The 144,179-nt window shown below is 44.9% G+C and overlaps 1 protein-coding gene and 1 long non-coding RNA gene across 5 annotated transcripts; one reads left to right on the plus strand and one right to left on the minus strand.

The window, feature by feature from the left end:
• Positions 1-8,240: 8,240 nt before the first annotated feature.
• Positions 8,241-20,100, minus strand: GPR132 (G protein-coupled receptor 132). Of its 2 annotated transcripts, XM_066188965.1 has the most exons (3): positions 13,077-13,121; positions 12,774-12,901; positions 8,241-11,166 (listed from the first exon to the last, which is right to left on the minus strand). In XM_066188965.1, exons 2-3 carry the CDS (start codon positions 12,828-12,830, stop codon positions 10,042-10,044), a joined length of 1,182 nt encoding a protein of 393 aa, XP_066045062.1. In that variant the 5' UTR covers positions 12,831-12,901; positions 13,077-13,121; the 3' UTR covers positions 8,241-10,041. The 2 variants fall into 2 exon arrangements, with proteins under 2 accessions (XP_066045062.1, XP_066045063.1); XM_066188966.1 differs by lacking the exons at positions 12,774-12,901; positions 13,077-13,121 and adding an exon at positions 19,917-20,100.
• Positions 20,101-25,228: 5,128 nt separating this feature from the next.
• LOC136292772 (uncharacterized) lies at positions 25,229-93,137 on the plus strand. 3 transcript variants are annotated; one of them, XR_010721957.1, is made up of 8 exons: positions 25,229-25,533; positions 44,513-44,645; positions 68,296-68,426; positions 71,250-71,430; positions 78,893-79,014; positions 80,241-80,288; positions 81,614-81,711; positions 93,099-93,137. It is a non-coding gene; the product is annotated as an uncharacterized lncRNA (long non-coding RNA). The 3 variants fall into 3 exon arrangements; XR_010721959.1 differs by lacking the exon at positions 71,250-71,430; XR_010721958.1 differs by lacking the exons at positions 81,614-81,711; positions 93,099-93,137 and adding an exon at positions 80,712-80,795.
• The last annotated feature ends 51,042 nt before the right edge of the window (positions 93,138-144,179 follow it).

The raw sequence follows: 144,179 nt of genomic DNA on the forward strand, positions 1-144,179 counted from the left end.
TTTTACCCAAGCCAGCTAGTAGCTTTATGGAACCAATTATAAATTGCTAAGAAGAGATATTAGTACATTTTGACTGCAGGAAATAGAGTGAAAACAGGACAGAAGGAAGCAGTTAGGCTTGCAGTTGTCAGCTACCTCTCTTAGCCAGCCTGGCTAAAGTGGTTTGGTTGAAGACCCCTCACAGCCCTCACTGTTGAAGTCAGTGACCACGAGTTTCCTCTCACAGTAGAAAGGCACTGAAAGAAAGAGTGCTCTCATTACAGTATTTGTTTATGCTCTTCAATCAGGAGGATGTGACAAAATAAAAGTAAAAAGCAGTGTTTTCAGCAAGATCTACAGTTGCCAGCCAATTCAGAGAAGGCGTTCTCCATGGCAGGTAAGAAATGTGTTGTAGTGGACATTGACAGGGAGGAACAAAGCCCAGATGATACCAAGTTAATGACAATAGGAACCTCTAGCAACAAAGCACCATACACTGGACCAAACAGCAAAAGTCTCCAAATATTGCACCAGCAGTCAGCAAAGATAGATTTTAAAGTGCTGAATGTTGTTTGGTATTTTATTTGTAGGTAGCTCATTGTGATAGTTCAGGTTTACGTTTGTGAGGGACAAGATTGTTTTGTTGTTGCAAAAGTGCTGCCTTAGAAAGGATTTTTAAGAACTAGAAGAACACACCTACTTCTTAGTAGGGATTTTTTAAACGTACATTTTGGATACTTAAAGTGCCATGCTATCTGGTGCTGCTTAAAATATGTGTTCTGTATCTAAGCATAAATACCATAGGCTATGACAGTTGCTATAGCAACTAAGCATCTACTATTAAATAGCACCCACAGGCTGAAAAACCATGTGCAGCCTGTCAGTACGCAAGGTATTCCTTTCTTTTCAGCTAGCTAAGTACAGTATTTTCATCTCGGGAGCTCATCTGTTTCTGATGAATGTGTTTGTGCTGGTCATGTGAAGATCTTTTCTCCCCCATCAGCTTTACCTTCCTTTGAAAAAGCAGATACTGTAAGAACAAAATAGCCCGGAGTGGTTGCAGGCTGAAGAAGTTAATGAATAATTCCTTTTTCATATATTTTTGAACATACATTAGAGTGTGGCTTTCAAATCTTTTAGTCCAGATTTAAGCTTGCACCTTTGCTGTTCTGCATCTTTTGATATTCCAGTGTTTTGCTCTTGAAACCCAGCCTTTCAGGAGGCACCGTGCTGTTCCTAGAAGCCATGTCCTTGAAAATTACAATATCAGTGGGAAACTGATTTCTGCAGTCATAGCAGACTGGAGAGTTATAATTCAAAAGCACAGTTAAAACTAACAAAACTTTCAGGAATATGTGGTCCAGTTATTTATTTTCAAGCTTGACTTAAAGTTGGTAAGCATTTGGACCATGAAATCTACGGGGGGAAAAGTAAAAACATAGGAATACTGAGCTTCATATGCAATAATAATTCTAGTAGTTGAGATTTCTGCTGTTGACAGCATTAGTTGTTTAACATTTTCCAAGTCAGAAATGTGATTTTCTTTAGACCCATCATAAATAACAAGGAGAATAAAATGAAGCATCACTAAGACAAATATGCTGGTTATAGAAACGAGTGCTTTATCTGCAAATTAAAATGACCCTCTGTGAGCCTTGAAGAGTAGAAGGCAGCTGTAATAGCTTATTAGAGTGTTTGGATTGTTTCCAAATTTTGTTTGAGAGTCCGATGAATCAATAGGTAAAAAGGAAAATGTACTGTAGCCACAAATGATTGCTGATGTTGATTGGCTGGTGGCTTAGCAGAATTACATAGTCTGTAAAAATATAAATTATAGTAGGAACAAAACAATTACAGTTTAACAAGAGTATAAAGAACTGAGGATAAGAAGTGGGCAAACTAAGGCTTGAAAAGGCATATTAAAAATGTGATTTTTTTTTCCCAAGAGAATGATTGCCAACACCTATGTGCCTCGTCTGTTTAAACGGTTAACCCAATTAGAAGCACGACTATGAACACAGATAACAGGCTGTGAGCTGGTCTTGTTCTCTGCTCTGGTCCTGCACCTCGATGGGAATGACAGCCTTGACTTTTGTAGCAGTAAAGGAATGTTAACTCCTGTCTCCTGGTGGTCTGCCAGTAGCCAGTGGTTTCCCAGCAATCATTTCAACATGTCTCGTATTAATGGAATAATAAATCTTTAATTGGCGTTACTTACAAATAGCACCAAATGCCAAGAGACTTGGGATAAAGTCATGGGAGCTTCTGTGAGCAGTGGTGCAGGATGATGTGGAGAGCGGTTTGCCGAGGCAGAGAGGCAAAGTGGGGCTCATCAAAGAGTTGTTTAGAATTTGCTGGGTGTTTAGATACTGCATGGGGCAGCTGAATGCCTTAGATGGTCTGCCTGCCACTTATATGCTCTCCAGGGAATCATGGACAGATCCTGACAAGTTCCATCATCCTCCATTTTTTTATTTTAATGCAAGGGAATTGTCTTTTTCTCCCTGTGATTTCCCTGTTTGTTTTCAGTTCCGGTTTTTTTTCCCCCTTGGTTTTTTTTTTTTTTTTTTTTCCTCCCTTCTTCTTTCTCAGCCTGTTTGCAGCCATCCTTTGAAAAAGGTTGTGTGTTTCTGCCATATTTGGATAAATATTACAGCCTGATCTTGTGTCTGGCTCAACAGCTATTTGTATGGTAAGGATAAGCACACAGACACACTCCTCTGTACAGACTGTTCTACCTAAGAGCAGCACAAACTCTTACAAATAATGTTTACAGGATGTGAACTTTAGGGATATAGGAGGTACTAATGTTTTTTTCTTCCACAGTGAAGTCCACCATGCCCAGCAGGAGAAATAGGGTAGAGTCTGGTGCCCTCTTGTGACTACATTGAACTTCGGGAAAAACATTATCCTCTGACTTAAAAGCGGTCAGAGCTTGAATTACACTGGAAAACACACACACACACACAAAATTATCCTAAACAAAAGCTGGAAGTATAGAAGAGGATGAATTAACCTCTCAGTGTTACTTCTGAGATGAAAATTTTACGTGGTTCAGAATAAAGGCAGTAGAGTCACAACTCATAGTTGACTGATCTGTTGATTATTTCAAAGATATGTTGCTCTCATAAAAACTTTTCTTCATGCTGTTCAACTGGATATGATACTGAAGGATGGACAAGTTAGGGTTATACATAAATACTGCCCTACATCATGAAAGATTATGCTCAAGCTACATTTCTAAATGAAGAACTCCCCAAATTCTCCAAATTCTGCGGGGTTGAAGTAGTTATGATCTGAAACCGTGGTCCAGCAAAAAAGGTTCAGATTCACATTTAATTTTCCACAGCCTTAAGGGAGGAGGAGGATGGCTATTTTTATGGCTTTGGTTTAATTTCACATTGATTTATTTGAAATGGGTTTCAGTATCTCCAGAGGTTAAAAAAAAAAAAAAATCAATCTGGGATTTTCCCTTGTACAGTGTTATTTCTTATCTTGGAATTTGACTAAGAACTTGCTCTAGTATCTGAAACTGAATGCTAGGAAGACAAAAAGGGAACTATTTAGTATAATTTCCAGCTTCTCCCCTCTCATGAGAGGGGAATATTTCTGGTCAGAAAAGGGAATGACTCATCCTTTAACAAAGCAAGAAGAGTTCACTCAGCCTCTCATTAGGGAAAGCCCTATGCTGAGTTATAAAATCAAACACACTTTTGAATTCTGATTTTGTGTAAACTGAAGTGGCCCTCTGACCTTTAGTTTCCCATCAAAGCTTTCTGACTTTACAGTCTGCCTGTATCTGCTTCACACCACTGTGTACAGAGGAAGATTCTCATTTGTCCTCTTCCTGTTTCTGATGAAACTTCAGATTTGTTCTTGGCCTGTCTAGAATCTCCTGACTTTTGCCGGTGGGCCATTCCCGCAAGTCAAGACAGCAAGAAGCTGGTGATACTCCTGAGTTCCTTTGCTGTTTAATGTACATTTTTCTTCCCTTTTCCATATCACTCCATCCAGTCCTGAGTTTAGTGTGAAGCTTGTGCATTTGTCCCCTTTGGGACACAGCTGTACCTGCCAGCGATGCAGTGATGCACCATTCCACTGAGAGCCTTATTTTAGGAAGGATTTGAACAAAAGAATGAGAGACAGTTAGAAACCATACATGCCACTAAACAGAAAATTATAGGATTTTTTTATACCTCATCAAGTGTCCTGTATCAAACACATTGCCTCATCACCTATAAATGTCAAACATACAAGAATAAAAACTACCTGTAGTGGATCATATGAGCCTCATCTTCTTGACTGTATTTAAGAAAGGCAACACTCCCCTGCCCCCAGTTAACCAAATCAATAAGTAATAGTGCTGTTGTCTCAAGTGTATCAGACTATCAGAGACTCACCCCAGAAGACTGCTACTAAGAAAGTTCTTCCCAACTCATGAAAGTAGTGTCAGGAAGGGAAGAGCTTGAACGGCTGAGTCCACATGGGTAGATCTTCAAGAATAGAGATTTTAGAGGTTATTGCTGGTGGCCTCCTGTGTACAGCAGTGCTATAGTGTTACTGATGTCTTCAGTCCTGTAGCCAGACAGGTACTATGAGCCTTGCGAGTGCTTGGCCCTGAGTGTTTCCAGTCTGGAAATCAACTCTGCAGATCAGTATCACTCTTATCTTTTGAAAACAACAAGACACCTCCAAACACTAGAATATCACAGTGAAGAAAATCTCAGCAAAATCCCCAAGGGTCTAATGCCCATGTTACCAGAAGGAGACACAAAGTTAAAATTAAAGTCTGCATTTTTTTTTTTTGATGCCCCAGCATAAATAGAAGCAAATCAAGTACTTTGAATCTGACCCTGAAAGTGCTGACTAATTAGAATTTGTGCTTTAATACCTTATATTTGCCTCCACACTGTTCACTGCTCCATTGCAATAAGCTCTGAATATGCACAGACACACCTGCTCATGCTTTCTAGTATCTCCTGCAAGGGCTTGTTTTTTAAACCGAGGAGCTAGACAATGCTCAAGGGAAGAAATGTCACATTTTACAGATGGGGAACTGTGATACAGGCTGCTGCATTTCTAAGTAGCTTTCTGAACATGGATATTTGCATATTTGTTCAGAACATCTGTGACTTAAGGTTTACAAGGTTTTCAGGACTTTGTACATCACACAGCACCCTTCTCCCACAGTACCTCTCTTTTCTTTGATTCTTCATTGCCCTCAAGAAAATATTTCAAGACAGACCTTTGAACATAGAGGGATGCTCTGTGATCATGGGCTGAAATGCACAGACCCTGTCACTGATGGAGACTGCCAAACAGGATGGATCATTTCATGGTGCAGCAAGAGGTTGCTCTTGTAGACAATATTCATGTGGTGTTTTGTAAAATTTTTATCACGTCGTATCATATCTTCTCAGCAGACTTTCTGTCTGAAAGGCTGGTTTTTGCTTCCCTACCTCTTACAAGGTGGAGTAAGACAGTGAAGTCCTAGAAGTTATCAGTGATCTGAATTACAGATTAGACATAATGCGTTTGGAGCCCTACCCTTTCTTACCAACAGCTCGTGATGGCAGCTACTAACAGCTATTAGCAAGGTATAGTATTAGTCCAGTTTGAGATAACATTTCTCTTTTTGTGCTTCACATTCTTGTCACTTAGAATCATGAGGCCATGCTGCATCCCTGCTTCAAACTGAAGCGCCCTCTCCTGTGCAGCGGTTCATTTTGCAGGGAAAGAGGCAGAGTAATGCCATACAAACCACCCACTTCCAACAGGTACTGGAAGAGATGGAGAGGACTGGTATCACATCCTCTAGACCCGGGTGCAGAAGACATGCCGGGAGATCCAACTCCGGGGATGCTGGCACCTGTGTGCTTCCCTGCATGCCAAAGAGGTGAAAAAATTATTGCATCTCTCTGATTCAGTCTCTCCACTCTTATTTGCTACTGTTAGTTTGTGCTGGTTTGAAAATAAGACGGGCATTCCAAACTGTCAGGGAACTTTGGCATCTTTTCACTGTACAGAGGAAGTTTCCTACAAGACCTGTGTCCCACAGTATGAGTGGTAGAATTACAATATCCTCACTAAGAAAAGCCATTAGGTTGTGGATGTTTCTGAAAGCCTGGTTCTGAGTTAGATTTCATCACTCAATACCCAGCAGAAATTTGACATTAGGTTGTGAGAGCAGTCACAAAGTCACCAACTGCAGAAGAAACTTGTCACACGTAGAGAGTCTGGGTTCATTCCTATGGGCTTTTGCCAGCTTTGCAGCAAAAATTGTAGCAATCCTCTTGCAGCAAAATTTAATACAGAAGATGAAAGCACTTCTTAGTCAGGAATAGAGTTTTATAAATGAGTTACCCTAAATATTACTTTAAAAAATTGCAGTCTTCAGATAAAACTTAAAATTGATGAATAAGCAAACAAATCAAATATATTGTCTGCAAAAACTAGTTTGGCAGCTCTAGTTCATAGCCAGAAATTATTCACTTCATGTTTTATAGTCATACTTAAAATAATCAGCAATGAGCTTATCTCCCAGGTATATTATAAATGTCTGAGACACATGTAAAAATAAAATGTTTTATTTATACAGTAGCCCACTCTTCTTTTAGTCAAATGATGAAAGTTATACCTGAGTAAATGCTGAGTATAAAAGAGTGAAATTTTCTAATCCTACCGCCTTACACTAGTGAGCAACTTACCTGCTCTGAGCCTTATGTATGGGGACCTGGCCATCTAAAGACCAAATCGGGAGGCACAGCCTAGGTTTGGTTCTGTACTCAGATCTCTAACTCATCTTGTAGCTTGGGCTGAGCTGGGGAAGTTGGGAGCCAGATCCAAATGGGTACAGATCCAAATGGCTGTCTTGAGAACTGCTGATCTGATGTAGCAGGTGACCCTTTCTTCACAGCATGAAGAAGTCCCTGAGGGCTCAAAGGTGGTATCTCTGCAGGAGGAAACCATGGAAAGGTCCACACAATCAATCCACCCCTCAGATCTGCTCTGAACTGAGAAATGCCCTTTGCTGTGTCTCACACTTGTGCCAGTGCTGAGACATTTCCTTTGCCTGAGTGGCACAGTCAGATACTGTCTGACAAAAAATAGATTGTGCACTTGAATTATCAGACAAGGAACAGTCACTTTACCCGATGAGGTATTTTAACAACATGGAATGTTTCTTGATGCCCTCACTCAGCTATAAAGCTGCTTTTCTGTTTATCCAAAGAAGTCAGCATTTGCAGTTTTCCCATGTGGATACACTGCTTGGTACCAGGCCCCTAACTCCTTCAGTAATCTGTCACAGAATATTTTAGTTTGGAAAGCACCTCTGGAGATTATCTAGGTAAATTTTTAAGTTAGATCAGGCTGCACAAATCTTTGTCACTTCTAAAGCCTTTGTTTCAGAGTGTGTCTGAACAAAGAAACTCCAAGGATTTTCATTAAGAGAAGATGCATAATGACATAGTAATTTAGAACAGCATGCAACTTCACTAAGGCAGAATGCAGCTGTTGCATCAGACCCTGATAATCTCCAGCCCCTGCATCTATGGCTCTGGGTTCCAGTGTTGGTTCACAGATTTGTAGAATATTCTGAGTTGGAAGGGACCTACAAGGATCATCAAGTCCAACTCCTGACTCTGCACAGGACATCGAAGAATCACATCATGTACCTGAGAGCATTGTCCAAATGCTCCCTGAACTCTCTCAGGATTGGGGCTGTGACCACTGCCCTGGGGTGCCTGTTCCCGTGCCCAACCACCCTCTGGGTGAAAAACCTTTTTCTAACATCTGATCTAAGTCTCCTCTGATTCAGCTTCAGGACAACCCTCAGGTCCTGTCACTGTCACCAGAGAGAAGAGACCAGTGCCTCCTCCCTTAATTCCCACCATCATGAGGAAGTTGTAAACCATGATGATGTCTCCCCCCAGTCTCCAGGCTGAACAGACCAAGTGACCTTCAGACACTCCTCATATCCTCCCCTCCAGAGCTTTCACTATCCTCATGACCTTTCTTTGGTTGTTCTCTAATATCTTAATGTCTTTTTTTATATTGTAGCTCCTAAAACTGCACAGAGGACTTGAGGTGAGGCTCCACCAGCTCAGCGCACAGCAGGACAATCCCCTCCCTCCACACCCACTTTTTATCAGAGGAAAATCATCAGAAATGTTTAAATTCGTTGAGGTCAGTAGCTAACTTACATCCATGTCAATCAGTTCAGAAGCCTGTACCTCCTTTTTTTTCTAAATTAACTGCTTTTATTCATTAAAGTTTGCTTTCAGACTATGAAAATCCTGAGGTCGGGGCACTTTGCATGTGCATCTTCTGAGATGAGTCACCAGTGCTCTCTCTGGCAGGGGCTGTCATGAGAATTCTTTAGCAATGGAAAGTTACAGATATTCAGCACTTTTTAAGTCTCTCCTTGATACATTAGAGAATTTGATCTCTGAGATGCATATAAAAATAGAAATCTAGAATATTTAATTAGCACAACAGAATTTTACGTCTTTCCAAGAAACAACCTCCAATTTAGTATTATGTGGACTACTTTTGAGACAAAACCATTTCACAGATAAATACCAGAGGAGTCATTAAATAATAAAAAATGATATATGTAATAAATATAATAAACTGAGGATATATAATTTTGGCATAATGGTACAAAAATAAGAATATATAAGAATAAAACATAATATACAAAAATATCTATAGCAATATTAAGATAATAAAAACATGATATACAAAAAATATCTATAGCAATATTAAGATAATAAAAAGTATTGTATTTATATTAAGACTGGTTAATATTAATTCAATGCAGAAATGTCAACATCAATAACAATTTCAACATGTCACAGAAATACAACACCACCAATTAAATGGAATGAAGCTATGAAACGCTCTACAAACTCCTACTCAAACTGATTCATGATCTGTCTGTTGATGCACATAAAAAGATGAAGAAGTTGTTCAGATAAACATTGCCAGATTTATATCATTCTTATTTTTTAAATTCTTATTTGAAGGCACAAGGAACTACTATCAATAAGTTATTTATAAGACAAGTGGCAGCAGCAACAATGAAATTTGCCCCAGCATATTTGAGGGAGTTCCCAGCTGTGGGAAGGAAAGAAGGAAGGACTGTGCTCTCCAGAGTGCCAGCCTTCCATACCATCTGTGAGCCTACCCAAATCTTCTACACACTACAACACAGTAAAAGTGGGATCAATAACCAAAGGGAAGGGTTAGCTTAGTCAGAAAAGAAACATGAGTTCAACACATGTTTGGAGATGGCATAAAAGCAGTCCCTGACTCCCCTTGGAAATGTATACATTTTCTGTATATTTCAGTGCATTCTGAATCTGACTGCAAAACAAGTAAAATTTACTAATTATAAACTATGAAGCATTAGAATTGTATATTTAAAGAATTTCAAGGCAGTGCAATATCTTGACTAATGCAGCAGCAATACTGTTGGTCTGTGTTATCAGGCCATTTTTTTGCCCTCTAATTCTCCTGGAATGTGTGAGGTACCTGAAGTCACATACTGGAGTACGAGGAAATTGTTCAAGGCTCTTGTTGAAAGACTTACTCATTTTTAATATTTTCCACTGGTTAACCACAAAAGTTAACAGCAGAGCACATGTATGAGAATCTGAACATAAACTTCAAGAAGCAAAAATTTCAGCCATAAGAACAGTACATTGTTCTCCTCAACAGTGCTATTTTTTCATTTTATTTTGCTCAGAAGATAAAACTGGTTTTATTTCATATGAAAAAAAAGAGTCAGTCCAAAAAATAAGCTTTTAAGATCCCAAATTGAGTCAAAGTAAATTACTTAGTTTTTTTCCACATATCCTTAGCAAAGCAGTATTTTCACCAATGATACTGATCGGCAAAGTTTATTGTAGGAGACAAACAGAAATGTGAATTATTGCTCCCACAGTGTCCTCAGGGAGTTAATGGCCCATGCAGGACATGCAAGATGATGTCAGCACATAAAAATTTGTGTCCTGCAGCTGGCACTGGAAACTTCTTATTTGTTCCAGCAGCTACCAGCTAGCTTCCACTTACTTGGTCTATGCCAGTAGTACAGGTCTTCTGAATGTCAGATGAATCTGTTATTTCTTTATTTTCTTTTCTTTGGCCTACTTCCTCTGATTCTTTCAGAGGAATTTCCAATTTTCTGCTCTCGGTATTGGGATCAGTGGATGAATTTAGCTTGGATGAGTTCCATCTCAATCTTCTCAGGCTCCTATAACAGTCTTCTCTGACGTTTTCACTGACCAAAACGTAGATGATTGGATCAGCAACACCGTTTGCAGTGCCTAAACACAGAAACACTGTAAAAACTGGATATATCTTATTTTCAAATGGACATGGGCAGTCCTGATTAAGTAGAAAGTATATGGCTCTTATTATGAGTACCACATGGTATGGAGCAAAGCAGATCAAGAAAATAACAATAATGGCAATAGCCACATACTTCACTTTGGTTTTCTGGCGACAAGTCAAGATGCCGCTTCTTTTTATAGTTTGGAAAATTTTGTAGTTTGTAAAAATGAGTATTGTGAAGGGTATGGCAAATCCAACTAGGAACCTAGCAAAGCTGAAAGAAGCCAGTACTATGGTAAGAGGCACTGTCTCAAAGCAGGTTTCTGTACAGTTTTGGTTATCTTCCATGAAAAATACTGGTGTGTGGACTCCTGCAACTGCAGCAAAGAGAACACAGACTACTATGATGGCCTGTTTCTGTTGTCTTCTCCCCCTTGTTTCCAGAGAATACATCAGTGCCACGTAACGATCCACAGAGATGCAGCACAAAAGCAGAATGCTGAAGTAGATATTGCAGAAAAAGATGAATCCTGTTACTTTGCAAGCAGTGTCACCCATGGTCCACTTGTGCCCATTTTGCACATAGATAATCCAGAAAGGCAAGGTACTTAAATACATCAGATCACACAATGATAAACTGAAAATGTAAATGGCAACTACGTTATCCCTTTGGATTTGTACAAATGTAAGCAGAGAAGTTAAGCAATTTGCTGGAAGGCCTATAGCAAAAACGATGCTGTAAACAGCAACCAGAAGTGTCTGACTCTGTTTATAGGGAATTTCTGTGCAAGTGGAGTTACAAGTTTTGTTTAGACAATGTTCCATTATTCTTTCTTCAGCTGATATTTCCTGCAAATCAGAAGAAGGTGGAAAGTTAGCATTGCATCACTTAAAAATGTGTCAGTAAAGGTTATGGTCCCATAAGTGCCAGCTTGACATGCGAGTGGAGCAAGTGGGATGGGGGATGTTTGAAAGGTGCCTCCTCTGACACAAACTGAGAAAGAAAGGGTCACATCCCTCCACCTCTGAGAGTTGGACTGGATTCTGGAGGGTGTATGGAAGCTCTCTCAAGGGGGGTCTGAAGTTCTGTCCCTGGACATAAAATTATCCGTCTCCTTTTTGTCAGTTCCCATTCTAAAATCATACCATAAATGCTAAAACAACCACCATTCCTCATGCCATGTACCACCTACACTCAAAATCTCACATGGGGATCAGCCAACAAAAGTAAGGTAGATGAACATGAATTTGCAGAGCAGCTTAGACATGTTTTTTAAAAAAGCTGGATTCAGTATTGTCCCATCTTCAGAATGACTGGAGAAAAGAATCCTCGCTGCTTTGTGGAGAAAATGGCATGGTACTCAGACCAGTGACAGGACCTGAGGGAATGGCCTGAAGTGGTGTCAGGGGAGGTTTAGCTTGGATATTAGAAAAATGTTCTTAACCCAGAGGGTGGTTGAGCTGGTGTTAACTTACAAACACAGTAGTTGCAATAGGGGCAGGTGGTGACAAGTTTTTTTCTGCTTCTGAGCATTTGCCACCTTTGGCGGAGGAGGACGGGTCTCTTCCGGGCCACCTATCAAACTGCTGTGTAGATGGGATTAAAAGTGCTTGATTTCAGGGTCAGCAGTGGTTCCTTGCCCAGGCCTCACCTGTGAACTGGCATACAGAGCTTGTCCTTGATTCAAACACGCATGGCAGTATGAGAGCTGATGTACACCTGCACACCACAGAGAGTCTTGTAGACCTCCCCTTCCATGGTAAAGCACAACAATACAGTTCATAGTCAGGCAGATGGTGACAGCCAGGGCAGGGACAATGGCACAAGTCACACACCACCTCAGTTACTCATCAGCTTGTCTAGCCCACACACCTCAATAAAAGCACCTTCAGGAGTGGTTGAAGGTACTCCCTCCTCCCCTCCTCCTGGCTTTGCACACTTCTCTTGAGCTTGTGCTTATCTGAATATTCTCCTTCCTGTACAGCTTCCCCCAGAGCAGTCAGTGGTGGTGCAGGGCAGGAAACAGTAGAAGAGTTCTGTAGACACATGGCTCTTAATGCTTGTCTTCCCTCCTCCCCTCCCACTTTTGCCCCAAGTCTCTTTCCCATGCTCAGTGCCCATGAGGGAGCGTCAGGAAGGAGACGCCTGTGACTTTCTAAGCTACCTGCCTGGAGCAGGATTTTCCCTTGGTATTTGACATATGGACTAAGCCACAGGGCTGGGGCTGAGCCCAAGAGACGTGTACATGGCTGTCAGCTGCCAGGTGCGACGTCTCAGCTGACCACGTGCAGCCACAGGCATGGACTTACACTCCACAAGAAAGGTGTTAAAGGACTGTCCTGAAGCTTTGGCCTGTCAGCTTGGGAGCTTGTAGAGCATTCCTGCTGGGAAGGATAAGTCCCAGCCCAATATAAGGAAGGAGGAGAGGAGGACACCCATTTGCTCCACTCCTCACCTTCTCCAGGCTCTCCACCCTATCCAGGGAAGAGTCTTCTTCCGCTGGCCACTGCATCCACCCCCAGTTCAGAGCTTCCCTTGCCTCCACTCAGTTCTCCAGGCCTGCAGAGAGGTTTCCCCCTCAAACTGAAGATCACAAAGACAATTTGTGAAATTTCTTGTGGTGACATTTTCCTTTGTGTTGACACACCCTTAAGGGGAGGGAAATAACAGCACAATCCACCCTGTGATTAAAGTTAACTTCTCTGTGTCTCTATGCCCCCCCTTCAATTTAAACCACATTTATATCTTATTCTCAGACCTTTAGAGTTTAATAGTTTGATGCTTGGCTCAGCCCAGAAGATTGCCAGTTCTGTCTTCCTCTGGGATGTCAAGGCTAACCTCAAATATTAATTAAAATGAACAACAATAATTACACAGACAAATAAATTATACACCACTTTCTCTTAATATTTGTGACAATCAGTTTTGGTTTGAACACCACACCACTTTCTATTAATATTTGTGATGCTCAGTTTTGGTTTGAACACTAGAACTCAAGAGATCTATCACACCCAGCAATTTCAAGCATTTACAAAAGCTCAGATGTAGTGAGGTTGACAAGGATGAGCAATATCCAAGAACACATTTGTGGGATACAAACGGTTTCAATAAGTTATCTTTGCTGCACTGTATTGTTCAATTGAGCAAAGCCTCTCCAACACAGCTGCTTTCACCTTTTATGGCCTATCCTGATCTGCTAGGTCTCACCAACCATAACTAGGCGTTACAGCAGGTAGTGGCTGTGTTTTCATCAACAGCTTAACCAATTTCTGTCTGCACTCTGAGGCGTCTTGCTCTGTGAGAGTCACTGCACAAGACAAACCGCAGTTATCATGTGCTTGTTTTTCACCTTCAAGATGTGCAAAACATCTCATCTTCCAGGACAGAGAGATCAAGAAGCACCTGAGCACAAATCACTGGAAGATGGGGTAATCTGCTAAGATTTGCTGCATGCCTGTTCTGTATTTACACTCTTTCATTTCTAATGTTCTTGTGTTGTGTCCTTGCTGTTAGGCAAATAAATAATTACGTTTCATACTCCTAAAATGTAGATGGTCCTGCTGCTTATTTGGGCCAGTTGCGTTAATCTTTTCTCAAGAAAAATCTTTACAGTAACACTGAAGTGCAAAAAAAAAAAAAAAAAAAGGGAAGTGAAAACAAACAGGAAAGCAAAAGGCTTTACTTAGTCTATTTATTTTTTGTTATTTGTGTATGAACTGCTCATGTGAAACTGTTTAAAATTTCAAAGGAGAAGTTGGAGTGATAAAAGTAACTACTATTAGAAAAACTGATAAAAAGAAAATTACTAATATGGCTACAAGGAAGAGAAGGACAAGTCAAAAAATGCACAATAGCTGGACAGAGGCTAGTTGAAAGTCTTTGGATTAAATCACCTGAGATACACAGGGACAGAAGAAAAAAAAAGACACAGTGAAATCGATAACATAAGTACAATTATATGAGCAAACCACATTAATTCATATATTTTTTATTTTCTAATATTTTTTTCATCATTCATCTTTTTCAGGGATAATTGTTAGAGTCTAAAGTTTTGAGGCATTTGTGTGGATATTAGGAACAATTTAAAATAACCGCTATGATGGTTAAAATTAAAACAAACTTTCCCCTTCACACTTTCCTTCCTGTCCCCAATAACTGTAGAGGAAAACAACCTGTGCATCTTAAAGCATATATCAGCCTTCAGTGAAAAAGGACCTGAGTTTCTCTTGAGGGATTTTGTGTTCTTTCCTTAGTAAAATGTGGTGCTGGAAGGATTTGACACAAGGGTGCCAGCTGGACACTCTAATATTGAAACACATCACTTCCCAGATGTGACATTTACGCCACCTACAATGCTCGTCACCAGCAACGTCACTCCTCCAGCATCTGAACCTGGGCTTCTCCTTCTCATGCAGAACTTACACTACCTGCCTGTAAATTATCAACTGATTAACTTTTGTCTCTCTTAACTTGAACATAAGAAATTGCGGTGGATTATTTGCTCTGCTGTTCTTGAAAGAAGGAAAAATGTTTATGGTGTCTTTGAATAGAAACAGATCATGGCCCATTTGCCCAGCAAATCAGTGAACAGCTTTATTTTTTTTTCCATTATTAATAAAGAAATTAGTAGAGGAAGTAACTCCTATAAGCAAATCTCAGCATAAAAAGGAGAAACAGCCATGGCTCAACTGGGTTACCCATCAGACCAATCATTTTTACTGACACACAACACAGTGGTATTTGAAGCTATGTAATTTGAAATTTGAACATAAACCCATGTATTTTCAAGCAACACCGTTTCAAATTTGAACATAATATATGAATATAATCTTGGCATGATATAGTTTCAAAACTCTGTTTAGAAAAAAAAGTGTTTTAAAGCTTTCCTGGGAATTCTGCCTGAGCACAACTCTATTATAAAATATCTTTCTTCCACTGGTGAAACAGGTGCCTAGTCCTGATTAAAACAAGTTACGGGGCATTTGTAGGCTGAAAGCAGCAAGAATGGGATTAGTTATACAGCCTTTAAAATGAATTCTATATTGTAGATATGAGCTATAATGCAGATATAAGCAGTCTTATGAGGATATCAAAATAAAGATAATAATAAATATAAAAATAAAGAAGACATTTGGTAGAAGAGAGTAGTTATTAATAAATTGCCTCTCTGGAAGTGAGGAGCTCAGCAATCTTTCCTGATGAGGGAAATATACTTGATTTACCTCAAGATAACACCGTTCATAGATGTGAACTCCCAATGACAGTAGATTTTTAAATACCTAAGTGCAGGTTTTTACATAAATCCATACATCCACTTCCCCCTTTCCACAATCTAGAAATCCCACAATAGAACTGAATGTGCTAATTTGCTGAACTGAGCAGCTGTGGTTTTACCTGTCATAATTCAGGTTTGACAGAGGCCCAGTTTTAAGAAGTGATCCTTCCCTAATCTGGGTCTCCTAGTGCCATGTTACCTGGAGAGGGACTGCACAAGAGAGAGGAATGTCTGGTGGGTGGGAGAGAAATATGTTGACAAAACATCCTGATACTGGGTTTAAGATCATGTTATTCAACACATATGAAAGCGGGTAAAACTGCTTAAATGCCATACATTGTAGGTAGGGGAAGTTCACAGGTGAAAATTAGACCCCAAAATCCACCCGTACCAGGGGCCTTTTTTCTCTGGTCTCATGATTCAAAGGCTCTGAGTCAGGATTTTGGTACTTCACACCTAGCAAAGTTTCTCAGTCCTCCTTGAGTGCATCAGAGTGCAGCTATTGCAGGGCAGATTTACACCCTGGTACCTATCAGCTTGTGTGGAGAAGATCCCAGAGGCAGAGGAATGGCTCCATGGCCAGGAGAAGCATCAGGAAGCCCAGAAAAGCTGTCATAAATTTGAGGCTAAACTATAAAGTCTGTCCAGTCAAAAAGCTGAGGAAAGTGTAGGTCTTGGAAAAGCGGCAGTGAAAGTGAGAAACTGAGAGCAGCTCTGCTTCACACCTGAAACCATCAGGTACTCAAGCTCAATGACTCCCTAAGGCTATTGCAGCTTAATTGGTGGCCTCGACATTGGGGGCTAATTGTGTATCACTTCTGTTCAAGAAGTGGCTCATTTGGAAACCCAGCTGACCACACTTTCCTACTGGCTTGTGCTGTAACTACAAAGTTTTAGAAGAAGAGGATGAGAGTGATGATTCCCATTCCGCTCTCCTGTGTCAGGATGCTCAAGGATGCTAAAGTACAGACAAGTGCCAGCAGATTTGGCACTAAGGGCTTATTGGTGTATGGATACTGCTCTGGATTCCCAAAAGAGCAGGCTGGGATGTTGGAGAACAGGCTGGGATACCAGGGAACTGGCTGTTTTAACAAGGTGAGGAGGTCTGGCTATCTGGCACATTGTTAGAGGTGAATATGTCTTATTGCCAGGTTTAAGGAAAATCTGACTTCAAGCAGATGAAAAAAGAAGCACCAAGACCTATGTCCAAACCCACCAGTGTACCCCTTAAAAAGGGGTGCTCTGTTATCCTTTAGATTTTAGGATTTCCCCAGCATCTATGTATGGATATCTTCCTCCTTATTCCTTCAAACAGGAGACTCCTGACAAATCTTTGGTACCTGCAGTTAGAAACACACTAAGAGCCATAGAAAGGCCCAGTGTAGAGCCATGTCCACCCTAAACTACTGTGACTCAAAATCATCTCTGGGGTAGCAGCTGTTCAGCTGGTATTGCTGGATATTTCTGGTCTGGGTTGCTACATCTCACTCTTCAGTAAACACCAGGACGTGGCCATGTGTGACACCTGGACCAATGCAAGGCATCAAGAAAGGTCTTCAAGTCCTGAGCAACCACAGCCACCCTGTGGCCCAGAGAAGGACTTGCTCCTGCTAGGAGGAGCATGATTTGCAAACCTGTGAAGGTGGGATCTCCTCCAGGGCAGGCAGGATGGTCAGCATGGGAGCAGCATGGCCAAGGCCTGTGGCATCCCTTAGCTGGCACCTCTGTGCTCCTGTGGGGCCTCTGTGGCTGCCACACAAGAACAGGGCAGTGTTGTAGCAGAGTTGATGTGAGTTTAAGTGACCATTCAGTTACCCTACCTTGTGGTAAGTGGTTTTGCTTATTTAAGGTTGGCTGCGGATGTCTTGGTTTGTTTTTATGAATGGTCAAGGGTTGTGTCTGACCACATTGTGGTCATGTGTGCTGTTGGTCTGTCACTGCTGAGCCCTGCCCAGGCTCTGTCCTTTATTGCTGACCTGGTCACTTCCTGCAGCCTGTCATTTCCTGGGTCTGTCTTTCCCTCGATGTGGTCTCTGTATGCCACAGTTCATTCTAGCCTTTCATCATCCTGCTGCTGCTTTTCCTCCGTCTGCCCACTGCTGTCCCAGGAGATTCACAAATGGTAAATCATACCTTTTCCGTTGCTCAAGCTCCTGGAAGTCAGAGGATGCTGGATCAGAAGCAAGTGTCCAGTGCCACCAGGCAGTGACACTTACAGAGAATATTTATTAATAACCAAACACATCTGACCAAACTCCCAAATTCACAAGCTTCCTCTCTTCCTGCACTGACACCTTTACTGCAATCATTACAGTCACAGGGATCACGGGCTCTTTCTGCATCCCCAAAATGTTTGTCTCTTTCATCCCTCTTAAATCCCCCAGTCAGAGCATGTCTTAACTGTGCTGCAAAGAGTGAGCACAGACAGAATGGCCTCTCTTTGCCAGGAGTAGGAAAATGCAAAGATAGCATTGAGGTTTGACCTTGTGACAGTAGATTATCTCCCCCTGATAGGGGTCTTGGCCTGCCCTTGTGGGTCTGTATGGAAACTGTTGTGGTGGCATCATCAATACCAAAGGTGTTGCTGTGGGAAAACAGAGCAAAGAGTTGCCCAAAATAATGTCATGATCTGTCAGACTTGAGCTCACTGGCATACTGGTTGTTACTGACCAGTCTAGCTAGTTTAATCTCAAAATTGTTACTTTTGTCTAAAGTGGATGTCTCTCACCATGTAGGATTTGTAAAGCCTTGCAAAAACCACAGCCCCTTTACTTTAAACAATCCTATTTTTATGAGTGCCTACAAATGGTATTTCACAGTGCTCTGAACATAGACAAAAATATTTCCTCCTTCTCCATTTACTATGAAACACAATTTCTTGGTTCCTTTTTGTTCTCTTATTTGCTCTCAACTAATTGGAGAACTTCCATTTTCCTTTTTGACATTTGGGTCACCTCATGTAGCTACCTACTCCCATAGTAGCAGCAGGGCCTTTCCCCTTAAGCCTTTAGTGATACCAATAAAAACTGTGATGCTCAAAGATTCCTCTTTGCATGTACACACACCTCTGACATGTCTGTCAGCTCAGTCACTTCTGCTAAATCTATGGTGTTTTGTCTGAATCCTCACCTCTGATCTCTTCTGGCTCTTTATACATCTACCACAATGAGCATCTCAGTCTTTGTTGGCACACTTAGGGTCTACCCTGGAACTTATTAATGTAAAAATCCCAGTTAGTAAATATTTCTCAAAGCGTCCTGGCACTTGACAGCAAAATTATTTGTGTGATCAGGGTGAGGCTGTAAGATCAATGTCTCCCACGAGGCTTGGGAAATGCTGAACCTGAAAGAATAGTCTGCACTTTCAGGCAGAAATCTGTACAGACAGGGTGCCAAATCCAAACTTTATTGTGTCCTATGTAAAGAACTTTGGAAAATATCTCAGAAGAATATCAGTCTTGCCCATTATGTACTAATGAGCAGAATAAGTGATGAGTTTTTTGGGTTTTGTTTGGTTTTTTGTTTTGGTTTTTTCTTTTTTCATTTCCCTCCTACACCCCTCTTATTTTTCCCCACAGTGAAGTAACTGGAAGTTAAAGAGCTGCTGGTTGAGAGGCAGCAGCAGATCTAAATGGGATTATGAGGACAGGTTTAAAATAAACTCAGATGCTCTTTGGTCTTTGGCAAAATAGTCAACTCTGAAAGTATTAAAAAAATAAAAAGTCAATTTAAACTCTTGTTAGCCTCCACATTCTTACATTCCTGAGTGTCAGAGATCAGCAGTGCTGTGTGAATAAAAAGTGGAGAAAAAGAAGGAATGTAGTGTATCCAATTAGTCTTTGTAGACCAGCAGGTAAACTTGACAATTAAATGCCTGCCTTGCTTTTCCAGCAGAGTAAGGATGAAAGGCTGGATGTGAATTCTCCTGAAAAGAAACCCTATTGTAATTCTGTATTCATGGCTCATGCATTGCAGTAATAGCTAAAGCCAAGCTCACAGAAACCTCTATTCTGCCAGAATCTTCATTCCTAATAATCGTCTTTCCCTGACTGGAATTAAAGTTGATTTCTAAGAGAAATATGCTTTTTATGGGAAAGGGAATTCATAAGGAACACACGTAGGAAGAACTGCATCAACTGCAATTAATTAATACAGACCCAGCATCTACATCAATCGCAAGGAGATTTAGACTACTGTGAGGTATCAACACAATCCACATTTCTTGATCAGAAACACACGGCGTGGAGAAACAGTGACCAAAATAGAACAAAGGAAAATGCTGCTAAATAGAAGCAATGCCTTGGCTCAGAAACGGAGCACTTACCAGTTTTCTTTTCACCCTGTTTTTTGCAGAGGAGGCGGTGGAGTGCTCCACCTCGTACCGCACTCAGGCTGCTGTTGAGATAGAGCTTCCGGAATTAGCTGCTGGTGTCAAGTGCGGTCCTCAGTGCTGTGAGCTAAAATAGTTCTGTGGGCACAACTTCACAAGACTTCCTAGGTATGTCACTTTTAGCTGAGCGTGCGCTGACAGCAGAGGTTGCCCAGTCCCGGCACGGCACCTAAGAAGAGAAGCAGCCTTTCAAAATAAAGTGTTTTCTGTCAAATTGTGTCACTTGTACAGGGGTGGGAGGTTGCTTTTGTGACTGCCAGACTCTTGTTTGGGCTCCTGTTCTGGGCGTGCACCTAAATCACTGCAAACGTGCCCCGGAGAGACAAGGGACCGATGAACTGCCCTAAACCCTGCGGCTCCTAGGGGCCAGAGCACCTACCGTGCTTGGAGGTGATTACCGTGGAGCTCATTCCCACTCTGTGTGCCACACGTGGACTCACCCTGAATATGTGTGAATTGGCTGGGTATTGAAAAATGGGAAACAGTATTAGAGCCCAATATAAGGGAGTGGTGATAGGAGGGAGAACCTATTCTGGTGCCAGCTGGGACAGAAAAGGCTGAGGATGCTAAAGAAGATTTGATGGTGATTTGGGCACCTTCTGGTAGAAGAATTGAGTTGCAGGAGTTCCTTAATAGCGAAGAGCATCGATAAGAAGGAGCATATGATCTTTACTAAGTGCCCTAGTTCAGGCTTTATGGGAGGAAGGAAGAAGATCCCAGTGCTACATTGCCACCCTGCGCCTTGTTTGTGAGACCTGATCCACGTGGTTTTGCAGATGCTGTGTGTCACTCAGTCAAAGTCAGTTATTACCCGATTTATTAAGTTTTCAAGCAACTTCTCCATCAACTCCTATCGGTTCCAATTGCAGTGAGGTGCTTACAGGATCCCACGAGGGTCTGTCAGTGCTTGCAGACTGCTGAGGGCTGAGGTGGGCACAGGAAGGAACTGTAGGGTGGCAACCTAAGGCAAACAGAGAACTGAATTTATTTTTGGTATCTGTATTAAAAGTGAAACATTTTTTCTGAAATTTAATGAAATGCTTGGTATGTACTTTCATTCTGGTGTAAAAAATTTACTTTGGTTCTGTTCTGGAGAAGGTTTCTGGGGATGGGTCTTTCTGTAAAGAGCATTTTATTCTCAGGAACCAGAAGAAATTGGGAAAACAAGAGGCTGAAGCTGGTTTCTATCTGTGGAGGAGAATAGGTGAAACTTCTGTCTGTATCAGCTCAGCTTGACTGGACATAGTGCTGGAACGAATCTGTGCACTGCCTCAAATATGCGATTTCATGTTGTTCCTTCTCTGGGTAGAAATCAAACCCAAAGGACAACACAATGAAGGATTAATGTGTCTGAGATGACTACAGCTGATTTGTCTCTGTATTTGTCTTTCATTCAGATATGTGGGATGGAAAAGAGCAGAGTGCTCTCAGACCTGAAGAAGTGGAGTTTTCACTGAAACCAGTGGGCTTCTCTGTGGTATTTGTGATGTACCAGCTCACAGTCCCCATTTGGTTACAATCAGCTGTGGGGTCAAATACCTGCCTGATTGTTTTGTCCCAGATGTTGGGTTTAGGATAGTCAGAGACACATTTGCATTTTCTGGCTCGATTTTATGATGAAACTTTGAAAATTGCATGGTCCTCCATAGGGAGATGAAAGATGACACCTCACCATGCCCTTGAATCTTCCAGTCAGACTTGAAAAATATTACTATTTATCTTCTACATGCTTCTCTCAGCAGTACAGCCCCAATTAGCATCACCCAGAAGCATTCCCCTGCAAGATGAAGACTGATCCAAGATTTCATGTTGGAAGATGCTTTCAAAAACTTTTGACAAGATCTTCTCTGACTGGAGATGAGCATCAAGCTAGACCTTCTGTGAGTGGTAAAACCAAAGCAAAACTGTTTGAGTAATTTTACTCTGTTTTCAGTAGAACTAATACCAGCAGTACAGCAATATAAATTTTGGTCTGAGCTGTATTGTACTGATATCTTACCTAGTCAGTAAAAAAAGATCAGATGAAGAACCATTTTAAGCAGAGTGCAGAAACACTCTGTCCACATCCAGCTGAAGTAAATGGAAATGTTTCTTTTAACCTCAGTGAGTTTAGATTGGGCATTTTGAGAATATTTTTTTCTGCCATTTAATTTCTGGGTGCTATTTAGCTAGTTGCCTTTAAGGTAGCATGTTCAAGCAAGGTAAGCTGTATAAGTGATGTCTTCTATGCACTTTTCATCATTTTCCTACTGAGATACAGTGACTGTCCACACAATAAGAGAGAAAAGAGTCCAACCTTGTTTTAACTCAGTTCTATGTAACACAGATATTTTTTTAATATTTTCACAGCAGTACAATAGAGAAATTGCTTATGCACCACTGATCAAGTGAACAGAAATAACTGTGAAAGACTGATGGGATCCAATGTGTTTGAAAGACTTCCAGACTTGAGTTTGACTTGAGTTTTTCACTCCCCTTTTCTTTAATTTAGAAACTGTCAAGAGAAAAGCAGGTAGGATATTTCTCTGTTCCACTGCGTATGAAAATGCTGTTATGTTATCTTCCCCTGGTTATGACCAACAAGAACCTACAAGGGGAGGAAATGTCAGGTCATTTGCCTCTCCTTCCTCCACTTGCAACTGAATACAGTGTCGTTGTCATATATTGCAAAAGATTACCCAGGAAGACAATTTTGTACAGTTGTCCATCTTTTTTGTAGGTAACCAAGGTTCATTTTTCTTGGAAAATGATAGACTATGGCTTTAAATTTGCAGCATGGGAAGTGAGGAAATGAAAAGTGTCTTGAAGTACAGGTCTTAGTAGGAAACAGCCAAATGTCTGTTGCACTGAATGGGGACAGAGCTGCAGACCTGTCTGGGGAGTGCAGCGTATTGCAGGATGGCAAAAAGGACTTTATTCATCATAAGTAAGGCAGAGAAGTGCCCAAGAGTCTCTCTAGGACAGCAGTGTCCAGGGGCTAAGAAGCACAGAGCACTGAATTCTGCTCTGTGCTCCAGTGGACAAAGCACTGTATGAGTGCCCCTGCACTGGTATGATACAATTCTGTACCTAGCACAGAATCTCAGTAGCTTCTGGTTCAAACTTGCAGTGTCTGGGACAGTGGCTGTGAAGCTGTTGGTGTGGGACAGGGACAAAAGCTGACCACGGTGCTTTTATCAGTCTATGTCAGGACCAACCACAGATTGGATCCCTCAAGCCGGAAATTAAACTCTGCTAAAACCGAAGCTCAGCTTCCTCCCAGCCACTTCCTACCTGAAGAGTCTTCCCCTTACATGAGATGCATACACATGCCACCCTGGCAGCCAGGCCAGCTGAGTGGCAAAAACACTGAGCTGAGCCCAGGACTGAGCTTACATGGATTTCTGTCTGACAATGCATCCCCAATCCATAGTGTGCAGTCTGCAGGGAATGCAGAAGCCTTCCAGTCTTGCTGCTGCAAATTTAAAACACAGGGCTGTCAGTTGCTAAGATTTTTGGTTCAGTGGCTTTCCTACATGGGATGGGCAGGAAGACACAGTCAGATTCCTGCTGCTTAGTCAGGCTGCATAAATGCTTGCATCTCACTTCTGGTTTTGTGTGTAGAAATTTGGCTATTCTCCTTTCTCACTGGTGCAGTGATGTACTGTGTGCCTCAGGGGTGGAAATCCACTCAGCTGAATGTGACTGATCATGATCTCATCAAGGAAAGGTCTCTCACTCTGAAGAGAAAAGCTCTATCTATGTTTGACAGTTCTACCCTGTCACGTACTGGGATTAATATGGTCCCGGTCAGGAGCTCACTGGCAGAGCACAGCTGCTTGTCACACAGAGCTTCTGAGAGACCTTTGACACCACTGACTTCTCTGGAGCAACAACAGCCTTATCCTCTGTGTGCTAAGAGTGGAGAGGTGCCAGTCTGTACCTTAGGATCCTTGGGGTGGGGTTATATCTAACAGCTTCTTTGGGACACCCTGCTGCCAGTGGTGTGGCCAGAGCTGAGACAGCCAGTGCGCTGCTGCAGCTCAGGGAAGTTGGCTCCAAACTTGGAGTTCAGTCTCTGAACATGTGTGTTCCCAAGCATCCCAGCCCATCCACTTTGTCCTTTCATTCATCTCCAGCTGTCAGAATAAAGGGAAACTGAAAATACGAGTTAGCAGGCACCCATCACTACCTGCCACCCTGCACCGCAGGCTCGACTCTGCTGCTCACGCCACACGTGCAGTCTTGTGACAGATGTCTGGTTTTCTTATGAAAACCTCTCCTTATACTAAGAATCTCTAACACCCAGAGGTAGAGAGGTTACAGTTAGCACAGGGGAGAGGAAAAGGGTGCGGTTCAAAGAATACTCTAGAATTTCTTTTACAAACTCAAAGCAGCAGTAGTGCTGGGCCAAGACCTGAAATTTGTTTACCCTTCACAGGTCAGAGAGAAGTTCAAGCTGGTTTTGCATCTTGTGCAAACAGCTAATATGGCTACCCACAGCTCTGTGCTACTGCAGGGCTCCTGTATTTTTGGATATTAAATCTCAGGTTAATACAAAAACTGTGTCAACCGTGGAATGCCAACCAAAGTCACAAAATTCAAATGTGCCAACCAAAGTCATAAAATTCGTTCTCCCATTCCAAATCCTGAGGGAGCAGAGTGGCTGAAGAACAAGGAATTGACATATACAGAAATGCCTTGCACAAACCTGGGGTACAGATAAACCAAATCTCACTCAAACACTCTGCCATAAGTCCAAATTATTTTTTTTTTTCTGCCTTTGTTTTCCCCTTAGCCTCCTTCAGTCTGTTCTGCAGCCAGGCTGGACCCAGCTGATGCAGCAGGGATTCAAAGGGATTTGGTGGTTACATTGCATCAGCTCCTGCTGCTGTGGTCAGGGACCTTCTCTGCCAGCTCTCTGTGGCAAAGATCCCAGCAGTCTGCCTTGGAGAGCTGCCCCAAAGCCCTGGAGGTGGGTGGCTTTAGGAAGCTGGTACCCTGCTAGGGGAGGATGTCACAGAGCTGGCAGATGCCCGTGGGTGACCCCAGCACGTCTGTGGTGGGGCTCAGCACCGAGGGGCACTTTAGAGAAAAGCTGCAGACAGGAAAGCAGGAAACGTTTGCAGAACAGAGATAACATAGAAAATACTGCTCTGTGCATGGTTCGATTTACAGATTTACACGTAGAGGGGCTGCCATGTAAGCACACAGGAAAAGGAAATGGGATGGGGGAGTGGGGGGGGAGAAAAAAGGCAAGACGACAACAAAACAGGCTGTCAGGTTTCATTGGGAACAGGACTTCATGTGCTGGGTTTTTTCCTGAGCATGGTGTGTTGTGGAGGTCTGCAGTCACACATGGACACTCAGGATTGTGAGCCCTTTGCTTCCAAAGGATGTCTCTCTCTTTATCAAAATGGGCAACTTGCATCATCTTGGGGTCCTTCTGCACTGAGAATTCCCTGATGTATACAGCTGGAATCACCCTGGGCACGGCAGACCTTATCTAGAGCAAACCAGTTCCTGAGCCACTGATCTTAGCTTCAGCTGTGTGATGGAGGAGTCACAGAAGGTAGGGTTGTAAGCTCTGTGCTCTGTTGCTCAGATTTTCTCAAAAAAAGAAGACTTCAGAGGTCTCTGAGACTTCTTTTGGGGTGAACCCTCCCTTGACATGAGCCTCAGCAAGCAGTGGCATGCACACTCCTGCCAGCAGCAGGAACCTCTGTGCACAAGGGATTTTTGTGAGCCTTTGCTGGACTTTTTGTGGCACCTCAGTGGGGGAGCTCACGACCTGGGCAGGCTCTACTTTACAATTATTTGTTTCTTAATTTGGTCCACTTTCTTTGTGTCACTGTCCTCCAGTGGGGAAACTGAGGCTCATAGGTGAGTGGTGAGCTGGGTGTTGATTCCAGTCTGCAGTGGCCAGGCCATGGAACCATCTCCTGCAGTTGGAGATCAGTTACCTCTGATGTCTTTTTTGAGGCATCTCCTCTGAGTCTTGGGGGGTGTGAAAGACTCCTTACAGTATCTGCTGGAATCATAGGATAGAATCATTTAGACTGGAAAAGACCTCTAAGATCATCCAGTCCAACTGTCAACCCAGCACTGCCAAGTTTACCACCAAACCATGTCCCTAAGTTCCACAACCACACATTTTTTGAAAACTTCCAGTGAAAAGTTCAAAAAATGTATTGTTATAAGCCACCCAGTGTTTTGAAAAAAGGAAATTACCTGATGAAGATATGGTATCACTCCAACTAAAGTGATAGATTTAGTGGGGCACAGATTTGAAGATATTTTCTTCACTTTTTCTCAGATAAATTCCCTGATACAGTCTGAAAAAGAAAGTATGGTCTTCCTTGAGATTTCTAGGTATGTATACACCCCAAGGAGAAAAAAAAAAAAAATCCAAGCTTTTTCCCCTCCTTTCCCACCAGTTTTTCAGATCCTGTTACTCCATCATGATAACAGAGCAGACAACAGAAAAACCTACTGGAAATCACCCTTGAAAACACTGACTTTTGAGCTCTGGCACATTTTTTTCAGTATAAATATATCTTGCTATAAATTGGTCTTCCTATAGACACATGGGAATTTTTTTCCTGTTTTCCTGTTTAACTGTTCAGCAGTTAAGCAATGAATTTTCCTCCTTTTCCAAGCCTGATTTTCATGCCCTACTTTCCATGCTGGGAATGTACTTTTCATTTATTTGTGAAGCAACCGTATAAATTGGAAAGATTCTTTGACATTAAAAAACATCCCTTCCATCATCTTTTCTTCTAGAAGCTTTAATCATTTGGCAAATCAAATTACTCATGGAAAGACAGACGGTGAAGCTTCACCTGGTGCACACTGGGGTGGAGCAGGCAAATTTTAACATGTGACACTGGGGATGGAAAGTCTGTCTGTCTGTCTGTCTGCCTGTCTGTTTGTGGTGCATGAGAGTGATGCCTGTGTTAGCTTTTCTGGGGTGAGTTTGCAGAGTGGAGGCAGGTGGACCTTGACACCACAATCCAGGCTACCCAGATGAGGGATATTTTTGCATGAAACCTCTGCTCAGCCAAACCTGCAGGTTTCAACATTTTAAGAAATGGAAATATTTTAAAATTCTCTGCTGGTTTGGTGGCTAGCGTGTGCTGTCAAATAATGGGAAGAAAACAGATACAGCTCAGTTCTGGACTCATCTTGTGGTCTCTTTTTGTTAACCTCATCTCTGTCTGAGTTTTAGTTTTCTCTGCTTAGAAGACATCTGTGAATTCTTTTCAAGACTTTCTTTGCAGATATTTTGAGATGAGGTGGCAAAAAGATATTGTAAGAGACCCAGTTATTATTAAAAATTAAGGGAAAAAAAAGCTAGCTATAGATATCTGTAGACTTGATATTTTCTGAACCTGAGCTCTTCTCAAGGGAAACTTTTCAACAGTTTTCTTTTTCCCCAAACAACCTTGTGTAAACAATATTCCTTTCCCATAACAACAGGTGTTGTTTGCTATTTCTGTTACTTAGCCAATAGGAGAGGTGTCAGTCCTATGGACCAATAATGTGCCTTTTAGTGCAGCACGTTATAAAAGGGCCGAATGAATTGTAAATAAACCTGATTTCTACTGCCTTTTGGCCGGAGTCAAGCATCTTTCTTTTGTGTCCTATTGCGACAGATATCTACATATAACGAGACATGGAAATTGCAGAATTTTCCAGAACCAATTGCCAGTGCTCCCACTGACCTGACTGAATGAAAGTGTCACCGTGTGCTGTTTTGGCATGCACCCCACACCCCCAGCAGGTGTTTCCATATAGGGATAGGTTTAAGACTCACCCCTTGCATTTCTTATAAGGTAAAGGACCCAGAAACGTCTTTGCTGTCGTGGCAGTAACTGGCTCAGTGGCAAGAGAGAAGAACCTGTTGGACGTTGTCCCGGTTTGTCAAAGCCTGAACCTCTGTCTACTGGCAGTTTGCCAATAGAACCATCCTCAATCGTTAGGTAGATGAGAGACAGCACAAAGGAGCTCAAGGGCTTTTTAGGGTGTCTTAGCAGGGTGTCAGGGACTTCTCTGACACCTGTGCTCGGCTTTCTCTTTTGTTTCTGTAATTTTTATTATTTTTTATATATTAAACCTTTTACTTTTGCAAAACACACCTGAAGAGCAGTGTCGCTATTTTTTTTAAGCCGGTCTCCAAGGGCTGGACCCTCAGAAGTTTGATACATTGACACAAGGCTCATAACACTCTGGCCACGTGTTAAATTATATCAGTGCTGTGCCAGCATCACTGCTCAAGTCCCGGGCAAACAGGATCACTGGCAGGAAAAAGGCAGGCTGCAGGTCAGCTGCATGCTGGAGCTGCAGCTTGTGGAATGCACACAAGAAATAGATGGGTGAGAATTAGGGGTGTCTTGTTATGCTACCAAGCACCAAAGAACACAAAAATGCAAGCACACCCATAAGTCTCCCATTCCTCTGCACTTTCCTGTCTGATCAGCTTGGGTGACATCCTGGCACTTTCAGGAAAGGGAGGAAAGGGCTGTGAGGACAGAAGAAGAAAGACGATGGTCCAGAAAGAATGCAGTGTCTTTTCTCTGGTTGCTTTCAAGATGTTTGAGATACATGCCTAGCTGTCAGTGAGGGCTCTGGGCAATGATAAACAAGCTCATGTCTTCTGCAGAGAGATGGACATGAATGTTTGCAGGTAGCTGCAGGAGCAGCCACTGGTATTTTACACCTGGTTTTGGGTGTCCTGGAAAAATCTGACACTGTACAGCCAGGCAGTCCCTTTGCTCAGGACTTCCTTAAAGGCCGGGAAAGAAAGTTGCTCCAAGCCCCATCCAACCTGTCCCTGAACACTCCTAGGGCTGGGGCAACCCCAGCTTCTCTTGGCGTCCTGTACCAGGGCCTCACCAACCTCACAGTAAAGAATTTCTTCTCAGTATCCAAACCTGCCCTCTGACAGTTTGAATCCATTATCCATTGTCCCGTCACTCCATGCCCTTGTATAAAGTCTCTTTCCAGCTCTCTTTTAGCCCCTTCAGGCACTGGAAGCTCTCCCTGGAACCTTCTTTACTCCAGGCTCAACACCTACAGCTTTCTCTAGTCTGTCTTCATAGCAGAGATGCTCCAGCACCCTGAGAATCTTCACGGCCTCCTCTGGGCCTGCTCCAACAGATCCACATCCCTCTGATGTTGGGACACCCAGAGTTAGATGTCCAGCAGCACTGCAGGTGGGGTTTCACCAGCGTGGAGCAGAGGGATAGAATCCCCTACCTTGACCTGCTGCTGAGGACATGGTTGGCTTTCAACACCCCAAAGTCCTTCTCAGCAGGAGAAGAGAGTCCTGCTCTTAGTCCATCCTGCTTCTGTCTGCTGGCTGGTGGAATGACAGCCAGGCAAATGTCAGCTAATCTTTTTGCTTTGAAATTTTAGTAAAAAAATTATTAATAAAATGGACACAGTGGATACCAGGCCTCTTTCCCTAAAAAGCTTCTTAGCAATCTAAAGGCAGAGAAACTGGAGGAGAGAATGAAAGCTGCTGTATTGTTTATAGAGGAGGTATCCTCTGGTGTTCTCTGTGACTGTTCTATGGTTCCCTTATAGTGGTTTGTTGTAAAAAAATTATGAACTTGTCGTGGTAATCTAAGATTTGTGCGCTTTTTCCTAGCAACGACATTTTCTGTTAGGACACCAACTTATGTCTCCTGCCAGCGGGGGTCTTAGTAGAAACATCAGTGATAGGACAACAAAACAATAAATAATCTGTTATGATATCTAAATCCTTTTGAAAAATGGCAATAACATGCTGGTATTTGCTCTTCAAAGTATTATCCATTATTTGGGAATGAAGGAGCCACATCTTGTTGTTAAAAACCTTATCAAGTTCAATCACAAAATCAAATGAAAAGCCATATTCAAATGCAACCTAAATTATAAAGTGAATTATTACTTTATTGAACAAGAAATTTAAATAGTCTAAAATGAAAAATCAGATTCTATCAGCACTTGATCTTTCTTTGGTAACCACCAGATTACAAGTAGTCCCTAATTCTATGTCTGCTACTGAATTTCAGTTCACTTTATTTTAGCATATTTGAAGGGAGTTTGTTTATGGTATAACTGATGGGAAATTCCAGAAGGAAAGGAGGAGTTAGTACATACAGAGAGGGACTCTGAGCTTTTCTTCTAAGCCTTGGTTATTTTCTGAGAAGGAAAGAACAAAACAACACCACCCGTTTACCAGTGCTTTTTCATCTGGCTGTGTGGGTGGTATGTTGAAATAATAGTTTGGTGGAGATTAAAGAAAAGTGTGACGGCTGTGTAGCTGCTATCAGAGGGGGGAATCCCAGCTCTTTAAAGAGTGTGCACAGCTAGACGTGAGCAGTGTTATTATAGGGTTCAAAAGAAAAACCAGCCCAAACAATCCCCTGCTCACCAAACCTCCCCTGGATTTCCAGTGCGTGCAGCAGTCACAGGTCTGTGACTGGGAGATCTCTGCCAGCATGTGGCTGCTGTTCTGAGTCTGCAGAGGTCCTGCTGGGTTAAAGCATCTCCTGCAGAGATGGGCAGCCTTGCTCTAAAGATGCAAAGGATGGAGACCCCACCAGTCCCCTGATGTATTTGGTGTTTTGTCCCAGTTACCAAAGAGCACCGGTGAAATCTCTCCTTTCTTCCTGTCTGGACCCAGCAGAAGACAGTGTGTTGTTGATATAAAAGGAATACACCTGCTTAATACATAAGGAGCACACCTATTTCAACCTTCCCACCTAAAGCAAAGCAGTCTTTGGTTCCTGGTGTTTTCTTCCATGTAAATTCAAGGTACACAAAAAGGCATAACTCCCAGAAGCGGTTCTTAGCAGAATGGCAGACACCATGAACCCCCCCCTTATCTCGATCACATTTAACACACAGTCTGTTTCCTCTCCTTAGCAATCACACTTTTTGTCATCTGTGGTCCCTAGATACCTACAGATAAATCTTCCTGCGTGCCAGTGCTGAGCAATAAAGTACCTCTGCAGTTTTACTTTCGTGCCTGGTAAAATTATGGAGACTAATCTGGGAGTTATTATAGAAACACTTGAAAGACGAGGCAGACAGTGGTGACAGCCAGCACAGGTTCGTGAGGGAAAGTCCTGCTTGACAAACTTTATTTCCTTTTACGACAAGGTGGCCAGTCATAATGATAATCCTTGATCAAGGGAAGCCAGTTGATGTAATCATTTTGGATTCCAGTAAAGCTTTTGACACTGTCTCTCACAGGATCCTTCTGGACAAAATGTCCAGCAAACAGCTGGATAAATACATATCTATGATTCCATGACTCCTCAGCCAGTGTCAGGTTCCTGTGGGTTCCTACAAGGATCTGGGTTGCTCTGGAGAAAGGACATGATGAAGAGAAGAGGGGTGGAAGGGGGTGAAGACTGTACCTCTCCCACTGAAAGCAGGCCAAGTATGTGGAAAACACATCTATGTTTCAGAAGGGAAGCAGTTGAGGAACTGACTGTGGCTGGGGAACTTGGCTCTCAGAAGGAAGTCCCAGACCCTGGTGCTGAGGCTATTTTTGTCTTTTAACAGACAACTGTAATGGATCAAATGGAAAAACAGCCCTGACAGCTGGGTTTGAAACATGCCTGCTGCCTATGCACCATGCCAAAGGTTATGCTCAAGGCCAGACCTGTGCTGGCAGTTAGAAGCCTGTGGTGATAGGACCTCAAGAAGCAAGCAGTGTTTTGTGAAAATATTTGTGCAGTTAGCCTAGATGCAGCAACAGTAGACTGAGAAGAGATTTCATGCGATGCATAAACCAAATAAAAGACCAAAGAGCAGAGTGAGTCCTGAATGTCACACAGGGTGGTGTTTGTTCTGGTCTTTGCAGGTTGCTACGGCAGGTAGTTCATGGTTTCCTCTTTTCAGATTCTTTTGAAGAGTACACATGTACAGAAGGCAGCAAGAGTGGCTTTCCTGGGGAACCAAAGGTTTGCCTAGTTCGAAATCCAGCCTCCAGTGGTGGCTGAAAGCAGCTCCTGGGGAGAAGTAGTAATGGGGGCAGCTCCCAGTGTCCTCTCCCCAAAGCTGCTCCCTCACTCCACGAGCCTGCATGTCAGGGACTGTTTCAGTAGTCATCTTTCTACTGCTGTGCATGAGCATGGAAATCATTTCCCTACATCTCTGCCAACATCTAACTCTATGTACACACTCATGGTTCCTTTATTACCTTTTCTCATAGTGCTGTACTGGGGCCCTGTGCTCTGACCATTCATTAGTATTTGCAGTCTCTCATTTCTCCAGTTCCCACATCAATTATGGGATAACTTTTAGTGTTTTGCAGGACATAATATTGTTTCTTGGTATAGCCTTGGAAAACCCTGAATTTGTCATGTCTGGGCCAAACTTACCGAAACTGTAACTCAGTTTGGCAGGTAATTCTTGTTCTTTGAAAGATGCTAATTACCATTTACTCTTAATTCCTATTTGACTGTTCTTACCCAGTTCATCCTCTTTTCCCATTTGGAGTATTGATACACTATGAGCACTTCTTCAAGTGGAAGTGGGATAGAGATTACATCATCTCTTTTGGGAATGCTATTTAGCCATAGCGCTTATTTTAAATACTTTTTCCCTAGTAGATCTTACTTATGAGACTTTTGATATAACTGAGCAAAAACGTCCATTAGCAATCCTGTGTTATCCATGTACATGGTCTCACTTCTTTCTGAATACAGACAAGTATCTATTTAGTACTATTTTTTTTACATTACCATTCATTTTACTCCCTCTCTCTAGTGATACTCCTGCACTATTTTTAAGCTCCTTTTGTTCTTAGTACAAAAAAAGTACTTTCTTTTCTCTGTTCTAAAGTGTTTCTATACAGTTCTAATTTTACTTACTAATTTCTCTCGGTTACTTCTATTTTATGTTAGCTGGCAGCTGTTTCCCCCTTTCACAGCTGTGATTGCTTTTCAGTTTCACATCAATTCCTTCACTTTGCTGCTGAACCAGGATGAGATTTTTAATGTGATCTGTTTGCTCTCCTGGCTTGGAAATCCTGACTTTTTGACCATCTGATAAACCCTTCATCAAAGGCCTGAACTTTCATTTGGGTTTTTCTACCCACATTTTGTCTAGCAATGAACCTGGATAGTAATTTTCCTTTGAGCTAGAGAATGTACCTTTTTAATGCTGAGTGTTTAGGGCAGGCACATAATCAGGTTACAATCAGGTCACAATGGTGCCTGGCATTCAGAGGTCAACAAACTTTCTACCCCAGAATTTGGTTCACCACGGTATGTTGCAATGAACACTCTCACCATGGGTGTGATCCTCATGGGTTAGAGAATTCACCTGTACCACCCAAATGCTATTTTTCTATTGGCTACTTACATCTCTAGCATATGTCTCCCACGTGAAGCTCTCTGTGCACATGGAACTCTTCTGTCCACAAATTGGATGAGGGTTAAATGAATAATGGGTCTAAAGAACAATCATCCTGCTTTTTGTCTCGTGACTTTGTCTGGTGATCTGTAGCAGATCATTCTGCAGATACTCTCCCTGTTCTGCTGAGCATCCTGTAAATCTGACCTAGCAGCTCACAAGTCCACAGTGGTGCTAAACAGAACCGCCCCCAGTCTGCCCTTCCTAATCCACAGCTGCAGTTCAGTATCAGGACAGTCATCTCCCCAGGCTTCCATGACATCAGCTGCATCAAATTCCATCACAAGTAACTCTCTGTTCCTCTCATTTCTTATCGGTCCTTCTAGCACCTTTATAATTGACCACAAGTTCTCTTTTTTCGTCATTCAGTGCTTTCAACGTTCAGTCATGGAACTGCTGTCTGCGTGTGGGGTTGCATGACACATTTCCCTGGCAGTGTTTATCGTTGCTGCTCTAACCAGGCCTCTATGACCCCATCTGAAAATGCGGGCAAACCACGTGTGACAGGTTTGGGGTTTTTTTCTGTTTCGGATGTTAGCCCTCTTCCTCAAAGACAGGAGACAAGCAAAAGTAAATCTGTTTGCCTCGTACCCTTTGTGCTGGCCCTCTACAGCTTATTCATGAGTTGTCCTGCTTTGCTTTGGTACACCAGAATTCAGTCAAATACAAATCTTCTTTTTTTTATGTGTTCAGGCTATTTTTTTGTGTCAGCTCTAGAAGGATGAAAACAAGAAAGACCTGAATGCTCATGAGAAAATCTTTAGGTTTAGGATGTTCCCAGGACAGTTTTGCTGATCTGTTGATACACGTGAATACTGACAAGTGAAACTGCTGGTGAGTCACATCACTGTTACAGTAACGAAAAATGAAACACCACCTGTAGTATCTGGGCTGAGAGAAGGTGGTTGTGAAACAAGCTGTTGTGGTGAGAATATCTTTCCGGGAGGAGAAAAGTAGGAGAGTGTGAGACAGTAACAGGGAGTGTGTTCGGGGGAAAGTGAGAAACACCATGGGCCAGAGAGCCTCCCACTCTGGGAGCTGCTGCAGAACATGGCAGGGCAGTGTCCAGCAGCACAGTCCCAGCTCCTGTCTCCCCACTCCTATCCCATTGCAGGCCACCAAGTCCACTCAGGACTTACCCAGGTGGAGATGTCCTTGTTTCTGGCTGCAGAGCCTGGAATGGGCTGGGGAACGTAATGGAAATCTTGAGCCAGGTGAAAGCATCTTCTGCATACAGACAGAGGGCTGCTGAGAGGGCTGCTGAGTTACTTGTGATGGAATTTGATGCAGCTGATGTCATGGAAACCTGGGGAGATGACTGTGTTGATTAGGAAGGGCAGACTGGGGGCGGTTCTGTTTAGCACCACTGTGGACTTGTGAGCTGCTAGGTCAGATTTACAGGATGGTCAGCAGAACAGGGAGAGTATCTGCAGAATGATCTGCTCCCATCCCATTGCAGGCCACCAAGTCCACTCAAGACTTACCCAGGTGGAGATGTCCTTGTTTCTGGCTGCAGAGCCTGGAATGGGCTGGGGAACATAATGGAAATCTTGAGCCAGGTGAAAGCATCTTCTGCATACAGACAGAGGGCTGCTGAGGCAGAGAGAGACCAGGATCCCATGGATGCTGCATTAGGTGGTGTGGAGAGGGTCAGAGAGAGCCTTGAGAACAGTAAGGAATGTCAGGATGGAGAAGAGTCATCATTGTGCCATGTCTAGAAAGTCAAGACAAAACTTGTAGGTATTACAGCCAGAGAAGGCACAAAAATAAAAGGCAGGAAGAGTGGGCTGGTGCAGGGAGGTAAAGGGGGTTTCTGTAGCTATGGCATTTGGGATGGGAAGTTAGGGGAGAAGAATTTTGTGGTGCTGAAGGTGGGGATGGTGAAGGAGGTGTGGGCAAGATGAGAAAAGCCCCAGAGTGGTGATGCTATAGGCAAAGGTAGGAGTTACTGAATCTCGCTGCAAGGAGAAGTTTAGGAGACAGGACAAGAAAAGGAGAGTCAATTTGCCATTAAAGTGAATGGAGTCATTAACAGGAATGGGAATGGCTCTACAAGAAGCTGGTGCAGGAAGAGCAGTCTTTGAGCTGGTCCTCCTACAAGAACATGCAAGGGATGTGCAAGAGCTCACAGTTAGAGAGAGGTCAGAGTAACAGTGCAGATGAAAATACCCTTTTCAGTAAAGTGGTTACTGTGATGGGGAATAGGGGGGACAGAGGAGGGACTGGCAAAATGATGATGGCACCTTCATTGGCCTGCAGAGCTGATGTGAGGAGCAGACACCAAGTCCAGTTCCTGGAGCTGGAGGTTCACAAAGGAGGATCTGGATGGAGTCACCACTGGATTTGTTAGCTTCTCCTTAGAGGTGAAAAAGGTAAGGAAGAGCTTGGAAATAGAGACTGGGCAGGTGGACAGGCACTGTCAGTTGTTCTGGGAGGTGAAGCATGAAGCCACTGGTTTATGGAAATGAGATGTGGCTGCGAGAGATCTGAGAACAACTTCCCCAAATGGGGAAAGGGCTGGGAGAGCTACTCCAGGGCTTTAAGGAAATGAACCAAGGAGCTCCCCTCAGGAGGGAGTTAGGAGAACATCTAGTGGTGGCCTGGACTTTTGTGGGGTTTCCCTCCATCCCTTTGACTGATGGCTCCATGGTGTCTTCCCAATGACTCAGAGAATTCCCCAAGGCCCTGCTGAGAGCTCTCTCTGCATGCATCAAAACTGGCTTGTGGTTGGTTTCTTTTGAGCATCAAGACTGCAAAAGAAATTTTCTAGCTTCTCTCTGTCTGGGAAATGAAGTTGCCACTGGGAAAGCACATGTCAGACAGGAACTGGGTTGTCTGTCTCTCTGCCAGCTTGTGTGTCCCCGGGAAGGACCTCCTGGATGGTTGGATCCTGACACCTACAGCCAGGGCTGTCACCACTCTGCCACCTTGCCAGGGTCACAGCTCCAGGTCTGAAATGCTACATGAGAGACAGGGTGAATGCAGCCCTGCTTTTGGAGGGAAAGATGACTTCTCATACTTAAAAGTAAAAATTCTATTTATTTTTTTTTACCACTTAAAAGTAGAAGTTTTACCTCTTCAATGCTTTGCTATTTTACTTCTTTACTCCTCATGGATAACCACCACAGCTCTTCTCTCCTCACAGACATGTGTTTGTTTCCATGCGTCCAAAAGATTCCCACACATGGAGAAGCACAGCTCTGCCCAGGAAGCCACCGGGGAGGAAATCTAATGCAGGGCTAGGAGCAGCTCAACAGAGCTCCCTGCTGCTGCTATCAAGCTGCCTTTAGATTTTTCCTTGGCTATTTTTTAGAGAGACCCCTCAGTGGTGGTGAGGAGCCCGTGCACACTCTTGGTGTGTGAGCACTAAGCTGGTGCTCATTTACATTTTCCTTGTGTTGTGTCAGGCTGGCTGCCTCAATAAATACCCTCAAATGCTTCGTGCTCGTGCTCGAGCTGAGATTCTCATGTCCTTGCATGACTGAAGGGATCTCACGCACTTCCATGCAGAGGACTCAGAGGTGGCACAGAAAAGCCATCACAATGCATTCAGCCAAAGAGAACCCTTCACAGCTCATGCATTCAGGGATAGCTTCTTGTTTTTACTTGAGTCACTCATTGTAAAACTATTCAAGCTACTCAGGGATAGAGAAAGTTATCAAGGAGTTTAAAAGAGGCAAATTCAGACATGTCTTGGCTGTTCAGGCTGCACATCCAACCTTTTTGCTCGTAGATGGAATGTAGCTGTTTCCATGTTGAAAAAAATAACATGACTAAGATGTAGTGTGTTTGAATAATAAAGCAACGCAGTCTGGGCCCCACTGAGTGTGAAAGCAAGACTCAGCTCGTACCATGTGGCTTTGAAGCCTCTGACTGATTGGTGGTGTTTTGTCTGAACCTCTCAAACCATAGGAATTCAGGAACGGCCCAGGCCAACTCTACAAATACTGTGCCCGCAGAATGGATGCCATCTTCCAGCCATGGAATCACAGAATGGTTTGGATTAGAAGAGACCTTAAATATCATCTTGTTTTAACCCCCCTGTCATGGGCAGGGACACCTCCCCCTAGACCAGCTTGCTGAAAACCTCATCCAGCTTGGAATAAGCATGACTGTGTTCTCCTGAGCCATCAGTCTGTCCCCTTGATCCACTCCTCACAGTCACAGCTCCTCTTGGCTATGCCTCTTTGGATGACCTTGGTCTTGGGAAACACTCAGATTCACTGCCTGTGTCATTCACCTTTCTTCATTAGTGTTTTGGAGAAAAAACCCATTAAGGTCACAAATTTAAAAGAATACCCCAAAGCCTACAAAGCTGTGAATGATTCTAAGGTCACTTTCAGCTGTCGTTTCAAAGTTTTTGGACAGAGCATTCTTGGGGAGCAGTAGCTTCATTTGAGTGACTGACACCTGTCATTAAAAATGTGAACTGGTGAGGATTCCATCTCCAAGGATGGAGACTATTCCCCTGACCCAGAGTTGAGCTTAAAATCACAACCAGGCATTACTTTCCCATGCTTTGTCCTAGATTTTTAGAGCTGGTATGTGGTCTTATCCCACCCAAGATTTATAGAGACTTCGTTTTCCCCAACTCAGTCAATATATTCTTCCTAAACCACCACTACCACCACCATAAATTAATTAATAAATAAATCATCCTGCATCCCAAAAGCAGATCAATTATTCAAGGTGCTTCCTGGGTATAAAATCTCTGGAGCAGCAACATTTAAGAGGCTGTGGATCAGCTACTTTGCAGTGTCATGAAAATTTCATGCTCTCTTGGCAAGGAAGTTAGTGAGTCAGGCAAATGAGCTCTTATGCTGTCTCCCTGACCTGGATACAGGCATACACAGTTTCAGGTTACAGCTGTGTGTGTGTGTGGCTCAGAGAGGAGGGACCAAAGTGCATTTAGGCCTTTGACATCCAAGGAGCCTGAGTTTCAGATGTGCAACATCAGTAAACATGTTTTGAAAATTTCAGACCCTAAAAAAAAAAAAAAGAAAAAAAGTAATAACTATAGTGATAAGTAATAACTATAAGCCTGACAGGTGGATGGTTTGTGTCTAAATGCAGAGGTTGAAGTCATGCACAGAACATCTACCTGAGAGTAACTTTATTGGCCTGTTGGCACTGACTCCTCCTGCTCCTGGCCATGACTGCTACAGCCTCAATGCTGCGTTCTCACCTGGTCTGCAAAGTGTTGCCGGAGGTGGAAGAGAAGCGGAAACAGAAAATGTGTCAACCAGTTGCTAAAACGTTGAAGTTAAAAAAAAAGGCCAAATGTGGGGAAAATGGGGGAAAAGAAAGAAGAAAAAGCAGAACAGTAGACCCAGCAGGCGTGTTTAGCCACAGCAGAAGCAATTAGTGCTAAGTGAGAATCTGAGCTTTTGAGTTGCTTACAGCTTGGTTACACCGACTTTGCTGTACTGTGTTGCTTTATTTGCTGCTCCTGACTGTCGCACTCCCACGCTCTCCTGCAAGGCATCAAGACCGGTTAATTCACCCCGCAAATCTCTGCTTCTCCGATGGGGCTCTGCCAGCCCGGGGATGCTCCAGCCTGGGGCTGGAGGTACCGGCTCTGGCCAGACGATGTCACGCTAATCCCGCGGATGCTCGGCAGCCGGGAGTTCATCTCCCCATCCGCAAACACTGCAGTGGAGGTGCCTTCTGTCCTGCTGCATTAATGTCCTCCCAAGCTCTCCTCTTTGTACCAATCACACAGCTCAGAAGGTGCCATTAAGGCTTTAAAATTTAATGAACTCTAATAAAACCTCTCCCTGTGATATACAACCCACCAGCCTATGCTGCGGGAACATTGTATTGTGTATGCCTTTATATCTTTCCCTCTTCTCTGTTTTAACTGTAGATTCCCAATCACTTTATAGCATTTCTGCATCTTTATGTTGTGGAGTTATTGCAGATTAAGTCCATAGAGGAAGGTAGGTGTCTAATTGTCTAACGTGGGGTACCTGCCCCACCTAGCCCAGAGCGTTTGCATTCCTGACACGCTGATAAGTGCAAACCTGCCTAAACCTTGGCTTGGCTGAAAGGATCATGCCTAAATCCTGCCTGATGACTTCCCAGCCCACGGAAACAAACGGGAAGTCCATCCTCCCTCCTGATTTGATCAAGAGTTCATCCTCTAAATTTACAGAGTGCAAGAAGCTCGGTGAGTGGCTATAGCTCATAAGCTTTCTCAGCACACCAGTGTTGTTCACTGGAAACAGATGGCACTGGTCTAAGCCCTCTCTCAGGCTGCTGGAAACCCAGACTGAACTTCAGTTCCCATCTAGAGCCTCCCATGTCCTGAAAATGTGCTGTGAGCATCCAGCTGATACATCCTCAGGGGTCTGGTCTCAAAGTCTCCTGCTGAAGCTGTTCCATGTGGCATAAATAATTAAAGATTCACCAGACCAGAGAGAAGAAGTGGAAGATGGACTCTCCTTCCTCATGGTCAGGACACTCAGGTGTGTAATGTGGGAAAGTCAAGTTATAGGTTCCTGCTCCAGTGAACAGCTAACTAGCAGCACAAGTTGGACCAGCTCCAACAGGAGAGGCTGAGGTCCCCCTTCCCAGGACCATCCAGGGCCTGGTCATTTGGGCATTTCAATGAAACAAGGGAAAGAAAACCAAGAGCAACCTGCAAAATCTTCAAGCCCCTTAACTACTGATTAAGAGCTGAGATATCTCTGTGGGAAGGACCTGAGCTACCTCACATGCAGCCTGAAGGATGAGCGGGATCAGAAGTGTCCATCCAGCTCTGTGTCTGTCTCCAGCCTTAGCTGAAGGCAGGTTCTGGTGGAAGAGAAAAACCACAGGGTAAATCTTTAACTGTACCTCTCCAAGATACACACTGGACCCGACTGCATCCAACCTTGATCCATCCCAAGTGACCCACCTGGTCACCTCACCTATATTCTCCATGGTTTATTCTTGTGCCTTACCCAGTTAGCTCATTTCCTACAAACTTGAGCCCCTTATTTTTCTTGTACCTGTGGTGGAGGTCTGAACGGCCAAATCTGAACTGGGAGATCCCTGGGATGGCTGTGTGCCTCAGGGGTGAGCCCAGCAGCTTGTCTGCAGGTTTGCTGCTGTGCAGCACTGAACATCTTGCACATCTGAGGCCCACAGGCACCACTACAGCACAGACCTCAGTCTGGTCCTGTGGTTTGCCACCCTAAGTGACACCAGTCTCTATTGTCTTTCACCTGATACTTTTCTTTAATGACCTGGGTGTGCAAGACCATCTGAGGTGATTTTGTTTTGGTCTCTGATTTGGTTTGCTCATTTTGCAAAAAGAAAGGGGAAAAGAAAAAGTGTTTCTTCTTGAAATAAGCCTCCAGCAAAGGTTCTCTCAATTCCCCAGTCTGTTGCAACAATTTTAAAGGGGAAGCAAGGTGTGGAAAGTCAGTATTTTCCATTTGGTATATTTGGACAGAAAGGCAAGTGCTCAGGTCTGAAGAAGAAAACTCCAGGCTAAGTTTAGAAGCTTCTATTTCAGACTTGGAAAGCTATGGGAGTATCTGAATTTATCCAGATCAGTAGTGGAGCTAATGAAAAGTGTTTCTTTGCAGATCTTCCCCAAAGGATATCCTTACATCACCTCAGCTGGCTGTGACACTTGGTAGAAGTGAGTGGAGCTGCACAGGTGTTAAAACTCAACAGTACACAGAAAACTAAGGCTCTCATGTAGGCTTCTTGTTAGGAAGGTTTTTAAGCACCTTTAAACATGTTTGCAATTCCCCTGATTTCAAGTCAAACTCCTTGCTTAACACATTAAAAGGCAGAATGACTTCGCTTTGGAAGCCCTGGAGACTGTGGAGAAGTTGTTTGACCTCCTCTTGTCTCAATCCATCCACAACATGAGAGCGAAAAATAAACAGCACCTCATTAAAAAAGAAATAGATAGTGTGACTGACCTGAAGTTGCCTTGGTAAATAAATTACAAAGCCATAAAACTGCTTGAGGAGCTGCTTTGCCCCTTTGAAACAACACTCACTTCAGGCACTCTCTAAGCACTGTGCTGGGGGTGACACAGAGTGATCGCCGAGGAGCTCCTACCATTATCTGCCTGTCAAGCCCCCATACATTCTTCCTTGCCTGAGCTGAGCAGAAATTACAAACCAGTGATGAGAGGTTGCAATAAACACCAAAAGAGACTGATTTACCCACGAGCTTTCCCAACTGTTCTTGCCACCCGAAAGCATCCCAAGGTCAGATTTATACCGGTGTTCTTCTCTTTTCCCAAAGGACTCACCTTGGTAGTTCAGCTACCCAGGATTTTAGATGCTGCTGCTGTCAGTACTGTTTGCTGGGAGGCCCTGTATTTCCTTGGTAAATAGGGTTTGTGAGGCTGCCACAGACAGTTGGACTGGATAATGTTTGTGTTGAAGTGGGTGTCTTCCAGCTCAGGGTATTCTGTGATTCTATGAATAAGGAGCAAAATGGCCAAGGGCTGCTGGGAGAGGGGTCAGAGGAGTGTTCTGGGATTTTGAAGATTAATAGAAACAGCCAACCAAAGTTTGGGACTGGTATGGGTCTCTTTAAGCACTGAGATGACAGAGTTTGTCTGAATGGAAATCACTGCCTCTATTTCAGCATCAAATCTGAATGCAGAGGGGAAATGTCCCATGGGTGTGAAAGCAAAAGTTGTCTCTAGAAAAGTATTTGTAGGGAGTTCACCAGAGATGGGGATGGGTACTGATATAACAGGATTGAAAGTGGGGAGAGGCTCCATATACCAGACAACCAGGTGAAGCATGATCCCCTGGCACACCGCTGCTTCAGAAACAAACCCAATTCACAGCATCCCATCAAACAGAGCAAACTTCAGCTTCCTGCCGAGTGCTGCCTGGATTACCTGCCCATGGATTACCTTTCCATGACCTGAAACTCTCATCCTGCCCATTCCCTCATCCCTGGATAGCCTCTGTCTTTGGGAATGCAGCCTGCCAGGGGTCACATGAAGAGATTACAGCCTAGACATTTAAGCTACGTTAACACCTGTCCCTGTGCTGTGTCCAAAAGGCAGGATGGCAACAGTATGTTTCCTCCCATGTGTAAAAAGAAACCTTCCTGCTGGACAGTGGTCCCATCAAAGAGAAGGTGCAATCTTGCTTTTCAGTAGCTGCAGAATCAGTACTTAACTAATGTGGAACTGCTGAGGAGAGAGAATTTCTTGGCATGGCCTTTCTTTGCTACCTTTAAATTCTTGTGTAATTAAAAAGAAGCAAGGAAAAAACCCCAAACCACAACAAGCACCACTTTTGATTGCTCCCCCTATGCTTAATGAAGTCCTAAAGATTAGAGAAATGTGCAGACAAGACACCTGAGCATGGCAGAGCAGAGCTCATGGGCTGTGCCCAGCCTGGTGCTGGCACTGCACACAGCCAGTGTGGCTGCAGGGGATCTCTGAGTGATTCAGGTCATTTATTGTCCAGGACAGCAAGGCTCAGGTACAGTGAGTGGAGAGAAACAACTGTGGCACTTGTGTTAGGTAAGCAAATGCCCTTTGCCCCGGGCAGAAGGTGTGGTTTTGTGTGTCCTGACACCTCCTCTGCCTTTTGCCTACCCATGTGAAAGGCTCTGTCACAACCAGATGCTGTAAGATGAGGATGGAGTTTTGCCTTTGTTTTTAACCATCTAAGCAGCTGTGTTGTGCCTCTGAATGAGTTTGAGATGCATCTGGAAAGCAGCTAACTGGCAATCTCTGCATTTGAGGGCAATCACGTTTATTATTTAATTTTCCTGCTTACTATTGCATAATGCTGTTCATCTTGAGGGGGAAGGGGCATTTATTGAGAGAAGTGCAGCATTCCAGACAGAAGAGTAAGTTAGACTTCTGTGATATAAATGTTCTCCTGCATGCAGTGCAGTGAAAGGAGCTGTTAGCTCGGGATGAATGAAAGTATTTTGTTGGCCTCCTCTCACAGCAACTCATCTCGGGCCATACCCTGTGGGCTCTTGCTCAGATGTGTTTCTTGATGCTATCAGTAGCAGCAGCATACCTGCAAATATCTTAGGGGTACAAACCTTGCCCAAGCCACCCCAGGAGCCCGTGCAGTTACCCTGACACACTCTGTTTTTCAGCTTGAGATTTTTTGGGCAATCTGGGTGACTTTGTGGGCAGATTCCCTCAGGCTTACATGTGCTGAGCAATATTTAATGGGACATCTTGGGGAGTGAGAGGCCATTCAGTCTGAGTGGGGACTTGGGACTGGCCGTGACTTGGAAATATTGTGTATAGTTAAGATCTGCATAATCCAGTGAGATAGTTAATGTGGTTAAAATCAATGAGCTGTGCTAATTCACCTCAGCTGAGGCCTGCATTTCACATGGCTTTTCAGTACTTCCTTTAAACTCTATTAATTCCAATGTTTAATTGCAAACAAACTGGATGATGGATCAGTTAAAGAAAAATCTACTGTAAAGGGTCAAGGATTTAACCTGTACTATCTCTATGACTCCCATGCAGATCTTTCAGACCAGTTATTTGCATATGTTAAAATCTAATTTGAATTGTTCATCACAGTGAACTAGGTAAGCTTTTTTTTTTTTTTTTTAATGAGAGATGTAACTTCAGGGCACTATTAAATTCTAATTAAAAATCAGTCAAAAGCACCCTTTTCTTAGTGTTTGTGCCTGCAGCAACACTTCCACTGTGGTATCAAAAGCTCAGTTCATTACTTCTTAATTAATTTTGCCTTGAGAAGCTCTAAGTTCTCAGAGGACCTGTTGGGTTTTTAGAGTGTTGTCTACATCATGTTTGCTTGTACACAGCAGCCACAATGACATTGAGATCAGGAATCCTTACCCATTTAATCCAATTTGATACAATGTCTGCAGCCTGCCAGCTTTTGGGAACCTGAAAGATGCCTAAAGTTCACAACACAGAGGATATCCTGTCCAGAGCTACTGGTATTGTAGGGATTTTCCCATCTCCCTATTCCCAGTGTGCCTATTTTACAGTTGAAAAGGTTGGTATGTGGGTTGATTGAAAAGGTTGGTATATGGGTTGATTGATTTTTCTTTTTAATTGAATATTTTTTGGTGAGGAAGATCATGATGAATAGGAAACTAGTCTTGCTCCTGACCCCAAAGAAATCTTGTCTGGAAGTACGTGTTTCTTTTTTCAGGATAAGAATCCTGCAATCCAGAACTCCCACTGCAAATGATTCATTTCCCCTCTTGGCCTGGCTGCGTGCACACGTGTCTGCTGGTGGTGAGCTGGAGCTGACCAGTGCCCTGGGACAAAGAAAGGAAAAGAAGGTAAAGGGGTGGAGGAGAATAATCAACCCAGTCTCAGGGGACATTTTTCACTGGTTCAGGGCATTTTCACCAGAAGAGTTTTGGTGATGAACAAACCATAAATGTGCTTGGGATGGCCTGAACATCTGAGCATTCCTCAAACTCTACAAGACAAGGATTTGCAGGAGAGTGTGACCCTGACTTGCAAATGGGCCAAGAGGCACATGTGTAGCTGCTGTCTATGCCAGGAGGGACCTGGATGATATAAATTTTTATTAGAAACCTTTGTAATTAGCCTAGTTTGCACAAGCAGACCCTGTAACTATCAAAGGCCGTAGTTCACATCTGCCTTCATGTGTGTCCAAGTCTTCTTGCTGCAAGTCAGAGAGTTAGATGGGTGGGGCTGAGGGAGCTGTGGACAAAAAACAGTATAAATTGGGGGTGGGGAAGGCTTAAAATGAGATTTTGAGGCAGTGTCAGCGTCCAGTTTTCCTCTTGGAGAAAGTGCACAGAAAAAAGGGGAAAAATTAAAATAGAAAGAAAAAAAACCTTGATGAGTGGATGTGGGCAAAATTTTTTTGATTCTGGGGGAAGCCCCCTTCTTTCCCCAGGTTATCCTGTCCTTTTCTTCAGCAGTGCTTCAAAGAGAGCTCTCTTTTCCTCTTCTCAAATGCTGATTTGGGGAGAGAACAGTGGCTGGATATTTTGCTCGTCTCTTTCTACTGGTGATGGTGAGGGGGCTGAGCAAGAAAACACACTGGACAGCTTATAAATTACCCTCTCAGCTCTCCCTTTTCAGAGCCTGTGCACACTGGCACCAGCAGAAGACCTCAAGGCTGAGCCCTGTCTGCCCCTTCCCTGTTGCCAGAGCCACATTTAACAGCAAACCGGATGGATGGATGGATGGATGGATGGATGGATGGATGGATGGATGGATGGATGGATAGCTCCACATCTAAATGGTCTCATTTCATGTTGTGGAGGCCAGGAGAGTTTGAAAATCAGTACCAAGTTTGGTTCATAAGCTGGAGAGTTTGGTTCTGCTGCTGTGTCATAGAGCATCAACACTCAACAACAAGCAGCTACCAGCGGAGATGAGCACCCAGCTCAGTTCAGAAAGCCTCAGCCCAGCCTGTGTCAGGGAGAGATGGTCATTATTTCTTTCTGTCCTCAGAAAAGAGCCAAAGCCTCAAGCTTTTGATGCTGCAGTTGTAGATGTGCTAAGTGAGCTGTGGCCAGAGCTGTTGTGCCAACATAGACATGTCAGTCCTGGAGAGAAGAAGCTGAAAATTTCCCCAGTTTTGATTTTCAGGTTCATTCAATTTTGCCAGGTTTTTGTTACTGACAGGCAGCAGACCTGAGCCTAATGTGCCCCAGAGATGTCTTCATTCAAGTGCCAAGAACCGCAAGGGATGTGGAGCTCAGAGAGAAGACAGGGGGAAGGAGGGACGTGTTCTTACCTGAGATGTAGGAGCGAAGCTGGCCTGGCTTTCCATGGAGGAAAAATCACAGCAGGACTGTGCCAAGGCTACAGTGGTTCAAAGATGGCAAGTTCCAGGGGAAAACAGTGAGGCTCTTGCCTATTCCATGTGGACAAATTTTCGTGATACACTCCAGGATGTGACAGCTACCAGTAATAAATTTATAAGGGGGTGCAGGAAAGGGCTGGGCAGAATGTGAAGAGTCCGTGGATGTGCAGCCAACAAACCTGAGCAGCACTAAGGAGAGGGATGTGTCCTACACTCAGAATGCAGGAATAGCCTGAATTTCTGCCTCTCTGCCTTCCCAGACTGACTTTTTTCACTTTGCACTGAGTGTTGATGAAAGAGGAAATACTCTTTGCTCAGGGAGCCTTGGAAGATGCCAGCAGAAATTTTGGGTGAGGAGGTGAGCAAGGCTGCAGATCAGTTTTAGCAGGAATCCCCTGTATAGTTGAACCCACCCCTCTTCCTCTTCTGCTGAGAACACCCACCCATGGGGCTGTCACTGCAGTCTCTGCAAAACCCCCTGGCAGGGAAAACAAGCTACTTGTGAAAGACTTCCTAAGGGAAATGCTTGCATCCACTGAGGTTTAGCACACTTGAAAATGTACAAAAGGAAAAATTCTTGTGTAGGACAGAGGATGGCCCAGACAAGATAAGATAAACAGTCTTGTCAGGCTCTCAGGGCCTGTTTGTTTACACACCACATTGCATCAAGTGAGGGTACATTGGCATCATCCTCTAGCCTGCACCTCCTCACTTCAATGTGGACAGAAACCCATTGAAGGGACAGAGCCCAGCTGCAGAGCTGAGAGGGCAAATGAACCTTCTCCCTCAACCCCTGCTCCCCTTCCAGTCCCCCTCCCTCTCTCACCTCCCTGCTACCACTTCCACCAGCTGGAAGAGCTGGCCTTTGGAGTACGTGCCTCTGACCACCCTGTACTCCATGCTCTGGGATTACCAGGAGCAAGTTTCCAAGGAATTCATTTGTCATGACTTGCTAAATAAATGGAGTCTGATAAGAATCTGCATTCTGCTCCCATAAAAACCTGTAGATGCTGTCGCTGGTGTCCCAGCAGTTTCTCACAAGAATGCCCAAGTCACTTTTTCTTCTCCATAGAGGCCGGAAAGGGCTGCCTGGCTCAGCTGGTGTGGTTAGTTCTTGGGAGGGAACCTCAGCACTTTTATTATCAGCAGTTGCCATGAAGTGTCGGACAGGGAGGGCTCAGCAGCACAGCAGGAAAAAGGTTTCATATCTGGAAATAATCTTGTAGAAGTCTCTCCTAGGCCTGAAATTCTTGGCAGCAAGCTTTCATCCAAATCTCCTGGGACAGCAAGGGGCTTTCATCCTTTGGTAAAGCCTGGCAAGTTTTACATATTTTTGAAAAGCAAATAATTTTTTTTCTAAACTCCCCATGACAGGAACCATGAAAAAAATACATCTAGTCACTTTTTATGATGGACATAAACCAACATATTCCACAAGTGATTTCCTCAATTGTCTCCTTAGGAACAGGTTTGGCTCCAAAGCACCTGAACACCAGAGCTGCAGACACCCCATTGCTGCTGAAAAATTTAATTAGCTGCTTAAATATCTCTTCAAATTAAGGCTGTGCTGCTTTGCATGTGTTAATACATTTATTCTCATAAAATCTCTCTGAAGCAGGACTGTATTTCAAGGGTTGGGGTACAAGGGCAGAGTAACATGAGGTCACATTTTCTGAAGAGCCTGGAGTAAATCCCAGCAGACTGAAAACCCTTCCCCTGCAATTTGTCCAGTGTCTGGGGATAACACTCACATCTCCATCCTCCAAACTTGGATTGTGCAGTGCCAAGCAGGCATCAGCTAGAGCTCATTAGCTCCAGTAGTCTTTTAATTTTTCTATTATTACATAGAGTATTTCCATTATAGAAACACCCAGCATTGGAGAGGGAGGGGATGACTTTTGTGCTTCAAATAGGTCTTCACAAAAGGGCTAAAAAAATCCCCACAGAAAACCCAAGATAACATTGTCGTCTGTAATCTTAGTACCGCACCCAAAATGGAAAGCATTCTTCTTGTGAAACTCTCAGGTTGCTGTTTTGTTTGCTCCTTATTAAGAGTTAATAAACAAAAGTGTTTGGGTTAATTTTGTCATGTGTACTGTGAGTTGCTAAGGAACACGGCTCCGCTCTGCCTGAAGTCTCTGTAGTGAGACAACTGAGAGAGGCATTAAAGTGCTGTAAAATAAATGGGATGGAGCATGTTACAGTGCACCAGGCCCTGGCCTGGCTTTTGGAGCATTTTCTTTGTTTGAGGTGTAGAAAAACTAGAGATACAGAGTCCAGCTGACACATCAAGGGCAAAGGTTGGCAGGTGAAACCTGTGCAGCTTTGGCTGAGACATGATGCTGGGCTGGGTGTGATGTGCAGCAGGAGGACAGGCACCGAAAGGCTGAGGTGGTCAGTGAGGAAATTATCACAAGATCTGGGAGGTTTATGAGCAAGATTTTTGGTCAGCAGCAGACTTGGTGTCTCTGAAAGTCCTACATGGTGGCCCATCATTGCAGGCAAGGCACATCCCACGTTGTGGGGTGATACAGGGGCTGCAGTCCCACCACATTTCCCTGAGGCTTCCCAAAGAAAAGGCTCTCTCAGATGGCTTTTAGCTCCCAGCAGGGCCGGGAAGGCCAGGCTGGGAGAAAGGCAAAGCTGGATTAAATGATGGTTGTGTGAGTGCTCTGAGCAGAAGCTGTGTGTGGTGGAGGGGTGAGGGAAAGGCTGTGATTTTGCCGTAGCTTTCATATAAATGGACTTCTCTTCAAAACTGTGATTATCATTGTCATATGAATGCAGACAGAATCATTTTCTGCAGACAAATACAAAAAGAAGTACTGTGTGTAAGGTCTAATTTCACACAGAAAGCAAGTAGCAGAGAACAGGACACTATTTTAACAGCAATAGAGGTGGAGCATGTTGCTGGGCTGGGAATTACCAAGGAGCACTCTTAAAGGTTTTATCACATCTCTTACGCAGGCATTGTTCAGTTTTGAAGAAATCTTAATCTGGATCAGAGAATTTAAATCTTTCAAAGTGATGTTAGCAGTAGAGTAGTTTGCCTATGCCCCAGTCTCCTCCCAGGACAGGTTTTTCTCAAGAAAGAGGCACGTGTGTTTGGGCTGAAGATGCTAAAGGAATAATCGCACACATGTTTCTTAGGACGTTTTCAGTTCCAGGACTGGAGATACAGTCTGAATAAAGCAAATCAAGTTAGAAAAATCTTACATTGGTCCATTTGTAGGGTGAACCACAACTGTTCAGTGTATGGCACAGCTTTCAGAATTACAATTTCAGTGCAAACCTGTGTTCAGGATACAGCTTTCCAAGTGTGAATTTTCCCCTAGAATTCGGTGACTTTAGATAGTATCAATTCTACTGCAAATTAAGCAGGGGTTAGAGGAGAGGGAAGAGAAATGAAATCCAGGAATACCAAACAGCCAAGACAGATGCTGGAGGAATATAAGATGTGCAAGTTTCAAACTTTCGGGGCTTCCTAGATTTCTCAGGGCTAAACTAACACTTATCAGTGTGGGGGAAAAAAAAAAAATCTCAAAACTCCAAAATCTTCCATTTTGATGAAATGCGGATGATAACTGCTAGGTTTAGGAATCAAATGACCTCTTTCTAGAGCTGTTTCTTTCCAGCAGCCAACCAGACAACCTCCAAGTGCCCACAGGCATGACAGGAGCGAGCTCCTGGCAGCCTCTGGGGTTATGGTTAAAAGCACCAGGCTGGAAGTCCCCAGGATCCCACCAAGAATGCTTTAAAAGATACATTTATGGAGGTCATTTATGGCTTCTGCAAGCAGAGGCTGGGGAGGATGCATTTCAAACAGCTTATGTGCAGAACACATATAGATGATGCATATCCAGTCTGTTTTATTTTGCCTGCAGTGCCTGACATGGCATTGTCTGGCAATGAATCACACACATTCAAACAGTCCAGCATGCCACAGATTTAAACATGTAAGTGCCATTTCCTATTGTCCCCAGTCCAAGGGGCTGGTGGAACATCATGTTAAATAATAGGGCTGCTATTAATAAAGCTGGAGAGTCTGTGTTCAGCACTGCTACATGACAAAACACATCCCTGAGGCTGCGGTTCTCTTCTGATGATGCAGCCAAATCCAGCTGTGCTGGGGCAGCTAACATGCTTCTCAACCTTGCTGGAGACCCTCTAGAAATACTGAGATGATTAAAACACGACAGAACAATATGACTAATGCAATCCAGGAACCCACGCTGCTTCTTAAAGATGCTGTTGTGTGTATTTCTGCTGGTGGAAGGCAGGCCAAGTCACTGGAACTGCATCAAGCAGTCGCCTTATTTGTATGAAATTTGCTCTGCCAAATGAATGCTTATTCCAGGGAATACATAGACACCCTCAGATCTCTGAAGGAGGGGAGATGGGGGAACACCTATTTTAAAGAGAAGCATCTTGGGAAAGTGGCAAACACAGCAGGCTGAGACAGTGAGGAGTCAGGGCACGAGCAGCAGACCTGCCACCTCCCAGCAGAGGAGGACGCGTGAGTGACACAAAGCAGTGCAGTCAAAGGGTTGTTTGAGTGCTGCTTAGTCAGCCAAGGGTGTCAGGTGAATTATAGATACTCCTGATTGCACATTGCATGAGTATTTTAAAATTAATTCTATTCTGACCTGGAGGGGCAGATTTTGTGTCATGGGTTGTCTAAGCTGAACTTCCTCAGACCGACTGTGGCTGTGCAAGTGATGAACTGGACCTGCTTCAGGAGCCAGGAAAACAGCCTTGGAGATAAACTGAGGCCCAGCTTAATTTCACTTGGCTGTAAGGACTTAAATAAGTGCCTGAGCACCACTGTATCCTCCAAAGAGAGGCAGTGGGAGACACCTAATCCCCACCTCAGTTTTGCTTTGGGGTTGTCTGTCTCCTTCAAGGTTGCTTTCACCAGAAAGCAACCTTGCCAATGTCCTTGGCATTGTGGGGAATGAATCCAGGATGAGCAGCACCTGAGACCACACAAGGAAGGTTCCTCTCCTCCTCTGGGAGCATGATGTCTCCTCTGGCTCTTGTATACTGCCACTTTTCTACCTATCTTGGCTTTCACTGCATCCCAACCTTGCTCTGTGCTGGAACTCCTTGACACCTGAAATCTCCCTCCCAAAAAAGCAGCCTGGGGACTGCTAACAGTGAGCCTTTGAAACTCTGACATTTCAATATCAGTTTCTCCTTCCTCACCTATCAGAGAGAATAAGAAGCTGCCATATCCTTCTCATGTTTTGCTTCCTCAGACAATGGGATGCTGGTCTGCTTCTTTCCACTGCAGTTGATCCCACCTACCTGGTTCACATAGGAAATAAGTAATTTATATTAGGGATTGAATCATGCTTTGAATGGCCTGTAGGCCTCTCAAGGGCCTTTCTGAGACCAATTGAATCTCAATTCATTGAAAGTTTCTTTCTGAGCAAACGAGAGAATTGAATGGGGCTGTGCTCTGCTACGTGGTGCTGAGGTTGATATGGCAACAAAGGTTCTAAAAATGATGAGACGCAAATTATATTCTCCTGTGTTATAAATAGCTGTGTCAAGTTGTTATGGAAACTGTCAAGTAAACTGGGTTAAGAAGGGCTACTTTTCCTGCTCCCTTTTGCCAAGGCTTTCTGTAACAGTCTGTGCCAGCAGAGTACGAGGAGGAACTACAAAAGCTGGGCAGTGCATTGATCAGAGTTGCTACAAATGAGGTGGGATGGCATCACAACCTCTGTCCTTAGAGGCTGGAACTTCAAATGACATTGCTGTACCTGCTCTGTTCCTCAGGACAGTGAAAATCATGATGTAGTCTCACCAGAATCCCCTCCTGGAGATCAGGGCCTTGATGCTCTGTGAAGACACAATTGTGTGGGCAGCTTTTTTTCCCTGAAGTCTCAGAGAAAACACTCAGGTGGGTGAATGCCAGATGGAACTGCAGTCACAGCTGTGCATACAGTAAAACACTTTTGGGGCAGGCAGGTGGAAGAAGCTTCCACCAAGATTAAAAGTGCAGTTCAATGGGTTTTGAAACCAATGTACCAGCTGTGAACTGGAGGGGGCATCATGTATCCTTTGATGGGAATATAAAAAAGGTGACAATCAAAGCAAAAATGTTGAATTGCACTTTGGGCACCAACCTTTTGTCTTAAAGGTATTCCAGCAGTAGACAGACCCAAAACATCCAAATCCTCTCTGAAGGATCCTTCTATTCTTCAGCTGAAAGGTTGCTTTGACATCTTGTTTTCAGCCCCAGTCCCTTTTGTGAGCTGCACAGAGGCATCACTTAGGTTAACCTCCCCTTGTGAGATGCCCACTGTGTTGCATTGTCAGAGGGGTGATTTTGAGATAATACACTTGTTCTTGACTCATTTTATGTCCTGAGGAATTTTCCAGTAATGAAGCACAATTTGATGTCTTCGAAAGATACCAGGCAGGTAAATAAACCACTCATCTATTAGTGCTGTCCTGTTATTGTCACTGCATCTGTCCAAAGCCATAATTCAAGCAGTACAACTGCTTATGGTATGCACAGCCTTCTTATCTTCATTTCCACAGATACAGTTATCTGGCACCTATCCCTCTCAACACAATCAAGATTAGACTTAGAGGGAATGAGGTTGTTGAAAGGTCTGCCTTTCATATTTCCAAAGACATGATAGCAAAGAGAATTTTGAAAGGGTATTCCTGAGCTGATGTACAGTGGGCATTCAATCCCTATAAAAAGCTCTCTGTCATACATTCAATACACCTTTCCAGGGCTTAGCAGTCAGCATGTGGAGTTATGCCACAAGGGGTTAGTGGAATGTACTTTGTTCCTGTGTATAAATAGCTGGCTTTTAATAAAGAGCGTTCAGAAGTATGCAGAAGCGGACAGGATGTTAAGGCTGAAAAATCATTTTCCTCTGGAGCTGTGCAAAAAAAAAAAAAAAATTCACACATACAGAGGAAAAAGTAAAACACAGTGAATTGGCTTGATGCCAGCATTACAAAAAAAGGGTGAAAAAAAAGGACAAAAAACCTTCACCTTTGTCTCTGGGAGCAACTTTTTGTTTTATCCCTTCAGTGAAGAAAAATTGCCGTTTTCTTGGCAAAAGAGTAGAATGTGTGCACAATGGGGCAAGGCTGTGTGACACAGGGGTCAAACGGTAAAAACTGTGCCCTGCAAATAATTTTTGAAAGGTAAATAACCACGCTCATTCTGGGATGGAGCTCCCGTGCACAAGAACCTGATGGAGCTCCTGGCCAGGAGCAAGATTTATTGCTACTGTCACACTGAGGAGAAACCTCAGTTGGGGACAAGGAGGAATCTGTGGTTGAGTTGAGGGGTGTAAACACAGTGGTCAGTCCTTCTGCACCCCAGATGTCCATCTCTCTTGACCATTTCATTTATAAGGACCTCAGATGATGGACTGTGGACTGTTCCTCTGTCTGGGCATGTTTGTGGTAGTGATCTCTGACTCCTACAGAGTATAAAAATATGAATAAGTAATGAGGAGTGATAAGGAGCAGATGCAATGGAGATGGGCAGCAGTAAAAGGACTCAAGACAGATTGATAATGCAAATATTCCTCCTGAGTGCAGATGTTTCAGAAGGAAAGAGGAGAGGATCAAACAGGAGAAAGGTCAAAGTACCTGATAATAGGAACTACCTGAGAGATTATGTCCCAAAGATGGAAACTTAGAAACTCTGTCTACCAAAGTTTGAAGTTTCTATTCCTGAACTCTTCCTGACTTATTCCTATGAAAATGGGGAAGACTGTTAGAACTGGTGCCATACCTCCAAATGAGGACAACTGAATACAAAGCAGAGGCAGAGCTACAGAACTGAACCGAGCATTCACATTTCCTGTAGTTTTCTCAGGTTGTTTTAAGGGAGACTGCAGTGAAAGAGGAACTTGGTGACAATTTCTCAGAAGTCATACAACTCTTGAGTAGTCCCTGGGAAAAGAAACAAGCAAAACATCCCCTGCATCTCAGGGCACCGTGCAGTGATTTTCCAGTCCTTTCAAATTGCTTCACAATGTGTAGGCTGATTGGGATTGCTGCAGTGATTGGAAGCTCTTACATTTTAATGCCAAGTTTCAGAAAGATCTTTCTCGATGTCTACTCCACCTTTGTTTCCTCTTTTCTTTGTGGTTTCGGTCTACCCAGACTCAAAACCTACCAGAAGTCAAAGAAAATGGATGGGCTGATTCACTAGACTTTGCACTTGAACAGCTTCAGACATTTTTCATTCATTCCAATTCTCCTTGAAGGCATTCATAATATTTTTGCTTTTTTTTTTTTTTTTTGTTTTGTTTTGTTTTGTTTTGTTTTGTTTTGTTTTTTCCCCCACACAGCCCTACATGTACATACATTGCGCTATCAGATAGGGTAATAATAAGCATTAAAGGGGTGTGCTTGTTCACATCTTCTAAGTGATGTCAGACAAAAAATGTAGCCTTCAGCTCAGCTCTCTGTAGTTTTGCAGCCACTCAGAGACTGCTCATGGCAGCATCCCTCCTGCTCCCTGAGCTCTATCCATTTCTTAATTTCATGTTCTTCCTTGCACCACTGTTTCTCCCTGAGATCAGGATGCATGTCCTACTTTCCTACTGCTTTTATTCCCACTCAGCCCATCTCATTTAGCTTTTTTTTTTTTTCTTTTAGAACCCAATCTGTTATTGACTATGTTCTTGAGCACCTGGTCATCCCTGGAAATACGATCTACTTCCCATACACCTAGGGAAAGTTGACCCTAAAGAATAAACCCATGGTCCTTGCTGTTTTCTTGCCTGCTGGGAGCTAAAAATTCCTTGCTGAGTCCTCCCAGGAGATACAGCACCTTTCAAAAATATTGTTCCCTTTTTTCTTTTTTTCCCAGCAGTGGAAATGCCTTACATACTTTGCAGATGTGTAAGGCTGTTACGTAAAGCATCACAAGAAGGCAAGGGCCCTTGCAAATAATAAAACTGCAGGCTAGTTGAAACCAGCCCCCTTATTTCATTTTTCTTAACGAAATGTAAATCTACACCCACACAAACTATGCGTGCTCGGAGCAAAACAGTATTCCACATTCTGCGGCCGGGAGGGAGCCTGGTGGAGGGGCAGCTGCCTCACCACTCCCCTCCTGCCCTGGGCTCCTGCTCCATTTCCACACCAGGTCTGACCAGCCTGGGCATTGGGGCGGCTGCTGCCAGGGGCACTGAGGCCAGGAAGTGGCTTGCCCATCCATGACCCATCAGACACCTTGCCTGAGGATCTTCCCTCCCCTGTGGGCTCAGCACATGTGGACTGGAAAGTTCTCAGCCTGTTTTCCTCCAAGAAGTCTTTCATGTGTCCAGGCAAACTTCCCAGGCAAACATGGGCACAAGCACAAAAACAGGAGAGTGGTGCCTGTCCAGCCAGTGTTCATCCTGGACATTTTCCATCTGAGCAGCTTGGGTCTTGTGCCCTCTTCCCTCCTACTTGGCACTAGAGCTATCCCATTTTTTCACACTAGCTGTCTTTTCCACCATGCATAGGTCTGGTTAAAATATAAAATAAAAATAATAACCCCACCTTCCACCACTCCCTCCAGAAAAGTGAAGGTATGGCAATCTTGGAGCAACACTTTAGTGGGCATCTCAAAATGACTGCCACAAAATCACTGCCAAAGAAATGACAGGGCAACCTGCAGGATGAGACATTTCTCAATATGATATCCAGGAAACTGTTTAACGTGACTAGCTTCAATCAAATTAATTGTCTATTATTCAATTAAAAATAAGGAAGTAAAGAGACAAAACCTTATTTAATTTCTTTCTGTCATCAGCCAATGTAATCTTCAGTTTAATGAACCTGATGGGTTGTCTTCACATGAATAAAGAATTTTTCCTCAGGCCACATGCTCCAGTCGTCACTGGGGGCTGGGAAATCTCAGTTCCATTAACAAAGGAGAAGTCCAAAGGTGCTGCTCTGCAGATGGGATAGGACAATTCCCCATTGCTATTAAAGTGCTTTAACTGGAAAAGGTGCAGTTGGGCTTGCAGAGGGACAACATATCCCATTTTCTGAGAAAAATTACTTCCTTTTCTCACATATATTTGGTGACAATCCATTTCCTCTCCTCTTCCCAGAGGTTTTATATGCAGTTGTTTCATAATTTTCTGTCAGATCCGAGGAACTGCACAACAGACACAGACAGAAGCTCAAGAAGAAATTCTTCCACTGAGCAAGGATATGTTGGCTCCAGCCTGATATCCAGAAAAACTGCACAGGATCAGTGAGCTTCACCCTCTGCAGGGAACCTGGAAGAGGAACACAGGCTGCATACAAGCTGCCCCTCTGTTTCTCCCACCTCTGGACAACAACTCAGAGCCAGGGTTAGTTTCCCTGGAATTATACTCCTTGAAGCAGTATTAGGAAGCCTCACCTGTATGGTTTTGCCCCATGTAATCCCCAATTAAGTCCCTTTCTCTAACAGAATTAAAGAACATAATTTAAACTGCACCTCTGTGTTTCCTACACCTACACACGATGTTTATGGTCCAGCTGGAGAAGATGAAGTGCAACAAATGGTCAGTTAAATTAGACTGGAAAAGGGATAGCCAGTGGGAACAGAGAAAATAAGGAAGAACTCTGTTGGACATGATACACCAGGGTATCCCAGCTAATTCAGATGCTGATGGAGCTGGTGATGGCTGTTCCAGTCTCTGTGCCCTACAGCAGCACAGAAATAGGTGGCCAGACCTGTTCCAAGGGTCACCCCTCCCTTTTGGCCTCAGTTCTGAGTCTAATGTCCACTGCTGTTCAGTGAGTGAGCACATTTCATCAACCCTCATGCCATTTCCCCGTGCTTGTCACCCACCCCAGCCATGTGGGCCCCCTCTTGCAGCAGACACTCCAGCTTATGGAGACTCTGGGGCCAAAGAAGTGATCCTAAATCCTTCACGATGCTGAAGTAAAGCTGCAGCACTGCAGACCCTCTGGTGCGACAGTCCCAACCCCCGAGGGGATCCCTGCTCTTCTCTACCTGCATTAGCCTTATATAATGTTTCAGCTGCAGCTAGTGTGGCACTGGGACCTTTGTGTCACTGTGAGGCTTTTGTGCACCAGCCAAAGTGCAATGCTAAACCAGTCAGGGTAATGAGTGCCTGATAATTATTCCACTTATTCCAAAAGGGAGGTTGGATACTGTTGCCTGAGCCATTGGAAGGGTCTGTTTGTGGCTGGGCTAAGTCAGAGGCCAGGTGGGCTCCTCCTGGGGCAGGTCTGGGTCACACTGGGCTCTCCATGCAGAAGCCCCACTTGCCAGCCAGGAGCTTTTTACTGGTGGACAGTGGGAGCCATCACTGAGGTACTTGTGCCTCCTACACCTTCACCGTCCACCGCTCCAACCCAGCCCTGTGCAAGCGTTGAGATCCAGCGTTCTTGGTGGGATATTGCAGAAAGGGAATGCCGAAGCTGTGGTGATTCAGAGATGCCCTTTTCCCAGGAGAGATGCTCTGGTGGAATTTGAAAACTTCTTTCCCTTGTCAGAAATCTTCTCTGCCATTGTGGCTGCCAGAAGGGTGGTCCCAGAGCCTGAGAAATGCTTCCACTTGGGCCCTCAGGTTGAGCCTGGCCTGACACAGGTCTGTAGAAGACATCAGGCTTTTCTTATCCCTGGCCAAAAATAAAACAGAAATGAAGTAGAACAAAAAAATTGGAGGTGTGGAGGGGTTACTTGTCAGTCCAGGCTCCAAGTGCAGGGAGAGAGGTCAGAGGATTCCCTGTGAAGCACTCTGAAACTGTGGGAGCAGATGATAAAAATTCCTTTAGGTCAGCATCTGGCACTGCAGGGCTGCCCGGCTAGCACTCTGGAGTCTGGAGCGGTGTGCAAATAAAGATAAAGTGACATGACATCCTGTTCGAAAGCTCACTAATTGGCCATGGAGCAATCAGGATGAAGTACTGTGAGTGGGTTTTGGTGCTGGAAATGCCATCAATGAAGGTGGCTGTTGCTGCAGGGAGGAGCATCTCCCCATGCTCAGGGTGTAGCATTTGTTGCTGGAGTAGATGAGTCCTGACTTCACCTTGACCTTCCTGAGTGTCTGTTTTGTGGCTGAAGGGAGGCTCGGGCATGGCTTGGGGTCGCCTGCAGGAGTTGAAGGGACACTTTTGAGTGCAGAACAGCCCTAGTTTAAGAGATTCCTACCACCCAGGGACAGACCTTTGTACCTGCAACCTTACGTTCTTATGGATGGAGGTGCTAGTGGCTGGACTCCTTTGCATGTCTGCTGATGTGCACAGCATCTCTTTTCTAAAGCAGTAGGATCCTGATTCAGGAACCAGGCTACATTTCATGGCAATAAGTGTTTAGTCATAAGCTCAGCTGCCTTAGTCTATTCTGACAGCTACTCAGGTGTAACTGGCCTGTTCCTCTGTGTGGCAGTCAACAGAAACTCTGGTTTTAAGTCACACATCTGAGAAACCATTTCCCCAGCTTTTTAGCAGAAAGGGAAGGCTGGTTAAAGCTATCCACTAAGAACCATTGCTCCAAAGGCTTTGCATCCTGGACAACTCTAGTAATTGTTGCTCCAACAGCAGCCCCTGGCCAAGCCTGACCCCAGACTGAGGCACCCTGAGCAGCAGAGCAAGATTTGCACATCATTCCTACTTTTTGCCAGTTTGGTGTGACAGTGACTGCCTCCTCTAGCAGTCACCTGACTATGGCAATTTTATTCTAAAGCATGTGACTTCTCTGAGTTATCTCCTCTGAATTAAGACACACACTGCAAAATTTAACTTTTTTTCTGCACAGCCTAGAAAAGCATATTTTTGACAGAGTATGACTTGACACCTTTCTGGAAAGCATGACTACTTGTCTCTTAGTTTGCCCAATGGGAAATGTAAATTACCAGTAAGCTAGCATGACATATCAAATTCAGCTCCCTGAGTAGAGCATATTAAAATGCCATTTTTACATCCCAAATTATATTTCATTATGCAGTTACAATTTTGACAGTAGCAGTGTGCAGAATGCATTTCATATGCTAACTAAAACAGACTTTTTTGCTAATTTGCTGAAAAAATATTATGGTATATCTAGGGCATAATGTTTCTGGAGTGAAAAGAACAGCAGCATCAGGGATATAGTCTGTGATCTTTGTTTTGGGTGCTGATTGTAGTTGTACACTCCGTTCAACAGGAAGTGACAGACATTTCACCCACTATTGCGAAAGAACCATCCTCCATTATATTTTTGTCTAATTTTAGTAATTTACATGCATTTGGATTTTATGATCTCTGTCGGCCCCTTCAACTAAACTCTTCCACAAAAACAATTTGCTGATTCGATGGGTTATTGTCATAGAAGATAACACATTTTTCTAGATGGCTTTTAAAATCCTTTCTTTCTAGAAAGAACCTAGGGCTACAAACTTTATCTGAAACCTGTAGAGGTGGATGTGGGGTTCAGCCCAGGGCAGAGCAGAGACCATTTCTCTTAATACACATTGGCAAGTAGGAGAGATTTTGCTGACTTTATTTTCTTGAGCTGCTCTCATGTTGTATACTCACTCAGGGTGAGAGGGAAGAGTATAAAGTGTCATCACACCTCTCGTTATGGGCAGCAACAGGACACGCCGTGACAGCAGGGAAGTGTCATCTATTTGCCACCTACTTCATGACATTGCTTTTCGTGTGCCAGTCAGCTCAGCTGGAACTGGGGATAACCTGCATCCAGGCCCAGCAACTGCTGCTTCCTGACATCATCAGGAGCCAAATTAGGAGCCAGGTTGTGCTTCAGCTGCCTCACAGACTTTTGCTTTTAATACTGCTGCTTAAGACCCTGCTGTTACATCCTAAATGGGTTCCCTGTATCCCCATCCCTAGGCATTCCTCCATAGTTTGGCCCGGAGACATCCCAGCAGGAGCTCCTCTGCCTGGCTTGGGTGCTCATTGAGCACTTCATCCCTCCTGCTGTTACCTCTGCCAGCTCCTCCCCGGCTCCTGGCTTTTAGGCAGCCCTCAGACGCTGAGCAGAGCGGCAGAACAGATCAAAGATCTGTTTAGAAAGTGGTGTTTCATTAATTCGCGACCACTGGGGATGGTGTGTGGTGTGCAGGGGCACCAGGCACATGACAAGAGGCTCCGGGGACTCTGTGCCCAGTGGCTCCCTCCTCCCGGGCACCAGTGCAGCACCTCTTGGCAGCCCTGTGTTCTCTTTGGCTCGTGTCCGGCCAGCAAAGCGCGATAAGAGATAATTAGTGATTAAATTGCAACCTTTAATCTCGGTAAATGACAGTTACTTCCTCCTAAGGCTGCCTAGGTTGACGGCGAGCGCTCAGGACAAGCCGAACAAATCTGTTAGCTTTGATCCTGAACAAAAACCCGGAAGAAGCTTCCCACTCCTAAGGCAAGGCAGGATGGCAGGCTCCCTCGGCTTTGGCTCTGCAGCCTCTGGGAGCCTCCAGCGAGAAGTTTTTACTGGGAATGGGTGCATCCATCCCACCACCTCCCTGTCCGGGGCCGCACAGCAGCAGAGGGCAGTAGCTCAACGCGGTGATGCTCCCTCCGCTGCAGACGGCTTCCCTTCGCCTCACGGCATCTTTTCCGACGGGTTTCTGCAGCCTCCAGGTTGCTGCGTATGCTATTACCATCAATCACGCCTTTTTAAATAAAGCTGGGAGCCCTCTGCAGGGAAGGAGGAGGGCTTGCCTGCACCCCCAGCCTCTTGCAAGGCACCCACGGGCAGCTCCGAGCGCCTGCAGCTGAGTCACTGCCTGCCTGGGTGCCTCCCCAGCAGCCCGGGAGCTGGGGGTGGCACAGGGGAATTAAGGCTCTGTGTGGGATGTGTAGGTGGAGCAAGCACCCTGGGAGCCGAGACTGAAGAACCGGGCTGGCTGTTGTTTCTCATTAGGGTCTCCTCTGCAATGGGTTTGGTCCCTCAGGAGAGGCCAGCAGTCTCTCTGCGTGGTGCAAGTAAGGCTTTCAGCAATACCTGCGAGTGCTTGGTCAGTGCAGCCTGATGCAGAGTCCTCGATGTCAGTCTTTGGGAATAAAACCAATTTCTGTCATGCTGAAGGGTGGTTTCTGGTCTAGTACTGAGCACCCAGGCCGTGCCTCGGCTGCATAAAAAACCTCCCTATTTGCAGTTTTCTTACCTTGTGGGTATGACAGAGTGACCCTGAAGCCAAAGACACACGGGACACAGAAAACAGGCAGAGGCACAAAGATGTTATTCCCTCTAACAGTCTCAAAAGCCACTCCAGAAGCTCCAGAAACCCCAGCAAAGAGAAGGGAAATAAATCATGGAAACCTGTGATGAACCCCACCCTGAAAATACCAGCGCACACACTGCCGGGGCAGAGAGCAATAAACCCAGCACACAAGCAGCAACATGGCAGGAGGGTGCTCAGAGCCACATTTTACACAATCCAGCGCAGGTATGCGAGTTATTGCCTGGTGCCCTCCTGCCTCGCCGGGACGCGGCCCGAGAGCTGCACGAACACGCTCGGGGAGCTGCAGGTTATATCTTTACCTGCTTTGGCAAGCTCGGCCGAGCCATTAGCGGAGTGAAAGCTGCGCCTCACCGCAGGTTCCGGGCGGCGCAGCTGGCCCGGCAGCGCTCTCCGCGTGTGCCGGCGCGTTTCCCAGCGCGGGCTGCCTTCCCAAGGCAGCCGAAGCTCACTCACCCCTTCCCTCCTTGGCTCCGGCTGCGGGAGGGAGCAGGCAGGCTGCTGCCTTGCACAAGGGAGAGTCGTGAAGGGGCACAGAGCAAATCTGCAGCAGCACAGTGTTTGCCATGCCTCTGCTGTGTCTGGGTGCTCTCCAGAGCCAAGCAGACCCCAAGAAGGGCTGGCACTTGTTAACCCTATCATTTCATAGAATCATAGAGTCATTGAAGGGTGAAAAACACCCCTGAGATCGTTGAGTCCAACCATTAACCCAGCTCTGCCAAGCCCACCGATAAACCGTATCCCTAAGCACCACATCTAGACATTTTTTGAACACTTCCAAGGATGATTGTTTCCTGCAGGGTTGGAGAAATGAGGGGCCGTGCTTGCTGCAGCCTCCCAGGAGTCTGGCTTTTCTGTGTCTGCAAATGTCTTACTGTGTGCCCCGAGACTGGTCTGCACACTGGGCCTTTAACCTTGCACCAGGCCTGGCTCTTCCCTGCCTGCTGCCATCCAGGGAGCAAACACAACAGGATGGAGAGGTCCATCACATGGGAGTGCTTCCTTCTCACTGCTGCAAGGGAACACCTGGCATCAGCTCCATCCTAGGGACAGAGCACCTTGCTCTGCAATCCCCGCCCCAGGCAGGTCCATACACTTTGCACCCAGACTTTTCAGCTGCAGTCACTCTGCACCACATGCAGACACGTAAAGGGAGTCACCCAGATTAGGGTTTCATACAGAACCTTCAGAGTGCACAGTCTGGATCAGATTTTTAAGGCTATTAGCACATTATAAATCAGTACATTCCCCATCTACTTTCTTTTCTTCTGTGGAAAAAGAGGATCCACACAGCACCTTGAGGTTCCAGACACAGTTTAATTATATCTGGATTAGTTAAAGGACTTTTTTTTTGCAGTGTCTGAACCAACAGAAGTAAATGGGTTCCTGTCAGCCTCATTATTTCAAGGAGTTTTTTGTCCACTAGTTGGGCCCTGGCATGAACAATACTCAGCTCTGGACACCCAGCCCTGAACTCAATGAAATCAGTAAAAAGACTTAGGACGATCCCAGGGAACATTTTCCTCATTTACAGGGGGATGTCACAGTTCTATCCTGTGCAGAGAGCCACCAAGGTGAAGCAAGGTGACTAAGATCATGCAGCAGCTGAGTGGCAGAGGCTCCAGTTCCTTTGTACCACACTGAAAAATGTCCCCAGACAGGGGGAATGATGCCACAGGAGTATTACAGAGCCTCACATGGTTGAAGGAGAGACAGAAGACTTGTGCAGACAGGAATGAAGAATCAAAGCAAGACCTAAGAATGAGGCAGGAAGAGTTCACTTGCTGGATGGTTCAGAAACTCTTTAGGCTGAGGTTTGGCACTTGATCTCTGCTCTGAGGGTTGGAGACCTGAGCCTCCACAAGGTGGTCTTATGGTGATGACTTCAAGGACAGTCTTGGAAGAGAAAAGCAGCAGCCCCAGTTGCCATCAGTCCTTACCGGAGCTGGAGAAGGCACTGATCATGAAGATTTGAAGAGGAGGATTTACAATTAACTGGCTGTTAATAATCCCCAGGCACTACCTGTTGCTTGCTCTGTAGATGGCAGCACAAGGAAACCAACCAGCTTCATGAACTGTGCAAGGCAAGTACTGAGGTCTGTCATTAACAGGGTCAGTGGAGGGAGTTATTTCACCTGAGACTTGAACCACTTTCAATTTTTAACAGCGATGGGTTAAGAAAACAAGAAAGAAGCCATGGCTACAAACAAGTAGTAAAAGTAACTTGTAAAGAAAGAGAGGTCTCATGTCGTGTGGAGATAGCCTTCAGCTCATAAAAGCCTCTGATGGTTACCACATAACTGCTGCTCAAGGGAAGAAAGCCACCTGATTAAGCTTATTAAGAGTCTGTGTTCTTTTGGGCACAATCCTGACCTTTATTCTGTGTTTAAATAGCAAATAGGGACTCATTTTCGCAATGCCCAAATGTTTTTGCAAAAGGTGCTGGTATGGCAAAATTTTTCGAAGCACAACATGTTCTGAAGTTGCTTGGAATTTCCATTTGAAAAATGTGGGTAGCTAATAGTTCTCAATCACCTCCTTTGTGTATCTGCCCTGAAATAATTTTGTTGCATTTTGATAAAGCTTGGCTTTGCAATTTAAATCCATAAATATGCCCTCCTGTAGAAAGGCAGGGCTTTTGTTTTTCCTTCCATGGGGCACACTAGAAAGGGAGCCTGGAGGGACCTTCATCTCATGAACTCCCAGGGCTGCTATTTCTGAGCACCGATTTCCTACTTGGGATGTAGATCTTGACCTCTGTGCCCCTGGCCGACTGGTTTGCATAAACAAAGAGCATCGCAAAGAAGTCAAAGCCGGATGTACCTACAGCAAATAAATCTCTTCCTCTCTGACAAACAGAGGATGAATTGACCTCTTGCACGTCATGTCTGGTTGTCTGACCAAAACTGTCAGTCACAACTTTCTCTCTGGAAGCCTTCGATGGGACAAGGGATAAAAGGGACATAAAAGCGACATCAGTAAGACTGAAACAATGAATGACAGGATTTCCTCTACCATCCCCATTCCTTGATTCCTACAAGTTTTCCAATCATGGCTGCCCAAATCCCAGACAGTGTCTGTGTGCATTTGACTCACACAGGGTGAACTAATAAACCATCGCCTGTCACTCCTGTCCCACCCCCATTTTTGCATTCATTTTCTGGAAACGGTCCAGTGAACAAGTTCATCAGCCTGAACATTTGGGCTGAAGTGAATTTTAAAGCAAACATCTGGGATCTCTGCAGACAGGAAATCCACCGCACTTCTGGGCTGGAACATTTGTAGCTGAAAAGTGGGTGCTTTCAGCTCTACAGACGAGAGATCCCTGGGAGACACCCTGCAATCCACACATCCAATCAAGCCCTCCCAGTTCTCCTCAAATTTCAGGTGGCGAATCCTAGAAGCGCAACGCTGGGAGTCATACCACGAATTACAGCAGGAATTATTATATCGTGAGTCATGGGAAATTAATTTGTGAGTGCTGGACATTGCTCCTGGGTATTTTGGCCATGCCCAGACCAGGGGGGACACGAACTCCAAGGCAGAGCTCATCTCCTCTCCAGCCTTGCAGAGGGAGTTCTTCCCTGGTAAACTGGGGAAACAGGATGGGGAATCATGTATGGCCAGCATGCCCTGGTACAGATTTGGGGCTCAGGAGAAGAATATTTATCAGTCCCATGCCGGCTTTCTGAGCAGTGATGTGGCTGCATGATTTAGGGTGAGTTTTTTGCTCAGTTTCACTAACAATGTGACATGCAGTAAAATGTCGCAGACAATTCCATCCCAGTGAGATTTTTCTGCAGTAACACAGAGCCTTGTTTTCTGGCATATACCATCTGGTCCTCTTGGACCTGCATGTGTTTATGCCAGCAAAGGCTCTGACCCAGTAATCTCTGTAAGATGTGGGTATATATATATCTATATCTATACAGACACACACATGTACATATATATAATATCCAGTTTGCAGGGTCAATATACAGGGCAGCCTGTAATGAGAAACACCCTCACATGGGTCATGAAACTGTAGTGTGAGTTCTTGGAGTACCAGTGCTGCCCCTTGGATGCTAACTGAGGCTTTGGAACCTTTTCCCAGCCTTTCAGTTATGTGTGAAATGCGAAAATGCAGGGTAACCTCCTCCCCATGGACTGAGGACTAACCAAGCCCTTTAAAGCCTCCTTCCAGACCTCCTGGGAATGGGGAAACCGAGGCAGCAGCTGCTGCAGGGGAGACTGTGGACATGTGGTGTCTCCAGGACCCTTCCCCATCCTGTTCAAACTGAGTTGGTCCAAAAGAAGCAGCAATGTTGGGACAGTGGGGCCAGGCTCCTGGATGGCTGCTGAGTTCAGTTCTCATCTGGGCTGATCTACAGTGCTGGTGTAAATCCAGACTAATTTGGCCACCGTCCTTTCTTGTGGGAATGATGCCTGGAATGCACATCTGTACAATTTTTGTCCTGTTTAAAGGCAGATTCCAAGCTTGTGAGGAAACAGCATATTGGGCAAGAAGACTCTGTACCATCGACCAAAGCACAGAGAGGATCAGTATTCCTGCTGGGACAGGCTGAGCTGTCTCCATTTACCAGTCCATCCTGGAAACAGGGGCTATTTTCTCAGACTCCAGAGGGAAAACTGAGAACTCCATCCAGAGCTCTGAAGTTCACATCTGAAAAGCCCCGAACCTACCTCTAGAAAGGATGTGCCTTTCTGGGAAAGAAACCCGAAAACTGGTGGTCCCAGTTGCTTTATATCTCAAAGGAATGTGGCCCATACATTTATTTTCATTTTCCTAAATGCTTCAATGGTTTTCCTTTGGAAACACAACATGTAAAGCCAACCAAAACTGAAATCCCTGCAGTGCCCATCATGTTTCTGCAGCAATTTTGGAAAGGAGAAGGGTGCAGGTTGCTGTTGAGCTTGTCACAGACCATTCCTTCATTTTGGGTTAGGATGCCTGAGCCCTGGATGGGGGTAACAGGGAACACACCTGGCTCTTGGGTATAGGTGGCCCAGAGGCTGCACTCCGTTCCCTGGAAGGGACCCAAGTGCATCCTCTGGGCTTTGTGTGCTCTTCCCCACATGCAGCCTGGTCCGAGTCCTGCTCGTCAGCCCCTCACTGAAATGGAGGGGGAAAAGAAGAGAAGGAAAGGAAAAATTTAAAAGAATGATAGAGGCTCCACCCTAGTTCCAGGTCAGGTACATCAGCAACCTTCCATTTCTGTGGATCCTGCATTGAAAAATTCATCCTACTGTCACAGAGGTTTCTAGTGCAACACAGCAACCCACAGGCTGGAGGACAGAAAGTGTCACTGCGCCGCCATTCAGTTGGCTCAGTGCTCCATGAAGACTTTTTCTGGCAGCTGTGAGCACTGGGAAAGGGTTAGGAAGACTTCAGATGGTAGGGAAGTGTCTCACTCATTTGTTTGTTGGTTTAGATGTTGTTTTAAGAGCAGTGCAGCCCCTTGTTCTGCTGCCCCAGCGGCCAAATCCCAGTGCTGGCCTGAGGTCTACTCTGCCAGAAAGGCTTGGAGTGCACCCTCAGGCATCCTCTATTTATCTCCACAACACGGCTGTGGGAAGGGAAGTGCTTTTAGCCCTGAAAAAAAAAAATAAATTAACATGGAGTGACTGACAGGCAGATGAAAGCTCAGAACCCCAAAAGGATGCAGATAAGAATCAAAGGAAAGTGAGGAACAGGGCTGCGTGATTTTCCCAGGGGTGGTACAGGTAAGACAGAATTCCTGACAGCTGGGTGGTTCCTGGTAGATTTGCCAGTCCTCAGGCTACCCTCTGTCCATACCCTGAAGCTCTGGGAAAAGAGCCCTGAGAAGAGCAGGGGGCTGGCAGGCAGGAGAGGCCAGGCCTTCTCCTGTGTATCTTAGGATGCAGCTCAGCCAGTATCACACCACGCTGGGCTAGAAATCACATTCACTTCAGTTCCCAAGATAAAGCAGCATATAATATCTCAGTAATTTTCCATCCATCCATTCAGTCTCATACACTCAGCATTTGCTATCATCAACTTTATTGTCTCTTCCAATGCAAACAGCCCTGCAGCACAGCATTTATCTTCCCCTCCTTATCTCCAGGCTTCCAGGCTAGGGGAGCCCTCTGGAAAAAGTGAGATTTTTCTCAAAGAGAAACATGATTGCAGGCAGTTGACTTCAGATAGGCTCTACTACTTCTCACTTTTGTAGTGGGGAGGCAACCCCATTAGGAGTCCATGTATTTTAGTGGAATATTTCAACGGCTGGGAAAAACCCCATCCTGGTACAGAAAGTGAGGGAGTTTCAGATTGCTCCAGCCAGCAGAAACCAGGGAAGCTGTGTGGCCTGATGAAATGGGGGCATTGCCTGGTATTTATTTGGAGCAGGGCTTTTTGTCAGGAATTTTCCCCAGTCCCCTCCTCATGGTGTTGCATTCACCAGCAACCGGGACGCAGGAGAGGCATCTCACATTTTTTCCTGATAAAAGTAGACTCCAGGTCACATGAAGCCACGAAACATTTTGGGAGGATGCAGGCAAACAGAGCAGATTCTCCTCCGGACCATTCCCTGAGGGCTCAGGGAAGGATGCAGGCACTGCCGTGCTCAGAGCAAGACTCATGGGGTATGAGGATCAGGGTGCAGAGTTTGTACTGCTCTGCAGGCTGGAAACTGTATCCACTTGGTTCAGTTTCTTTAAAAAGTCATTCAAAAATATTTGGTGAAGCTGAAAGAAGCCTTGACTTGAAAGAGCAAGTGTGGATTGAAATCCTAAATGCTTTCAATATTCTAAGTCCACATGTGAAGCATGATTTGAACCGAGATATGTGTTGCCAAACTCAAATGATTGCAGTGACAGTTACATTAACCTCTCTGGCACCAGAGAGATCACATCCCTCTAATACCAGCTCCGAAAAACAAAATACATGCCAGCTGAAAAGCTAACACACAACTGGCGTTATCTCTGTTTTTTCTCCAGACTGTGCCAAGATACTCTTTTCTTATGAAGATTTGATCCAGCTCAATTTAGAAGAAGAAGAAAAAAAAAAAAGTAAAAAAAAAAATCAATTCTCTGAGTCTGAATCCCAGCACTTGGCAAGCTGCACCCTGGTGAGTACTTCTTGAAGCAGGACACGTCTTGTTCTCTGGAAAAGCTTAAAACCCAGCACCTCAGGGTGCATTATAGCAGGAACTTTTTATCACGAGGGAGCAGTTTCCTGAAATCTCACGGTGAAAAGGGTGTGGGAAGGTATGGAGTCTTTTTTCCATTCTGCCCTGGTGAAAACACCTTCTGCAGAAGCAAGATTACTTGCAGGCAGGTTAGACTTATACTGCAGCTCTCTTGCTCTGTGGTCACATAGCATCAAAAACCAAGGCTGAAATCTGGCCTGTTTGGAGGTCAGTGAGACTGAGCCACCTGGGATTCTGTTGTGAGGAGCTCTTTGACCAGCTACTATGTTTGGAAAGTCTAAGATGGAGCAGAGCTTAATGACCAAGTACATCCTCAAGGTCTACAGTGCAGCAGGACCTCTAGGACTGGATCCCATGAAAGCAGAGATGCCATAATACAATGCTGAGGGGTGATATATAAATATGTCATTTCCAGTGACTCACTCTTCCCACAGATTCCTGTCTGTGCCGTGTTGCTATTAGTGTTAGAAGCAATTTGTGGGTGAGACAGTGTTTCACCAAGGACAATATCTGTGATTCAACACTTTCTCCCATCCTACTTGTTTTCAGAGCACGTAAGAGATGCTTAGGTAGGAGACATGTTTCGTAGTTCCTCCACATGCTGGAGGCTGAATTCTCACTTCCCTGACCCAAACCTTTTTGCTTTATCAGTACTGTGGCTCTGCCTGGGAGCTCCAGCTGAAGCTCAGGTGGTGGCTGTGCCAGGTGCTGTACACAAACGTGCCCCTGGCATGACCCTGGCAAGAACAGGCACCAGACTAATGTGTATGTGCAAACTCTTCTTCTCTCTCTGTCACACCCCCCCACACATCACCTTTTTTTGGTGTAAACATCCCCACTGCTTGTTCCCCACAATCCAAAAAGGCCTTACCAAAATTGCCTGACTTTGTGGCTCCAGATGAAGCTGTTGCTCTGAGCAAGTACAGACAGACAGAGCGATTGCCATAGCAACAGAAGTTGTGTGTGAAATCCCTGGGAACCGGTCCTCTTCCTCCTCCTCTTCCCCCACTCATTCAGGTCCCTTTTCAGATTTCTTTCCTCTTTTTGTTCCCAAGGTGCTAGTGCCAATTCATTCCTTGTGCTGAGCACCTAGGGAGATGCTTTGAAAGCAGCCCGGGGGGTTATGAAAGCACGCCGCCACCAATTACCGCAGTGGCAGGACAACTTTGTGGAGCGTCTTATTGGAAAAATGCACCCTGCTGGGTCCTGAGAAAGTTTTAACAAGGAGAATTGAAAGAGGGCAGACAGTGGGAGGGTTGCTGCCTGCATTAAGGACCTCAGGGGCATATGCCAAATTCGTTCCTGATCAGATCTGCGCCCGACTATTTACTTTTTGAGATGCTAAGTCAACAGATGTGCATCAAAACAAATTAAAACCATTTAACATCAAGCTGCTAATGGCTAGAACCACACAAAATAATGGAGGCTATTAACCCCATAATAAGGAGCTCATTAAAATGGGAATTGCCAATTAGGTTACTTAGGAGTTCCATTAGGAGAAATGCAAGCAACAGGAAAACCACTGAGTATTTGCCAGTTGCTGGGTGCAACACACTGGGAAGACTGATGGCCAGGGAGATGTGTCCAGCTGGTGTAGACTGGAAGCAGTGCCAAGGGCTGAAACACAACCAAACTGTCTTGAACTATAACAGGATAAAGTTCAAATGTCTCATGAACTCAACTCAGACCTTGATGAGGTGCATTTAATGCAGGCAGTGCTGGAAATTTCATTGTTGGTGAGGGTTAAGGATACCAGTGCTACCACTCACATTTGTGTTTGTATTGACATTTAACTTCCCTTGGCAAGCAGTGCTTCCTTCAGGTCAAAAGGGGCATTTTTAAACACCCTTTGGACTTTACAATCAGCCCAAAATTTATCAAAAGCTTTTTATGTTGTAATCTCTGACAAGGCAGTTATTAAATAGGAGAGCTATAGGCAGCATGACCTTGCACACAGATATCCCCATCTGCACTGGAGAAGAATTTTACTACTCTAGTCTGTGCTCTGCATTTTACTATTTCTCACAGCTCTGGGTTTTTAACTTATTCTTCCTAGGTACTGGCATTTTTATGTCATCTGGAGGGAGCTGGCAGCCTCTCAGAGCTTGCTTTTCCTTAAATATGTAAAAATATATTTTCCCCGACATACTGAAAATGGCATGCACAGAAGAGACCTTTAAGCTTTATTTTGTTGCTGTATAAAAGTAGCACAATAACGTCCTCATGTTGAAATCCCCATTTCCCAAATGGCATCCGTCTTGCTTTCCCACTCACACTTGAGCAGATTTCAGAAATCACAGAATCACAGAATATGCCGAGTTGGAATGGACCCACAAGGATCACCCAGTCCAACTCTTAGCCCTGCATAGCACCATCCCCAAGAATCACACCATGTGCCTGAGAGTATCACTCACACACTTAACTCTCACAAAACCACATTTGAGCTGAATGTTCCCAAACAGGCTTTTAGACATAATAGGAATGAGACAAACATTTAAAGATCTCTGACCCAAAAAAAACCCTGAAAAAACCCAAAAAACCAACCCTTTAAAAAAAGGAAAATCCTTATTTTCCCTTCTGAAGTCAGAGAAAGCCCCCAAGTGTCAGGTGCTTCACAAGGTGAGAGAAGGAAGAAGGAAGCAGGAAAAGCTGGTGTGATGCCTGAGTGCACAAGGGGGCTTTTGTGGCAGACAGTTTCCTGAGGCACTCTGAAAGCATCCAAAAGGAGCACTTTTTCCACAGGAAAGGATCCAGCACTGGCCCTGGGAGGACACAGCAGTGATAACCCCATTTTGGGGCACACCTGAAGGGGCCTACAGCCCCTATACCTAAGAGACCACACCATCTGGGAATAGGAATTGCTGTCAACCTAAATGATAATCTTCCCACAAGGACTGAACTTCCAGAAGGTACATTTAAACAAGTAAGTTAGCTTCCACTTTGACAACACTAATCTTTATCCTTGCTTTATCTTCACCCCCTCAAAAAAAGGGAAATCTCTGCAGTGCCAAGCTCAGTAGCACGTCAGGATATATCCCACTGTGGGTTTATACTGCACTGCCCAGTGCTGGGGCGAGCTTAGCTGAGAAAATGGATTTTGCTGTGCTGGAATGCCACCCCTTGGAGCTGACACACCTTTGGGAAAGCTTCATTCCAGCCCCTCCTTAGGCCAGCCTGCAGTCTCTGTTGAGAGCCTTGCTCATGACGGTTGATTTCACTCATGGTACCAACAACTGTTCCAAAGACACCAGGGGAAAGTGAACCCAGGATGGGGGAGAACACAGGAGTTAACTGCTCCATCCCACAGCATAATTAGTTCCTGAGAGGGTGTGGAGATGAGACATCACACAAGGGACCACCAGCATGTGGCAGCTCCGGGCAAGTACAAAGCTCTGCCGTATCAGGGCTTCACACAGGCTTGTGAGAACAATGTGTGTGTACTTCTTTTTGTTATAACTAGACTGGCACTTCAAGGGGAAGAATTATGTGAGCATGTCAGTAATAGCTTTATGAAGTCCAAGGTGAGCATTTGAAAGTTATTTAATAGACAAAACTGTGCTTTGAACAGTCAGCAAATCAAGGTCATCTCAGTCAACAAAATCACAAAGAACAGTAACAGTGCTAAATCAGTATGGTGATATGCTTATAGCAAATAATTTAAGCAGCTCCAGAGTTGAAACCAAGAAGATTTTCTTCCTTGCTTTGAGTTTAGCTCTGTTTTCAGAACCATTTAAAATGGTAAATTATGTTCTTTTGTCCCACTGGTCTTATGGAATCTCGGTCCCTCCTGTCATGACTTCATAAGCGATATTTGCCTTAAAGTTTGAGCAGGGACAGGTCCTGTTCTCTTTCATCTCTTCCAAGATGTTAACTTTCGCACATATGCTCACTGAGGACAGAAACTGAGATAAAACAGGTTTTACTAGCATTATTTCAGAAAGCATTGAAAAGATGTTATGTATATTTAAAATTAGAACTGTGCTGTAATCTCAGCTGGTATAGACTGACATATTTCCAATGGCATAATGGATCTAGGCCAAATTACATCAGCTGGCCACAGCATAAGATGTTAAAACCAACTGGAAAACTCATCTGATATTTAAAAGCAAAATATGGCAGCAGCAGAGACTTCAGGAAGATACTTCATTTAGCATATTTTGAAAGCAGTGTATGTCCTACAGGAGTGTGGAAGGAAGTGTATTAACTTGTATCTATGTCCTGTGGGCAGTAATTATAATTTAAATCTTAATAATATTGCTCCACATCTTACTTAACAGTATTTTCCACTGTCTTCTGGGGTAAATGAGTAGAAAGTGAATGGTGTATTGACACATGTGTGTTTAGGAAAAACAAATTTTAAATGAACAAACAGAAATGCTGACCTGGGCAGGACTTGCATTTGCAGTTCGAATTCTACATCTTCCTAAAGAATATGCACAAAATATTGTAAAGAATATGTACAAAATATATACATTGGAGAGAGACTATTTACAAGGGCATGTAGTTACAGGACAAGGGGAATGGACTCAAACTGAAAGAGAATAGGTTTAAATTACATATTATAAAGAAATTCTTCCCTCTGAGGATGCTGAGGCCCTGGCACAGGGTGCCTGGAGAAGCTGTGGATGCCCCATTCCTGGGAGTGTCCAAGGCCAGGCTGGATGGGGCTCTGAGCAAGCTGGTCTGGTGGAAGGTGTCCCTGCCCATGGCAAAAGGATTGAAACTGAATGATTTTTAAGGTCCCTTCCAACCCTGACTGTTGTATGATTCTATGATTCTATGAAAAAGTAGGGACTTAGATATCCACCAAATTTGAAGAAATAAGTATTCAGTGGGCACAGAGGCTGTGCTTGGCAAACAGAATGATCACTGTGAATGGTCCTATCTACCTGAATGTCTTCATCACACCCACATTCAGCAAAGTAACCTCAAGAGGATATCAATATAACCTGGACCACTCTGCTGAGCCAGGATTTGTCTCACCTTTGGTTTACACAGGAGCTCCACCTGCAAGCCTGTCGGTGCTCAAACACAAAAAGGTGCTGTTTGTGGAACAGACACCATGAGAGGATGACACAGACAAACATGGGAAAGGAGCCTGCTTTCTCACTCTCCTTGGCAGCAGGTTGAAGAGCACAGAACACATTTTGTAGTGATTCAGCATTTGACTACCTAAAGAAGAAAATAAATCAGTATTTCCAATGCTGTTTCCCTTAAGTCTTTTTAATCCTTTAAAGAAGATGCAGTGATGAGAGCTCCATTGTAAAGATTGGTGTCATCTGTAAATGAAAAGTACAACTGATTGTTCTTGTAGAATAAAAGCCTGCTGCTTCTACAGGGTTTACAGAGGAGAATTAAACAGTTCCCATGAAAAAATCAGATGGGCCATAATATTAAAGGGTATTTTGTCAATAGAAGTAATGTTCATGTAGATCAACATTGGGGATAAATTTTCAACTTGGCTAAATATCTCATGCTTTATCAATATACTTTGGTCTATGCATTAAACCCCTCAGAGACCTGCTCTCAAACCTAGAGATTTCAGGGTGCTCTGTGTCAGGTCACTTAACAACTTGAGAATAGAAACAGAAAGGGACATTTATCAAACATAAATCAGAAGTGGCATCAATACTGCCAAGAACTCCTGGTTTGCAGGCACTGACACCTCCCTTTCCACCCCACTGATTAAAATAAGCTCATGCAGGCATGGAAAAGAAGCACTAAAACTGAAAGATCAGACTCTCTTATTAGCTGGCAAGAGGGGATGGAGAATTTGCCTCTGAGATGTCTGCAACTCAGCCCCTGCAGAAGGCTGAATAGAAGGGCACAGGAGATACCTAAGCAAGGACTTTAGGCTTTAGTTCTGTATGAACCTGAAATCTGTGTATGATGGGAATGGTTAGTGTGGAAGGATGTGGATCCCTCTTAGGCTGCTCCCTGGTAACTGCATACATTCCAGGGGAGCTGATCACACTGAACCTGGTGCGTGCAGGGACAATTATGTGTGAGCCCCTTTGCACTCTGGCAGAGCCTTTTTTTCGTAACCAGATTGTCCCACTGTGGTAGGTTCTCCAGCAGGAAAGGGTTAATTGCCTGGTTGACAACACTGGTGATTCTTCAGGTTCCGACAACAACCATAGAAGAGCATGTGAAGAATTGCTCTGCAGAGTTGTTTCTTCAGTGATAATGGTGATGAACATAGATTAAACTCCTGAGCTTCAAGCATCTGAAATTGTATGAGATTTCTTCAGGCCTGAATGTGGCCCTGAGCATCCTCCAGGCAACAGGACCTGCTCACAGTCACCACAGCACTGACTCAGGCCCACAGCACACAAATTCTACATTTTTAGCCTTAAATGGCTAAAACCCAGTGAAGTTTAAAGGCAAATCATATGCATTATGTGCAACAAAATGACTGGTTTATACCATTATGTTTTGATTTCCTCAGGAAAAGTAGGACAATTAAAGGCAGGAAGGAAGATCATAAATTTGAAAGGAGGCATGGGGATCACCACTCACCTGAATAGGAAGCTTTAAATAGTCTAGCATTGACTCATCACAATTTGGAAACAGTTGAGCTTACACTTTTACTCTTGCTTACAGAACACAGAATAGATATAACACTTATGAATTAAAATAGACTTATGGTAATCTGTGCCAAAAACAGTTAAAATACCTGTATGAGTTTTAATTATATGTGTTAACTTTTCATGATGTAGATGTACAGTGAATAATAGCTAGTTTTGGGAACCATCATGTGAAATTGAAGAGTTAGTCTTCAGCCTTTCAGGCACAATAAATTCTCCATCACAAGACTTGCTTGCTTGCTTACTAAACCACTCAGCCTCTAACACATTGCCCACACCTAGACAGATAAATCTGGCTCTTTAAACCAGAGAGACAGACACATGTTATATCTAGCTAACTGTGCTCCATAACTGCAGTGTTCTGTAATAGTCTTCCTTTGTATAAAAGAATATGTTGGCACTGATGAAACTAATATAAACATCAATAATGTGTAAGTCCTTAATCAAGATGAGGTACTCCACTGTGAAAGAGGTTGTGCATCTTGATATTAAAATTTCTCTCTCTGTCTCTCCCCATTATTTAATAGATAAAATAGATGAAGTGGGTAGAAAAGTAATATCATCCTTATCTCCTGATAATGAACTGTAATGCATAGGAGGATTGAGTAACTTGGGTTCTGGAAAACTGGGCTAGGACCAGGAACTGACCCTGGACTACTTGACCCATCATCTCAACCAGGAGCCTGCCCTTCCTCTCATTTAGTAACACCAAAATGGAGGGCAATTTGAAGATTAGACAATGAAACATTTCCTTTGAAAAAAATTCCTTTGAAAATTTTAATTTCCTTTAAAATTAATTTTGGGTCCTTGATTACAAGTCTCAAATCCATCAATTGTTCACATATCTGCACATTCACATTGTGATTGTTTCTCTGAAACAATACTTAGGCAAGCACTACATTGCCCACTCAGAGTAGGAGCACTGGAGACTTGGAACTCCCCTTAAAAATGATTTTCAATGGCTTGTTGCACATGTATGACTTTTCCCTGACAACCAGGCTCAAAAAGCAGGTAATTCAGCCAGCATTTGAGCAAGATGAAGCCTTACTGTGTCTTCTGTGCAGCCAACACATGCTGCTGAAACCGGCACAGTAACCACAGACGAGCAGATCCCAAATATTTTGATAGACAGAGGCCCATGAAACATCAAGTCAGAAACTCTGCAGCCCACAGACAGCCATGACTTCAGCTGCTGCCTCAACCTGTATCCAGGCAGCAGCCCACACGAGTCAAGTGGTGGGAGGGAGTTTCTGATCCCCTTCCTGCAGAGCTTCCGCTGGTGCTGCTCCAGTGGCTGTCGCGGGCGCTCGAGTGATGCTGAGTGGCTCTAATGCTCTGTCACCCTCCCAAACATGTGGGTGGATTTCATATCCCTTACATCGTGTGGAAAAGCCTCTCCACTGAGAAGAACTGCCAGGAATTCCTTGGCCTGCTGTGGGCAGCACTGCCAGAGCTTTGAGGTGAAGAGCTGCCACCTGTGGCAGATAAGATCAGATAAGAATGAGGAGTGTCTCTGCTGGGTGCAAATTCAAGGGAGGAGGGCTTGCTGCAGACACATCCTGATGTGGGCTCCCCAAGACCCCTGTTAATAAGGGCTTAGAGGTGAAATGTGCGAAAACAAAGAGTTTGCTGGTTGGCCATGCATATTTTGAGATTTATGGATTGTAATTTGCACTGTATCCCAGGCAAAAGTCAGTGGGCAGACAACACAGAGAAATGGGAACATTGGTGGAACAAGTGGTCCAGCAGTTTTGTAAGGAAAGCAGTGAAATTCCCATGAAGTCTTCTCATATTTTCCAGATTGCTTTTTTTCAAGAGTATCTTCGATCTCCTGTCTGTGGTAAAAGTCTAGCTGAGGTTGTAAGCTAACAGGAGTTAAGTCCTTGAGGTATGGCAGTGTAGCATGTCTTTCTCACAGCTCCCACTCTGGAGATCATGATACTACCCCATGGATATCAAAAAGAAGGTGAGATTAATCTCTCCTCTGGCCCACATTAATTAGTTTCCCAGAAAAAGGAACAATTAGCACCACTTCAAAGGACATCTGCAATCCTTGTGCTGGGACTGGGTTTCTCCATGTGATAATTCATGTCCTTTTCTTTACCTGCCTGGTGTTTGCCTTGCCAGTCTCTGTCTGTACACATCTGGAGTATTTAACCTCGTGCCACTGGGATTTTCCACCTGATCTGCAGTGACATTCATTCCACTGTATTTTCCCCCTGGTATTCAAGCCCTGATGATTTTGCATTCATTTTCACATCTACTGGCTCAAGGAACATTGCCAAAAATGTGACTGTAAACATGCTGTCATCCCAGAGGCAGCAAGATGGTGACTCCGTGGAGGTGGAGAACCAAACACAGGACCTGAGTGTATGGTGGTTTTAAACCTATTCTTCCCTACAATGGAGACATTTTCAAGCCAATCCTGCTGGAGATCCAAATCATTAGGTCATTATCCCCTTGCCAGTCTGAAAGTGGCCATGTGTGTAGCCCCCACCACTGTTTACTGATGAGCCTTGGTTCTCTCTCCCACTCAGCAGCATTCTTTCATGGTAAGGTTTGTCTCTGTATCTGACTATACCCTGCTGCCTTCCTTTGGTGTTGTGTTGTTTTTTTTTTTTTTTTCCAGGCTATGCATGTGTTTATTTCCTTTGAAGTTCCTAGTAAATAGGTCATTCCTTCCATCCTCTTGTCTATACCAGTTAATCTATACCATTACCTGTTTGTCTGCACTCTTTTCAGAAGGCCCTGCCCCAAGTGGTATTCCTATTAGCACTTCAAAAGAGGATTGATCTGGGTGTTTTTAATGAATTATCAGCTGTAGCTTTATATCAAACTACCATCCGAGGAGCTCTTCTGGATTACTCCTCTCCACAGCCTCTGGGGTTACTGCTTTGACCTCTCCTTAGTGAGCAATGTTACCCTGTGGATGTTTCTGCACTTAGATTTGTTCAATTTCTTGCTATTCCCACTATGTCCCACTCTTCATTTATTGAAATCCCTTTAGGATGGTGCATCTAATAAATGATTTGCAATTCACACTCCAGCTGAGTGTTATCTTTGAATTTGATTGATGTATTTTTCTTCTCCTTCCTCAGTGCTACTGCAGATGAATATAATGTCCAACTCAGCAGGAGTCCCTGAGGAGCCCAACATGGCAATATTTATAAGCATACTCCACTTTCTATTGTAGGGGCTGATTTTAATCTCTTTCATTGTTATTCTCTGCATCCACCCTACGTGTTTCTTGTAATGCTTTGGGCCTGGTCCAGCCGCTGTTAAAGTCAACTGTGTCTGCATGGAATCCTTTAGGGATGGATCAGGTTCTAAAGGAACGTTATGTCTGAAGAAACTGGGTAAAATTACTTACTGAAATCAAGAACCTTTCTGCAGAAGAGTTCTCTGTAAAACCAGTTGTCTTGTCAGCCAGTGAACCCTTAAGGGTAAATTTACTGAATGACTCAAGGGACCATATCCCTTCTTCCTCCCACCAGCGTGTCCCACCACGCTCTATACTCATCCCACATGATGGATAAGCAGCTGCTTATCCTTCACTCTCCCCACCCAACACTTCCCACTCCACGTGGTTTTCCTCCTCCCATCAACACTGTGAGTATAATCTGTCTATAGAGTCTATCACTTGGGTGCAACTTCTCCTCTTAACGTGACCTCTCTGTGTTTGTGACACATTTCTGTTTTGTTCCTCCTGCAGAACAGCTAATAGTGTTTTCTGATTATTAGAGACCAAGTTACACCTGGAAAGGATGCCAAGTTAATTGATCTGTAATTCCCCTTTAGGAAAAGAAGAGTGATGTTTTCCCTCTGCCAGTCACCAGGGCTTCCTCAGTTCTCCAGGAGCACTTGAATATAATGGATAATGGGCCTAAGAGTTTTTCAGCTAATTCCTTTAATACCCTTGGGTATGTACCATCTGGCCCTCTGTGCCGATTTGAATGCATTGTGCTCTTTATATTTCTTTGCTGTTTCTTTAATGATTTTGCTAACTCCTGGCGCTCAGTTTCTTGGCTTGCCTTTGATTGCTCATTACACAGAATGTTTTTAAAGGAATTTTAGAAAACTGGAATAGGTGACCTTTTTTCAGCTCACTGTATCCATGGCAGAAATCAACTCGCTTTTAAAATTAACCTTTCATCAAGAAGCATTGTGTCTCAAAACTTTGAGCTGAGATTATTAGCTTTTATCCTATCCAAGCAAGACTGCATCTACAGGACATTTCCTGCTATTTGAAACAGAAAGGCATTCAAGAGAATTTTCTTTAAGAGCCTATATCCAAGTTTTGTCCTGTCAATACTGGTAGGGAGTTTTTCCTTCTTTCTATTATGTCCTATCTTCTTTCTCTCTCCAAGTGCATTTCTGTGGCCCTGCTTACATCCTTCAGATACTTGTAGACTCAAGCCTGCTATTTTCTTATCTCTTTTCCAGCTAATATCTAAGCACGACTTCATGAATCAAACCCACTCCAAATGATCTCTTCATGTCTCTACTCTCCTTTGAGGCCTCTGACTTTGCAGTGTATGGCATTGAGATTCCAAGAAATTAACAGCAACCTTCCAGCCATATCTAAGACAGGCAGATTAGGGTAATGCCCCCTGAGGATGGCAGGGAATTTCACAATGCCAGCTGGCTGCCAGAAGTTACACAAAGATTCTCCTCCTATATCACTTCCCAGCTTTCCTTAACATGACTGCTTCTGAGTGTCCTTTGGCGATATTTTTCCCTGAGTGATGGTAGCCCACATTGTTCCACTTTCATGATGTTATTTCCTGGCCACATTGCTTATCTCTCTAGGTACCTCAGGGTAAATTCTCTGTTCAATTACACTCAGATCTCCTCCCATTTTAGCATCAACACCATCTTGCTGTTCTGTGAATTTTCCTTGCTTTACTTGCTTGTGACATGCTTTCATTTTTCTCCAGACTTTTCTTTCTATTATCCAGTATTCTTCCCTGAATATTTTCCATTTTAAATGGCTTCTATAGGATTTCCTCTTCCTTTTTAAGGAAAATTTAAGGATTTCGTTTCTTTTTTTAAAAACAAACAATTTTTTCCCTCTTTCTACATAGACATATTTAGACATGACAGGTTTATACCTGTCTATCTCTAATACATAGTGTCCTTGAAATAGGTACAGACAGCGATGGGTCTACCCACATGCTGAAAGATGGAGTAAAAGGTAAGTAAAATTCATCAGATGAAGCAACACAAGTGGGTAGCACAAAGACCAGGGCTTGGTCACAGGATGGTTTTGACTTGAGTGTGGATCATTCCCTGTACAATCCACGGAGGTTGGGAGAGGACAGTCTTCCTTCTCTCTTGCATTTAGGTGGCATCAGATGAGGGCAGTTGTGGTTGCCTTCCCTCCACCCTTTGGGGGATTTTCATGACATGGACCCCAGAGCTCCATTCCTTTGGCACATCCAGCGAGGTGGTGTCTGGATGAGGACAGGTCCATGCCTGTCAAAATGCTGGATGGGAAGCAGAGCAGGATAGGACATTCAGTAATTTCCCTGAGCCTTCGGGCTACAGAGAAAAAATGACCCCCTTTTTCTTTGCAGAGACAATAAACAAAAGGCTGCATTAAAACCTTTGTTTGCAGGAGATCATGAAGATTTCAGGATGCCGTACTCCCCTGCAGGGGGAGGGATTAAGAGGGTTACAGAACAGATTTACAAGCCCTGGAGAGAGTCAGTATCCAACGGAAATCTTTGGCAATCCCCTTCCCTTCCTCTTCTGTGTCTCACCCTGGCTTCTGGTAACACTTAGAACAAAACCACCAGCTCTTGCTTATTTTAATGTGTTCTCTGTTTTACCCTGAACCCAAATGAAACATCAAAGGTTTGGCTCAAGCACTTGCAAGTAAAAATAGCTCTAAGGCCAATATATTTAAGGTCCTTGAATGATATCTCTGAAATAAGTCATCCTAAGCCCATGAGAGGGGAATGGTGTTGTTTGTTGTGTGTGGTGCTGATAGCGGGCAGTACTGACATGTAAAGAGCAATGGGTGATACTGCAAAACAAAAGGAAGGTGAGAAAAGGGGCATGAAGACTGCATTGCTCTGTATTGTGGAAGAAGACCAAAATACATTTAAGATAAAAGTCAGTTTCAAGCTGCTTTTATTTTCTTTCCAATCTGATCCTACTCCCTTCTGAGAAACGTAGATTTGAACGTGTCTTTCTTGGTACAGGAGAGAATGGTAAATCTTGGTACATCCTTGGTGCACGAGGGTATGACCCTGTCTCTCCCACAAAGTACTGATATATGTTTATAACCATCCAGGACTCATTTATTCCCTGTGACGTGCCTGGTTTTGAGGTAGGATAAATCAAGGCTATGAAGGCATCAGGGACATCCCATTGCAGTCCTTTTGAGTCAACCTTTTGTCTCCATTGCTCTGCATTTGAATAAAACACTATGCTTTTGTTCTCTGTTACTACAAACTTCTGTCCTAAATTCCTTTGCTTCACAAGTAAATAACATTTTCTCTTTCCATCTTCTAGTAACAAGGTGAATGCACCTTTGCAGTCATTAATCCACACTGCCTTCACATCTGCGACTTGGGCAAGGACAGTTTGAGCCACCGTGATACCAATACCAGGTGGGATTTTCTGGAATAGATCAGTGTAAGTCCTGCCTTCCTTTGACCTGATGTTTTTCACCCCCATTCTCCAGCAAATGGTTCCTAAATCCAACATTTCTAATTAGGTTTTCTCAGATATGATGGAGGCATATCATCTCAGGATGTCAACACAGGGTATTCCACAGATTCCTGCCTGTCCTGGCCAGTCCTGGCCTGTCCTGGCAGACAATTTATGAAATCCCTCGAGTCATGAAGGAAGCTTTATTTACTAGGAAGGTACTCAAAAGAAGTTGGAAAGTATAGTTGATTTTAAACACACACAAAGACTGATGCATAGACAAACTCACTGAAGCGAATCCTTATGGCTCACCACTGAGGGACATGAACGCGGCCATATGGAGCACATGCAGGTTTCAAACCACTGTGTGTGAGCAGTGCAGCTGAGTCCCGTTAGCTGAACCAGAGAAAAGGACAATAATGGGTCAAAACCAGCCAGATACACAAGGGGTAAGTGCTGGAGGGTGTGAAAAAACCCCAGCCTTATGGCCCTCAAGGCTGCTCAATTAACACAAGGGCTTGCTGCAGCTATTTAAGCAGGATGAACAAGATAAAAAAGGGCCTGTTGGTGTTGGATGCTGAGGCAGTGTTTAAGACATCCCTGACTCACAGCTCACAAGCTGGGACTCGTTTTGCAAGTTCAGTCCCTGTTCAGATAGGATCAGGGAATGTCTCTGGGCTGGATTGCGAAGGAAGCAGTCTTGCCAAATATGCTCTGCCCACAGCACCGTCCAGACCCGTCAGATGATATTTCTTCTAATTTTACTAATGTATGCTTGGCCCCAGTTCCACGCTACCTGAGGCTACAGCTGTAATAAAAACACAGCACACATGCTGTGGGTGGGTGCATGCAGCTGGTGGGAGTTGAGGCACGTGAAAGTGAAAAACACAACCCTTTCTTAATTGCAGGAGAGGAATCAAGAAATAATATTCTGCTGAATCCTTTCCTTCTCCCTCTCTCTCTGTGGCACACCCTCACCCATGGCCCTGTCTGTCACCAGAGAAGATGACAGCAGGTTTCCTCTGTGCAGAGACTGTTCCATACCTGAGCAATGCTGACATTTTCAGGCAGAAGTGGGTCTTGTGTTGCCCCACACAGCTTGTGTTCAGGCGTGGCTCCTACATCAGGACCATCCCACGTACCCACGTTGTGGGTTATGCTGGTGGTTGGGGTGTTGGTGATCCAATCCCTAACTGAGGATGGAACCATCACACTGCTGTCTTGCCATGATCATGCAGGACATACACTCCTGGAATGGAGTGAAAGAACCCTGGGCATGCATTTGTCTCCTACCCATGAACTGTTTCCATGAACCCTTCTGGTGGAGGTGGGTTGGGCTGCAGCTCTGGGCTGGGTGAAAATCTTACTAAGCACCTCATGGGTTTAGAAAGTTTGAGTTCTTCAAGCCACGAGCCCTCACGATTATGGCAACTTCTAACATCCCTGCTGTGTCTGTAGAGAAGAAATTAAAACAGAGGCTCCAGGGAAGGCAAGGGACTTCTGGGGAAAAGAAAAGCTAGTTCCAGGAAAGGGGCAGAGAGGAAGTCCTTCTTGCAGCCCTTATTTCTGTTCTCAGGTTGTAAATACAAGCACTAGAGGGATACTCCCTCAGAGGAGCAGAACATGTTGAGGTCCTGGTACCATCCTCACCACTGAAACCAGCCAGCCACTACAGCTCTTGACCTCCCTGCCACATTGTCTCACCAACATGTACCCCTGATATCACTTGTTGGGGGCCTTGTTCTCTGACACTATTCCTACTGGAATCTCTTGCAGAAGGAATCAGCACGGATTAGAGAAACCTGTAGGTATTATTGGGAAGGCAGTTTGTGTGCTGGGAAATTTGGGATCTTTATGGACTTGCAGAAGTTTCTAGCTTCTGACATTAGGCTGAATTCTTTTTTTCTGAGCTTATAGTGAACACTGCAGATATTAAGAGTACTTTCAGTCTAAAAATTTGTATTCACCACACATAGCACAGTCTATTTGTGTTGACTTTCAACAACGCTATTTTATTTACTGGGAACATTTTTTGTTGGTTGATATTTAGCAGCTCTACCTGCTGATGCCCAGCCCCACAGGATGATATGCAAGTAAAGATGATGCAAGAAATAGAAAATGGTCACTTCCTTTTTCCACTTCTTCTGATTCATTTCACACACTTGGTATATTAATGATTGCTTTTTTCACTGGTCTGTGCTGTCTCAGATGCCTTAAAAACACTTGCTCAAGCAATGTGCTGTCACATCAGAAGGAGTTTCTTTTCCTTGCTCTCTCCAGGGGAACCTCCACCCCTCTCTAGGAAAAACACATGAGATGCTAAGGCTTCAAATTTATGGAGCCTGGTTTAAAAGCCAGGATGTCTCCTGGTCTTAAGGGAAGGGAAATGACCCTTGGCTTATTTTGCAGTCACTCCTTTTCAGAGAAGGAAGTGCTAATAAGCGCTCACTTGAGGCACAACAGCTTAGCACAAATGAAGGCCAAAAAGCAGACACATAATTGCTGTGAGTGGGAACAGAGAAGCCAAGGAGAACATGTGAGAACTTTCCCTTGTGAGCAGTGCTCTGTGAGCACATATGCAGTCACAGTACTGTCTGAGATGGGAGCTACCCAACAGCCAGGACTGCCCCAGGGATCCTGCTTCCCCTCCCAAAGCAGCTCACTTGGAGCTGGGGATGGTCCATGGTTGCAGCATGGGCGAGCAGATAGAAAGGCGAAACAGCACTGGGAAAAGGAAATGCCTGAAAAACTTCACAGATGTTGGTAGGAATTCCACAAGGAGACAGTCCATCACATGCTCTGCAGATACATGATCTCTTAAGCTGTATGAAAACAGCTCTGAAAACCCATCCTGCCCACCCAGGGGAAATCTCAAGTGGGATTTCAAAGCACAGCACCCTTAGGTTCTTGAGAGCCCTCCTGGAAGAATATCAGGGCATTTGCTTTCACCGTACCCAGCACCTTCCCCTTGAGGTGAGCCTTCCCACAGCCTTCCTGGTGGGGATATCTCCTTGGCTGTGACACCTTGGAGTGACCCACCCTGGTTTCCCCTCCACACACCCCCAAAGTGACCATGCTCAAGGTCCCACAGAGCACCAACCACAAAACAACATGAACACAACATATGATGCAGCTGGAAACAAGAAAGGGCTATTAGTTTGTCTTACCTGGCTTGGCAATCACAGACCATTTGATTTCACAGGAGTACTGAATCCAGCAACTTGGCCAGGCAAAATATCTTGATCCTCTCAAGACAATAATATCTCAGTCAGAATCTGGGAATGGAATGGACTGATCCTCAGCAGGGGCAGAAAAAGGCTTGGGTGAGTTGTGCCTCTGTGACACCATCAGGCAACCTTCAACTCACTACTGTAGAGGAAGGAAAAATGAATCAAGATTCTTGTTCTCTGGTCTGAGGATAAAACCAGTTTTGAACCTCAAACAGAATATTCACTTTGACCCTCAGCAAGTCAGAGTTTGGAGTCAAAAGGGGATGTGGAAACACTGCCATGTACAACTGTTGCACCACTTTTCTTGTTGCACTTCCACTTATTTCTCAAGAATGGTCCGCGACCCTTTTGGCCAGGATTTGCCAGTGTTTGTGGCTAAAAGTTCAGCATGATAGTGGCTAACACCCTTATCAGTAACTTCTAATAGTTCCCAGACAATGTGTAAAATTAACATAAGTAGTTTCTTAAAGACTTGATGGACAAAGGCTTGTGCATACCATTTTAATACTATAAACAGCTTATAAGAAAATCAGTTATGAGGTAGTAAATCTAGGAGTCCCAGGCAATAAATTCTTTTGTGTTCCTCATTTCTGTGCCTTTTTGTGTGGTTACGAAGTGTCAGAAGGGTGCATGCAAAGAAAGGTGTCACAGATGCGTGCAAACACACATTCCCACCAGACTTTTCAGAGATGATGCTCCTCTCTAATGTCCTTGTATTGGAACAGGGAGGGAATGGCAGCACCTCTGCCTCTCCCCAACAAGCAATTAATGAATCAACAGTGGGGATTATTCTGTTGGTGCAGCCTCACTTTGAGAACCATGTGCTGTTCTGGGACCCAAAATTTAAGAAAGTTGTTAAGGTACTTGAATGCATCCAGAGGAGGGCAACAAAGCTGGTCAAAGGGCTGGAAAGAATGTCCTGTGAAGAACAGCTGGGGATTTGTGGCTTTTCCAGTTTGGAGAATAGGAGACTGAAGAGTGAACTCATTGCTCTCTGCAGCACCCTGAGGAAGGGAAGAGGAGAGGACGTGCTGATCCCTTCTCTCTGGGATCTAGTGACTGGGTGCATGGGAATGATTCAAACCTGCTGCTCCAGAAGAATTTCACTCTTGACATTACAAAATATTTCTTTACTAGGGGGGTGGTCAAACACTGGAATGGGATTCCTTGAGAGGTGGTTGATGCCTCGAGGCTGTCAGTGTTTAAAAAGACATTTGGACAATGCCCTTAATAAGATGCTGTAACTTCTGATCAGCCCTGCGGTGGTCAGGCACTTGGATGATCATCATTGGTCCATTCCAACTGAAATAGTTCTGTTCTATTCTATTCTATTCTATTCTATTCTATTCTATTCTATTCTATTCCTTTTAGCTTAGCATTCAGCTGCTGGCAAAGGCCCCTTCTTGTCTTCCACACAGGCCACAAAGTTTGGTTGTGGTTGGGTTGTTCAAACTGAGTCCAAAGAAGGAACTGTTCGGTGATTGTACTTTGGTGAGTCCAACCTGCCAGCCAAGCCACCTACGCTCATACTCTGTCCAGGGAAAATGACACCTGGGCATTTCCAGTAAGCCCAGCATCCTTCCACTGGCTGCTGCTGGGAATTCCCCACTGAATCATCCACCCCTCTGCAGACATATACGCATTTCCTTCTGCTTCCTTCTGGAGAAACCAGTCTGTGTGCACCCTCTGAGAGCATGTGAGGTCTGAGAGCAAGGCCAGTCAGCCAGGTATGGGACAGGCAGAAGTGTGTTTTTGGGAACACTTCCATATTCAAATTTTCAAATTTTCAAAATTTTCAAAACTTTCAAAGTGAAAGTCTGAAACTTTGTACTGTCACATTGGGAACTGGAAGTATCCTGAACTTTCAGAGGGAAGTGGTAAATGACCAAAAATTATACCTTTAGAATGCACCACCTCCTGCAGGAGGCATGAGCTTGTATTACTGTAATATTCTGAAGACTCAACCATGTGTGTGATAACCGCATTGAGGAAAATTGCAGCTGGCCTTCCTCTCCATATTGTCCAGGAAGAAGGAGAGCAGGAGTTGGATCAGAGGGCAGAGTATTCCCCACACCATGCAAATTTTCCCTGTTGCACATACTCACTTTACTGAAGAGTAGTGCCAGTAGTTGGATCAAAGCACAAATGCAGAAAAATATCCTTCTTTGCTACAACCAAATGGGAAGGTGAGGCTCCTCACTGCAAGGCTGAGTTTGCCAGGCTTCATGCTGTTTGCTTGTGTTGCACCCTCACTAGGAAGACTCAAAAGTTCCTCCAGTTCCCCTTGTTCAGTTCTCTTCCAGGTGGAATCACACACCCACCATAATTATATCACTCTTCAACCTCCAGTTTGAAAAGCAAAGATTATCCTGGCCCCCAAAGCTCATTTTTCATCTGCAGCCTGACTTCACTGATCTTCATTTACACCTTCTGGTGTCTTCATGTCCCCTCACTGCCCTAGCACAAGCCACTGTGGTAAGAGATGTGAGATTACTTTCCTGATTACATGTCACTCCACCTTCACCCCTCTGTGAAAGAGCCAGACATTTCTTGTCACACCTCTGCACAGAAAGCATCTCTAGACATTGTTGGCACCACTTCCCCAAGCAGTCTTCCATCCTGTGGGCAGACCCAGGGTTTGTCTGAGATGGAGAGCTTGCAGCCATGCCAGGTTTCCCAGGTAGCATGTGCCAGAGCATATGTAGTTTAACTGAACAGAAATGTAAAGAACTGGCTGACTATCCCAGCCAATTTCTGCACATGTTCCCCAGTAAAATTTTCAAATGAGGTCAAGGCATTTGGCTCATTGTCATCTTAGAGTTCCCCCACCAAACTGAAGGGTGTCCAGGCAGATGACAAACATTCCATCTGAGCAAAGTGGATCACCAAAATCCACCACTGCAGCACAGCTGCTTTGGACTGGAACACAACAGGTCTCTCAAGCCAGGACTGTTACACAACCATTGCCTAGAAAGGAGAAAATCAACAAAACTTCTCCAGTTTAAATTACAGCAAAAAAATTAAGTAAATTAAAAGTGGGCTCAGCCAATGACATTCAGACTCCAACAGCTGGGAACAGAAGGTCCTGGTGGTTCTAGTGGCCACAAGCCACCAGGAAATTAAAAGTAGCTTTCTCTTTGGGAGTCTGGAGACCAGAAACACCATGGCCCCTACCAGCACTGAATTAGTCCTAGGTTGACCCCACCTGACAGAACTTCCTGTGACATCTGGATTTTCTTTGGATGTCTCTGCCAAGTTGCAGCTTGTTCCCAGCCTGCTGAGTTCACGAGACCTAAACACACATCTGCCTGGGAGCTGGCAGTCTCAAAGGAGAGAGTTCTACTGAGAGCTTGGCTGTCCTTTTGCCAGCAATCCTGTGGGCACAGATTGAGCACCGGCCCCTGGGGATGGTCCGGACTTCACTGGCAACAGCAGCCCCACACTGGCCATGGCAAGGTGGCTTGGAGGTGGCCAGGTCCTGTCCCCATCCCTGACAGCTCTGCCCAGGGGGGTGACACACACAGAGCAGCCTGCATCCAGTCAAGCTCCAACAGGATCCACTCTCAGCGAGGGATTTGCCCTTCTTTGCACAAGCTGACTGTGCAAAGGATGGTGAGTCATGGCACCTGGGGGGCAGCTGAATGAACAGGGCTCCCCGGGACAGATGTGCCTCTGTCTGTCCAGCACATTCCCTGCAGGGTCAGGGGCCAAGCTTGCCCTCAGACACTAACTCTGGAAGAATTTTCCCAGTCTCTTGTGCAAACTCCCACCCAAGCAGAGCCCTTTCCTGTGGATTCAATTAAAATTTTGGTGCCCTCTGCAAACCACAGGGCATCTGCATCGTAACATAAAATCAGATCTGGTTTGAAAAAGTTTTATCCTGTGTCAGGGAGGCCCTACAGGACACAGGGATGATAAGGACACGAGCAAATCCCTGACAGTGATGGGTCATGGTGTCTGGCAGAGCTGACTGGGGCATCCACGCTGGCGGTGGCACAGTGGGTCACAAGCATTGCAGGTTTCCTCCGTAGCACAGCAGCCTGAGCTGAGCTGCACTTTGGAACAAGAAAGCAAAGCCCTGGTTTGGTGTTTTTGTGCATGTGAGGGTGTGCCGTGGAGCCAGAGTGTCTGGGACTGCCGTGGCCAGAGGAAGCCGCTGCGGCCGCTGGCGGAGGAGGAAGTCGGGAGAGCTGGGCTTTGCTGGAGAGCAGGGGTGGTGGAGGGGGGAGCTGGAGAAGGGAGCCCAGCCTGAGGAAAGAGCACGGAAGGAAGAGGCTTGGAAAGTGCTCTGCTGATGGAGACATGGGGGAGAGGGCTGAGAAAGGATCTTGTCCCTGTAGAAGGCTTTTGTGAGGTGTGGGAGAAAGGGCCGAGGTTTCAAGATGGAGGGACTGGAAGGAGCAGGAAGACACAGCTGGGTGAGGTGGAAGATAGCTTCCAAGTGGAAAATAGTCCAGGAAATAGTGGCTGGAACTGGAGGATGAAATCCAAGCATACCAGGAGATACGGAAAATGTCACTAGTGATCAAAAGTCATCATTCAGAGCTGCTGAAATTGTGTGTGAAATGAGAGGCATCCTGGAGCAGCCAAGATGAACAAAACCCAAAACCTTGCCCCCAGGTATCTGTAGCAAACATGCAATCGGTCTTGCCTTGTAGACTCATGGCTTCATTTCACCATCATTTTTGTTTTGCTTGGTTAAAACCCTTAAGCTTCACCTGGCACCATTTAAATCTGATGAAAACGAGCAGGAAAGCAGGGAATGGGCACATGGTTTTTGCTGGAAAATCCCCAGGTGTCTGTACAAAAACAGAGAGCAGACCAAAGCCATGCAGTCAGGAGCAGGCTGGAAACATCCAGCAGTACCTGAGGCACATCACCAGCATGTGCTGCAGACATCTCTTCCACTGCATGGAGGAGCCAAGCCAGCAAATATTGGTGTACACAGTCCCAAGGGCAGCTGGGCATGGGGCAGTACCAAGGCAAGATTTCTAGGGAGCTGGGGCAGGAGGAGACATCTGCTATGTCACAGCCACAAGACAGCCCCCATAAAGAAGTCAGGTAATTGCTCTCTGGTTGTGAGTTTAACCAGCCAGTTCTGCTAAACCAGATACAAGTATGCATGTCCAGAGCAGGGTGACAAAGCTGGGCAAGGGTCTGGAGCACAAGGCCGATGAGGAACAGTTGTGGAAGCTGGGGTGTTTAGCCTAGAGAAAAGAAGGCTCAGGGGCACCTTATCCCTCTCTACAACTCCCTGGGAAGAAGTTGTAGCAAGGTGGGGTTCACCTCTTCTCCAGGGTAAAAAGTGATGGACAAGAGAAAACAGCCTTGAGTTGTGAATGGATTGGATGCTAGGAAAAATTTCCTTACTGAAAGGTTGGTCAGGCACAGGAAGAGGCTGTCGAGGGAAATGGTTGAGTTACCATCCCTGGAGGCATTTAAAAGATGTGTAGATGTGGCACTCAGTGACATGGTTTACTGGTGGACTTGGCAGTGTTGGGTGATTATCTTAGAGGTCTTTTGCAACCTTAACAATCTTGTGATTCTAAGTGCTTCCTGCCCAGCCCAGCCCAGCCCAGGATTAAAAGCTGTGTTTGTTGCTGTGTCCTAACACCTATATTCCTTCGAATGTGCCCTGGAGATGTCCTAATCAACTACTGATTGAGTAAACTCCCTACCCAAGGGCAGAGCAGGATTTAGCAACAGCCCACAATGCAGTTGGCAGCACACAGCAGGGCTCTCCTGTGCATGGCTGTCCCTTGGCTTAGGCTCCTTGGTCCCTGGCACTTGCTGCCATCAAAGGGTTTGCAGAAATACAGATGGAAGATGGCTGATGACACAGGTCAGCAGTGTCAGGGCTGATCTGCAGAAATGCTGTGTTGGGCTCAGACTGGCTGGAGTTCAGAAGAGATATGTGAGTGAAAGAAGAGTGTCTTGCTGATGTGGTAGGTAGCTCCTGGGCTGTGGGCTGAGTTTCTCATGTTGGCATCTGATGTGTACCTAGTGAGGTTTAAAAACAAGTAACTTCAAGAACAAACAGAGAGGCAAAGCTGAACTGCCTGGGGTTGCCTGTCTTGTGACTGGAGACTCCAGAGTCCAATAAAACACGAGATGCGGCTGTGGCAGGGCTGTTACAACATCTGTAGGCACCCTTTGTGCCTGCTGTGGTTGAGGTCCTTTTGCTGCTTTTCCCTGCAAGCTAATGAGGTTTTTCTCTCCTTAAAGCAGAGGCAAGAATTCACAGAAATAATAGGAGTGCAGCATATCTGAGTGCCATTCCCTTCTGCCAAGTGTTTGTTGCAAGCAGCCAAAACGATCAAAAGTTGACCTGGAGGGGAAAAGAATGTTACAGACATGTTTGCAAATCCTGACTAAAGACACTGCATGAAGCAAAGCTACAAAATTGTAGCTTCTTTTTAGTTAAGTAGAGTTTTAGTAAGGAGTGGTATATATTGTGGCTCGCACATACAGAATTTTGATATATTAAATATTTCTAAAATTATATGGCACTCTGTTGTGTGTTATTATAGGTCGATTTGGGATTTTTACCTGCAACAGCCCTAACAATTAAATCTGTATAATTCTTGCTAAACCATCCTGCAAGGTCAGAATTGTGGTCCGTGCTTGAGCAAAGAGAAGAGCTGAGGTTCATGAAGAACAACTTGCCAGGCTGGAAAACATTTATCACCTGCATTCTCCCATCACACATGGGAAAACAGACACTGTTTTTCCTGACCAGCATTTTTCCTGGTCTGCAATATCTGTATTGAATACTGTCAGCCTTTGGAAGGAGGTAACAATGTCACAGGCACTGAAGTAATTTCTAATAGCAATGGAAAGTGTCCAAAAATGGTTTCCTGTAGATGCGATCTAAGTTCACCATTTCTGCTCCTGGTGAGCAACATCTCAGGCAGTTCTGGATGTCTTCTTGATTTTAAAATGTGACTTGGAGTGTGTTAATGTTAATTATGAGTACCAAGAGCATTACAGGTTCTTCTGATTTAGATGGAAAAGCAAAGTATATCCTGTCTTGTTTCATGATTCAGCCCCGTAATTGGTAGTTTCAGTTCTGATGGCAAAAATCACCATGGTAGTAGAGATGCAGAAATAGTAAGCTGCTGCTCAGATTCCCAGCCTGATCTTTACTGTCGTAGTTGTAAACCTGAAACTTGTACAAAATAAAAGCGGTATCATCTTTCTTAGCAGACAGGAAGTTTATAGAGCATAATATACAATTGCCCTACAACATGTATTCATTTCTTTAGTAAGTCTGTCACTAGAACTTTCCACTAAATATGGAAATTTTAGTGTAAATGTATTAAACATTTGTCATTGAAAAACATTAGCAACTATATATGCATAAATGTTTCTGCAGACATATATGTGTGTTTGTGTATATTTGTATATATATATCTATATATATCTATATATAGATATATATATCTATATCTGCCCACATATATACATACATGCCTAGAAGCTCATATACATTTTTTCATAGGCTGGCCATTTCTCACTGCAAGAACCTTCTGTGAGTGCTGTATACAGGTATTTACCTGCTAATATATATATATGGTGTTCACACAATGGCTCTTACCAGCCCTGCCTGCCCATGACTGCATCCCCTCAAGTATTGCTGAGCTTTTACAACCTGCTTGAATAGCAGAAAATGAAGATCTTAATTAAGAACAGTCAGCCTGGCCTGATTGATCTTAGGCACATTTCTTTCTGCTTTCAACCTGAAATCAGCTTTCGATGAGGCAGGGAGGAAAACCCAGTGACAAGCTGGTAAAGGATAAGGAATGTGCTCAATACAGAGACCCAAAGAGAAATAAAGGCTTGTGTTTCATCTTTAGGCGTGAGGTAGGAGCAAATCTGTGAAATACTTCAGATAGAGACATAATCATAATCTGAACCTTGTTTTCTCTTAAAACAGCCCTTGCTCAGGGAACCTGACAGAAAGGTCTAGAAATGAGAGTGATGCTGAGTATATCCAAAGATATACTTTTATATATATAGACTTTTTATATCTCTAGACTCAATGCACACGATGGACAGTGAGCACCTGCATGTGTTGGACAGCTGTAGATGTAAAAATGTTGTCAAATTTTGCACAGGTGCAATAGAGAACCATGGAAATGAGCAGGAAGTTGCCCAAAAAGCCTGTTTGGTTTCACTCAAAGAAAACTACGTGGACAATTGGTAAGTAAGCTCATTTCCAGGGAAATGGTGTATTCCTGCAGAGGTTTGGAGCCAGGAGGGACTGAGGCACAGGGTGATGTAACCCCACCAGCTCAGATCAGAAAGCTGCACTGGTCCAGTGCATCCAATTTTGTATGTTTGACCCCATTGCAGCAGGAGTGGTTTCTTCTGCACCCACTATTACCAGTCATGTTGGTGCCTTAAGTTTTAGCTTTCTTGTTTTTCAGAGTCTGTGCTGCCTAGGGGTGCAGTTCTGAGCCTCATATTAAGTGCCAGTAAGCTCTCTTCACAGAGTAGGTAGACAAAACGAATCCCTTTTCTGCTGAAGACCAAGGACAGCTTTCAGGCCCAAAAGCATAAACAACTGTGGACTGAAGGGAGCAACAAGAAGGATGGGATCTCACAACCTGAAGTTGTAATTGGACAATTAAACTCCAATATGCAAATGGACCAAAACTTAAAAAAAGATAAGACCTTGTGCCCACTCAGCCATTCTTAGTCCACCTTGGGCGTAGCCCTGGTCAGACCCTGTCCTGCCCAAGGTGGATCCTGGAGGCCTTTCAGTAAATACCTACTTTATTCACTATCTCCGTCCAGTCTGTTTCAAGTCAGCCTTCCCAAGGCATCAGTGTGTCACCAGTGAGAGTGTTCATTCACTGCAGCAAACTGGGCAGGGAGTTGCTGGTATCTGCCTCTCTGGTCTGGCTGGAAGCTTTGCTGCAGCCTCAACATGAGCTCAGGGCTCTCTGGAAGAAACACCATGACCTGCAGCATTCAGGGGGCTGGCCTAGGTGACCTAAGTGCCCCCTTTGGCCTTAGGCTCTCCGAATATTCCTGTAAGACCAACTGCCTTAATCCCTTACCAGAGAGGTGGGGGGATACTGATCTTCCCTCGTAAGACTTTCCATCTCTATTATGGCACACAGTCTTAAGCAGCTCACGTTCACCCATATGGCCAAGCACATACTTTGCATTTGTCTTCTGCTCTGGTGTTAATGATCCTACCAGATGCATTCACAAATTCACCCAGCATGTGCAGTCCTTTTGGAATTGTGCATCGGGTAAGAGATACTGGCTTCCAGGAGCTGAGCGTGGGGAGCTTGTGGGGAGCTCTTGTTGACTTGTTCCAGCAGTTTGTGGAGAACAAAAGAAATAGGTGAATTCTCTTCTTCCCTGCAAAATTTCCTGCCACTGACACAAGTGTTTCTTCAAACAAAGGATTTTTCCCCCTCCTCAGATGTCCTCAGACACTGAATTTGCAGTATCTGATAACACACATTTCCATAGCAACAAATAGTGATGACCCAAACACAGGATTATGTGACTTCACTCAGAGTTGAGCAGAATATTAACAAGGATACTGATAGCTAATACTTTCCACTCTGTGGCACCTCCCTGCAGAGGATTTCAGGGAGCTTTACGCACATCATCCCCAATTTGCAGATGGAGGAATGAAGAGGAGAAGCAAGTGATCTATTCTAAGACCAAGAAAAGAGGCTGGGCTCAGAGTGCCCAGAAGGGAGGGAGGGAGGAGAAGGGTCACAAAGACCAGGTCTTCTGGACTTCAAGCAGCAGTGGAGCTGTCAAGGTCAAGTTCCAATTCCTGAGAGCTGCTTTCTTTGGGATAACACATATACCTCTCTGCTTCCCATCCCCTTTCTCTGTTCTCTCTGAGGGTTCTCTGTGGTAAAATGGCATCAGTAGGTCCAACTAAATGGCATCAGTAGGTCCAGCTGCCTTCTGTTAGTATTCAGTGGGCTGGTGTTACCTCTCCCTAACAAGCCCCAAAAGCATAGAGGTTTCCTTCACTCAAAGTGATTTTCTTCAAGTGATGGGAAGGCAGAGGCAGTTTACAAACACAGGGTGCCTCAGACCTGAAATACATGAAATGCAGCTCCAGGAGTTTAAACTTCAGCAAAGGGACATTAAAGGAGCAACTGGATGAGCAAGCATCATGCAATGCTCTGCTGGAGTCAAGGGAGGAGGGAGAGATCCCACTGTCTGAACTTGCACAACACATGGTGGAAAACAACCTGTATCTCACTGACGGCGAGTTGAAAAGACTGTTGCATCTTCAGAAACTCAAGGAGCCTTTTAATTTCAAAAGAAATTTAATGAAAATGATAAAAGGAAGCACATCCCTATCTCTCCTCCTTCAGATAATTGGGTGTAAATACCAGCTTCTTTTTATGCATCAAACCTTTTATCTGTAATTAGAATTGGCTTCATCCAGATCCACTGGTATCCCGTGCTAAGAGGGTTCTGGTGGTGGAATAAAGTGCCATGTGATTATTTATTTACTCTTACAATACGTGTCAGAACAACTTCGGGAGATTTGTCTGGGTTTGGAAGTAGAGCTCTGAAGGGCTGCTCCAGCTGAAGCCCAGGAGGAGATCCCTCAGCACTTCTCTACAATACCATGCTGCCATGGTTTTCTCCCTGTGTTCAGAGAACAGGGGGAATTCATTCAATGAAGCACTTGGGCACGAATTTACATCCAAGTATTGTAGAAAGTATACCTTTAGAAACCAGGGGAAGTTAACCACATGCTTAAACCATGCTTGAAAAATCCTGAGATTTTTTTTTTTTGGTTTACTGTGTGTTTCAGAAAACCAATAAAGCTTTGAAAAAGCAGATCAAGTAAAACATGTTTTTCAGTCCTAGTGATCTGTTTCACCTGGGACTACTTGAAGACTTCTTTTACTGGAAAATACAATGATAATTCAGAGGAAAAGGGACTAGTGTTGAAGATGGTTTTGGGTGTGTGGGTAGGATAGAGAAGCAGGGACTGGATGCTACCTGTATGCCACAGCCCAGTGAGTAGGATGCCCACCTACTGAATGGGAATCCCCTTTTGCTGTACTGGGAGAACCACATAAACCTTCATTATTCCTTCCATGCCTCTGGGCGAGTGCCCAAGCACCCATCTTGCAGAGCCCTGGTTGCATGAAACCTGTTTTTCATGGTCCCTCTCAGAAGGCTGTAGCTTGCAGGGAAGTTGTCAGCTATCCATGTGATGTGATCTCAACCCTGCAGCAAACAAATGGTTTCTTAATATTAGTAATACTGAGCCAGATAAAATGAGAAAAGGACTTTTCAGACCTGAAAATATGTTGTATAGTATGAGAGCACACAAAAAGTTGTCCTGAACTCAGTCTGCATCCTCTCACCAGAAATAAGCCTCCCATCACCTTTACTACCTCCCATTTGAGAGGAGGGTTTTTTTTTAAAAAAAGTACTTTGTGACTCTCAGGGCCTTTTAGAGGGAACTAATAATACTCTGTGACAAAAGACCTGACTGGGTTTAGGGTGGAATTTCTGAGTGGCAGACCTTGCAGATGATTTGAGACAACCCCATATCCAGTTGCTGTTCTGGTTCACAAAATGCTATGTATAACACAAAAAGGTGCAGAGTAAACCAGCTGAGTGTTAAAGCTCTAAGCAAGCTCATAAATTAACATCCACTATGAAAGAAAATACGTGTGTGTTACTGCACAGTTATTACACATCTCTGCTGGAGAACAGCTGCAAAATCCCTGGGCAGCTACTGGAGCCGCGGGCTACGCTGCACAACTCAAAGGATTTTAGCTATGGCTCATGTACCCTCTAGGGAGGCAGACTGGGCTTTGGAAAAAAGCTAAAACCAAACCAAACCCACAGTAAACCAGTCTTACTCTGGGCTTTCTGCATTTGACATGAGCAGTCAGCCTGTCAAGGGAGAATTCCTTCAGGTTATAACTCCAAAACAGGTTTTCTTGTGGCTCATTCTAAAGAACAGACATTTGCTATTTTTGAATAATGTAGGGTGTTGATGATAGAATTTGCAGAACACTGTGATACTGATGGAAAGTAAATTTGTCTTTTGTCCCTGTGGCTGGAATAAAGTCAACAAAAATGCTGTGTCCAACAGGATCCTGTCACATTTGGACCTGGATGCTAAAATGTCTCCAAATTTTCAAGTGAATTCAGGGAGAGAAGCATTTTGCATGGCAATCCATTTCCTATCACCGGACACACTCTTGCTACTAGTGCCAGCCTAAAAAAAAATTAGGGAAAGAGGATTTTGTATCAGTCAACGAGCTACCTAAAAACTGCAGAGTAAAGCCGAGCATCTTCCAGATAAATTCAGCCCAGCAGTTAGAAGTGACTTGGAAGCCAAAACACATTAGGTTGATGCCAAAAGCAAGCTGCAGTGCATCCTGCTGAAGTCCAGAGGGATCATCACACCCTGAGCTGACGGCAATGGCCTTGCAAACACCCACCACCAGCAGCAGCAAAAGTGTTACAAGGAAGAAGCCTGTCTGGAAACCCAAGTGGATCTCTGTGTCCTCTGATACATCCAGATAAGTGGACCAAACAAGCCATCTGAATTCCTGGACAGATGTCACCCACATTCCCATGAATTCCAGTGGGGGCTCACAGCAGTCCCCATGAGTTAGGACCGTGTTGGCAGACCTGTCTCTTATTGTTTTCTTCAAGTAAAAAGCAGGATATGACAGGCTGAATTTTGCCCTGAATTCTGTGGATAGCATGACTCAGAGACTGGGATATTTCGGGGGCAAAAGAGATCAGTGCTTGCTGGGCAAAGGGAGCTCTTTGCAGCAAGGAAGCTGCTGCAATTAGGCCTCGCCTTTAGGGAGCTGACACTCAGCTGCAGCGACAGCCAGAGACTTTTCCTCCTCTCCAGGACACTGCAGACATTGCTTCAGTTAATTTGGTGAAGAAACACTGCAGGGGAAGTGACTTTGATGTTTCCTGCAGGAAAGTATATATAGACCAGCCAGTGCCTCGTGCTTTACACGCACAGCCAGGTCAGGGTGGATTTTACACTCAAACACGCAAGGGTTGTAGCATAATGGACCTGTGTGTGAGGGAGGGAGGGACCAGAGGCTCAGATGCTTCCTTCCCCACCCTGACCCGGTTGTGGCATGCACATATCTTGCTTCTTCTTCCTAAAGATCGCGGCCATTTCCAGCTCCGTGCAGCACTTCCCAAGGGCTCAGCTCCAGGCTTCCAGGCTGCTTACTATGCACCAGGCTTCATTTCCACCACTCACATTACATAGAATATTCCTTGTTTCTAGTTGTTTTGGGGTGGTTTGGTTTTTTTGTTTGTTTGTTTGTTTGTTTTTATTGAGATGGAAGAAAAACTAACTTTGGACCACTTAGATCTTCTGCAAAGAAAGTGCTTAATTTCTCTGCAAGTTGCCTAAGCCCTTAAGAAAAACTTAGGAGGACAGGAATATGAAAAGAGGTTGAGAATGGAGTGAAAAGAAGGTGTTTCCAAATGAAACAAAGAAAATTCAAAATCTTGATTGGCCTTTTCATCATCATCTTCAACCTCCCATATCTGCCTTCTACACTGCATCCCTACACAGAATGTGTTTGCATTCAGCTAGGCCAAAACTTTTGGTAAATTCCACCTGTTTGCATGAATAGAAACAGAAAGCCCATCCAGGTCTAACACTTTAGTCAGAAGGAAGCCATAGGTATATTTTTCTTTCCTAAAGTCATAATTAAAGCTTTTTCCCATCAAATCCTCCCAGGGGTAGAGACTAAGGAAAGGCCCAAATAGGGGCTGAGCTGTAATATCACTATTGCTCAGTGGGGAGGCTTGTCCCCAAGGTAACTCACACTGGAAAAGTTTGTTTGCCATAAAAGTAAACAGTGCTATAGTAACCTGCCCTTTGCAGAATGGCCCATGCCAGCAAATCTAGTAATTCCTTGCATTCACAGAAGTAACTGCAGGGCAGATGCACCCAAACTGCCTTAAAATGACTCATTTCTGAGCAGCACATTGCTCAGTGCATGCTCTTGTTCGAGGCTTATGCCACTGTTCACAGTCCTTGCCTACACTCTGCCCAAACAATCCCAGCTGCTCCTCTCCTAGCTCCTCATCTGGGTGGTTTATCTCTTCATCATGTTTCCCACTCTTTCCTGACCTAGTAGGCCATGAATTCCAGTTTCATGCTTTTTGGAGCCTTCACCAAGACTGTATTTTTCTGGCCTTGTAGTCAGTGCCTGTCTCACTGGCTTCTGGCTCTACCTTGTACCAGGGCTCTCCCTCTGACCTGCTTTGCCCCCTCATCTCTTTCTGCCTCTTTACTGCCTGTTCCCTCTGCCTGGACCAAGCACCCACCATCTCCTCAGCCCCTAGAAAGGGCATCTTTGCTCTATCAGGAGAAATGTCCTCCAGCCCCCTCTGCCGAGGGCTCCTTGCCTCTCTGCCCCATCAGTCCTCTCCTCACACAGTTCTTGGGAGTCCTTGCATCTGGGTGTTGGAGAGTTCAGACATCTTCACAGAGTCACCACTAGGTCACAACACAAGAAATTTTTAAGGGCTATGTGGGTACAAGTCTTGGCCCAGAAATTAGGAGTCCATAAAATCCCAGAGGAAAGCAATATTCCAGAAACATGCATCTGCCATACTTTTAGCTTTTTACAATCACCAGTAGGTCAAGACAAGGAGGAGGTTTCAGAGCAAGATGTGTCTGATGACTGAATTGGTAGACCCTTTCTCATATTTGATGAATTTGTCTTCCACATCTTCCATTCCAGAGCGAGCTCTCAACCCCCTGCACTCACGTCAGTTGTCCACCGTGTCCAGCTGAAAAGAGAAGGAACAGATGCAGCAAGTCCAACCACTGGAAAATGTTGAGGCTGCCATGGGTCTGGAGGACATCAGCTTGCCCAGACCTCTCCTTGGTGGGCTCTGCTGACCCAAGCACCAGTGAGAGCACAGGGATTGTCCTGTCCATGCTGCCGTTCCTGTTCTCATGCTCTCCTGGTTTTGGAGGTCACTGGCATTTCCCCTTCCACTGGTCTCTCCATTTGACACAAATTCCTACAGCATCTGCTCAGAGGGACTGAGATCTTTTGGACTCTCTCCTCCTGATTCCAGAACCACCTTTGCTGTCTTTTAGGCATCTCTAAGAAGCAGATGAGCTCTGGGGAAAGCTGTAGGGTCTGTGAATATCCTCAGTAGTAGACACTTTGCTTTTACTGACCATCTTTCACAGCCCAGGTATGTATAGCTTTTAAGACATCCCTCCACACATTTCTGTAAACACAATCCTCAGCCATTCAAATTACGAGTCATGGAGAGGCAACCAATTCCCTCCCTACCTCATGCACACAAAAAGTATCACTACATTAGGACACCTCATAAATAAAACATATGTCAGAAGTTTTCCTTGCATCAAACACTGTAAACAAAAGCATTCAGTCCTGCTTGAGTGAGGAGACATTTGTGCCAAGCAGTGCTGCAGGGAATCATGTTTATACCTGCACAGAAATTGCACAAGATCATTGTGTCCTTGTGAAACTATTCCCTCTGTCCCCTCCCTCTCTCCCCCACCCCACCACAGCCAAGGTCTGGGACAGCCAAGGCTCTTTGGGCACAGGATTGAAACTACACAAGTGCAGCCTGCCTGGATGCCACTGGTCTGTTTGCTCAGTGACTCAGAGCACTCTTCTCATTCCTCCTTCTTCCCAGTTATTCTTTGTCTCCTCTCATTTTTTCCCCATGCCCAGATGGCAGTGGGAGCCCCTTCTTTCTCGGAAAGCCTGGAGAACACTCCAGGAGCAGAACACAGCCTTTGGGAGAGGGCAGGGAGCTGCACTCCAGTCCCACCTAGCAGCTGTGACCCTGCTGTGAGCAGCCATCGTGAGCAGTGTGTGCTGTGGAAAGGGTTGGGGAAAACACCAAGTTCAGCACTGACCATCTTATAAAGTATCAGCATAGAAATCCTGTCCTAACCATGTATGTTTTTGTGCACTAACCTACAGCAGCCTGAAGCAGCACCACAGTGCTGGACCCAGTTCAAAAGCTCAGGATTTCAGTGCCTGATAACAGTGTCTGGGAAGAGGTAAAGATGGATGTGACAGAGAGAGACATCTGAAATGCTCTCTCTCATTTCACTTATTAGGAAAGACAGCTGCCTTAATTAGTTTTTTTGGTTTGGGTTGGGGAGGTTCTCCTTTTTTTTTTTTTTTTTTTTTTTTTTTTTTGTCCTTATCTGAATTTGGCCATCCACAGTAGAGTATGAGTGAGACTGAGCGTCATCATTTCTCCTCTGATTCATTGCTGAACAACTGCTTTGCAACAAAACTTTTCCAATCAGAGACTTTGTGAGACAGGACCTCTGTACCAAGAAGTCGCTTGTCCATGTGCACAGGAAAGCTGAAGCCAAACCAAACCTTTGGAAGGTCTAGCAAATCATGTGATGTGTCTCTGGGAAGAGGACACTTTGCTCAAGGGGGGCAGGTGATCAAATACTGAAGAGTCCATGAAAATGAAGAGCATACTTTCACTATTATTTGGAAGGGAGCAGTGAAGATAATCACTTCCTCTGTTCTCTTCATGGCAGAGAGCAAACGTTCATCACCAATTTATAACTTGCACAGAAACAGAGTGTGAAGTGAGAAGACATCACCTTTCCCTGGACTGCCTATGGGAACACTGTGAGCTGTCACAACACCTCTTAAAGTTCATATTCAGCTGCCACTTCCTATTCCAGCTGCTGAACCCTTGCTGTGTTTAGGAGCCCCACTTGCAATGCTTGGGTAATTAAGTTGATCCATAGAATGTGTATAAGTAACGCAGCTGAGTAAATGAAAAATACAGCTTGCAGAAAGCCTGTGCTGGGGCTGTGAGGGAGGCTTCTGGAACAGAGCTGCTTGTCAGATGGGGAATAGGTAAACAGCACATCACTGAACACATCCCCTTTTACTGCACTCAGAACTGAAACAAAATCAATGCCTGATAAAGTGCCAGAAAGATCTTTCTGATCATTTACACAGGGCATGCAATTTCACTTCACTGTTCCTGAATCTGCCCTCATAATTTTTAGCTGATTTAAGGCAAGTCTTTCAAAAATTATCTGATCATGATTTACCAAATTCCAGCTTTAGGGAGTCTGTTGCACCAATTGGCAAAGTCTTACAATGAGAATTTGTCTTCTCTGATCAAGAGAAAAACTGTAGTTAACTTCAAAGCAGGGTTTATTTACAGGGAGATGCTGGCCATCAGGTATATTTTGCTCTCCAATTATTTAATACTTTAAAATTGGGCTAGGCAATTGGAAAAAAAATGGAAATAAGACTAATTGTTTCTATTAAAATCTGGAAAATCTGCAAAATCAAGCAGAAAAGTTGTTCAAACGTCCTATCCCACCTTTTGAGAATAAAGTACTTTCCAATTTCTGCCATAGGACAACTTCTCGTTTTTATATCCTACTGTAACATGGATCATAATGCAAGAAAGTTGGTGTAAAAGATAGTGCAAAATGGAAACATTGAAAAATAAAAATTAATCGGATCAAAAGATTGAATTTAAATCAAACAACTTCATGTTTGTGTTCTTTTTCCCAAAGGTTTCCCTTACAGCAATTTTGAATTTCACATTTTCAATAGTGCTCTGAACAAACTCTGGAAATCTTCCTGAGGCAGAACATCAACATGCAGTAGGACCTTCCAAGATTTATGTTGCTGACCCAGCTTGCATTACCAGGGGACACAGCATAGCTGTATGAGATAGAGGTCCTGATTAGTGTATACACAGCTACGTCTGGGGCCTCTGCCAGCGCAGCCTTTCCAGCACAGCCTCTGAAGGAGAAACTCAGCTTCCATCACTCCTTGTCCTGTCTGTTCCTGTTTAGCTTCATAGCTTCACACTGGCTCGAAAATGTGCATTTATCTAAAATAAAGTTGGAGCTTTCGATTTCATTTGGCTTGTGAAATTTGGTCCTACCCACTTCTATTTTGCTTGATTTTTTTTCATGTACACATATACATGCATATATATACATGTGCATTCACACATATACAGAAACTTGCAATGGTAAATACAGAATACAGGCCTTTTAAAATGTTTTCCAGGTGGTTTTCAGGCCCAACAGCTGAGACTCTTTTTTTTTTTTTTCTTTCTTTCTAAAGTACTAAGAGGATAAATATTGCCATTAAAAAAATAAACTTCCTCAAAATTGTCCTTTCTGTTCTGAAAGACCATCTTGTTCTTTAGGTGATTTATGATATCAATCTGTAACTACACGTGTATTGTTCAGAGTGTTCAGCAAACAAGACGTGAGTGTTTGAAATACTTCAGGGCAGGAAGAGGCACAAAACATTAAAACAGCCTCCCAGTTCTAGTACAGGCACTTGAAACCCAGTGTCTTCTTTCCTGTTAATACATCTCATGCTGTCATTGCCTCTTCATTTCCACATAAACGAGCATTGACAGGCCAGCTAAGCCAGGCATTTGCTGTGCAGAGACCAAAACCAGCTTAAGTTGAGTACATTCCCACTTTTCAAAGTGTTAGGCCATTGGCCAGCTGGGCCAAAATATTTTGATTCTTTTTTTGGGGGAGTGAATGATTACTTGATGCCCAGAAAGAAATTCAGTGTAGGAATGTGGGCCAAGTCAAATGCAGCAGCACAATGAATGTTAGGAGATTGGTGTACCATGAGCATGGAAACCACCATTTGGTGGCAGGGTTGGGCCAGCCCTTTCCCTGGCCAGTTCAATCCTAGAGGTTCTCACGATGGACCTGCTGCCTGAGGAAAGGGATTTCTGTTTCAAGGAGAAGGTCTGGGAGAGAAGTGCAAAAAAGTAAGCCTTAAAAGATATGAGCCCTGAGAGTATTATGGGAATTCTGAAGTCTATAGCCTGAGAGTTTCTGGGCCAGAGGGGAGCCCCATCTCCCTTCAAGATCAGCCATGTTAGGGAGAAAGTAAGACAGTGGGGAGGAGAGGGAAGAAAGAGAGGAGTAAAAAGGAGATCTGGCAATTTGCTTAGAGTACCAAGGAATAATCTAGGCTGGGAGGCACTTCTGGGACAACTCATTTCAACTTTGAGTTGGACCAAGATCAAATTGCTCAGGGACTTGTTCAGTCCAGCCTTCTACATCTCTGAGGATGGGAAATCCCACAGCGGCTCTGGGTGATTTGTGCTATATTTGACCACTGTCATGGTAAAAATTTTTTTGGCCTTAAATCTAACTGGAATTTTCCGTGTTCCAACTTGTGACATTAGAGGGCACATCCCTGCTTGCACCTTTTGTTTATGAATTTGTGTAATCCCTGGCTCTGCTGGCACTCCCTGCCTCCACAGCCTTCTAAAGCAACAAACTCCCCAAGCTGAGTACCAGCTGTGCAAGAAAGGTTAATCCTGGTGGTCTAAGCCAAGAATGATCTTGGGGTGCTGGTGGAGAGATGGACAACAGATAGTTCCCACTTTATACACCTTCTTCCACTGTTAAGACCTATTTTCCCATTGTGACCTATTTTCTAGGTTGAGGCTCTGGGATCAACAGTTCCACAAGCACTTGATTTGCCTGAAGAATATTGCAAAGGTTATTAATTTCATCAGTGACTGATTTGCATAAATTTGTTCAGCCAGCACTACAGTAGCTCTTTCTGGCCAAGCCTGAATGAGTTACACATCTAATATTATATATCTCACAAACCTTATATGTGTATTACCTACGTGCACATGTACTTACACATACATTCATCACCTCCATACACCCTTTCATGTCAGGTATGCGAATTATTTTGTTTATAAGAAACAAAGTTCCGTCCCCTGTGCCAGGATTAAGACCTGCGTTCCTTTCCTGCCTCTCCTTGGGATCCCATGTGATCTGGCCAAGTCATTTCATGTCTCTGTGCCTCTTGCCTCCCTTTGGAGAGCAGTGCAGCCTGAGAAGGAACCGCGTGGTTTGCTCTCCTCATCCCGGAGATGCCGAGTGGGAAGAGCAGGGATGTGTCATTCCCTGCAGAACAATGGCAATTCTGACATTCCCAATGCCATGGCAATATGAATATTCAAAATAGCAGGGCCCTTTGTTAGAGATCCTGATTAATCAGTGATTAATATCACTGTCATTTCCTTTAGAGTAACGTGTGCTGTGCTCTTATCTGGAGAAAAGGGAAAGAAAGAGGGGGGAAAGATAGTTCCTGAGTGCACCGGTACGTGGACTTCAGTTGTGTCAGACAAAGCCTGGAGACTCGATTAAGAACAAACACTGGTTCCCAAACCATCCCTATTCCTGTGACATTGACACTGCTCAGGTTCATGTACTTAACACTCAACTCCAGGAACTCTCTCTGATTCCCAAGTGTAGCTGGTGTAAAGTGTCAAACCCACCCAACACGGGGATGACAATTAGACACTGCAGCTATTTTCATCTTTCTCGCCGTGCCCCTCGGCTGATCCAGCTTGGCAAAACCCTCCTCTGAGCCACAGAGTACACAGAAGATCCACATTACACCTTGTCATAATATTGGTCCCTAATTAAGTTGTTTCAACAAGAAGGTGTCTTTGAAGGACACACATGTTTTAATGGAAAATTAAATTATTAAGCACAGTATTTGGGATGTTTCTATTTCACTGGAACATCTGAAGATAACTTTACCATCAAAGCGACCATATCACGTAATTGCACTCAAGATGCTGGCCACAGTACCTCTCCAGAACAGCTTTTCACTCCATTATGTGGCTCAGACAGAAGAATTTTGCCCTCAAATTCTTGTTATGCACACATCTAGTGCATATTTTCCTACTAGACAAAGCTTAACTGTATGCAATTCCTCTGCAATGAATTACTTCTCTAGGATTTAACTACAAAGATCCCTTTGGAAACCATAAATGCGGCATCGACCCCAAAGGACAAATCCTACACTTTCATCAAGGCAAAACATAGAAACTACGTAATTATGGCAAAACATGGGCCAGAGCACTAGCAACATCTCTTCAGAAGGGGTCTATGTTTGACAGGCAGAAACGTCTACTTCAACCAAGGAGCTAAGAAAAGAGTCTAGGTCAGTAACTGCAATAATCAAATGGGGTGCAAATCTCATTCATACCTAAGCTCTGTAAATTAAGATGAGTATGAAGATGTGTGTTTCTAAGAGGACACTTAAGCAAAGATAAGCAGTTAAGTGCTCACAGCTTTGCTTGTGTCAATGTTATCTGTAGATACTCTTTTTCCATAACACTCTGAGTGACTTTTCAGTGTATAGATAATATGTTCCTTAAATGCAGCCCACATACATGCATTGTGAATGGCTCTACCATTAATAATGTAAATTTTGACATTTAATAAAAAATATTGCCTCTTTCGGGATTCTTCTTTCTGGTTTTGTTTGATGAAGCCTCTTTAAACATTCAGAGGCAGGATTTCAGCAATGGCTTTTCCATCACTGCTGCACCAGACTGCCCTGTCTACTGAGAAAGGTGGTGGCCCTGTTTTGGTAGTGGGGAGGGAAGTTTCTTGCCAGAAGTCTGACACTTGTAATTCTTAGAAAGGTCAGAGATGGGGACTAAATTTTAAACAGATGCAGACTTTGCTTCCCAGTTAAAAACAGCCAGATCCTTTTGGGTTCTCCAGGCCAGGAATGTCCTGGGGTCTGAGGCAAATTCTGATGTCCTGTTTGCTCATGTTTTTCTTCATGAGGTACCACTAACAGCAATGACCAAAGTTAAACTCCCTGTTTTCACTCTCAGTCCACTCTTTTTCCATCTTCCTCCACCACTCTTGGCAAAATAACCATTTACCTTGTTCCTAGTGCTCTCCTGACTGTGTTTCCTTAACTTTTACTGTATGATCCTATCTCTGCCAGTCACTTTTCTGTAAACTCATCCTTCAAGCCCATCCCTGCTCCATGTTCACCCGCTCCTAGCATTGACTAGTTTCTCCTTACCTGATCCTAGTTGAATGGCTCTTGCAAACAAGGTCTAAACAAACACACATATATTTATATCATGCAGAAATAGTCTTAAGTATTACAGGAACAAAATCAACAGTAGAATTTTTTTTTCTTCATTTAATTACAGTGGTTTTAACACCTGAAAAGCTGAACAGCACCTGCAGTAAGCCCTGTATGAAGATTTGTATATAGAGAGATATTTACCAGTTTGAGGAATTTACAAGGTTCAGAAGGAGGAAAATGCTCACTGCAGTGATGGGAAATTGAGAAATGGAAGAAACACAGGTACTTATCAAGGTCGCGCAGGAAGCTTGTGGCAGAGCATGGTATAGACTGAACAATACTCAGGCACCAGCCCAGGCCTTTGCCAAGCAACTATCCAGCTTTTTAAAATATTCATGGAGGAAAGACAGGCTTGTGCAATGCTCCACAAATAAGACAGAACAAATGACAAGTCATTACCCTGTAGAAGGGCAGACTGCAGAAAGTGAATTTGAGGGGTTATTATCTGCTGGTAGAAGGTTGTAGATATTGCCAAAGCTAATTAAATTTTTTTTTTCTGGTTTACAGTGCTTAGGAAAAATGAGAAGTTTTATTCTCAGCCCTAAGCACTGCAGCAAATTCTGTCCAGTGGAGTTAAACTGGCCATGTTAGCAATCCAGAATTTATATGTCACTGTTTTATCAGATTTCCAGAGACATATAATGTCTCTTTCTCCTGCCAGTAAAACCAGATGCAGAAGTATCCTTGTGTGTTTATTTAGCACGGGATTGTTAATAGCTGGGAGTAGCACACACTGGGGTGTGGCTTCCATGTCTTGCAAGAGAAGTCAGTGCTAAGAGACCAGAATTAAAACAGACTGAAGCAGAAGTGCAACCAACTGACCTTGGCGCCAGCAGAGTGGGAAAAAACATTATGAAAGTCTGGACTCAGCAGCCAGGTCAAGGCTGATTTTCACCCCTTGAAATTCAAAGGTACTTGATACAAAGCATTAATATAAGTAAATTCTTAGCTTTCCGTTTCCTTGAGGAAACAAACTTTCAGGCTGCAGGCAGTCCTTTTCATCTCAACTTGAAGGGAAGAAAGAAAATGCTGGGTTGGTCTTTTCAGTGAAGAAGTTTTTGCATAACTTGATTAAGACAAAACAAGATGGCATTATAGATTAAAGTAAAGACTTGTGTTAAGCAGGAGGTTAAACAGGTCTTTAAACACAGCTCCTGCTTCATGTGCTAATCCTGATTTCATGACAGTTTGGAGGTACAGTCTTTTCCTCTGGCTCTATTTGGCTCATCTTGAGTCTGAGCATCCCTGGTTGAAAACAAGCCTGGCAGCAATAACTTTGAGCAAAAAGGGGGTGCTGTTCCAAGATGCCTTTGGTGGGAAAATTTATGGTGTCAGTGGAGTTCTCTCCTCTCTCACCCTCACAGAGCTCTTCTTCAGCAAAAGTCAAAGCACCCTGAGCTGTCCTGCAGCACACAAACCAGGGAGCGCAGAGGACCAAAACACCTCTAGCAGAAGGGAGGTTGTTATCCCACCCACAGCACTTTGCATTTTGCTCTGCTCCAGTGTTAGGAAGGAAACCACATGCCCAGCAAAGCCTCTGACTGGGAGAAATGGTGTGGTTGTTCCTAGCACAACTGCACAGCAGTTCCAGCCTTGCTGAAAAACCAGGGGTTAAAGCAAAGGTGAGGGCTGAAAAAACAGCTCCAGAGAAGGGTTAAGGCAAGAGAGCAGCTGGCCCACCAAGGGCAGTTTTGGGTTAAAAATCCCAAACCCAAAAAACTACTTTGCACAGAAAATGCCCATGTCCAACCAAGGCAGCATCCTTACCAATATTAAAGTCACACTTAAAGAAATAAAACTCCTCACTCTGCCTCTGAAGAAGCAGCAGCAGCAATCTCTGATAAGTGGGAAGGGAGAAGAGCATTTTACATTCTCATGGTTCCTTGGCTCACTCCAGCACTGTTTGATGAACTGGGAGCAAGATTGATGTGCTATAAAGTGCTCTGGGGAGGTTGCTGATGCCAAACCTCTGCACCTGGGTTTTGAAAGCCTCTCTAAAATTATGAGAATATCTGTATATTCTCATCTAGGAAAAGAAAGCCCCCCTGAAAACCCGAAGTAACTACTGCTTTTTGGCAGAACAGCAGAGTGCAATTTCACCTAGGAGGGAGATTTGCAAAGATACTGACGACCACTAAATGGCCAAGTCCCACAGAAATTGGATGTGAGTGAGCATTTCATGGCCATTTACCCCTGGGGAGAGGTGTCCCCTTACCCCGATTATCTTGGATTCTTCCATGCAAGGAAGATTAAAGAAATATCCCATTAAATTATTTCAGGATTGTTATTGGTTTTGAATCTTAAAATTATTCTACCCAGTATAATCCCATGGAAACTTTCTTCAGAAGACAAAAGAGTTCAGCATCTCTTAATGGTTAGTGAAGTCACATTCTTGTGTGACATCTGCCTCTAATATGATTATTTGGGAATGAGCATGCCAGCAGGACCAGCAGTGCAACCAAGGATGTTATCAGCCTCTCAACTGACTTGGAAATTGATTTTCATCAACTATTGTTTAAAACTATTGTGCTGATCATTGGAATTGGCCCATTCTGTGAATAATTATGCTGTGCTGATGATGTTTTCAACTCCTTTTAGAAGCCATCAACAGTCTGCAATATTTGGGTGTTGTGCAGGCTTTGTCTGGAAATAGCATCCAGCCTTCAGCAAGCTCTGACCAGGTGGAAGCTGCTCAAGGGGATGTGTTAACACAAATTTCCACCAAGGGAGGTTTCTTTCAGAAATGTGCTGCTGTTTATCACCAGATGATGCCACATGTGGTCGGAGCCCTCATTTGATTTGATTCTTGTTTCAGGGTTGAATGTTGTGAATTGGGACAAACTTCACAGCCTGCAAGAGCTGTGGTGGCTTCAAACCATCCATGAACATGACGAGAAGAGAGAAGGTGTCTGCACTTCAACAAAGGTGGAGTAGCAGCAGAAGCAAAACAGCCTTGAGAAGGGGAAGCTGAGGCAAACTGGATGGTCAGAGACCAAGATTTTGACAAATCTTGGAGGTCAACTGGCCTTGGGCAGAGAGTGGAAAGGGGTGAGATGATACTTTAAAGGGAAAAGATGCAGTCCCAGGAATTTCTTTGGTCCCCTGCCTCCACACCAGTGGTGCAACCTTAGAGGCCCGTGCCTGGATGGCCATGGAGCACAGCTGTCTGCTCACAGGGGGGACAGGGCTCTGAGTCTCATCCTCATGCACTCCAGGAGTGAGGCTGACAGCCAAGAAGGTGGCGGGTGAGTGGCAAAATACTGGGAGAGAAAGAGGGTTTGGCGTGTGAGAAGATGCCTTGGAAGAAGTTGAAGGTCTTTGAAACTGAGGTGGGGAAAAAAATTGCTTTTTCAAAATCATTTGGGGAATCACTTCTGGCGCACACTAAGGAACCTGCAGCGTTGGAGGCACTCCCTGCATCATTACAAGAAAACCTGAATAGCAACTAGCAGGACTTTTATCTTCTAGCCTTTTTGTGGCTAGGTGCTGCCATTACTTGCTGCTGATCCCTCAGACAGGCAGGCAGCAGTGCCCTCTGCACCTCCCACCTCTGTACTCACGCCAAGCCCTTCAACCACACAAGGTACAAGAACAAAATTTGCATTTAGTCTTTGAAGCAAAAACAGTATCTCCAGGGCTTCACGTGGATTAGGTCATTAGATCTCTCCTGTTGGACAGGAGCTCCCTGAAGGAATGCAAGGAAGCAAGCACTGTTTTGCCTTTGAAAGAAGTCAGGAGCCATGGATTTAACTCCCATCTGATCCTTCCAATTATGCAACCTGGTTCAAATCTAGAGAGGACTCAAGGAAAAGGGAAGCCATGGTTCTGTATGCAATTTGAAGGTACCTGCAGTTCAAATTAAGTGGTATTTGGCTCTGAGAACAAGTTGGTCTGCAGGCACCCACACTGCCCGGCTTGTTTCTGGGTCTCCAGGCTCCCTGGGACTTGATGTTCATGTGAACAATAAGTGCATAAATTACCCAAATGTCAGGCACTTCCTGGCACTTACATGTACTGGATGCCTTGTACTCACTGTTCCCTGCACAGAGCTCCCTACTGGGTGATGCTGATGCCATTGGAAGTGACTGCAGCCATCTGCAGCCTGTTATCTGAAGGTCTTGTGGTCACCTCATGTGTCATCTGAAAGCTTTTCCTGGCATGCTGAAGGAGAAAGGCCATCCAGGTTTACCTGCATTGTCTCCAGACCTTTGCAAGCTCTCCTCACAGGAGCAGAGCTAATTGGCAGCAGGATCATGAGTGCTGGTAGACCCCTCGGAAAAAATCACTCTTGCTAGCACAGGCATCTGCTTTGTTCTCTTTCCAAAGGGGTGCAGAGCACAGAGTTTGTTCATCAGGTCTGGAGGCACCAGCTGTCCTCTTTCTGAGGCTGAGGAAAGGCTGATTTATAAAATCTCTTATGGTGCTGCAGGTATACCTCAAGACCAGTTTTACAGATAAGTGGTCCATCTCATTTTGGAATGCACAATAGGTAACTGTACATGCAGAAGGACTTTTCCAGCTAATCAAGCAACCAGCTGATAAGTTGGAGTGAAACAATCCAACACTACCCCACAGCCATGAAGTGTGAGGAGTTAAATGAGCTTTAAGAGATTAATCTAGGAAAGAGACATTTCAGATGGTGAGTTGATGGAGCCGGTAGTGCAGTCTGGGCCTGTGACAATCCTGTTAACATGCTAGCTATAAAATTGCACCCACATCTATACACACATTTATGCATATGTCTGCATATTAATCTCCTAATTGGCCTGTAAATGAGTGTTGGTATTATCCAAAAATGAGACATAATGCACAGTGCAAGGATTTTATCTGTGGGCTTATTTGGTAAATGCTGACATTTAAATACAATGCATTTCTAATTTTTTGTAATCTGGATGCCCAGATGGGAAAAAATTGTAGTGGTACTGGTGATGGAGCTGCAACAGCACAGATCAGCAGAGGACCCAACCCATGCAGAGCAGTAGGAACATCAGTTCCTCCTGTTTCCTTGTGAAAACTGGTGTGATTCCTCTCACTGATGAAGTGGCAAACCCGTCTTCCAGGATTCCAGCTGGCATGGTATAAGTCTGAACACTGTTCTCCATTGATGGTAATTTATGAAACTTTAACAAGAGGGGGTTTGACTGGTGCTAGAGAGCTCGATTTCTCGAACCTCAGACCGAATGTATGCAGAGAAGTCCGGCTATAAATAATTCCTGTGCTGTTTTATAAACTATTCTAAGTAGCAAATATCATCTGTTAACCTTATTTGCAATTGGTACATGCAGCTAAAGGAAACAAATGAACTGCTGCTGAATTAATTCGCAGCCCATCCAGAAACTTTTTTGCACTTTGTCTGGAAAGTTTCCAGGCAGCAGAGCATCTGGCATGCAAAAAGTGGGTGGCTTCCTAGGAAAGGGGGTTGACTTTTTTTTTTTTTTAATACAATTTGTTTACAAAAATATCCACCTTTGGCCAGATTTAACTCTGCCAATCTGCCTGGAGTAGCCCATTCTAAAGAAAGCGTGTTGGTTCAGACAGGCCTTTGTTATTGACAGAAGCTATGAGCCAGTGAGAAGACACAGCCCCTTCCCCTCAGTAATCCTCTTAGGGTGAGAAAACCTCCTGATGGTGTCCACCTCTCTCCTGTGCTGCAGATGGGACTAAAACAACTCCTCTAAATGAAGCACTGAAGTTTTTCGTGATCCCTGGGAGGGCAGGAAGACAGTGTGGTGGTTTTGAGGGTTGCTGGTGCCTGAAGGTAAAGGAGCTCTCAGTGTGTGCCTCTCACGTGGGTTAGCAGGCAGACCTCCACTGGGCTGCAGGCAGCTCCTGTCTAGGGAAGAGCTTTATAAATAATCCCTCTTTTCTAGGAATGTGCCCAGTTTCTTATGTCAGTTGCCCCACTGTGTTTGCAATGAGAGGGAAACAATAAAAGGAATTTCTAAAAGCTCCTTCTCAAGAAAAAAACACTTGTCCCAGAAATGCAGCTACAAAAATTCTCCTTCATCTCTTCAGTACAAGTTTTTTTTTTTTTTTTGCTGTTGCATGTCTAGGTCAAGCCTCCCATGGTGTGTGCTGCAGGACGTGCAGGATGTGCCCTGGAGCCCTCCTGCTTCCATGGCCCTGAGCTCATACTTGTTCCAGTGGTAATAACAACACTGCTAATAAGGATAATGACTGCAGAGCTGGAAGACTGTACCTGATGTTTTCACAGGTGATGTAACTTTTCTTGATATGGAGATGCCTCTCAAACCCCTTCAGCTATGCTTTTTATTACACTCCATTTTCTTTTATCTTTTTTTTTTCTCCTCTAAATACACTTTTGATTCTGGTATAAAACAGCTGACGCACTCATAGACAGACGAGTTCCCACAAGCAATTAAATTTTGGGTGCAGACATTGGTGTCCTATAAATGGCATTTCTTTTGAGAGAGGGAGGAAACACAATGGAAAAGTAACTATTTTAACTTTATAAACAACAACAATGAAAACTTGAAGTAATTTCTTAGAAGAGAAAATAATTAAGAGCCAAATCACTGCTTTGAGTACAATATGAAGCCTTCACCAGTAATAAAATTCTAACAAAATATCTTGGAAACCCTGCAAGGCTAAAGAGACCCTTAGCTGTGTGGCGCTGAAGGTGGCACTGGTGGGAAGATGGCATACTCGCCATGCCAGCTCCTCTCCCAGTGGCAAAGGACACAGTGATGTTGCTATTGAGGCTCTTTGGAGAAGTTTTAAGCCAAAGGGTGATCTCAGTTACTGTGTCTGGAGCAGCTCCACAAACTTCATCTCAAAATGTTACTCCAAACTTTGTCATGCTTGTGGATGGTGGGAGTTTGGTCTGTTTTCCCTGGAGTCACCCTGCAGGCATGCCTTTCCCTTCCCTGCAGGAGCACGTCCTGCACTACTGTTACACATCGCCTGCTGCTGCCACAGTAGCGAGGGGAAAATTGCACTTGTGATTAATGCCTGAAGTTTTTATGGATGTTCCTAAGACATCACTTTCTGTGACCACAGGAATTCAAAGCTTACTCAAGCTATTAGATCTAAAATGTTTTCACTGAGATATTTTGCTTTTGAAAACAGAAACAAAGAAGAATCCTTATTCTTTCATCTGCTCCAAGAAATATGCTCCTGAGCAGCTACAGGAGGGTGTAGAACAGAGCAGGTTTCCTTCCCATTCCAACCCAGGGGCAATGCTAAGGTTGCCACTCTGGGGTGGCTCCACATCATCCTGGGATGAAGGAGAGACAGTTTGGAGCTGCAGCCTGCCAAGATGTCCACTGGGGAGGCTGCCCGTGGGTACACACCTCTGAGCCTCCTCGGGGACATACCATGGAGCTTTCCAGAGCTCCCAGGGGGTGGCACCCCCTGCTTGGCTCCATCGTTAGTGATTGCAGGAAGCACTCGAGACGGCGTGGGCAGCATGGGCTGGCACGGGAGGGAAGGCCTGGCCACCATGAACAGGGCTGGAAGGTGCCCCAGCATGCCAGGCCTGGGCACGCTGCAGGGCTGGCGTTCACTGGGGCCATGGGGCTGGGAAAACCCATGGGAAGAGCTACAACATCAGATCAGGATGGACCTAAGTAGTCCCACATTCAGCCTCCACCTCACCTTGGAGGGGGACAACCAATGGCTTCACTTGGTGCTGTGCCCACCTACCAAAGCCTGACTTTTTTTCCCAGCTCATTTGGGGCAGGGCAGCAATTACAAATCAAGAGAGGAAGTCACCACCCTGCCTTGCTGGAGGACCCTGTGGCCCTCCCTTGGCCATCGTGCCACCCCTCAATGCATGATGCACCTCAATATGGGTGAATCTTGCTCGAGTTTCACCCAGAGCAGCCAAATCTGTGCCCTGAGGGAGCCCATTCCTCCTGCCCCATGTGCTCCAGCTGAGTAACCCTGCAGGAATCAGGCACCGCGATGTCGGCAGAGCGCCGTGGTGTGCAGGGCCCCTCCCCATCACCCAGGAGCCATGGAAAGTGTATTCCCACCTGAGCCAAGAGCAAATACCAGAGGCATGAATCCTGCCCTAACAGCTCACGGTTTGCAGAGCTAAATTAAAATGATAAAGAGGCTGCAAGGCTGGGCAGGCTCGCTGGCACGGGGCACAGCAGCAGTGGCAGGGGCATCGGCTCTGCTGGGTTCTCGCCACCGAGGCGGGCAAGGGCTGCTCATGCCCACTCCTCTGCTGCTCCTGGTGTCTTGGGAAGGCGCTCATCTGCCAGGACAGAGAGGGATTCACCTGATGCTCAGGTCCCTCCCTTGCCTGGAGCTTGGCTGAGCAGCTGTGGTGGGTTGAGCCCTGTTTCTGTACAGACACTCAAACACACCCATTTGGAAGACCCACTGTAATCTGCACCAAGGGACTCCGTTGCCATTTTTCTCTTCACCTTGCCTTTCTCTTCAGCTTTTGATGTTGAAGGTTCAGGCTGTTGTTGTGAAGGGCAAAGGGTTTGAGGGATTTGCTTTTTTCCAACACCCACCACTGCACTGACTGGAGGGATTCAGCTCATCCTCCCTTGGTTTAGGAAAGCTTCAAGATTCACCTCTTCCCTTCAACCTAACCCAATTTCGACCCATGCAGAGGTCCTACCCTTACACACTGTGTCTCTGGTGTAGAGACACAGGAGAGACCCTTTCCCTTCCCTTGGCTTCCACAGCCAGAGGCAGTTCCTATGAAATTTGATGGTTTTCCTTTCCAACTTAAACTGATAGGTTGCTGCATGTGCAAATACTTGCATCCATGCAAAATTTCCTCAAAGTAGTCCCAAGGATAAGAAACCTTTCACAGATCTGGTTGTACCTCACCACTAGTGCTCCTCTTCCATCTTTTCCACAAGAACTCCCCTCCCCTCTTGCCATCCACACCCATTTGTGGGTTTAGGTAATCAGGAGTAAATGCCATAGGATCATGTTCATGTGGTTGGAATATCCCCGTGATCCCTGAGCAACTTCTCTCTTTGCTGCCTGTCTGCAGGAATAAATGCTATTAAAATGCAAGTGGTTTTCCAAGGGCCTGAATTCTTATTTATTTTGTATCAGGATCCTTTCTGTTCTAAGAAATTCTTTGCCTTTGCAACATCCGGCAAGATGTCACAGGAACCACAAGAGCCCAAGATACACACATTTATGTTTCCTGGAACTCGCTGGCTGTTACAGTGCCCTGAGATGTTCTGCCTCCTCTTCCTCCTCAGGAACATAGCTGAACTGCTTCAAGGACAAATATTCCAATTATAGACAAAGCAGGGAGCTCTCAGAGGCAGGTGTTAACATTCAGCTTACTGCTCCAGCTTTTCCAGAGCCTCTTTTGAGGTTTCCAGGCAGCAAATGCAATCCCCTCTGCTTCCCATTCTGTCCACAGGTCTCCCTGTTCTCTGAGTTCACATTGCTGTCGTCTCCTGGTGAAAAGGGAAACATCTGAATGGCACTTCTGCAATAGGAGAGCAGGAATGGAGACATGACGTGTGTGGAGCACCCTGAGTTCAGGGGAGAGCATGAGTGGTCACCCCAAAACCTACCACCAGATGAGCTAAGGATAAGGTTGCAAAGCTGATCAGGCTGAGGGGAGCAGCCAAGGACTCACTCTTCATCCCCACTCAGCTGATGGAGACATCTCTGCATCACCCACCTCCCCTCTGCCACAGATGAGCTGGAATATCATGGATATATCACTTGTACCCACAGGACAGTAGTAGGATCTGTATCAAGCACTCTTGCAATGGATGTTCCACCCTATCTTCTCCTATCCTAAACTACCATTTCTCAGTGGAAGAAGAGAGAAAATAAAAACGGTGTCAAAGAAAACCAACCTTTTTTTCATGGACCATGGAATCCTGGGGATTAGTTCCTCTGTAATAATAATACCAGTAAATAGGTACCAGGTAAAAGCCCTTATCATTCATTGGTAATACTCTGTTCTGCCATATTTTTCAGTTAATTTTTTCCATCACCAAGGATAGCAGTGTCAGAATTGAATGGACAAAATACTTGACTGGGAATGGGGCATGAGGAGAAACAAATGCCAGTTTTAATGCTGCGACCTCGGGCAAATCTCTTATCTGCCCCACTGTTTATGCTTTCACACTTCCTGTGTCTTTTCTGTCCAGACTACAGGTGCTTTGGGACAGACACCATCTCCCAAAGTTTGCTTGCAGCAATTCTCCTGGGAGGGCAAAGAAGAACATAATAAGTGCTTAGTGTACCATAAAATTATTTAGTAAATAACAGGCAGTTGTGAGTCACTGCCCGGTAACTCCATGTCTGGTTCTCGGTGAGTATTTTTATACACTACTAAGAGACATGAGGACTTACGCCCTATCTTCAAAAGGAGGAACATAAGGGTCTTGACTCACATGGAGTTAAAAATGCAATGGCTGAGGCAGGCAGATGTCCTGCCTCTCTGGATGGGGAACATGAAGAGGACAGCTGAGGCCAGTCCCTGACTTCAGCTGTCCCACTGTGTGGTGGCAACCACATGTCCCTGAGCTCCCATTACCTCAATCTTTTTAGTCCCTTCTGAAAACAGCTTCATTTCTTGACACTTAAAAACTTACTGGTCTTTTGGCACTAAAATATCTGTTTATTTTGTTGTGTTTGTTTTGCCTTGGCTAATTTTTCTGGCCTCCGAGCAGGATTTTGTCATCTGTATGATATACTTTCATGATATAAAAAGGTTTGCTGATGAACAGCTGTGAATGAGTCTGCAGAGCACTTGAGAAGCACCCAGCTGTGGGGACAGTTTCATCTGTGGTCACCTTAGGAGTGATGTGTCCCACTGCCCCTTCCTTTCTTCACCTGTTGTTCAACTTCATTCAGACTTTGTGATAGCTTGGTGAAAAATATTGGGTAATCCTGGCAAATGCACACCACAGGAAGTGGGATTTTTTTACACAAGAGCCATTTCCATACCTGATAATGTTGGTGGGTCTCAAGCTCATGCTTGCAGGTCTTTTCCACTGGTGGGGAAAGAGTGCAAGTAAAACATCTGCCAGGTGAACTGGTAGCAAGGAGTGGGATAAAGTGGGTTTGTCTTGGTGAACAGGAAGATCTGGTGAGTGTGGCAGCTGGATCAGCCAGATGTTTCGCCAGGTTGTGAGGATTGTTTGAAGACGTGAGATGTGGAAACAGTATGTTCCTTCTCTCCTCAAAGAGCTTTGCGTGTATCCCCACAGATAAGGAAGCAATCTTAAGTGTTTTCCTTGATAGTGATAATCTTGTCTGACCAATTAAACCAACCTCCAGATTTTGTGTCCTGTATGGAAATGAGAACGTCTGTGCAGTGGTACCAGCAGGAGGACAAATTAGAAATTGGAAATGCACAGAAACATATCTTACAGTGAAAAAATGGGGCATATTCAAAAAGGGGCTGTGTCCAGAAGAAAGCAAGTGCTTCCTAGATCAGACCCATTCCTTGTCCTCCACATATCCATGCCATCAAAGCAGCATCACAACCTCACCGGCAGGGCTCTGCTTCTATGCTGTCATTTCGCAAAAACCCTTTGCAGACAAAATTAGATGTCCCGGGCCATCAAATGCATTTTATTCTGGCCAAAAATGACAGGGCTGTCCATCCTGGGTCCCAGTGCATTCCTCCTGCCACTTCTCCTTAAAAGGCATCACCCACCTGGCCCGATTACGAACATGAACTCAGCAGCCCCACACTCACCCTTGCATAGCAACTGCTGGATAGTGACAGATTTTCAGGGAATTGGTGGTTATCTGATACATAGTTGAGCAGCCACGTTCAAGGCTATAATTGATCCTTACTCTCTTTTCTTTGCCACAAGCCCACCTGCCAACTGCAGCTCTTTCCATCAGGTTGTCCTCTAAAAAAACCAAGGGATTAATCTTGTGGTGTAGCTCAAATTACACAGGAGTTATTTGGCAGAATAATATCTGTGCACTGAGCTAAAGAACCAACCTGGGAGTAAAAAAATCAAACAAGGCTGTTCTCTTAATGTTTAAAACCTAGAGAGATGGTGTAACAGGCAACACAGAGGGCAGATTTGCATTTTTATTTTCATTTTGAAGAGGTTCTCTTGTGCTGTGACATGCGCTCCAGGGTAATGCTGCTTTACCTTAAACTGCTCCCCTCGGGTGAATTCTAACAGCTAACAGCTCTCATGTTATTCCAGCTGTAGGCAGAATGTGTGGCACTGTGCTCTTTATTTGAAAAAGAAAGAAAAGAAAGTCACAGTGGTGCAAAAAAATGAGACTGGAATCACTGATGCTGTGGATTATTTGCAGCTTGGGAAGTACATGAGGTTGAAAAAATACCTCATTTATGGGCAGGTCACTATGGAGGTTAAGACCTGAAATGGAGTCATTAGCCATGTTCTATAGCTATGTTTGGTAATGTTTCTTAAATTATTCTTTCTACAGAGATAAAATCACTGCTTTCTTTTCTCCCTTTTCTGGTTTTATGATCGCAGAATACATTAACATATATTCATTTTTTTGCACTTTTATAGTTGCCTTCACATGTTTATGAACACAAATGAATTTAGCACAGAGGCACTTGGACACAGACAGTGTTTCACCAGCTTAAAGGTGAGGAAAAAGACCTGGGGGTAAATAGCAGGGAAGCAGAAAGTGGTTGGAGGCAGCTGAGAATGCCAAGGAGAATCCAACATGCTTCACAAAACTGCCACCTGGATCTGCTGGTCACCAGCATGTGACCCTGAACTCAGACATCAGCACAAGGGAAATTCCTTAGGGAAGAATGGACCATGGAAATATGGCCTGGGAGTTGTAATTACTGCTTGGCTGCTAGTTCTGCTAAACACTGATGTCAGGACAACACAATGAAGGGGAAACCCCCCACTGGCCATGCTGCCACCTCGTGCCTTTGTCTCCCCATGTGCAGAATCCCTCTTTTCACTGGTCTCTCTGAGAATTCTTAAGAAATCTCAGGGAATTCTTATAAGGGGAGCAAGCCTGCAATAACAGTGACCCATCTACATCACAGGGATAGTGAAGAAGAAGAAAATGCTTTTTTTTCTGACAGTCCTACCAACAAACTTGCTGACAAAAGAGCTATTTGTTGGACAGGAGGTTGCAAACAATACAACCTGACCTCAGCCATGATTACATGGGACACTGCTGCAGTTGATATCACCTCACTCCACAGCAACTGGGAGGTAAATTAAACCTCTATTTGCAGAAGGGGCTGTGCATTCATATGCCCCTGTAAGCCGGGGACATATCGATTTTCCAGCTGGGGTAATTTCCAGTTTAATGAATTACTACTGAAATGAGAAGGAAGGAGGTTTCTCCCCCTCATTGCAATCACACACCAACGCTGGGGCTCAGCTGGCCAGCCAGAATCTGTGAGGTGCTGTTAAACAGAGCAGCCCTCCAGTTATTCAGGGGAGTTCTCCAGAGTTTGAGGAGCATTTTTGCAGGTCAGGTCTTGTCCGGAGAAAGCAGAAAGGTGCTCGGCCTGAAACCCCAGACTGAGCACCTCATCAAACCACCTCCAGTCCATACCTCCCTGCAATGGCACATGGAAAGAGCTGTGCACAGAGGTCCTTGGAAGGGGCAGAGTGACTGGATAGGCTTTAGGCAGCAGAGCACCCCCATGGCATCAAAATCCACATGACATTAGTCGCATTTATTCCTTAGCCATCATTTGTATATTATTTGGGATTTTATCTAACATGCCCATGTTCTTCCCTTCCCCCACCCCCCAAGTTTATGAAGTAATTTATGCGTGTGTGGAGAGATTGACATTTAATAGGATGTTGGAAAATGGAATTAAAAATTTCAGGAAGGAAAATCAGCTGGAAAATGACATTTGATCTTTTAATTGAGACAACTAGGGAGAAATGAAAAGATGTCAAGGGATGATATGGGGCTGACAGAGAAGTGGAGATAGAGACACTTAAATACCACATGAAGTTCTGCAGATTTGTTTTACTTTGAAAAAGAAGAAAATACTGGAACTTTCGTCAACTTTTAGGTAATTTTCAGATAATTTTAATACCTGGTTTGGCTTTATGTTTTTTTTGTAGACAGTGTGCCAGGGCTCCAGATAAAATGTGTTTCTGATCCATATGTTGGGTTCCCCTGTTGTCATTGCAACATCTGTCAGATCACAGAACACATCTGCTACCTGGTCAGTGACAAATCTGCTCATAGCTGCTAGAACATTGTTCTTGCTTAAAACATTCTCTCACCTTTCATGGGGTATTCAACTACATGCTGGGGAGGTTTAGAGAAATAATGTCTATAATTTTACTTAGTCTGATTTGTCCTTTTCTGCTTAAAATGCCCTTTTGGCCCTAAATTTAGAATAGACATGGAAAGTTTTGGATTTTCCTAAACACGTTTCTTAAAAAAGAAATAAATCTCTTTTTCTGACAAGTGGAGAATTTTGATTTTCTACTTTTTTTTTTCCTTTCAAATTACAGCACGTCTTTGTTTTATTCTTCCTTTTAAGTCCTTGTAAGCCCAGCATTACGCAGTTATTGGGAAGTCACAGATGACAGGGCTTGTCATCCTCTTTCTCTGTCTCAGATTTAGATGTCCAGTGAAAGCTAAGCTCAGCCTTTTGCCCCTTCCTAGAGAGCGTGGGATAAACTGCCAGCTGGGTCTCCCTCTGCCCACTGTAAAATGAGCCCAGAAGATCAGCCCCAGTGAGTACCTGACTCTCAAATGGCTGAAATTGCGTCAGATGATTTGCATCCAGAGTGGCTGCAAGAGAAATGAGACACGGGCAAACAGATGATTGCAAGAAAGCTGAAAAGAAAATGCAGATTATCACAAAATCTATGTGACATTGAGTGACAAGTGAGGAACAAAGGGACTCGGAATGAAGAGTAAAAAGGGAAAGATAAGGAGGAAAATTGCAATTTCAAGTATTTTAATAGATCAATATCAGTAGTTTAAATTATTGGAGTTTTTTGGTAAAAAATCCATGATTTCTCACAAGTCTACCTTCATCTTTTTCAGATTCGTTTCTAGTTTTTCCCGATTTCTGATATATGTTGCAAAATAAATGAAACTCCTGCATCTACCAAAATAGGTTCTGGCATCACTAGCAGCTTCCTCTGTCTTTCTCTGCTTCTCCTTTCCAGCTTCAGCTGTTGTCATCTGCCTTCACACACACTCTGTGCTGCTTTCCCTGGCTCCAGATGGCCAGAGAGAAGACAGTCAGCCAACACAGTGCAGGCACTGTGGAGCAGCCCCAGCAGCCTGTAGAAGAGACAATCCATTTTTCCCTTTTTGGGATCACCCTGTTGCACGCTTTCTGACTATGCAGGATGTGGTGTAGCTGTTATATTGGCCCTTTTGTAAGTGGTTATATGGATGAGCCTGTCCAGATGCTATTCCTGCAGCATGGAGCGTGGCCCTGTGTGCTTCTATCTTCCCAGAGATTCTCTCCAGGGCACACAGTGCAAACCCTCCATTTTAACCATTCTGACTGGTGACAGGATGGCCTCAGCGTTACTTTCAGCTGCAGTAATAGGTAAAAAAATATTCCTGTTGGAGGGTCATCCCATGGGGCCCAAGAAGACCTGCTCCCAAATACTATGGATCATGGTCACAGTCAATTTGTGTCAGTTGGTGTCCACGTCTCATGACTCTCACAGCCAAGAATTTCTTCCCAATGTCTACTCTAAACCTGCCCTCTGTCAGTTTCAAGCCATTATCCCTTGTCCTGTCACAACACATCCAGTTAAAAATCCCTCTCCAGCCTTCTTGTAGCCCCCTTTAGGCCCTGTAAGGCTGCTGTCATCGTAACCACTGCTTCACTGGTTCCCATTCTTGGTTTTCCTAAGGTTGTAGTAGATTTTCAGGAAGCTGCATCATTTGAAAGGGTCACTGGATAGAAGGTTCAATTTCTAGATGCATATTCAAGTCTGGAAGACTAAGTGCAGAGCAGACCCCTAGACCTGTAAGGGAAATGTGAGCAAGATGTATAATTTCAGACTGTGCCAACAATAAAATCCAATCCCTATCAGCGTTATGACTTGCCACCCTTCATAGTACTATGAATTTGGAAGCTGAAAGAAAAATAGGGAACTTTGGAAGTCACTAGTAGCTATTACGGGAAGTGGTATAGCTGTAGTCAAATAAATGTGCCCCACTTCCAACATTCTAATATATTTTGTCATTTTTCTGGAAGAGGAGAGAGAATATAATGGAAATTAGGTTTCATTTTCCATTGTTCATTTCTAGCCGTTCTAGTAATATCTGCAGAAAACCTGCTAATCCCAGCTACACACCCACAGGGAGACTCAGAAGCACATCTAAAAATATTTCAAGCCAACCCACAGGTTGTATTAGCATTATGATACCTCCTACAGATGCTAATATTGGGCACGTCGGGGTAGTCCTTGAATAAGCGTATGCTGAGAAATGGTGCTTGTGCCACACCACTGGCAGACCCAGTGCCCAGGAGAGTCTAAAGGTGGGAAAGGATTAAGAAGCAGTGCCCAAACTGGAGTTAGACTCCTTAGAGTTGAAAATAAAATCCAGTTCTAAATGCACTTTTCCTCTGGCATACTGGGCCAAGTTGTCTACTCCCTTACATTCATAAATGCTTTACGTCAGTCAGCCATAAAGTGCTTTACCCATATCTTCTTCCCTTTGAAATGGATATAAACCCAAATACCAGTGGATCCCTGCAAAGGCTCTTTGGCCATTTTTGCTGGCTTTGTAACTTCTGATGTCCCGCTGAGATCAGCCATGACCAATTTGATTTGGTGCTAACACGCAGCGTTGCCATGACTCTTCCTTTTGCAAACTCTTTTCGTCTTTTCCCAAAGTCAAATATGGAAAAGCTGTGACAGCAGCATGAGCAAAAGGATATTGGAAATAATCCTCTTCATTCAGCCTGCATGCAAGATTTAGTGGTGCAGTAGCATTGCAAGGATGATTTCCACGCATCTGATAACACTGTGACACCCCATAATAAAACATATACCTTCTGTTTCATTTTATCCATTTAAGCCCTTTGAGCAACCAGCAGTTGTTGAGTTCCCCACTCCTGCTATTAATAGTCGGGGCAGACCACTCTGCCTACTTAGATTTATTACATTTTAACTAATCTTGATTGAAGTCTTCGCATGTAAAGGCTCCAGGGCAGTCACTCACCAGGGTTACACACAACACACACACACACACAGTTTGCCCTGAAATTAGCTCATTAGATGTCACATAATAACCATTTAATGTGAAAAAAACAGGTTTTGGTTTCCCCTTTTATGAAAGCTGGACAGCTAAACACAAGGATCCCTTCTTTCACCATGATGGATGTATTCTGGACTTTTACCCATGCAAAAATCCCTCTGAAGTCTGTGGGGAGATTTCCCTGAACAGGGAAACTTGTGCAGCTCCACAAGTTTTGCCTGTACTGGGTAGCCATGATTCAAAAGATGTCACACACAGGGAAGCAGAGAAATTCCTCCCTAGCACTCCATATTTTTTGCTGAATATTTTCTATGATTGATTTTATGTTGTGGAATTTTTTAGTGACGTGAAAACCCGTTCGGGGGAAAATTCCTGGTGCAGTTTCTCAGCTGCAAGCTGAGGTCAAACAAGTCCCATGTACATATTACACAAGGATGATGAAAAGGGTGATGCTTTCCTCATGGCAAAGGGGGTTTGGAGGATGCCATATTCCTCTGTTCCTCCTTCCTCCCCCAGGACAGCATGAGTAAGCTGAGTGCCTGGCTGAGAAAGGACTTCTGAAGACACCCTGAACACTTTGCTTTAAATGCAGCCTTGCAGTTCCTGTAGACAAAATATTTTGTTCAATGTCCATGTTTCAGTTTCTATTACTCTAGTAAAAACTCATTCATGCTCATTTTCTAGGTGCTATATCAGTGTTAAATGTGTCTCTGAGAAGCATGTGTAACTTTAAAATAAAATAAAATAAAATAAAATAAAATAAAATAAAATAAAATAAAATAAAATAAAATAAAATAAAATACCTCCCATTCTGGGCAGGAACATCACCATTCTAAGATTCAACCCATTACAAGTGTTTCCAAGAACTGGATTTGCTGATGTACAAGCAACACACCAGCAATGTACCCTGACTGCCCATAGCCCCCTCTGGGTGAGCTAGGCAACCTCGGGAGCTCCTGCTCCAGGAGAATAGCCTGCCAGCCTTAAAAAAACCCTCAAGATGCACCTTATTTTGCCTGAATCTGATTTTCTCTGGGTGCCTGCTGCAACAGTGCTGGGGGCAGGCATAGATGCAGCGGCATCGAGGCTGGGTTAGTAAATGCTCCTATTGCAAGAGTAGCATAAATCTCTTGGGTTCTTAAAGACTGGCTCCAAAGTGCCTGCAGCTGGTGATCTGCAACTCAGGCAGGGCAGTGGGTTTGTCCCTGCTGAGAACATGCAGGTGTCAGGGCAAGATGCAGTGGGTATGGACTGAGAAATTGCACAGTGCAGGGAGGTACAGCAGCAGTGCCGGGTGCTGCCAGCTCCTGGAAAAGGCACTGCACAGGAAATCTGATGGGTTCGGAACATGTGGAGCTTCCTGACCATGCAAAAACCTCTTCCACCACTGGTGCACAACAGGTCTGAGGCATCCAGGGTGTGTTCGATGCATTCACCACGTGCTGCATGTACAGCTTGAAGGTGACCAAGGCCAGATTGTGGGATTTGGGGATGCTGTCAGAACTCTGCAGGCCCCTGTGAGAGAGTGCACAGGAACTGCAGAGACCTTCCCACGTGTTCCTGGAAACTGTGAAGAAACTTGGCTATTGCCAAAAGTCTGCATTTCGGGGAAGAGTGGCAAGAGGCTGATAAGAAACTGTTTTCTTGACAGTTCAGCAAAAATCCCAGGGGGAATGATAACCAGGGAGGGGCTTTTTCTGTCTGAGGTTTGGCAATGGGTTTTGGCTCAAACGGGGACTTTCAGCCTATAAAGCCCTCCTACTGTGTGGGTCCAGGACAGAGGTGACAACTTGTTTCCTCTTGCTTTCTTCCTCTGGCACACTGGGATTTCTGGCTTTTCACTGGAAATTTTAGGTGCTAGACACAGCCCTGATCCTGCACTGCATGGTGGTGACATGCAAAGGCAACACTGGAGAGCTGAGTGATCCTCACACGATTGGTGGGGCTGGACTCGATGGCCCCAAAGGTCTTCCCATCCTGCTTTGGGAGGTATCTTCTGCTTTGAACCACTGCTTTGACCCACAAGCTGAAGCATGACCCTTCGTGCTGCTCTGATGTGGGAAACAGGTAGAAAATTCACCCTTTTACTGATCTTCCTGTCCCTGGTTGTGCAGCATGCCTCTGCCTGCTTGGTCAGAGAAGGAGCCTTTCATGGAGAGCTGGTAATTGGTGGCATTTGTTGTCAAGAACAAAGTCGAAGGGAGGTGTGGGAGTCAGTGTTAGGTGTGCAAAGGTGATGTGGACACTGCTTTAATGCTTTAAATGCATGCTTTAAGTAGACAAACTGTGTGTTTCGGTGATGTCTGTGGGGAGCAGCACAGTGTGTCTGGTTTGTGGCACTGGCACACACCACACATAGCTAAAGGGACCTCCGCATACCCACTTGAATCGTAAAAACATCAGCTGCAGGGGATTTGCATCTAATGTCTTTCTTGGCACAAACAGGACTTCCCCACCCCCAGCATCCAAATAATCCATCCCCGATCAGCTTTTGCCATAATATGTAATGCAGTTCAGCATTGCCATCAGGGAAACCTGGATGCTTTTATAAGCAATTTCATAAAGAAGTGCTTCTCTGAGCCCACATAAAGCAGAATCTGGAACAGGAGATACAACGCAGTGATGGATCCGTCCATCACCAGCAACGTATTTGGGAAATTTTATGTCTTTTTTTTTTGTCTCACCTATTGCAAAATTCTGTATCTTATCAGTTGCTCTGAACGGTGTCCAGATTTCCTTTGTAAATAATTTTAAATTCACAGCCCTCACTTTGTGACTGTTAATGACACTATTCACTGGGCATTTTTTCAGTTACCAGCGGCTTGATATATGTATGTATTCCAGTGAAAAAAATAATTGAGCAGCCAAGCAAAACACAAAGATTAAAATGTTGTTTTAACACTATTGAGGAACAACAGGAATAGAAGAAAGTTTTGATGGGAGAAAAAGAGAAATTTCACTTGACATTTTGGAACAAAGACTTAGGGCCATGACTGTGGTTTCTGCTGCTTTTTGCCAGCTGGGAAACCCTCTCCTTTTCCCTGGGTGCAGATTTTCCTTAAACATTGTGACTGCAGTGCGTTTTCCCAGGATTTTGCACAGAAGGCAGGAATTCATGGAGCAGTGCTGGAAGGCAGCTGCTGTGGCTGCACCCTTTTCCCAGCTGATGGGGTGCCCTGGTCTGGGATGGAGCACTTATCCCCATCCCAGCCTGCAGGGACTCTCCAGCAGTGCTGAAGCCACAGGAAAACCAGACCTTGCCAAGGGTTGAGTGCAGCAAAAGCCCTCTCTGAAGTTCATTCCTGGGCCTACCTAAAGTTGGCCCATAGTAAGGAAATGTGTGTGGGACAGCAGGCAGGGTAAGGAAGCATAGATGGGAGGAAGGGGAGAGGCCAAGATGGAATATCCATGATCATCAGAAGCCCGAAGGAAAAGCTCCAGGTGTAAGCAGTGGGTACTGAGGCTGGACTGAATCCTCCTAATGCTGGGGGAAGGCTTTTGCAATCCAGGAGAAAGAGCAATCAAGACCTGGCAGAAGTGTTTATTCAAGCCGTGCTTCTTTGATGCTGCTGTGGCCAAAGTACATTGTAAAGTAAAACCCTGTTTAAAAGAAAATAAAGGGCTTAACAGAGCGTATCAATTATATAATGACAATACTTATAAAACCATCTGCTGGTGTCCCATGCCTCACTTAGTCACAAGCAATTACTTGGTGCATTTTACTTTCTAAAGGGCAAGAAGTTCCCTGCAGAAAGCAAACTCAGAACTGCTTCTTGGGAGAAGCTGCTGTGAAGTGAAGCAATATCTCAGTTGCAGAAGCCCCTGCTGTAAGCCAGCACATCAAGGAAAAAGAGCATTTTACTCAGTTTTTCCTCCTGGGAACCTTTTTGGAGGAAGCCTTCACCATGAAGCCAGAACGTGCCCCCAGCTCTGCCCCACTCTTTTTAAACGTCACCCCAGGCTTTGCAGTGGGCTTGGGTAGGCTCAGCCAAGCCTGGCGTGACAGGAATTCCTTAAAAAATGATCTGCATGCCTGCCTTGAGCCTCCTCGTGCTTGTGCTCCCCCCGCCCTGGGGAGGCAGGAGGACTTTGTGAGGCTGCCGTGGTCCAGACAGACTTGAAGCAGCCCCACGGGGGGTGATTGATGGGCACTGTGCTGGTGAGAGCACTGAAAATAATCCCAACACATGTTTCCCAGTAGCACCTGGCAGCCAACCAGAAGACAGCACCAGCATTTCCTAAATACTGGAAAAATGACTGTCACTGCAGATGCCTCGCTAAATATAACCCCGGTGATGTGGCAGCCTGTGAAAGGCTGGAGAGGGGCAGCTACCCAGGACAGACCTGCAGCTCTGGTCCCATCTGAGCCCTGACTGCCATCCCTGCACTGCAAGACCTCCAGCACTGCTCATGGAAGAGGCTTTGAAGGCACAGACCTGCTGAAGAAGTGTCACTCAAGGCAAAGGTGCCAATAAGATACTGGGAATTAGAAATACTGAGCTAAATAAGCCAAGTAGGCTCTTGCTGTCTGTGGGTGGGAGGAATAATTTTAGAGACTCTCCATGTTTTGGTCTCTCTGAGAGGGGTTTTTCCTCCTGTGAGGCCAGGGACTTGGGACCATGGGGTTCTCCATGGTGCTGCCACGGGGTGTTCCTCTGTGCTGCCTAGGGGTGCAGTTCTGAGCCTCATATTAAGTGCCAGTAAGCTCTCTTCACAGAATAGGTAGACAAAACAAATCCTTTTCCTGCTAGAGACCAAGGACAACTTTCAGGCCCAAAGCACAAACAACAGTGACTGAAGGGAGGAACAAGAAGGATGGGACATCACAACCTGAAGCTGTAACTGGACAATTAAACCCCAATATACAAACAGACCAAAACTTATAAAAATGTAAGACCTCATGACTGGTTTGGCATTTTGTGGCCGTTCTAAGTCCACCTTGGGTGTAGCCCTGGTCAGGCTCCTGTCCTGCCCAAGGTGGATCCTAGAGGCCTTTGAATAGATACCTGCTTTATTCTCTAGCTCTGTCCAGTCTGTTTCAAGTCAGCCTTCCCAAGGCATCACCTGCATAGGACCCAGGCAAGGCCCTCCATGTAGCACCCAGCTGAGAGCTGGGCAGCTTTGCACACCTAAAATTTCCTGGCTCTTGTGAGTGTTTTCACAGAGCAAAGTTCTACCCAGTGCTGAAGCGGTGGAACAGAGTGTTTAATTTTTAAAGGAGCTGGGGATTATCCTCCTCAGTGTGCCCCTGTCCCCTTTGCCCCCTGGCCTCACCACAAGGATTACTTTACCAGCAGAGTCCAGTGGTTCCTCAGGTGACAGCACTGCCAAGCATCAGTCCTGGAAGCTGCTCTGTATTGTGTTACAGGACAAGCCAGGGGGTAGCACTGCCAGTGTTTGCTTTAGCAGCTTGCTGGACCACAAAATGCATCCAAATCCATGGTTCTGACTCTGACACCTGAGTCTCATTTTCCCAAGCTGGCTTTTGTAGGAGGGAGTAGAGTTGAATGACCTCTTGGGTCATTAGTGAAATTTGGGCTCTGGGACAAGCCCTGGTCAAAGGTGCTTCATGCTTCTGAGACTCAGAGGTATCACCTTAACAGCCAAAATGTTAAATAACATGCCTGTGTTTGTGCTTCTAAGACAGAAGAGTGTGTTTGCAGAGGTTTCATTTGCTCTCCAGCCTGCTGTCATCTCCCAGCAAGAAGTGTCAGCCCTGGGCTGCTCAGCTGCAGACACAGCCCTAAGGTTCTGTGTCATGAACCCTACCAGGTGAGAGCCAAGGGGCAGAAATCAGAATTTTAAATGTATGGTGTTTTTCTTTGCTGCTTACTCCCTCCATGGCACTCATGAAGAGTGACAAGAAAGGTGGTGGAGGAGAGCCTTCCAGTCTGGGAGCACAGGAATCCCCAGTGAGGAGGAGTTTCTAGTCAAGAGATGAAAGAGGGTGAGGCTGCAGAACAAGATGATCACAGTAAAATGTCCAATCTGCCTTCCTCTAATCACAGGAGCAGTGGGGCACTGAAAGCATCATGACCCTGCTTCCGCCTGACTTACTCAGGTCCCCAGCAGGGTTGTTCTGTTGCTTGTGCTTGATAAAGCTCATGTCATGTCATCCTTCTAGAGAAGTGCTAGCTATGTTCTAACATATGGAAAATACCACAAACAAGGAAAAAAAAAGTATTTTCCTGGTTTTGTACTCTAGGAAATTATGGAAATGTCTTTTGGCCTCAGTTTTGTTTCAGCAATGCAGAAGGAACATCTCAGTGGGAGATTTGTTTTTCTGGATTTGGTCTTGTCACAGAATCACAGAATCTGAGCTGTGTGAAGCTGCAAGCCACCTTTTTACAGCTCTTATTAATGAGCAGAATTTAAAAAAAAAAAAAAAAGAAAAAAGAACAGAGTAGAATGAAAATATAAACTATGTCCTTTCTATATGTTTGCAGAATTCCTGCTAGAGCAAGCTCAGGGATCCTGAAAACTTACCATCAGACAGTTAACAAAAGGAAGGCAACTGCAGGAGCCCATCTCAAATTCATCACCTAATATACTGTTAGAGGGTAATTTTGGAAATCACTGTCTGAAGCTGCCATCTTTTAGATGCAGCTCCTCATATGCAGTTCCGAGCACTCTTTGGAAATTCTCACTTATCCCCTTTTTTAAATTATTCAGGCTTCAGCCCATAGGGATGAACAATTAATTTCCAGCCCAAGGGGCAGAGGGTTTCAGACTTGCAGGTGTTCTCTCTGACAGGAGCTGTCATAGGAACAGTTCCTACAGCAGAGTAGGTAAACAAACGGATATAGAAGACAGTCCCCCAAAGGACAGCTGGTGAGAAAAGCTGTAAGGGTAGAAGTGTCATTTAAACAAAAATAGCCAATTTGGGATCTCCTGTACAGGATCCTTCTGGGTTGCCAGTGTTTGACCATATTTGAGCATATGGTTGTGGCTGATCCATTTTTGTCTCCAGCATTATCTGTATGACCCAGAATGCAGCACGTGAACTTTTTGATGCAATGAAATGGGCAAAAGCAATCTCAATACAGGGACGTGCAGCTCCATAAGCACCTCCTGAACTTTTAGGTTTCCTTTTTTGCCATGTGCTTCTCTCCAGCCTGGCTGTCTGTGCCCACCTGTTGCCTCTGCTCTTACATTTTGATTTTAAGTCGAAATGGGATGGGAAGAGTTGTCTTCATGAGGGGCATTTGGGCAGGGTCTTAAAGCACTGGCATTATATGTAATGGTCTCCTATAGCACTTTGGGAAGATTTAGGAGCTTTCTGGATTGATAAACCTGTAAATCTCTGTCTGCAGGTATGTAGAAAATCCTGTGTTCACACGTGGGTGCAGACTGCCTGGTGTGGCATTTTGTGACCTCTGGAAGACAGGAAGTCTTGGGGTGTGACCAGCAGGCACAGAGCTGAATGTGGGGGCTGCTGAGCCACCTGCATCCCAGCTGGGGGAAGGACACATCTTGTCCAGAGTAACGTCTCCTGCTTGTCCTGAGGCTCAGCTGTGTGTCCATCCCTGGAGCTTGGTATGGTGCTCCTGGGCAGGGTCTTGCTGTATGGGGAAGCAAGGGCCTGTGGTTTATGCAGTCAGCAGCTCCTGATCCAGAGGGGAGAGAAGGGCTTTGGGGAGTGAAGAACTCAGCTGAAGTGTGAGTGATGAAGTTCTGTCCTCTTTCCAGCATGCCACAGGGTAAATCACTCTCACAGGGCCTTGCTCCCACACTCACGTTTTTCCTGCCATCCTCCACCTCCTCTCCTGCCAGTCTGTGTCCCGCAGAGCTCTTTCTGTTTCACAAATTTCACAAATTTCACCCCTGTTCATGGCTTTTGGTGGAGTTGGACTCGATCCTTGCAGGTCCCTTTCAACACAGGAGATTCTGTGGTGGAGCAGTGAGCACACAAATGGGTCCTTCAGCCCACCTTTCTGGTTCCTCCCTCTTGCACAGCTGTCCTGCAGGAAATGGGAGGAAAAGTCTCCTGGCAAATCAGCTGATCTGGGCTCTTTGAGACTTCATCACTGCCAATCTCATAGCCTATCAGGAGATTTCCCAGGATTCTCCCTCCCTCACTTCAGCATGCTTGAGGATGCTCTCAGGTGGTTTTGGTGAGCAAAACCCTCCATGGCTGAGACTCACAGCTCTGGGTGTCTCTGCTTCAGCTCCCCTCCAGTGGGATGCTGCCTCCTGGGAGGCATCAGAGGGCATGAAGCAAAATCAGCTGATAAAAAAGCTCCCTTTGACTTCATACTGATCTTTTTTAGGAAGGCTCGTTCTATGTCTTCCCTTGCATTCAGGTTTTAGCAAAGTTAACAGGCACCTCAGGAGCTATTAGGATTTTAATATTCATACACTTTCCTAATTGTTTGCTTCCCAGTGCCTTTTCTTCCTGCCAGAAGATGAAAATGTTCCTCACCTAGAGCCAGATTCCTCCAGCTCCCTGACTAATTTTCCTACAAATTTTGCAGCCAAAGCAGTTGGCTGGAAGACCTGTTCAACACTTAAATTGTATCTAGGGTTAAATTCATCTCCCTAGCTCCAGGTGCCTCCATCTATCTGGTTACCATCTAACCTGCTGCTGTCTTTTTATAATCAATGGCTTCAAGAAGGATCTATCTCATGCTGAAATAGGTGCCCAAAAGAAGTACAGCCATCCTTTATTCTGTGTTACATGGCTGTGGAGGGAGCTCTGATAAGACAGCAGTGGTGTGAACATCTAAAATGCTTTGAGGTTAATCCTACTCTCGTGCCACAAGTGCCCTTCTCTGGTAATTAAAACTGCTTAAAAAGAACATCAGGAATTATGAAAAATCCCCAGCTACTCTGAGAAGAGTCATCAAAAGACCTGTCTTCTCTCTTGTTGCTCTGATTGATGAGTTCCTATTTCGTCCTAAATCCAAACATCCTCGTGAACCTCCCAATTCCATTGGCAGCGCCAAGAAATTTAAATGGAATTTCTGTATCCCTTTTCTGGGGCTATGCACACAGAGTGTTATCTGTAATGAAGTGTCCCTTTCATTATCAGAATTGCAGGTTTAGATGCCTGAAACAGCAGCTTTTGAGGTCTGTAGCTGTGAATTTGGAGCAGGCTGATGAGCTGTACCTGTGCTTTGCACACCCATGTCCACTCCAGGACAAACACAGGAAAAGAGAGCATTAAAGAACCACAGAATGATTTGGGTTGAAAGGAACCTTAAAGTTCACCCAGCTCCAACTCCCCTGCCCTGGACAGTGACACCTTCCACCAGACCAGCTTGCTCAGAGCCCCATCCAGCCTGGCCTTGGACACTTACAGGGATGGGGCAGGCACAGCTTTTCTGGGCAACCTATGCCAGTGCCTCACCACCTTCACAGGGAATAATTTCTTTCTAATATCTAATCTAAACCTGCCCTCTGTCATCTTAAGGCCATTCTCCCTTATCTCCCTTTTCCTACCACTCCATGTCCTGGTTTCTCCTGAAAGCCTCCAGGTGGGGAGGAGAGAAAACTTCACTTTGGTCGTCAGTCCTGCATTTTCAGTCTTCTCAGCGTCTGTAAAACCTTGTAGAGTCTTTGATTTAGTGGGACTTTGGCACATGTTAAAAGACAGCCACCTAGTGAACCTCCCTCCTGAATGAGGGGCCCTTTGAATGGAACATTAGTGTTTATTTTAGGTCTTCTTGCTATATGGCTGTCCAATGGACTGGAGACTGTGAGTCTGTAGATGCACATGTGCATAGACACACAACTGGTCCCCAAACTATCAATTACAGCACTAAAAAAGAAAGTTTGATACTGCTAAGACGCCCAGCTGAAGAGGAAAAAAAATAAAAGGAAAAAAAAAAAAAAAAGAACGAAAAAAAAAAAAGAAAGAAAGCACAGAAGTGGCTAGAGAACTGTCCAGAAGTAATAAGTGAAGTTTCTAAGCTAAGTTTGAAGACTAGCTGCAACTTGCCACACAGGAAAAAACAGAAGACAAAAGCACCATTATGCTTTCTTAAAAATGTAAGAGTAGAGCGCACACATTCCCTGACAAGGTCATTAAACATGGGTTCAGAGACCCACAGCAGCACATGCTGCACACAATGGGTGTTTACTCTCTGACTGAGCAAGGTATTGGTATGTATAGGGGTTACTGTCGCCTGAAAGATATCGTTTTTGGCCCTGTGTGGATCATAACTGCTTGGTTTGGTTAGTGCAGAGAAATGCAGCTAAACCCTCCCCTTCGGATATCTAATTTGTTTGGAATGACAGGCATGTCCTGACTAAAAATTAATTCTGCCAGGTGATATAACTTGTTTGAATTCGCAGGAATTTGCCGTTTGGAAAAAGGAAAAAGGAAAGACATTTAATTAGGGATGGAGCTAAAGCAGCTAATTTGATCTCTCTATGGAAAAAAGAAATAAATTACAGGTTAAATATGAAGCCTGTGTGCTCTGGGTGAAGCATGCTCCCTGCTTGCAGGTATGCTTTGATGAGGCTTCTCCTGGTAAGAAATGCAGCGCATGTTTCTGTCGAAGCAATAACTTTATCTTGCTGCTTGTTGCCTTCATGCCTCTGACTCTGAGCAGATGGCCCAGCCATGCCAGGTGTTTATCCACGGGGATTCACTCTGTCACTGGGCTCTTTGTGGCATGTGGCACAGCACCCACAGGGAGGGGAAAGACTGGCTACTGCGGCAAGAGGAGCCCACCTGCCTCTCCAGAGCTTCCCACCTCATGCACTGCCTCAGCTCAGCCTGTCCCCTCACCTTCCCAGGGGAAGGAGACTCCCTCCTCCCCATCCTTTTCCCTGGAGCTGGGCAATCCCTTTTACCCAGAGTGTTTTATCACACCAAAACCCTGTGGCGCAGCTCCTGTGGCAAAAAGGGTGTGGTGGGGAGTTAAAGGCAGGTGGGCACAGTGCCACCATGGTCAGGGCTGGCCCAAGCACGGCCAAGAGACCACTGCCCACACCTTTGTTGTGCCCTGGAGAGCCCCAGGGCAGCCTCAAAGGAGCATCTGTGTTCACCACGTCCTCAAGGATATCTCAGTCCCTGCCCAGATGCAGAAGGAGCCTTGCAGATTGGTTTGACCTCCTGCCCACAGAAACTCAGGAAAATTTCCTGCTGATTTCCGGCACTGCAGATCATTAACAGCACCAAGGACATATCCCTGCAGCAATGGCTTTTGGGCTTCCTTGTCCTCAGGGAGGTCTAGGACTCTGTTGCTCCTTCTGCCCCCCCTGGGACACCCAGTCCAGGAGCATGACTCCAGAAAGCTTCATCATATCAGTGTGCTTCAAATGCAGATGGGTTCAGACTCACCCTTCTCCTGGCCATGAGGAGATGGTCTAGACCACTAAAACCACATTTTCTGGAAGTAGGTTCTCAGATGGAGTCACTTCCTGACAGGGCTCTTTGTCTTTTATCAGGAGGAGCGAAATCAGAAAGAAAAGCTAATTATTTACTGGAGGGAGATTTTTTGTTTAAATCTTTTTCTTATTAGTGTCCTTCCAGTTTATTACTCATCTGTGGCTTTTTTACCAGTTGTCTTTCAGGTGAGGTGCAGTGAAGTGGTGTTACATTCCATACATGTAGGGGCTTAGCTGCAGTTTCATTGTGTATTCAACCCTGTAATTAAGACTCAGATGGAAGACTTTATGCCTCTAAAGCAAAGAAATTCTAGGTTTCTTGGCAAAACATTTGGCTGAGTACATAGAGAGCACCTTAAGTACTTAAATGGTCTCTACGTGAGGAAACCTGATGCCAGAAATGATGTACCTTAAAGGCAGGCTGTTGGGAAAAGGCAAACAAACCAGCGCTAAAATGCTTGATGTCTCAAGGTACATTCTTCCTGAGTATTATTTTTCTCTTGGAAGATGCTCTGTGAGAGGAACTGTATTCTCAAAAATGACTTGTTGCTGGCACTGGGTTAATGTGAGCCACATAAGGTGTGGGAGTCAGCAAAAAGCACCCGGCTGGTTCTCAATAAATTGTGAGGGACTCGACCGTCGCCTTTAAGCAAATCAATACAGCGCTGCTGTGGAGTGCCAACAACCAGGAATACTCCGCGGGAGGAAGCCAGAATGCTTCTCAGGGCATGTCCACGCATGGCTGCAGTGCCTGGTCCCTTCAAGGGGAAGGAGGTGGGCCATGGGACTGCAGGATGAGGCACATGGCAGGGTGGGTGTTTCAGTGAGTGTCGGGTGTTGGCACAGGAGGGCATTACCCAGAGAAAACCCCCACAGGAAAAGGGGAAGTATGTTTCCTTCAGCCCAAAGCTCTGCACGGGACAGCCAAGGGCTGTGCTCCTGCCTGGGGATGGGCTGGGGAAGTCACAGGGGGGAGGAGATGCTCTGCTCTTGCCAGTGGTGTTTTCCACCTGGGCGTGCACTCAGCATCTTCTCCTGCCTCTCCTCTCTGTGTGCCACGCTGCAGCCTTCCTGCATCCCCCAGGGCCTGCTGATGTGCAAACCACTGCTGGAAAAAAGGCTTTGAAGATGGGGGTCAGCAGAGCAGCCCTCTGACCCCCCTCTCCAGTAAACCTGCTCTTTTATTTGTTGTCTCCTGCTGGAAGGCAGTGCCCCTCAATGCAGAGTGAGAAGCTGGAATTTTTAGGTAGAAAGAAGGACACAGTCATTAGACTCAGGAGTATCACCCACCTTGTGCTCAGACTCCTGGGTAGAGCAACATGGGCTCACAGCCTTAGAAGCCGCCACTGGGGTAATAAAAGGCAGCAAGAATATTAAATGCTAACAGTGATGGTGTCTGGTTCATACAGATCTTCTTCCAGCAGTTGGTCTCAAAATACTACAAAAAGGGATCAATATATTTTTTTTAGTAGATGGAGAAACAGTGGCACAGAGCAGTGACCTTGTCCCTGTCATCCAGCTGGCTGCCAGCAGAGCCAGAAGCAGAATTAAATTCATAGCCCATGCTTTCCTGAGCCTAAAACCAGCTCAGCTTCACCAATTTGACTTTTCACAGTGCCATTCTAAAGTGTGGCAGAGAAAGATCCATGTATCCTCCACTCACCTCCCCTGTGTTTGGAGCCTATCAAATGCTAAATGAAACAGTAAAACCAGAGCAATAAAGATTTCTATCAATGGGGACCTCCCACTGCACAAGGAATGTATTTAGTTTGACCTTCAAAAGTAAGCATTTTGCCAAAAGTCTGGCGGAGTTTTCTAGGGGTATCTGTGTTTCTTTCAAGGACATGGTCTGCATATCAAATGAGCCAGAATTTTTTGGGATGTGCAAATTACAACCGCTTTTTTTTTTTTTTTTTTTTTTTTTTTTTTTTTTTTTTTTTTGTTATTAGGCATCAGGGTAAATAAGTATAAGCGCTACACAGAGCATCTTGTTGGGGCATACAATGTATATGCTCCAGGGCGCAAATATTTTACACACCCTCCCCTTTGATTTTTTTTTTTTAATGGAATATGCAAATCGTGCATGTTTCAGCTGGGATTGCCTTGCTTTGATCTCACTGCTCTCCATCCTGGAATTTCTTGGAGCAGGGAGAAGCTGAACTGAGATGTGAAGCTACAGGGAATTTCATCCTGCACTTTCTCCAAGCCTGTTGGAAGCAGCAAACTCACTACAGAGACCTTGGAGGGTGGGAAGAGGTTTGCAATAAAGTCTCTGCAAAGGAAAGGCCAGAGAGCACTGCTCCAGGCCATTGCAAAGGATGAGCAAAAGAGCTTGGGTGCCATCCACGTAAGGATTCACCAACAACTGGGACAGTTACATGACAAAAAGCCATGATTTAATTTGAATTGCAATCCCTGTTCGCAGCATGAGGTGGTAGAGGCACTGATAGCAGGTCATGGTGTGTGCAGCAGGGTGGAGAGCAGCATTTGGCTCTCCTGCCCAAGCCAAGACCTACACCAGTCAAATCCCTGTCAGCACCTGTGCTTATATGTGTGCTGTTATATGTGTGTTATGTTAATGGCTCAGTTTCCTGCCCTTTGCCCAGCACACTTGTCCCCACAGGGTCTTAAAAATAATTCAGGGTGCCGTGGTCGCACGTTCAGGTGTCTTGCTTGGCAGGGCAGGAGCTGCTTCATCCACGAGTAAGTCACAGGTTTTAGGAAGCACAGTTGGGAGGAAAGGCTGGGGTGAGAGTCACCTGTAGCCAGCCAGGAGGGAGGAGAGGTCAGCTGGAGCAAGGAGCAGTGCCTTGGCTACGCTGCCAAAACAGCTCCCGCCAGGGCTTGAGTTACCGCCTCTGTGCAAACACCCGCGCGGCCACCGCCACCAGCTCCCGGCTCTGATGGAGCAGATAGGGCTGGAGGGAAAACAGAACTCACAGAGAAAGCAGCATATGGTGATAGGGGAGGATTTGCTGGGTGAAACCTGCTCCTGCTCCCTGCTGGAGCCAGGGGAAGTTTTGCCTCTGACCACAGCGGCACTGGAAGTGGAGCTCAGGGGGCTGGACTGGAGGGGTGTATTGGCACACAGGGAAATGTATGATGAAGGGACATATCCATGGCCAGGATGATCATCCAGCTGTATTCCAGACTGCACTGCAGCAAACCAAGCAGCTTCAGGAATTTAGAAGTTTTCAGAGATAACCATTCGAGCTCTCTGCAGGAAAATCTACTTTTACTGGGGAAAGGAGTGAGGGAGGGAAGGAGGGAGGGAGGGAGGATGCCCTTCCTGAATTTGGAAAGCGTTCCTGTTTGTTTCTGCTCGCCTGCGAGGGAGAAGGAAGCTCAATGAATCATCCCAGCCACATAAAGAGCACAACTAAGATTTTACCTGAGTGAGAAGAAAGCTTTTTCATGGCTCATAAATGCTTATTGATTAGTCCTTTTCTATTTGTGTGCCTCTGCATTTCCAGGAGCACAAGTGGAAAGAAAACATCCCTGAGAAAACCTCACAACGCTATTAGCAGAGGTCTGACCCTCAGCCCCTTGACAGAGATGTAGCCACTTGCCTCCAGCGATGGGTTTGGTTCATCCTCTGCTGACAAAAACAAACCAGCCCTGTCATGTGGAGTCCCTGGTGTGTGGAGCCCCTGGCCTGCAGCAGTGCCCTCCTGTGCTCCCCACTGCCTCTCTCCTGCACACATTTGCCTTTCAGGCAAGTGCAGGACACTGCCAGGGGTCAGCTGGGGGGTAGCCAAGAGTTTGGCCTGCAGTGTCTTGGGGCTTATCAATGGGCTGTTGTTCAGCTTGGGATTCCTGAGCTCCTTAGTCACATCTTTGCAGGTAACTATAAATCATCTTGTGCAGAACCTGGAGTTTTGCAATACTTGGCCCTCTGCAATTTTGCCTCTTCTGCAAATAACAAGAGTGGCCATTTTTGCTCTCCTTGAGACAGACTTTCCAGTTACCGGCTCTAGAGTCACAAAAAAATTAGTTGGGCTGATTCTCCTTCCTTGCTGAAGTTATTAAATTTCATTAAAAGCAGCTAGAAACACATTAAGTTTTGCTATGCTCTTGTTTTTCCATATAAGGAATAGTTGCCAGTGGGATGGAAAATTGGCAAAAGCATCCATAAAAGCATCCCTAAACAGGCTCAGGGAAAGACTGGGATGAGATTGCGTACCTGCTAAATGTGTCTGCTCCAGGCCTTTCCCCTCAGGTGGGCTCAGTGGTGGTTGCTAGTTGAAGCCCTCCTGCTGTTGCTGTGGCACTGATCAGTGGTGCAGAAGCTGGTGACTTCTGAGGTCTCCCTTTCTCCCCATGTCAGATCCCATCCACCTCTACGGGTGATGGAGCCCCAGAGGGCAGCCCCTGCATCCACACTCTTCCTCTGTGCCTCATGCTGTGCAGTTTCACAGGGCAGCAGTCTGGCTGGGAGCAGGGCTGCACAGCTAAATGTGTGTCCCGGGTGGTTTCAGCAGATGGTGGCCACGGTGGGGGCTCTGCCAGGGGCAGGGGCCCTGCCACCCTTCCCACATGTCCTTTGGGACCAAGGGGATGTGCCGACCAACCATGGTGTGCAGCAGCCTTGGGTGACAGCAGTGCCACCCCATGTCTGCAGGGTCTGACTCTGGGGCAGCTCATCCAATGGCAAAAATATTCCCACTCCCTCAGCACTGAGCAAATCAGGACAGAAACGAGTGTATTGCAGACTTCTAACGTTTACTGCCTCATTTTTCACACAGGCTCCTTCCCTGTCTCCAGATTGGCTAAAACCATGGAAAAACCCCACGCTACTGCAGCAAACCATCAGCATGGCTGTCATGTCTCTGTGCCGGGTCTGCTCTGCCCAGGGGAGCAGCTGCCGCATCGGCTGCTGAGCCTGCTCGGGGCTGGATTTATTTCTGAATTTATTTATTTATTTATTTTTAAATTACGGGGATGAGTTCTGGCTTTTCCACTTTTCAGGTTCACTCACCCCCTCGTCGGTGTCTCTCCGTCTCGGAGCTCGGTTAATAATGCATGGCCAGGGCTCGCTCTGCCACAGCAGCAATAATGCAGCGCGGCCCCGCTCCGTGCGGGGTCAGGTTTCTGCCGCTCGGGAATTCGACAGATGGAAACGCTGGGATTCTTTCCATGGCCCTCCTGCCTCCCAGGCCCCCAGGATAGCAGAAGATTATCGAGGGCATATCCCAGCACAGTCGCAGGCATGGGAGAGGGAAGACCTATGGCGAGGGTGGTGGGGAGGATGAGGGGGTATGAATCATTATTTTAATGAAACTGGTGAAGATGAGAACCTTTCCTATGCTTGGGAAGGCAGTGCACTCCTAATCATATTGCTAATTAAATCAGTTTGCCTTCTTTAAACTGATTTTCTTTCACTCTCATGACTCAAGTAATTAAAAAACTCAGACACAATGCCCCCTCCCCTCCATCCCCAAAATGATGCTGGTGCTTCCTTTCCTTTGTTTTTCCTTCATCACGTCAGAAGCAGTTCTCTGTTCCGAGGGAATCTGAAGATGATGTCCAATGCCTCACCCAGCAGGGATGAGGTCATTATTAGAAGCTCTAGTGCTCCTGAAGAACATTGTACTGCCAACCCTGAGCCACTGCTGCTTTCAGATATCCACTTCTAGAGATGCAGGGACTGATCCACAAGATCAGGTTCTTCCCCTGTCTGTGCAGGGGATGCTGCTTTCACATCAATCCTTTTTGTGCCAGTTGCTCCAGAGGTGCCAGCCTGATGCAGTAGAAGAGGAAAGAGAATTTCAGAAGCTGGTCTGGTGGTAGAACAATGTGTACCTTATTTCCCTAACCTGTGTTGACGATGACAGCAGGGGTCTTCTGGTGATAGAATACAGCATAGAAAAAGGTGGATTAGGAAAAACAAAAATGCACATGAGGTCACTGAAAAGAGGAGCAACCAGGAGGATGTCACAGCCAAAGCCAAAAAAGATCAAAAAAGATAGCTCTTTTGAACAGGTTTGTCATACAAAACCAAAGGACTAATGGTAATTTTCTGTGTTGTATGTCTTTGTTTCTTTACATTGAGAAGTATGGATGGGATCAGCAGCATGCACAGGCCAGGGATACTGGGATTTAAGAATAAAGAGTCAGCATATGCTTGAGTATGCACAGGTGAGGCCATCCTGAAACATGGATTGAAACCACACTCATCCTTCAGCCCTGAGGCTGCCTCCCATCACCTCTCACATTGGGGAATGATGGTTTCTGACTTCAGCCCCAATCCTTTCTATATGTGGGAAGTCTTGGGCGTCTTTGTCCCCAGAAGCCATCTTTCCTTCCAAAAAACCAAAATCCCAGCTATCTTCTGGATTTCACCACAGATTGAATAGCTGCTTGTTTCAGCTGGAGTTGTCTGCACGGTAACAAAAATATTCACCTTCATTTTTGAGCAGGAAACGTTGCAAAAGCCAAAGTTGGTTAAACTCTATGGTTATGTCAGATGGCTGAAGCAGTCTCACAAAAATAACATTGCTGTCAGAAATGATTGCTGGGATATGGAAACACCAGTGCATCACAGAGTGTGGGGTTTTGGGGACCATTCCACTGTTCCTGCAGCTGCTTTCAGTGGAGAAAGGGTTGAACAGGAACCCATTACTCAACGCCCTGCAGTGCCAGTGCCCAACCTGGGATGCCCAGTTATGGCTGAGTGAGCACAAGGACAGCAGGTTGCTGCCTAGACTGGGTGCGTTCCCTCAGCCTTCTGCAGCTGCAACTCACATTTTGCCACCTAATGCTGCCCTGCACAGCAACAAAGCTGCTAAACCTGTGACTTAGACACATCCATAGTGCGAATTCACTCATTTTTGTCTTGGCCGGGAAAAGCATGATGCTCTGGCAGCTGAGGGACCTGAGCCTGCAGGAGCAGTGATGCTGTGGATACTGGTGCAGCCTTGGTGCTCCATGGCCAGCAAAGCTGGGAGGGGAAGGAGGATATGTGCTGAACTTTCACATTCTCAGGTCCCAGTCAGTGCTTGGGGTGGCAGGGGGGACGTGATGTGTCACAGCAGGGCTGTTTCAGTGCCTCTGGCTGGAGAGGGACAGCTGGCTGCTGGCAGGGACATCAACACAGGGCACGGTGACCCTCCCCTCAGCTCCAGGAGGGTATAACATGGAACATCAGGCAGCCATATCATTTGACTTTATCCCTTTATGAGGCCACTTTGTGGTCTCTGTCAATCCTGGATGACAAGATATGTAGATGGAAGCCAGCATTTGCTCCGTGTCTCAGTTTGCCTGCTCCAGCCCAGCTTAAAGTGCCTTGAGAACAGGCACAGAGACAGGTCCTGCACCAAAATATGTCACTGCTGGCTGACGCAATCCAGGCAAGAGACAAGGGGACTTAAGACAGCTCATGAAAAATATGCCATGAGACTCTCCTTTAAACCTTGCCTTCAGGCTTTTGGACTTAAAAATAACACACACACACACCGTTGGGGCCATTTATGTTTAGCTCACTGGGGGCTTTCTTTCCTGCAGGAATGCAAGGATTAGATGGTCTCCTCCGTGTGTGCAGTGACTCTAGCAGCAAAGTGATCATGTTCTTCTCTCCTAAAGCCCGTGCTGGATTGGCAGCAGTGGTGCAACAGCAGATGCATGAATGAGATTCCAGTGCTCCCAGTCCCATCCTGGCGGGAAGGAGGGCACTGCTGAGCAGGACAGGCTCCGGGGGTGGCTGGAGCAGGGCCTGCCAGCCAAGGGAGGGCTCCAAGAAGAATGTGGGTGACATCCAGGTCTGTTTTGTAGGCAACAAACCCCACTGATTGCAGTCCCACAATTTCTGAGGGTCAGACCCAGCTGCCTGGTTGAAATTGGTGACAGGTTGCCAGCAGGTTTCAGTGCACTGAAGTGGGAATTGCAGCAGGGAGTGGCAGCAGAGTTTTGTTAATCAAGGAAGTGTTAGATAGGCAGGTACTTAACAGGATGCAGAAAAATCATCGAAGTAGAGAGTGTAACACTGGCTGGAATATTGGCTGTGGCTGGGGGATGTTGGGGGCTCATAAACCTCAGAGATGCCCTCAGAGGTGAGCTGTCTTCAATACATCAAAACACTATGTGGGGTAAAACAAACAATGGGTCTGGTGCTGGTTCTGCTCCAGTTTCCTTGATTAGCACTTTTTTGGTCACGTAAAAATTTGGGGGTGATGGTGAAGATAGAAATAAAAGAGGAGTTTTGCTAGGAGAGGCCTACAATATGCACCTACACAACCTAAGAGCAGGTTTGCATCTCAGAGCACACCTGAGATGTGGCTCGGCATCACAGCAGAAGACAACTTTTGTCACAGGGAGACACACTTGTGTCTCCATCCCTCGGGGCACAGATGAGTGATGGAGCAGTGTACCAGAGCAAGCCTGTCTTGCCTCGAGATCATCTTGCAGATGCAGGGAGGCAAATCTTGCTCAGAAGGAATTTCATTATCAGGGACAGTGAGACTGGAGCAGGTGCTGGCTGCCATTCTGGGTGTTGATGTGCTTTCCCTGGGTGGTACCAGCCCTACATCCTCCCTCAGGAGCAGTCCAGCCATCCAGCCAGAGGGATGTGACAGCAGGCACTGCTGAGCTCTGGGCTGTGCCCTTCAGCAAATAATTCACAGAGGAGCTGGGGAAGTTGTTTAAGTCCAGATAACACAACACTTCCCCATCCCTCCACATCAGCTCAGGGAGTCAGTGCTGCCTGTCAGAGGCTGCTGAGATTGCCATGACTTTCTCCTGTAGTTTCCTAGT

This window comes from Chamaea fasciata, unplaced genomic scaffold (genome assembly GCF_029207755.1).
Source record: "Chamaea fasciata isolate MVZ Bird 193981 ecotype frontalis unplaced genomic scaffold, bChaFas1.0.hap1 SCAF_7, whole genome shotgun sequence".
In the NCBI taxonomy this organism is placed as follows: Eukaryota; Metazoa; Chordata; class Aves; order Passeriformes; family Sylviidae; genus Chamaea; species Chamaea fasciata.

Bases quoted from the DNA above. Each gene is read 5' to 3' on its own strand.
- GPR132 (XM_066188965.1), bottom strand. From the start codon at position 12,830: ATGCAGTGGCCAGCGGAAGAAGACTCTTCCCTGGATAGGGTGGAGAGC. The intron at 11,167-12,773 runs GTGAGGAGTGGA...TCTGATTTGCAG, and splicing joins GGGTGGAGAGCCTGGAGAAG to GAAATATCAGCTGAAGAAAG.